General features: G+C 35.0%; 1 protein-coding gene across 1 annotated transcript; it reads right to left on the reverse strand.

Annotated features, from left to right (window-relative positions):
* Positions 1-23,426: 23,426 nt before the first annotated feature.
* On the reverse strand, positions 23,427-113,160 carry LOC149551427 (transducin family protein / WD-40 repeat family protein). The gene is made up of 19 exons (XM_089786936.1): positions 112,917-113,160; positions 112,320-112,464; positions 112,137-112,164; positions 107,116-107,216; positions 90,674-90,877; positions 90,244-90,487; positions 70,939-71,114; positions 59,718-59,800; positions 47,943-48,015; positions 47,603-47,668; positions 34,483-34,525; positions 33,700-33,839; positions 33,328-33,540; positions 31,119-31,203; positions 30,710-31,004; positions 25,424-25,700; positions 24,268-24,496; positions 23,907-24,121; positions 23,427-23,786 (listed from the first exon to the last, which is right to left on the reverse strand). Exons 2-19 carry the CDS (start codon positions 112,443-112,445, stop codon positions 23,637-23,639), a joined length of 2,748 nt encoding a protein of 915 aa, XP_089643062.1. The 5' UTR covers positions 112,446-112,464; positions 112,917-113,160; the 3' UTR covers positions 23,427-23,636.
* Between the last annotated feature and the right edge of the window lie 31,019 nt (positions 113,161-144,179).

Below are 144,179 nucleotides of genomic sequence, written 5' to 3' on the forward strand. Positions count from 1 at the left end.
GAAAATGACATACACTACAAGGAGATTGATACCACACAAGTTTTTTCCAATGGAGATTCTAAGGAATTTGATGCAGCAATAGCAGAACTAATGGAGAAAAACAAAGCACAAGCTGAAGAAATCATATTACTAAAGCTTGAACAAGAATCACAAGCCATAATGCTTTGTGAAGTGACTGAACAAAAGAAGAGAGCCATTGAAGACAAGGCCATGATAGAAGATGACAAGAGAAATCTTACCAACAGAATGGAAGAGAAGAAAATTGAGTTTGAAAAGATTTCAAACATGCAGTTAGATACCTTAAGTCAAATGATGAATGCTCATCATGAGCTAAACATGAAGGATATTGAGATTTCCACTCTGAAGATGCAGAATGAACAATTGCAAAATGAATTGAAGAGAGAAAAGGAGATAGTAGAAAGCTACAACAAACCCAATGAGGCTATCAAGTACTTTGAACAATTGCTGAAATCACCAAGGGCTAGTAATGATACTTCAGGACTTGGCTACACCAGCACTGAACAAGGAGAGTCATCCAAAACTGTAGAAGAAAGAAGTAACAAAGGTAAGAACACTAAACCTACTTGTCATTTCTATGGTAAAAAGGGACATACCTCTAATGTGTGTAGGAGCAAGAATAGTCATCAGCATGATAAGCCTACCAATGCAAGCTTTTTTCACAAGCATAAAAAGCAAGGATATCAAGCACAAGAATGTAGAACCAAGACTATGAGGACTCCAAGATTTGAAGGTCACTACTACAACTGCAAAAAGTATGGACATAGAGCATTTGAATGCAGATCAAAGCCTATGTGGACACCTAATCAGCTTGCAAGAGAAAACAACCATGGTCATCACTACAACTAGGATTACACTACCAGGTATAGCTATCACTATTATGAGGAGTATGGACACATTCTTAAAAATTGCATAAGGACACATTTTAGAGGGAGTTACACCAAATGGCTAAGTCAAACTACATGTTTCAGTTACTTGAAGACTGGTCATATCAATAGGAACTACCCTACAAAGTCAAGAGCACCCAAGATAGAAGTCAACAAAGGAAAAGAAAAGGTTGATGTTGAACAAATAAGAGGGCAAATGAACAAGACTTGGAAGAAGAAAGATGAGTGCAGCACATCAAATGGAGAGATCACTTCACCTAAGAGGTCAAATGATCACACTTCATCCAATTAAGCAAAAAGATGTATGGGACTGATATACAAAGTCAAATAATGCATCAGTCCCACAGAACAAAAGAGTACTATAGAGAAGAAATCAACATGAGAAAAGATGTCAAGAAAAATTTTGAAGAAGTTGTCGAGTTACTCTTAGATGTCAAGTAAAGCTCCAATGGATGTTGAGTTTCTAATAGTTGTCGAGTTGATAGTTAAAGTTGAGTGAAGTAGAAGTCTAGTGGAGGCCAAGTAAATGAATTACAATGGGAGCTGAGTCATGATGAATCCTTAAAGTGCCAAGTTTACAACTATATGCATGAAGCATTTAATGCTAGGTCTTTGACAGATATAGGACTGAATTTGATTCATTTTTACACCATTCGAACACAGAGAAAAGTTAAGAAGAGCAAAGAAGCAATCAAGCAACAACCTATAAGCCATTTGCATGGATTCCAATAGTAATTTAGCACGGACTTCTTGATTTAAAGGTATTTATCAAGTACCAAGCTACGCAAAATTATAGTTTTTAATACATTTAAAACCCTAGTTCGGTAAATGGCCTCTAGTTAAAGAAACCCTAAAGCAAAGGAAGATCATGAGATCCAACTAGTTAGCAATGAAGTCAAATAGCCCAAATTTAGGCCAATCCTAAAGCTGCCTATCAAAATGACCTAGCTAGTGCATTATCTATTATCCCACCTAAGGTTGTCATGGTTCAAGATGTAAGAAAGTGCTACAACTGCAAAATTGGTGCTATAGGTGATTTAGAAATCTTCCATGACTATGATAAGTTGTGTGACAATGGGATATTGAAGGACGAGTTTCATATTGTTGAGAAGAAGGGTCTGACTAAAACCCTAGTTTTTCCTATGGTGTTTAAGACAAAATGGATTTGCATTATTTTCAGTTGAATTCATGATGGATGTCTGTGGTTGGAGATAGGACCTGTCAAGATTACCAAGAGAATAGTTCATAGGGTTACTGGACTCCCAACCCTAGATCGACCAAAGACCTTAAGAAGCAATAAGAAGGAGGTTATTGAGAAGAATACAGGTGCAAAATGGAACAATAGGGGAATGACCATAAATACTGTAACTGAACCCCTACTTGATTTTGCTGTGAGGATAATTTCACATAAATTGTACCAATCTAGTAGACTAAACAGCATACCCTACATAGCTATTGATGTGGCATACAAGTTGGTGAAGAAATATCATACCTATGATCTGGCAGAACTATTGCTTCAGCAAATTAATGAAAATTTGGGAGCTATAAGAAGATCCAAGGGAGCATAATGTAAATTTGGATCAGTATTAGTCTGCATATTATTTTATGTGATGGAAGAATTCCCTTCAATTGGGAAGGTAAATTGGGATTCCAACAAGTTTGTAGTCACCCAAATCAATGAGTTCATTGATCAGATGGGAGATAACTTTGAGGCTCAGATGACTAGTTATTTTGAAGACTTTAAGAAGTCTATAAAGAAAAGAATGAGAATACTAGTCTCATTAGTTGAGCAACATGTCAGCAACATATGTTTCTTGATTGACATTGACTACACCTACATCTAGGCAGCAATACCAAGAGTAAGATGGCTAAGGCCATTAGGATATGAGCTCGATGTAGATGAAGCCTCAGCAACAATTTCAACATTGCTGGCAAAAGAAATTGATAAGGCAGCTCCTCACTTTGGGACATATGATGTTGTTAAGTCCAAAGTTGAAACTGAATTGAAAACTATTTTTGTTATCAAAAAGAAAGATAAAATGGTAAAGAAGATAAAGAAGAAATTTGGAGTAAACATTGAAGGAGAAGTAGGTGAAGAAGAAGAAGTAGAAGAATTAGAAGGAGATAGTGAGGAAGAAGGTGAGCAAGGGCAAGGCCCAATTGAGCTAACACAAGGCCAAGGAGAAGACAAGGAGGAAGGTGTTGAGGGAGAAGAAGTCAAGAAAGCACGAACACTTGTCGAGCAAAAGAAGAGAAAGGTAGAAACTCAGCCTGCAGCTTAGCCCAAGCCTAAAAGGGTTACCTAACCAGCTCCAGCAATAAGGGCCACTACAAGAGCATCTACTCAACAGGCTAAAGAGGCATCAAAAGAGAAGAAGAAAGCCACTGTACAGCCTACTGAAGAGCCCAAGAAGAGAAGAAGGTATGTAGCACAACCAGATACAGATGATGAAAGGGCAGAATCAGAGGACATTAGCCAATTTAAAGTGGTAAGTCATCCTCCTAAATCTAAAATTGATAAACTATGTAATAAGATTAAAAATGTAGATTTGAATGATTTAAAGTCACTTAATTTCAATAAGCTCAGTAGGGAAGAGTAGAATAAATTACAGGAATCTGTGTATGCCATGATGGCAGAATTTAGAAACACACCTCTAGAGCTTGACAATACTATGCCAAAGGAACTATATAAGATAGTTGAGAATAAATGGCATTATTGTCTAAAGATGGAAAGGGAGATCAGAGAATCTACCCTAGCTCAAGTGAAGCCTGACATGACAAAGGCTCAAATAACAAAAGAAAACAAGAAACATAGTGGCAAGTTTGCACCCAAGTACAAAGCCTTTTGCATTCTTCAAAATACGATTTAAGATTTTGTGAATAAATCTACATAATTGTGGAAAAAAATTTATAAAATTAATGATGATAAAGTAGAGGAAACCAATAAGGCAGAAACTAGTGCCAAAGAGAAGGAAGAGGAAAAGAAAGAAGAAGAACATAAAAGAGAGGTAGAGGCAAAGAAAATAGAAGAAGAAAAGAAAGAGAAGGAAGAAGAAAAGAAAGATGAGGAAGAAAGAAGAGAGGAAGAGAATAAGGAGAAAGAAGAAGAGGAACTAGCTAAAGGAGAAGAAATGGCAACAACTGATCAGCAGTAAGAACAACAAGATAAACACAGTGTGCAAGACACACAAATGGCACCTCCTAGCTTAGAACATCAATCCCCTTACTGCAGAGGATCTCTCCAAGATCCTTCACCAATCTACTTTATAGGTACAGTTGTCCACAAGCCCTATATTGGTGAGTGTTGATGAATTACAAAAGGCAGTAGCAGCACCACAAAGGGAAAAGGTGAAACCAAAGTTACCACCTTTCACATACATAGCTACTAGCACTAATATTTTGATGCTTCCACCACCACCTTCACCAAGTGCAACAAGTAATATTGATCAAATTTTGAGTGTAGAGGAAAGGAAGTCATATGAGAAGGAGGACATAGCAAAAAAAAAGGAGCAGGCTTCCATTCATATATTAGTAGAATTACCAAAGATTGGCACTCCTACAAAGACCATTTAGAAGCCAAGCACTGATGCTATCCCCTTGCAATTTTCAACTCAAGGCTCGAGTTCAACAAGAGTGACTAGGTTTCTTCACTATGGAGACCTTGAATTAGATGAAGATATTGTGATTCCTTCCTATGATTCCAAGAATATCACAATGGCACAAATGACTGAAATGCAAAATGCATTAGACAGAAGGATGAGGTAGGAAATACTGAGGAAAGAGTTTACACATAAGCAAGCACTTCATGACATCAAGGACATCTTCATGGATGCCTTCAACTTGCAATCACCAAATGAAGCCAAACCAATAATTGAGCAACTATTAGACATAGTTGACCAAGTGACAAATGAAGATCGGGACACCAGTGTCAAACTCATGGAAAGGTCAAAGAGAAAGTTTCAACGAAAAGTGAATGAGAAGATATCAAGTGGAATTGCACTTGACTAGGTAGAATTGGCCAAAACAATAGATAAGGTCAAAATTGTCCTAGAAAACATTTTTTTCATTGTATAGGAAACTGTGTGATTTTTCCAATTTCACACAAGAAACTAATCAAAGAATAATGAACTTGGAAAGAAACTTGAAAATCTCTAACATGCAATTACCTAGAGATCTATCTCAAAGTGAGAAGCATTTTGCACAATCGCTTCACACAAAAGGGAGTTAGTTGTACTTACAGTAGAGGAGGCTAATATTAAGGCTAAACTGATCCAAATTCAGTCCTCCATAAGCCCTCATTTAGAAGTCCTCCACAAGGAACAAGTTTATGCTAAAACAGTTTTAAAGAAAGACCCAAATCTTTCTACACTTGATGGACTTGTACACCTTGCTACAAAGACTGCCATCCAACACAAGTCACTAAATATAGCTTTGGAGAATTGGGATACAACTCTGAAAACAATAATGGAGGTAAATAGTAATTTTTTGGCTAAGTATGGTATTACTCCTTAGAACCCTTTGACATAAGTGTCAAAAAGAGGGAGATAATAAGATAGGAGAAGAGAAATAATAATAAGGAAAGGGGGAGATATATGTTTTGGGGGAGATACAAAATTTTGGCAATCATATGGAATATATAGCACACAGGTACAGAATACAGGAATAGGGCAAAGGAAAAAGAGGTATCAAGCGCATCAGCACAAAATTTTGGTTTCAAGAATGTCAAGGCACAATCAGCTCAGGGGAAGTTAAGGTATTTTGAACAAATTTTTAACAATTTTGAAATTTTGTGGATAAGGAACTTGTAAGGATAGACTAGAAATGTTTAGTTAAGTGTTTTTGACACTCATGTCAAAGGGGAAGATTGTTGGTCTTAAATAGTTTTGACATTTGAGTGTCAACACACTTAATCACTTTTTACATTGAAGCCGAATACACTATGTATCCCGAGCCATAGTGTGTACCGAGTCAGAATTCCAACAAGTGTTGAGCAGTATATAAGTGCCGAGTGAAATATAGGTGTCAAATCACAGTTGATGTTGAGCAATTCAAAATGCTTCATATGTCAAGTGAGTCAAAATCATATATGTGTCAAGCAAGATAGAGTGTAATAGGTGTCGAGCAATCCAGGATAATATGTGTGTCGAGCACTAGTAGTCCAGTATGTGTCGAGTAACATAGAATTAGCATATAAGTTTGTGCCCTCATAAACTAAGATGTACACCATTTTTGGAGCTGACATAGAAGGATTTCAAAGGAGAAAAAAGATAAGGATGAATCTTTTACATTCCCTATACGATCTGCATGCAGCCAATTATAAAAATGGAGAAGGCATGCAACCAATGAGAAAAATACAAAGAATGAGTGAGAATTTGAGATTGAATATGGATCGTAGATCCATACCTAAACCTAAGTCTTTACAATCTTTAAAAGGAGGTCGAAAACCCCATTTGCATGCATGGATGAGAACAATGTATGGGGAGACTATAGTGAAACTTAGTGTGAAGAAGGAAAGACTTAGAGGAATAGAGTAGAAATTTCATAACCAATTGATTAGAATAGTACAAGAGACAAGAGACACAACCAGATATCAGATATTAGAGGATCAAGGTCAGAAGGAGCAGAACAAGTGCCTGAAATCAATAATTGAAGATTGTATGTAATCTTCTCAAATATTCGTAATACTTTCTTGCCATTGTATTAGAAGTTGAAAATGCTATTTTGATAGGTTAGCTTAACAGCTAGGTAGGAGAACCTTTGGAGAAGGTGATTGAAAATCCTATTGTACTAGGTGGGTTTAATAGCCTATTGTAAATCCTTTAACAGGGTGACACTTCATGTAAAGTGTTTGAAAATCCTCTAATTAGGTCACTATTGACACAGTGTAAAGCATTTAACAAGGCAAGCCTTTCACAGGGGAGACCATCAGAAGTGGTTGAACATTTATTGGTGCAATGATTTTTGTGGGTATCATCCCCACCCCAGTTTTACCTTCTTATTCCTGGAGGGTTTCTGGGTTACCAAATCTGGTGTTATATGTTATTGCATGTGATTTACTTTATGTTCATTTATTTTTTTACTTGCATGTAATTTTCTTTTCAGTTATATGTTTAAATTGTAGAAAAGAGTTAAAAGTGTGCTACTTCTGATTCACCCCTTCCCCCCCTCCCCCCCTCAGAAGTACTCTTCCCATTTTGGAAATTCCAATAGAAACTATACCTACTAAGAAAGAAAATACTCAAGTAACTTGTGATTTTCTTTTCAATCATATTTTGATAAGATTTAGAGTGCCTACTAAAATTGTTGCTAACAATGTATCTTACTTCTCTTTCGAAGATATCACTCTTTTTTATTATGAGAATGGAATTACCTTGGCACACACTTCAAATTATTTCCCACAAGGTAATGGCCAAGCTGAGTTGAGCAATAAAAATTTGGTCTTTGTCATGAAGAAATTAGTGAGAAATAATGGCAAAGATTGGCATAAAAAAATTGTATGAAGCATTATGGGTAGACAGGACTTCTCCTAAGAGGTCTATAGGTATGTCTCCTTTTGAATTAGTATATGGAATTAATGCACAAGTATCTGTGTTGTTGAATCTTGCAGCTACAAAATTGCAAACTGACATTGAAGATGCTTACTTTCAATTATCTTTGGAGAAAAGAATCATGTACTTGAAAAAATTGGAAGAAGAGAGGAATTAAATGGTTGACAAGATTACAAAACATCAAATGAAGGTGAAGAAGGTCTTTGATCAGAATACAAGACTAAGGAAGTTCATGCCTCATGATGAAGTCCTTTTATGGGATAAATGGAATGAAAAGAAAGGAAGTCATAGAAAATTGGAATCATTATGGAAAGGTCCTTTCAAGGTAGTTGAGTCAGTTAGCCCTAATGGAGTGAAATTGGCATATCTAAGTGGAGAGGTCCTTCCATATATGTATAATGGACAGGATTTGAAATTCTTCAAGTTTTAGAGGAAATTTTTCTTCCTTTGTACATATTAAACCTAGGTTCTTGGTTTTTTTTCCTTTTTTCTTTGTTTTTCCTTTTCTTTTCCTTGTTCTTCATTGTATTTCCTCACCTTAGGTCTTCCAACCAAGATTTTGAGTTATCTATTTTTCACGTGAAATCTAGTCCCCAGACAGAGCCGATGTTAGTTCATGTTCTTCAAAGCCACCATTTTTACTCATTATATTTGGTTTACTCTTGTTTCCACCATTTTTAGTTTGAAGCATTGGTTTTGTCAAATTGTCAAACCCAAAAATGAAGTTCTATTGACGTTCTCATATTTATTCGACTTTTTTTTTAACCAACCTTCCCCCTCAAGCTAAATTATTGACCAAGTCCTCCCTTATAACTAGCTTGAACTATAAAAAAATTATTTGAAAGCATCATTTTGTTGCGGTTAAGAAGGTGACTTGATATAATAGACAAGTTTCTTGTACTCCCTGAACCTTGTGTACCCTTTATATGAAGTTCAAAGAGCACTAAGCCACATTGAACATCTTGTACCAAAGAAACTAGTTCACGAGTTCAACATTTTTGGTATTCCATTGGAACAACTTTCCTTGGAGAACCCACTTGACATGCCACATCCACACGTGGCATATGAGACACACAACAGTTGGTTGCCTTGTCATGATTAACATGGTGGTAGGTGATGTCACAAATTGAAGGGTAACTACAGGCAATTAATGGTCCAGTAAAGTTGTCATTAATAATTGTGTCGATGTTTTGATTTAAGTTGCGAAAGAAAATATTTGGTACATGTAAAGAAGGGTAATCATTTAAAGTACTTGGCTCCTAATTTAATGCTAGTACCCTTTTTTCCCTCTCAGCATGCCAAAAATCATTTCTGTCTTATACACAATTAATGATCATGCCCTCGTGTTCAAAATGCATTTAAAGAAAAAAATTCTCATTTAAAAGAAATATTTCAAGTTTCTTCTTCTGCTCAAACTAGCACTTGCAGGAGAGAAACAAAGAAAACCAGCCTTCTTTCATAGTTGAAATAGTCGTCATCTTCCAAGTAATCCTTCCATCTTCTGATCATTCCTTCCTCTCGCTCGTGAGGTGAATCATAATTGTGGTCGTTTCCTTATTTTTGAATTCAAAATAGAGTTCTTAAAATCATGAAGTCTACATTACATATATTTGGAAACACTCGCGGTCTACAATGTAGGTCCCATGTTATAGCTGATACAAATTTGCTAGGGGTTGTCTTGGGAGGGGTTTCAAAGAGATTGTGTGAAAGATTAGCTCAACATTTTTCCACTATAGTGTTAGACACAAACTTGCTCATGGCTTCCACTTGTCTTGTGGCTTATACTTTCCCAAAGTTAATTCAAGAATGCATACATTTGTACAATGTGTCTAAGGGCCATATATTGAAAAAAGATAGAAGCATCTTGTTGGATGTCAATAGAGAGACTGTGTCTAGTTTATTTCACCTGGAAAAGCAACCATTTTCTGATCTTACCCTAGCCTTGTCTGTGGCTAGGTTTGCGGAGAAATCCAGTGACTATAAAAATGTCATACCAAATAATTGGATGGAAGCTTTCTATAAAGGTGGTTTGAGGTTACCTAAAACTTTGAAGAAAAGCTTGATGACTGTTGAGCTTCAAGACATAATGGTTTCTTTACACAAAATTTATGGTTTCCCTGATGTTTCTATTTTTGAGAATTAGATGTATTTTTATGTTCAAATTGTGTTAGAAGATTTGCAATTCCTAGATTGGGCAGAACTAATTGTTAGCTCTCTCAAAGACCAGTTGAAAGGTGCCCTAAATCTGAAGAAAGATTTTTTCATGTCATCTTACTTAATGTACATGTTAGCCATCATTATATAGTTATTGCCCTTTGTTGCATAAAGATAAAGTCTTAAATGGTTTTAGAAGGCTTCATGATGTTTTGCCTGGGAAATTGTGTTTTGAAATGAAAAGTTCTTTGCAACACAGAGTTTCACTCGAGTCTTAAAGACTTGTCCAATCTTTCAGTAGCCTCTATGTTCAATTCCCAAGGTTTACATATTTGAGAATAGGAGGTTTTGATGAAGAACCTATGTGTCTTCCTAGATTTTCCTTTGATTGTTTCATCTTGGCAGAAATAGTGTGGCAATTAATTTCTATAATAAATAAATTCTCAGCTGAGGAAGCTTGTGATATTGTTTTCCCACTTAAATTAGGCAAGCTAACATGTGGAAGCATGGAAGATGCTAAATGTATAAGCTCTAATCTAGTTAAGTTTTGTTTTGGTATGTATCAAGCTAGAACAAACTTTGACAGCAAAGGAATCATCCATAGCTTGTTTGATAGTTAGTTTAAAATTACACATGTTCCTACTATGGAGGATTTTTGGGAAGACTGTGCTGATGAGTTTATCAAAATTTACCATTTCCCAAATTAACCTTTTTCAATTGTAGTTGGGGATAGACATTATAGATATAGAGGAGGATGGGACAGACATTCCAACCTCCTAGGAAATTGAACCTGTAAACCTTGCCATAAATTGGGATTCTAATGAAGAAGATGATATTCTTGAAAAAATAGCTAATGTGTTTAAAAAGACAAAGTCTTGGTTGGAATTGAAAAAGAGCACCTGTGCTAATGTGAGAGTTGATTTTATTTCTAATATTTGTCTCCCCATTACAGGTGGTAGGTCTTCGAGAATTTCCAAGAAAAAGATTCACAATCCTCCCCTTGTACAAAAAACATGTTCCAGCAAGAAGACTAAAAGGTTGACTACAGCAAGCCCTCACCGAGTTATTCAAGTTAAAAATGAGCAAGATAAAGACCAAGGTGGAGAACTCATTGGCAATAGTCTGAGACCTCAAATGACCATGGGTTCATCTCCTCCAAGGGTACAAACTGTAACTACTCTGGAAGGAGCTGCTAGATCACAATGGGATGTTGTCACTCCTAACTAGCTTATAGCCTCGGTAAATAGGAAAAGGAATTTAGTCCCAGTTTCTTTTCTTGTGGATGATATTGTGAGTAAGCACACTAATAAGGCTTCCAAACCCAAGAGGACCAAAATAAATGCTAGGATGACTTTCGATGATGCAATTGGGAGGAGCATCGTTGACGTGTCTACTTATAACCATAGAGAGGGATATGACAAATTGGATTTGATAAATTTTGAGGTTACAAGCACTGATCTAGGGGTAATGAACTATGAAACAAAGGAGTGCTGGGTAGAAGCGTCCACTAAACAAATCATGTTGCAATCACAAAAGGATGGAGTCAAAAAGAAAAGGTTGAAAGCTGAAAATAATGTGATGGCTGAGTACATAAACTCGTTAAAGGAATAAAGCTTTATTCATGGTAATCAGTCACAAGTTTCCTTCAATTCCAATGCTCCTGAAAACTAGCAGCTACTAGAAGATCTTAAAAAAGGAAAAATGATGATGTTCATAGTGTCTAGTTGGATCAGCTTGGTAACGAGTCAAGTTGCCAAACTTATGCAAAATTTGCATGAGATTGTTTCCCTAAAAGGGGTTGCTCTGAATGAATCTTGTGTTCAATCCAAGACATGGAAAATATAAGTTGAAAATTTATTAGCCATGGTGTCTCAACTAGTGGAAGTAGAAGAGTTCAGGCTAGAAAAGTTTCTTCAAAAAAACCCGCAGCAACATGTAGACGCAAGTTTAATTTAGCTTCTAAGGAAAAGCATTTCCTAGAGAGTGTCTAATTAAACTTTTGGCATTTCAAGAATGCAATCTTGCAAAAGATATTTCAAGGAATTACTGGAGTAGGTAGATAGGGATTTCCAGTCTATCAGTGCACCTTTGCCTAGCCCCCTTAAAGAAGGAAGTTTTGATGTGGAGACAATGGTCAAGCAACATGAAGAACATATGAAATCTGTTAAGGACAAAATGGATCTCACATCATTCGACTTCTCTAGAGTGGATAAAAGTGAAGTGATGGCAACAACTTGTACCTTGCGACTACCAAGCTACCTAGACACAGTAAACAAAATGAAGCTGGACAAAGACATCTGGAAAAATTTCCTTCAAAGCATTAAAAATCCGAACATGATTTCCATGACTAAGTTCATGAATGCATTTAGGACGTGGAAACTAGCATGTGGGCAAGGAGATGTTGAAGATGATGAAGATGAGGAGGAAGAAACCGCTTGAGCTATTGGTAGTTATTTTATGTTTTTCTGTTAAATTTCTCAAAAACCTTTTAGTTATGGTTCTTATCAGTTAAACTCTGGGTCTGCGTACCCTATTTTAATGTTGGTTTTCATAACTACTTTTAATTGTCTAAGAATTGGGTTTTTAGGGGGATTCTCAGACAGCTTATTATTTAAGCTTGAAACTTAGTAGTGTTAAGGGTTGTTAGTTTTTTATGGATATCATGTTGTGACCAATTTACTTGAAACTTTACGTTTATGCAATTTTTCTAAGTTTTTACAGCATTATATATGAACAATATTGTTCTTTTGAAAGGAAATGGTTGAATGTTTCAAAGATGTACGCTTTGAATTAGTTCATTATTGATTTAGTATTGAATTATTGAATGATTCCTCGTGTGCTAGATATTTCTTTCTTTGTGGTGATTGTTTTTCAAGTTTGTTTATTTTTTGGAATGTAATCGATAGAGAAACTATGTGTTCTCTTCTTCATGCATGTATATTTTTATCAAAGTGTAATAAACTAGATTGTTTCCTCTATCCAAGAATAGATGGAAAGTATTATTACTTTTGGGTTAAAAGTAATCTTCTTGTGAAAGGTAGTTTTGATTGAAAATCTAATAAGGGGGTTGAACCTTACCAAAATTTAGAGAGGAATCGTGAATGTGAAATTCCTCAACTGTTGGAAAATTGTATTTTTCTTATGAACATGGTCATAGGATCTTTCATTTGTTTTCTTTATTTTAAAAGAAAAATCTGTTCACCAGTAGATTTTTGGCGACTCTAGTGGGGAGCTGATTGGAGAACATCTAGTATCTTAAGAAATTAATATTATGCTCCAACATGGTACTCCCACATTATGATATCTTCCCCATCTTGCAACCCAACCTTGGATTTAATGACACCTAAGAAGATATCATAACTGATTTGAATGCAGTAGCCTAGAGAGAAAGAATAAGTAACCAACAATATTTTCAAGTGGGTCGAGTTCTTGAAAGGGAAGAAGAGATTGGTGAATGGTTGAGAGGATTTCCTGTGGTTCAAGAAGCTATAGTAGTAAATACATTGGCTCAAAGACCATATTAAAAATAAATAAAGAGACCAACAAAGTTGGTTGAAAAGAGATTAACAAGAGCTAATAAGGAAAGAGGTCTTACTCATGATGACTTTGAAGCTCTTGAAATAATTGATTTTGAACCTGATCATACTTACAAGAGGAAAAAGAAAGTACGGTTGGTTAGTAGGCCTACATCACCACTACCATTACAACCTCCCCAGTCTCTACAAGCTCTTGATATTCCTGACATTACAATATCTACTATTTTAAATGTCCAACCTCTGAATATTGTTCCTCTCACTATGGCTTTTTGGGGTCAACAGAATGGGCCACTCCAACTTGAAGCGAATTTGGCAACTATTCCCAAAGGTGTAAAAGATCTTTCACCTAATTTTAGTGGAGATGGAAAAGTTCTGGCTGAAGATCATTTAAGCTCTTTCAAAGCAGTTTGTGGAACTATAGATGTTCCTACTGAAGATGTCGCAGTCTGACTCTTTGTTCAAATATTTACTGATGCAGTTGCTGATTGGTTTAACCACCTCCCCCATGCCTCTATAACCAATTGGGATACCATAGCCCTTGCTTTTGAAGCATTTTTCAAAACTCCTAGTGATGGGAATTCTCTCCTAATTCAATTGTCTCAACTTAAGAAAGAAATGCATGAGCCCATGAGAGAATTTGCGGCTAAATACAATAAACTCCTAGAAAGGATTCTTGCAAACTCAAGGCCCAATGCTAAAAATAAAAAAGGTTTCTTCATAGGAGCAATGCCTCTTGATATCTCATTTCATATGAGAAGAAATGTACTAGTTGATCTAGTTGCCACCCAAAGGTTAGTCATTCTAGTAGAAGATGATCTAATAATAGCAAAAAAATGGAGAAGAGACGTGCAAACCTCCTGCCCTCAAACTTCCAAAAACACAAATTCCATAGTCCAAAGATTGGTGAATGATGTCATTACACTGAAAAGATAGTAAGGTAGATCTGGTACCTATCCCAATCCATATCAAAATCAATCTAGATGAAATACTTTCCCCATACAACAAGGAAAAGGTTCTTATCAGTTATCTGGCCTACAAAATAAGTTAAAGATTGAAGCCACTCCCAATAAAGAGGTCATGTGCTCTTTTCATCTTACCATTGATCATGATGGTGAAACCTACACAAATTGGTTAAGGTATTTAAAATGAAACAGACTAAGGGTCAACAAGGAATCATTACTGAGGCTAAGACAGATTCACCTTAAGCGAGTACCTCACACACTTTTTTTCTAGAATATGAATATGATACAAATGGAAATGGAGATGGGTTTTTAGCCACAAATGACCCTACATGCTCTATGATGACTAGGGGACAAAGAGCTTCTAAGTTGCATCCTAGGACAAACTCAAATCCTCAAGGTACAAAAATGAAAGATTCATCTCAATCTATTAAAGATCCCACCAAAGGTATGGAAAAGACTCTCTAAGAAAAGTTTTGTAAACCCTAGTTCTTCTACTTCCTTTGATATAGTTCAGTTTTGTAAATCTTCTACTATTACTATATCTACTGTTGATTATTTAAAAACAAATCCTAAGGAGTTAGATAGGCTCGTGGAATTTATCAAAGGAGAACCATGTAATAACTCACAACTTATTGGGGAAACATCTTATTCCACTGAAGCCCCTATTTCAAATTAAAAAAATTCCCAAAAACAGGCCACAAACTCTGTGAATCCCATGATTCTAAAAATAGATGGTCAGAATAAAAAAACCTGATCCTTTTTATATATCTCTATTACTCAATGGAAGGAAACTCAGTAATTGTATCATAGACTCTAGTGCATCTAACAATATAATGCCTTCTTCTGTTGCAAAAGCACTAGGCTTGACTCTCACTAAGATCTATGGGAAGTGTTATTCTATGGATGGAAAATAGGAACCCCTGATAGGTCAAGTGAAAGATGCACAAGCAGTTTTAGCGGCATATCCAGATAAAAGATTGAAGCTAACTATCTTGGTGGCAGAGATACCAACAAGTTATGGGATGTTACTCAGTACAACTTTTTGTAGAGATATGGGTGGTGAAATAAAGATGGATTGGTTAGAAGCAGTTATTCCTATTGGGAATAAAAAGGTTCACCTAACTCCTAAAGAGAAAAATAAGTACACAGTATTCCCTTCAGATGATCCTAAATCTCATAGTTTATACCAAGAGTGCCAGTTCGTTAACTACTTTATTCAATCTGATGAAGAGATAGAGCAATTGGAAGAAAATGAAACATGGAATATGGAATTTGATGGGAGTTGCTTTAGTACTAGATTAGGAGCAGGTGTTGTTCTGATCTCTCCTAAACGGGATGTCTTGACACATTCTTTCAAATTGGATCACAATACCAATAATACTTATAAGTATGAAGCCCTTCTAGGATTACATGAAGCAAAGCTAAAGGGAATAAAAATGTTCATGGTGAAAGGAGATGCAGAACTAGTCATGAAACAAGTTAGGGGTTTGTATGCTGTAAGAAATGAACACCTGAAGCTGTATCAAAATATACTATGGGACATTATCAAATCTATTGATGCATTTAACATCAAAGCAATACCTAGAAGTGAAAACTCCAAAGCAGATTCTCTTGCTATGTCGGCCTCTTTACTTTTTTAACATCCAGAATTCGACCAAAAACATTACAGGATTGAAATGTTCTATCGCCCGAGTGTGCCAAATAATGTACATCATTCGCAAGTCTTTGATAATGATGAACAAAATGAATAATTCCTGAGTTGTGCTAGTTGTTTTTTTGAGTCTTACTTTAAGGGATCTTCGAAGATTTCAAGTAGAGAAACATCAAATTCCCCTAACGAACAAGAAATAGTTCAGTTGAAAAGCAATATAATTCCTCGTGGCCTAGTTTCACTTGAAAATATGTTCTCACGAAAGAATGAAGGTTTTATACCAAGGAAAGAACTGGATCTTGGAGTGAGTAAAGAATATGATAAGATTAACATTGGTGATAGTAATGATCAAAAATGGATTTCTGTTGGGAAAACTTGTTCTTCAGAAGAAAGAGACGAAATTAGATCATTATAAATTGATTTTAAGGATGCTTTTGCCTAGAATTATGATGATCTAAAGAATTTTAGGAATAGGGAATTTAGACATTCTATCCCATTGAAACTAGAAGTTCTTCCCTTCAAACAAAAGTTGAGGAGTTATAACCCTAAAGTTTCAGAGGTAATTTTTAAAGAGGTGGAAAAGATGCTCAAAGCACGGATTATTTATCATATTCACCATTCTACTTGGGTGGCTAACATTGTTCCAGTGTGAAAGGAAAAATAGAGAGATAAGAATTTGTGTAGACTTTTGCAATTTAAATCAAACTAGTCTTAAAGATAACTATGCACTTCCCATTATGGAACACTTGTTACAAAAAGTAGCGGTAGCAGAAATGATGTCAATGCTCAATGGATTTTCTGGTTATAACCAAATCAGTGTAGCCGAAGCCTATCAACACAAAACAGCCTTCATAACTCCATGGGGTACATTCACCTATAATAGGATGCCTTTTGGTCTCATTAACGTTGGTGCTACATTTTAACGAGCAATGAACTCCTCTTTTAAGGATTTGAGAGATAAAAATTATTGTGATTTATCTAGATGATTTAACGGTGTTCTCTAAAAAAAGGAAGGATCACTTGAGAGATTTGTTTATGGTTCTCCAAAGATGCAGAGAGCATGGGATTTCCTTGAATCCTAAGAAGTAAGTTTTCTTTTTCGAAGAAGGGAAATTGTTAGGCCACATTGTGTAAAGAAAGGAATACAGATAGACCCTAAGAGGGTAAAAGCAATTCAACAGTTAAGCCTCCCAGTGAATAGAAGTGGAGTCAAATCCTTTTTTGGTCAACTTAACTTCCTTTGAGCTTTCGTGCTAGATTTTTTTGACTCACCAAAGATATAATCAAAATTATGAGTGAGAAAGAAATTTTCAAGGGGAATGGAGAAGGTAAAAAGGTGTTTGATGAGGATAAGAAGTCAATTGCTCTAGCCCCTACTTTGGTTACTCATGATTTCAAAAAAGACTTCATCATCTACTGTTATGCATCTAAGCATTCTTTATCAGGTATCCTAACACAGAGAAATGATCAAGTTAACGAATTTCATGTTGCATTTATAAGTGTGTCTCTGAAGAAACATGAATTAAATTATTCACTCATTGAGAAACAAGCCTTTGTAGTGGTCAAAGATGTTAAGAAATTCGGGTACTATATTCTACATTCTTGTTCAGTTGTTTATATTCCTAAAATTGCTGTAAAAAAAGTGTTTAACTCAGCAAGATGTAGGGCTAAATAAAAGGGCCACTTGGGTGGTTCAGTTATAAGAATATGACATTGATTTAAAAATGACAAACTCAGTGAGAGGGAAGGGTTTGTGTAAACTAATTGTTGAAAACGTCGTTGTTACAGATGAGAAAGAAGAATTGCCCCAAGTTCTATTGGTAGGTCTCATAGACTCATGGTTTTCCAAAGTAGCATACTATTTAACATATGGAGACTGTCCTGAAGGAATGTCACCCAGAAAAAGAAGAGATTTGAAGCTGAAAGTTGCACAGTATGTAATTGCTCAGGGTGTGTTATATAAGAAGGGAATAGATGAAACATATCTGAGGTGTGTAGATGAAATTCATAAAAGACAATTACTCAAAAAAATTCATGAAGAGGCATGCGGTGGTCACTTTTCCTCATAGGTCACAACTTTTAAAATTTTGAGAAATTGTTTCTACTAGCCTAGCATGTTTCGAGATGCTTATTTGTATGTCAAGGAGTGTGAAAAATGCAAGCTATAATCTAGTAAACCTCAATTAGCAACACTACCCCTCAAGCCAGTGGTCATTGATGAACCTTTTAAACAATGGAGTATTGATTTCATTGGACCTATAAACCCGATATCAAGTGCAGGGCATATTTTCATCCTAACAGCAACTGATTATTTTACTAAGTGGGTTGAAGCTATACTTACTAAGAAAGCAAATACTCAAGTAACCTGTGATTTTCTTTTAAATCATATTCTGATAAGATTTGGAGTGCTTACTAAAATTGTTGCTAACAATGCATCTTACTTCTCTTCTAAAGATATCACTCTTTTTTGTTATGAGAATGGAATTACCTTGGCACGGGCTTTAGATTATTTCCCAGAAGGTAATGGTCAAGCTGAGTCGAGCAATAAAAATTTGGTCTCTTTCATGAAGAAATTAGTGAGCAATAATGACAAAAATTGGCATAAAAAAATAGTTTGAAGCATTATAGGTAGACAGGACTTCTCCTAAAAGGTCTATAGGTATGTCTCATTTTCAATTAGTATGTGGAGTTAATGCACAAGCATCTCTGTCATTCAAACTTCCAGCTACAAAATTGCAAATTGTCATTGAAGATGCTTACTTTCAATCATCTTTGGAGAAAAGAATCATGCACCTAACAAAATTGGAAGAAGAGAGGAATTAAATGGTAGACAAGATTACAGAACATCAAATGAAGGTGAAGGTCTTTGATCAAAATACAAGACCGAGGAAGTTCATGCCTGGTGATGAAGTCCTTTTATGGGATAACTGGAATGAAAAGAAAGGAAGTCATAGCAAATTTGAATCATAATGGAAAGGTCCTTTCCAGGTAGTTGAATCAGTTGGTCCTAATGCTGTGAAATTGGCATATCTAAGTGGATAGGTCCTGCCATATACCCACAATGGACAGGAATTGAAATTGTTCAAGTTTTAGAGGAAGTTTTTCTTCCTTTGTACATATTAAGCCTAGGTTCTTGCTTTATTTTCCTTTTTTCTTTGTTTTCCTTTGCTTTTCCTTATTCTTCATTATGTTTCCTCGCCTTAGGTCTACCAACCAAAGATTCTAAGTTCTCTATTTTTCACGTGAAAACGAGTCCCCAGACAAAGCCGATGTTAGTTCATGTTTTCAGAGTTGCCATTTTTACTCGTTATTTTTTGTTTACTCTTGTTTTCACCATTTTTAGTTTGAACCATTGGTTCTGTCAAATTGTCAAACTGAAAAATGAAGTTGTGTTGACGTTCTCATATCTATTTGACTTTGTTTTTTACCAACCTTCCCCCTCAAACTAGATTGTTGACCAAGTCCTCCCTTACAACTAACTTGAACTGAAAGTGTTTTATTTTGGAGCATCATTTTGTTGTGGTTTAAAAGGTGTCTTGGTATAATAGACAAGTTTCTTGTACTCCTTGAACCTTTTGTACCCTTTGTACCAAGTTCAAAGAGCACTGAGCTGCATTGAAACTCTTGAACCTCTTGACTTTTCATTAGATTTAGTTAATTTATATTATTATGTGTCCTATTATTTATTTACTTACTTATTTCTGTTTGTTATTATTATTTATTATTAAATTCTATTTTTATAGATTTTTAATATTAATTAGACAATACAATGTTAGCATATAAATAATGATAAAAAAAAGTTATATTAAAACTAATACTAAAATATTAAAAATAGGAAATAAATTTTTTTAATCTATATTATCAATGAAATAATATTTAGTATGATATTTTAAATTATTTTTTTTTAAATCAAAATGAATAAATAAATAAATTAAATTAAATTAAATACAAGAGATGATATTTTAGAAAGTAAGTTAACTTTCTAAATAGAATTTAATAATAAATAATATAACATAAAATAATATAAATTAACTAAATCTAATGAAAAGTCAAGAGATATTTAATAAATAGAAATGACTCCTTAAAATTAAGATATAAAAGGGAGGATAGTTTATTTTACAGATGGATAAAAGGAAGAAAAAGATAGGAGTTTCAAAAGGAAAAATGGAAGAGGAGAGTAATATGAAGAAAATAAAAAAGCAACTTTCTAAAAAGGTATCAATGATATTGAAAGGATGTGAACCTTCAAATGGGTCATAATTACGATTAGTTGCGACTTTTTAAAAAATGTTGTAATTATATAGTATTGGAACTTCACCAAAGGATTTTAGTTATGAAGTGTTGTGGCTTTTCGAGAGGATAATAACCATGAAGTGTTGTAACTTTTCAAAGGATTTGTATTATGAGAGGTTGCGACTCTTGGAAAAGAAGAAACAAAAAAAATATTTTATCATTTCCTTATAATTCGAAAAGGAAGAATTTTAGAAAGTAAATATATAGTGAAGATAATCTAGGACTAATTCATTGAAGGGCCAACTACTGATAAAGCCACATGGACCGAGCAAAGAGAAAGGAAAGAAAGATATGTTTATTTAATTATGATTATAAATTTATTTATATTAATGAATCATACTTGTGGATAATTTATGTATATGTAAAGATGTAATTGGAAATGGATAACACACATGACTTAATGGTTAATGGTTTAAGATCAAAAGTCTTTTTTTAGGTAAGAGAGTGATCTTAATATGGTTAATGGTTTAAGATCAAGAGAGTCCCTTTGGGAAGAGAGTGATCCTCATGTGGTTAATAGCTTAAGATCAAAAGAGTCCTTTTGGGAAGAGAGTGGTCTTAATATGGTTATAAGATCGAAATATTCTATCGATGTTGACATACACATATGTGTCAATGGCCTTAGATAGAGAATGTCTCTTCTAAGAAGGACCTTAAAGGGGGCACTTCATAGAAGACAAAGTAACCGAAGATCTAAGGATCTTCAAGAGGATTATTGATCCCAATGTGGAGACATCTTTAAGGTTGGGTTAGGATAGAGGGTAGAATAGTGAAATATATTTGATTATTTTATAAATTCTAACATTGGTTTTGCAGGTATTATTGTCCTTGCTAAGGGGAACATTACATTAGAATCGTGTGAGATTTTCTTCATTAACTTTTTAATTTTCCAATCTTCTTGGGAGAGTGAAAATTAAATTATAGTTTGTTAATTTTGAAATTTATTGCTTTGTATGAAATATATTTTCTATTTTTTTATTTTTATTTTCATGTGAAATTTAAGGGTGCTAAAGCTTTTTTTTCACAAGTAGGTGATTTATTTTGTCTATGCTCTTACTTCAGTTTGACATATTAATGTGTGCGTGTTCTCCCCTCTACTATGCTTCAATCTCTCAATGCGCAAAACAGAAACAATTCGCAAAGACTCCCTGCCTCAAAATAATCATTTAAAATCTAACAAAAAAGAATTTGTATTATCGAATATGCAAATACATAATTTGATAGAAAGTTTCTTGACATTCCCAACAACTTATCCTCTTCACCCGTGTTGCTCTCTTCCCAACCATCAAGTGGGTGTGCAATCTTCTATGCATAATCAACACATCGAATAATGTTGATTCTCAGGAGCCGAGCGGTACCTTCGCTATCTTGACCATTTCGGAGTTCAGAAGAAATGACTCAAAAATCGTTGTCCATGATTGCAAAAGCATGATTGTGTCTTTCTTTTCAAATGTAAATTTAAGGGGTCATCTCGTGTTTTGAATGCCTCAAAAGGCATGTGGGAGTACTTTGTGCTCACTATGCTCACCCCATAGTTGTCCATTGTGAAACTGAGGTAGGAAGAGGGTTTTATATTGGAATGAAATTTTTAAGAATATTTCGCTGCTATCTAAATGGAGTGTGAATACTAATTTTGCTTATTATCTATAAAAGCACAACGAAAGATTTAGTAGCAGTAATTCTTTAAAAAAAATCTCAAATTGCTTATGAAAGATTTAAATTTTCTCCTCTTATCACTATGAATTTAATCGAAGCATATCACAATAAAAACCACCTCCACAAAGCAAGTGGATTTACAGAAGCACAAAACACATCTTCCAACACGACTTGTAACTTTCTGATGTACAAACTTCCAAAAAGAATCTCCTTTCAGAAAATGTTTTTTAGGGCTTAGGTTGGCCATTTTGATGACTTTGCATACAATTTATATATGATATGATAAACATATAGTTTAATTATGTTCTCTATTGTTCTAAAGCTCATGGAATGTCCATGAAGCTTTAACAGTCTAAGATGGTCAATATACTTTTGTCTAAATATATTAACTATATACTCTTATTATGTGCTTATATAACAAATAATCATCTTTGATATTATGAAAAAATTTCTACCCCTCTAATCTAGAAGAAAATACTCTAATCACAAATGTTGTTTTACAATGTCTCCCACTTTTTTTAAATAGCACTATGCTAATCCAAAAGAAAACATATTGATCATAAAATGTTGCCTTGCAATGTCTCCCACTTTTTTTTTATGATACTATTGTTGAAGTTATGAAAGATCAACCCCACAACTTCCAAAAATCACCTACATGTAAACACCTATCACAGAAAGAGAGAAGCAAAAACTGTGGAAGCTAAAATTCTCATATCTACAAATGAAACATTCTTGATGAGCCAAAAAGAGATTGCTATAATCAAAAGTGAATTAATAAATTATAAAGAGATCAATCCTTATAAAAGGAGATCAAAACCCTAACAAGTAGCTAACCTAAGTTGCATGATAAAAATTAATTATTTATTATATGCCCAAAGTTTTGCTTAAGTAAATTAGAGATAATAAGTGACTTAATAATTAAATTAATATGATATAATTAATAAGAAATTACTTTATTACTCTTAACAACCATGCTACGAATTTAGATGCAGGATATGCCAAAAGTGAATGTTTAATTCCATGTACTTTATTTTGTGTTTATATATATAGTTGTTGTAACAAAAAAAAAAAAAAATCCTATTCTTTTTTTTTACTCGAATCTTGGCACGTATCGCCCCATGGACATCTGACAATTCCAATGATTTTCTATAATAATTCTCTTGTAAAGTTAATTATATATTATTTAAGATAATTAACATATAATTATATTATCTCAACAAATATAATTATTACTGATCAATATAATTATATTACTTAATTATTATAGTTTTAACATACTAATATAATTATTGTATTATCAATACCTTTATAGGCCCGAAGGAATCAGACAATAGCTAAAATAATATTAACACTAACAATATTAACTCCAGAAAATAAATGTTATCTTTTGGATGAAGCTAAACAGATTTTCATGTCGCCATCTATATTTACAAATGACCTTTACGCTCATTCCTAGAAAATCAAACTAGTAATTAATCTCTCTTTAAAAACAACATAAAGAGTAGTTAATCTGGTATATCTTATGCATATAATTTAAACCAACATAGTTTCTATAACTAATTCACTTTTAATTCAAAGGGTTATATTATAGCACAGAAGCTTTCAACTAATCTCCCACTTATCAAGAAGTGGGATCAAAACAATAAGTTACGAACTCAAATCAACAAGCTATGAACTCATTGAGCTGGAGAACTTGATGCCAACAGTTATCTAGTTGTAGATGCTTCAAAATGGTGAGACATGCACGATCTTTGATATTATTAAAACAGCCATCATTTACACTGTGACTGGTTACATGAATGGATAAAAGGTACAATCCTGGTCATACGGTTCCCACAACCATCTTTCCGAATTAAAAGGGAATCAATGCATTAGTGCTACAACAGATTAAAAATTCTCCATTGTAGATGGAATTAAATACAAATAACTTGTCAAAATTGTGAATTGCTAAGAAATGTAATCATACATCTTGTGTTTTGGAAGCTTGTATCTAGTCTCTGCCATGTAGAACTTTGCAGCTCAAGCAACTGCCTTGCCTTTTCTTGTAAAGATATTTGCCGTCGGATTGTTTCACCATGTATCTGACCATATATAATCATTACATATTTCAGGTATGCTTAAAAAGAGAAATAATTGCAGAACAAATAAATGTAGAATAATTTTTTTGTAAATATTGATCGAAATCAAGTATGCTTGCTCACCTTTAAGAATAGCCGAATCAAAGCCTGTACAAACTCAAAATTATTATTGTAAAACACCTCACTTATGAAGTAATCTAGCAGCATCCCAATCCCTTTCAGTTCTACAGCATGCTCAGTTTCTGTTATATTCTCATTATCAATAATTTGAAGCATACGCAATTCCAAATCCACTGCCGAGGGAGATAAGCTCTTCAAGTAATCTGTTACTGATGCAACTGCAAACAGCACAGGAGCTTCAGTATAGAGAGAGAGAGAGAGAGAGAGAAGAGTGTAATCTTGACGTGGACTACAATACATTTGTTTTGTTTAGCTATTAGTTTCAAGATAGGAAAATTAAAATCTCTTCATGATAGCAACTTACAGTCTCCAGTTTCCATGCAAGAATGTAGAAGTTTCATGAAGGCTGAAAACCCCTCATTTTTATTCCCTGATTGAGCAGCAGTTATAAACTTTTCTGCCTCATCTTGATCACCACTGTCAGTAACAGAGTTATGAACAAAAATCCTTTCTCCCGAAAGCATAGACAATGATTGCAAGAAGAAAGGAGCTTTCTCTGGCTTCTTAGGTGGCTCAATAGGTTTGTTTCGCATCTGTAAAAAAGTTCACCAGATGAGATCATGCTCTGCTGGAAGGTGCAAATGCATATATTTTTCATATGTGGGGTATCCTTTTTAAAAGCAAGCAAATACTACACAAATAAATCCCCAATAGCTTTGAATTATTAGTTTATTAACAGCAATGAAATCCATTTTGATAAAAAAGATACAGCATGCTGTTTTCCCACTTACAAGTTTCAAATTAAAAATTGATTTAATTTTTATTAACAGCAATACAATGCATTCTCGGTTCAAAATGGTACAGTTTGTTCTTTTTCCCATTTTCCAGTTCCAAATTCCAACACCAGCTTCCCAATAATTGACAGAAGAAGAAAAATATACGACTTTGAAATAAATATAGAAATACTAAGCCTGGTCCGAAAATAATTATTTAAAAAACATTATTTATAAGGCTTTGCAAGCACAAGCCTGCCTCTACAACAATTAAACCTCAGATACCAGGTGTAAGCTGGCAACAGAAATTTGTATACGCAAACTTTAAAAAATCACAGTCAGGCTAATGAAAGTTTGAAAGGGAGATGCAAAATTTGGAAAAACTCCATGAATATTATTATTAAATTCTGAAACTGTTAAAGATCATATTTCAGAAACCTAATGAAAGTTTAAAAGGGACATGCAAAATTTGGAAAGACAAAATTTGGAAAAACTCCATAAATATTATTATTAAATTCTGAAACTATTAAAGATCATATTTCAGAAGCCGAATCTAAAGTATCTATCAGAAGCTCTCAATGATGCATATATAACGTTTCGGATTCCAATGCTTAGAATATCTGGAAAAGGAAGACTAATAAAACTTGAGAATTTGACATCAGAAATAAGATTGAAACTATTAACAAAAGTCAATTACATCATCAATAATGTGTTATTAGAAAGAACCAAATATTTCTAATGAGATACCTTTATGATGTCTAGATTGACAAGACTTTGCCATTGAGTCTTAGGTAACATTGCAAGAGTCACAAGGCCAGGTGTAAGTTGAGCTGAGCACAAATTTCCAATCAAGCTATTTGAAGTACCAAGCTTCTTGATAGCCTGGTCTTTAACAAGTGTGTCCTCTTCGGTATCTTCAGAATCTTTTCTGGAGGAAACAGTTGGCATAGGAACATTCACAACTTGCTCCCCACTAATAAAAGATTCAATATCTTCAGCCCCTGAATACATCATGCGATTTGCCCTGAAAATATTTGGAAAACAATCATTCGAAATCTATGATGAACAGAAGTAGCCAACTGTCTTCTACAGTAAGCCTTTTATTTTGTTGTTAAAGACACGATTCAAAATAAACACAATTTGTAACCATGCTAGCTCATATATGCAAGACAAGCTTTTCCTCTTTAGCCCGATCCAGGAATGCTGCTCAACTAAAATTGACAACCCAAATTTGGTATTACTTTTGAAAATGACTAATATATTATTTTGAATGTTTACGACATAGAGAGCCCAGACGCAGACCCTAGCCTAGGCTCTGTAAGATCACCAAGATAAAAAAAGAGAACAGAATGGAGAGAAGGATTTAAGGGACACAAAGAGAAACATTGATCGCACCAGAAAACCTAACAAGCAGTTTGTTTGGCCCAAGGCTGACCCACTCTCTAGGGTGGCTGCTAAATGTTGAGTTTTCTACAGCATCAGCTGTACAGCTTTCTACACACAAGAAGGAATTTTTTATTTGCTGCTGTTTCAATCTGTTTGTCACATCTGCCATATGCTTGGTAAAATATTCCTCAAAAGGCAGGAATATTCTTGTTACTTTCAATTAAAAAATTGGTCATTATTTTAAGCTATAAAAGGACAAATCGGGATGTTACTGTCATCTAGTTTAAGACCCATTTAAAAAAGGCTGTAAAAACTTGACAATAAAACTGGAAAAGTACCTAAAAGTTCATATCCCATTCATGAAACAATTGCAGTTCTCTGGAACTAGAAACAATACTTACAAAATTAAATTTTGGTTTGGCAGTTTTATCTTTTCAAAAATACTGTTTTATTCAAATGTTATAAGCTGCAATTTCATGCTATCGATTCATATGTGAGTAATTTTCCTTCAAATGTCACAATCTGAATGGCAAATTTGACATGTACAACTTCTAGGACTAACTTCTCTAAATATTTAATCTTGTGCAAAATTTCAGCTTTTGTTCATATCACTAGAGAAGTGAATCTTATTGTTATCTTTTTAACACAAGGTACATTGCAACACAGTAGAGTTGGATAAATGACACTAGTTCAACATTGATCATTACTATTTTAATTTTTTAACAGTACATAGTATTTACACATTCTATCTACCTACAAACAAATTTATTATTACTTGGATTAAAATTTATGTTATGGTTGAATCCTAAGTTACCGATGTGTCTAGGATGGAGGGGGATGCGGATGCTGGTGTGCTGATGCGGGAGGATGCGCAGGGGGTGCTGTCAAGAAGGACGCACTTCTCCTGCGGATGCATCCAGGGTGTTTGGGAGAGCATCCGGGCGCATCATGTGAGCATCCGGATGCTTTGAGCGCACAGTCACTTAAGTGACTTAATAAAACATGTGCTTTATATGTTTTTTTTATTATATTTTTTTCCTCCTATTTGCCTCACAACCCTAAAATGGCCCTAAAAGACGCCATTCATTGCCCATTCTTCCCATTTTTTTTGCAGCTGGGCTCTCTTCTCATTTGGTCTCCATTGTGGCATTCTAAAAGCAAGGTTATTAGTTTTGAAGAGGATCATTCGTAGGGTGTCTATTGAGCTTCCACAAAGAACGATTAAGCATCAAATATAAGCATTTGATCCATTTCATGAGCTTTTTAAGTGATTTTTTTAGATCATTAATTTTTCAAGTTTTAGAAGAATTTTTTCAAGATTTTTCGCTTTTTTTATTATAAAGAAATGAAGGAATAAGTGTAGCCATCTTTCTTTCTTTTTTTGTATTGTATATTTGCACTTGTATGTTTTTTTTCCTATTTTCTTATTAGATTCATAGTTTATAACTTTCTATTGTGCAAGAATGGCCACTACGGATAGTCAAAGCTCCGCAGCAGGGCAAGAACATAGTGATAACTTCAATATTGATGTGGCATCTCCATTATGGTGACACATCACAAGATCATCACAGGTTTTTGGAGGGGGTTCATACATTTGGAGATGCAATGTATGTCATAGTAAACCATTCAACAACTCATATTTTTAGGTCAAAGACTCAAAGCTCATTTTATGGGCCCTACTGGTAAAGGAGTAGCATTGTAAAAGGGAAGTAAAGATGGAAAAAGGTTGAGCGATGCACAATTAGCCTGATTCATAAAAGAACAAGAGGCTGCTGATCGTTTAGTGAGAAAATAAAAAACAAGTTTGTACAAACTTTCATCTACAAAAAGCAAAGTGAATATGCCCATCGATAATGTTGCATCCTCCAAATATCCATTCTTGGAAGTGGAAGAGGAGGATGATAAAGTAGAAGTTATTACCCGCTAAAGAGGTCCCTTGGATCAAGCATTCAAAATGGAGGCAAGAGAGCTTGTTGATGAAGAAATTGCACGTTACCTTTATGCTAATGGTCTTCCTTTCAATTTGATAAGATCACCATATTGGAAGGAAATGGTTGCAGCCATCCTTAGAGCACCAGCTGATTACATTAGCCCCAGGTTTGAAAAGATGTGTACTTCTCTTTTGCAAAAAGAAAAGATTTTTATAGACAAAGCTCTTCAACCAATTAGGACATCTTGGAAGACTTCCAACATAACTATCGTGTCCGATGGATGGAAAGACACAAGAACCAACCATTGATAAATGTGATTGCAATGTCGCCCAAAGGAGCAATATTTTTTAGGGCTACTGATTGTGAAGGACAAGTTAAGGATTCACAATTCATTTTTAGAATTCTCATTGAGGCAACAGAGATGGTGGGTAGTGAGAAAATGGTCAAGGTGGTCACAGATAATGTCATGAGTTGTAGGGGTGCAAGTGCTTTTGGTTGAGTCTCAATACGACCATATTATTTGGACACCATGCACCGTACATTCTCTCAACTTGGTCATGCAACAAATTGGCACCCAAATAGATTGGGTGAAGCAAATATACCAAGAGGGAGAGGAGATACAAATGTTTGTGACAAACCACCACATGTCACAATCTATATTCAAATCATTATCCAAGTTGGAGTTGAAGGTGGATTTAAAATTGTAAATACTTAATTTCATTTATTTATTTATTTTGAATAAGTTTTATATTCATGTTCAATTATCAAATTTCTTGTTTATAACTTAGGTTTTATATTTGATGTAATATTGTCAACTTGCTTATGGGTTGTTGAGACTAAATTTGCATCTCATATTGTTGTTCTGAAATGATTCCTCAAGCTGCAATCAGCATTGGGCCAAATGGTTATTTGTAACCAATGGGCTATATGAAAGGCTTCAAATTCAAAGAGAGCTTTGATGATCAGGGGTATGATCTTGGATGAGCATTGATGGGCTCGTGTGCAATTTGTATTGGATTTCACCAAACCTATCATGACTATGCTACGCTTTGCCAATATAGATGCACCTTGCTTGGGGGATGTGTATGATGGCATGAACACCATGGTAAAAAAGATAAAGATTTCCATACAAGCACATGAGAATAACCCCACATAATGTTGAGCCTTGTGCAAAAAGGTGGAGGATATCATTCATCATTGTTGGGAGAGGATGACTACCCCATTGCACCTCATTGCATACGCCTTAACTCCAAGGTACTATAGCCAGGAAATACTTGCTATGCCGGATAGAATTGCACCATATGCGGATGAAGAAGTTGCTATTAAGTGCTACACTACATTTATAGGACTCTTCCCAGATGATGAAATGCACAAAAAGGTGAGGCAAGAATTTGGCTTATTTTCTTCAGGATCAAAACTTACTCCATATGCAATAAAGGACCAAAATGACATGGGAGCTATCACATGGTGGTACATGTATGGTCAATCATTCAAGCATCTACAACCTCTTGCAATCAAGATCCTCTCACAAGTTTTCATTTATTTATTTATTTAGCAATTGTATTCCACACTTCAGTGCTTAACACTCTCTAATTTGCTTTTCATTTGTATGTTTAATTTTAAATTTTTATGAACACTATTAAGGTTGCAAGTTCTTCTTCTACTGAACGGAATTGGAGTACAACTTCTATATCCATTCAATGAAGTGCAACCGGTTGGGTTCAAAGAAAGCTGAGGACTTGGTTTATATACATACCAACTTGCGTCTTTTGTCACATAAGGAGGATGGATACAAGGAAGGGTCAACCAAGCTTTGGAATGCAGCCCCTAAATGTGAAAATTTGGATGCAATACTTCAGGATCTTACTGTGATGAGGATGATGATGTTGATAACATCATAGCATGTGCATCTAGGACAATTGGAACCATGCATGGTTCAAATGAACTTGCAAGTGTTGCAGCAGGAGGAAATGATGAGAATGTGGATTTTTTTGAGAATCCTTTTGATTTTGAATGACTGAATGTGATTTGTGAATCTTGAGCCTTGACTCTTGATTGATCAACATTGAACCATGAACTATGTTTTGATTTTGTAATTCGAATTGCATTGGAATCTAGAACTTGAGTAATTTACTAATTAGACATTACTGTTATAATGTTATTTCAATTTGATTATGATAATGATTCAATGAGTGCTTTATTTTTGTATATTTCTTGTATTTCTTTGCATACATAAATTATAGTTGACAACTTTATATATATATGGACGCACCCAAATGCATCCAAAATCCCAAAAAAATAATCCGTGCAACCACGCATCAGCACCCCGCACCCGCATCAGCATCAGACCCAGAATCGGTGACTTAGGTTGAATCTGAATGGATAATGGTATAGACTTGGGCATATGTTTGAAATTGTTTTTAAATTTTTTAATTTTACAACTTGAAATTTACTATGAAAAAAATCAGCCAAAAAAATTTATATTTTTTTTAAAAGGAAGACTTTCTCTGAAAAATAGTAGTATAAAAAATTGGCTAATCCATTTGGAACATCAAATGCCCTTATAAAAGGACATGGAATTACTAACAAACAAGACTGCTTGTGGTTCCACTTTCGAATAACGTTTTCATCTTTAAGTCTCTAAACAGCCATTGCCTGCTATCAAATAGCCAAAACTTTCCGTTGCATAAAATAATGTAACGCATAGCACATTTACCACAGATAGATGCCATTTTGGTCCACATGTGTAGTTGCCAACATATCCATATTTGGTGATATAGAGAGTGCTGTTGGTGCTGCATCAACATGAATTGCATCAAGTTGCCTAGATGAAATTACATCCCAAATTCTTATAGTTCCATCCATACTGGACGACAATAGCCACTTCCCATCTTCACTAAAGCACAAATCAGTTACACGATCCATGTGCCCAACAAATTTGCGCACAATTCGCACTGCCGTAACATCATATAAACGAAGAATCATATCATCTGCTGCAGTAGCCAGAAGTCCTGAAAACAAAAAAACTCATTTCAAATCTAACACAACATCCATTATTAGCAACAAATTGAATAAATAATTGACTAAAAGCAAATATAGGCAGTGAAAACAGTATGATGTAATACCATTTCCAGCATGATAGACTATCTTGACTAATGAGGCACCAACTTCCCATCTGAACTTTAGTTCACGACCCTTGAAATCCCAAATCTGCAGGACAAATCAATGTTTTCATTTATCTCACAAATATAGCATGGTTTACAGTAAGATTAACATAATTATGATCACAATCACATAATGGATCTGCACTCTAATCTGAGGATTTCAATTTTGCTATAGGGAATAAAAGTACTACTGGGTTTAAGTCCATGGTGAAAAGTGAGATAGGAATATAGCATGTCCTCGTTGAGAACAAACTGCAGCACAGAGCTAGGCAACCTAGACCATACAAGAGAATTGGTTGACTGTATTCAGTTGACTATTTGATACTTACATCTTGTTATTACCTGACACTATTTTGTTCTTCGATTATCTGGTGCTGATAGTAACATCTTGTTCTTAATCAACACTATTTAGTTCTGTGATTATCTGATGCTCAACATCTGCTCAGTGGGAAAATTCTTTTTGGCCAAATAACAATTTGACAGGTGCAACTTGACTTTTGCATTCACTTGATGCAAATCAGAGTGTTCGAGATCCTAACTATGCTCTTAAGTTGAATATGTGTTTTCTTAACCATCAAGATTGATTTGTTACTTTTCTCAACTTTAAGATGCGATGCAATAGTGTGTATAACAATACCATTATCATTGATCTATAGAACAATTTTGTTTATTGCACCTACCTTTTTTGATTGCATCAAATTTTAAATGATCACTTCAATTGGTGAAATTGTAATTTGAGATAAGGTCTATAGTCATTATGTATCTGAAACTGATTGCAAACTAGTTCTACTTAATAAATATAATTAGCTTGACATACTTCTACTTAGCAAGCTAAATTATTGGAGATAAATTTATGTATAACATGTTTTGACATTTGAGTCTTTACACTATTTACACCATAAATAAAGTTTCATCGCTAGAAATTCCTCCTGTGGTTTGTTTTGAAAAGATGGCATGGTAATTGATGCCATGACTTATTTTGGACTTCTCCTTTAGTTGATTAATAGTTGCTCACTTGGCTGCTTTCATAGTATCATAGATTATTAGCAATCTCCATCTAGATTTTCTTCTATCCGTCTGTCGGTGGGAAATCCTTGCAAGTTGATAGACAGTTCCATTGCTAGAAATTAAGACATATAATATTGACTTGCAAGGATTTCCTACCAACAGATAGGTAGAAGAAAATCTAGACGGAGAATGCTAATAATCTACGATACTACCAAAGCTATAAATCACAATAAGGAGGTACGATTAGCATACAAGTCCAACAATAAGCATAATGACACTGTTAAGTGATATTGATATCAGATATTGCAGGTATCTAAATTCCATATCTGAGACAGCAATATTGTTGCTACAAGCAACATATTAGTCATAAATGCATATATTATAAATATAGTATCAGAAATGGCAATTGGATAGTCATGGGCAATATTCTCTTACTAGTCATTGCATATAAGTCAGAAACATATTCAATACAGCAATCTGATCGCTATAAGAGAATATAGAATAGGTTAATAAGTGTGTGTTCTTCATTGTTATATCAAACAGAGCTAATGTAATTGGTTAAAAAATAAAGATCTATTGGCATACTCCTCAATATTATATCAGACAGAAATTATCTCTATTTATATACTGTTATTGGAATAATAATAATATCGTATCCATATTATCAATTGCACCATTCACACTCACAATTCATAATATATAGCAGTAAATAAGGATTTTAAAGAAATAATTTCTTTGTGATTTAGATTACCAGGTAATTGACCCCATTTTCTGACTTAGCCAAAAAGAGAAAATCACAGTTTACGACCAGAATGTATCCTTGCACATCAAAAATACAGGCAGTGTCAAAAATGAAGATGTGCGAACAAAAAATTATTAGGATTTCAAAATTTTGTATTATGTTTATTTTGAACAATTTTTGCACTGATTTAATGTGATATTTTGCAATTTTTAGGGTAGAAGTCACCATAATTTAAGTATTGAACTCAGCCGTGAGCTTTTTCACAAGTGACTCATGGCCATGTCTGGCTTGCGAGTGCCGGCAAGTCCTGCAAGTATGCGTCTAGTAGTCTGGCAATTACTAGCATGAGAGAAATTTTAATTCACAAGATCAATGAACCACCATTACAACATCACACAAAAGATGAAGACTGAATGGTACCTTAATATCTCCGTTGTAACCTCCACTTATCAAAAGAGCATTCATAGCTTCACAAGCAAGACCCACTACTGCTCCATGATGTCCACAAGGTTCCTCCTCCCCAATATCAATATAGCTGCCTCGACTGAACCCTGATTGGAGATTAAATCGCTCTATCCACCCTCCCTCTGTACCAATCACAGCAAAATTGCCACATGTACTAATACTGCAAGCCTGCAATAACAGTTATTAAATAAAAATACAAGTCTAGATTCACATCTAGAAGTCATAATTACCTATCTGATCACATTGAGTCAGCTGTTCAAGCATTAAAATACTGACCCATTTAAAAGGGATTTAAAAACTTAAATACAAAAGGATAGCAAAATATACCTTTACTGCAGTTGGCACTTCACATGATGGCCTCAAAATATGTTCACCAATTACGAAGTTCTGAAGACGCCATGTATACGCACAAGGATCATCTAAATGGCAGGTGACAACATTGCACCAATCCCTTTCACGAATTTCAGCTACATATTTCAATGACATGGATAAAACAGTAAACAATCGATCATTACGGATAATGTGTGATCGGTGCAAATAAGTAACAATCCTTTTAAATGCTGATTCTAATGAGAATTTACCCTCTAGCTAGTGCACGTTCAAGGCAGAAATGACACAATAATGATGACAACTACAACAATTGTGTAAGTCCGCTGTCCAACTATGCCTTCTAAATGATCCAGATCAAGATCACATAGATGTGAAATTGACCAACAACTGTCCTACATTTCTTGTAACATGTTGAGCTTATACTTGGAGTGAATTATTCTAGAACAAGTTGACCTTATTTTAAGATATTTCAAAAATAAAGATAATGGTAAATGTCTCCTTCAGGACACTGCCAAAATCACCAAATTTTGTGCATGAATCTCACTTGTAGAGTCCATAAGTGAATTCTTTTTTATTAATCTCTCCTGTGGTTCAACAATGTGTACATTCCCATTCCCTGATACACTAAACTATGGACATCTCTATGAAATATAACATAGTGGAATTGTCAACTAAGAGTGACACTGTAAACAGAATTTTGGTCCAAAACTAGAAACCATATACCAGGCGTTAACATTGACTATTTACTCAATAAATAACTGGATAGATGGCAATGCTCACCTGCATCAAAGGCAATAACTGGAGGTAGCTTTATTTCTTCTTCCTACAAATAAATCAGTTTTCACTAGCATAAATTCATGAAACATACTAAAAGTTAACATTCTATAAAATTATTCATCTGGTATGAATTTCTCATAGGAAATGAAATCACCAAGATCTTTTATAGTAGTTTTGAGCCTCTTTGCACAAAATTGAACTTCAAAAAAGAAATAGCATCAATCATTTATCATATATTCATCCCAACTAGATGTTAAGAATTAGAAATCAGCAAGATTAGTTGCTCCTGATATTGTTGGGAAGTATACCACACCTAAGTATACTCAGCAGGTTAATAAATAAATAGTTATTATGGTAGAAATAATTGTAATTTGTTTAATATTATTTGGTGTGGTAGTTAGTTTAGGTTGGTTGTGTGTGGAAATTTCAGAAAAAGTGTAAAGAACTAGACTATATTTTGCTTGGTTCAATATAAGTTTTTGATACGGAGCCAAAGCAAAAGGGTTTGTAATGTCCCAAATTTTAAGGTCACTTCATTTTTATTTGTTGTCAAAAAATAAAATAAAATATTCAAATGATGTCTTGATATTAATTAGTTTAATTAAATAATAATAAAATATTAATAAATGTGTCCAAATATGATTAATATTAAAGTTGGCCAAGTTGGCCAAGTTGGCCTAATACTCTAGAATCTAGATGCTTCTTGGAGTGATTATAAGGAGGTTGGATGAAGGAGGCTTTTTTATTTGATTGCTTTTTGACTTGATAAACAATTTAAAATGTCTGTAGACAGAACCTTCTGGAGTTTGACAGAAGAGCTGGATGCAAACCCAGTTCTTCCAAATAGGATGGATTTGTGATTAAGCCTACAACTATGCAAATTTGTTAAGTCGTCCTTCAAAGACAAATTTGATTTTGGAGGAGGCATCTTATATTTCATTGGTGAATAAGGTTATTATCTTTCGAGACATTTGATGGGTTTTTCTCAATTATAATATTGGCCACTCCTTTAGTGATTAAAATAACAATTGGTGGAGCGGATAAACGTTGTATCATTCCTATAAAGTGAGATTCATATTTGTCAGCCCCTACTTTTAACCAGCCAAAATTAAATTTTTGTATAAAACTCATTATTTGGCTAGTCAAGTATGAGTGTTTCGTAAAAGATTAAAAATATCTTCAAGATGGGTAATTTTGTGATTTCAGTCAAAGGCCTTCATCATGAACATGCCACTCATCTTCACAAGCCATCAAGTTCATCATCAACACCCAAGTCTAATTGGTTAGTGTAGATTGATGAAGCTGAACTGAATCTCAATTTTGGAATATTTCTAGAAGGCACCATTGCAAACAATGCAATTGGCAACTGTGAAGTCAAAAATAGCATTGTTATCCAAAGGCATACTTGTGTTTCCATAGATGTGTGCTCTTCGTCTATGTGGAACATATATGAATACAAATGAAAAGAGAAGAAGATGCACGGAAAACAATCATGCTAATAGATGAGAGATCTATTCAAATTTTAGTGATAGTGAACTAAAGGCTTTGAAAAAGTGCAAGCCTTAAGCTTGTGTTGACCACATGATAACAAATTGCGATAAACTCTCAAGACGTGTCTGCTATGGCTGATAAGGAAGGCAAAGATTAGTTCTGTAAAGCATATCAGTAACAATATCCAAGTTGTCAACTTGTCTGATGCCGATGACAACTGCAAGGATAGCAATCATCGATATTTCACCCAAAATAGCAAATTCCTCCAAGTTGTCAATTTTAGTTACCAACTTTTTGAAGGCCAATAATGAAAAGAAACTTTGGATTTCCCCACATCTGTAATCGTTCATAAAATTTCTCCAAATGTTGATCAGGTTAAGTTTTGAACGAGAAATATAAAAGAGATTGATAAAAACACAGAAAAGATAACACAATAACACCAGACACAGAATTACCCTGCAAAAACCCTCCTCGAGGGAAAAACCCAGTCACACCAAAAACATCACTTAATTGAATAATGAAGGATCAGAAAATCTGATTTACAGTAGCGTCAAATATTATTTATAGTATTGCCAAACGCTAGACTAAACTAAAACAATAACCTACCCTCATGCGAATACCATCAGGACATATATATGCTCGTCTTGTCCCATTGTCATCTTGATACTGAAGTATCAGGCAGTTGCAACAAAGAATGACCTTTCAAGTATACAATAGAAATGAAGAAACACCCACAAAAAAGATAACTCCAGATGCTAAAACATCAACAGATCATGATATAAACAAGGATAAGGTTAATAACATGGTTACAGAGAGACTCGTCTCCCCCCTAAAAGACATGTCTCAGAGACTCTTCACGTCTTTGGAGACCTCTAAAAAGGTTGGAGACTTCATGAGGAAGTCTCCTGAAGCCTCTCAGTCTCCTAATCCAAAAAGTGAAGTCTCCTGATAAAAAATAAATGTAAAATATGATATTAAATTATTTATGTATTTTAGCCCTCATTTTAATGTTTTTAATGCAAAAATTAAGACCAATGACAATTTAGATGAGTTTTTGTAGAGCATGATAGCTGAAGACCTTGAGATGGATGATCACAACCTTGTGGAGTAGATGATAGTACCATCAACATACTAGTACTAAATAGATTTTGGTTTTTGCTTACTATAGTAGGGTTGCTCATTTTTGCTTGCATATCGGTAATTTAGCATCAAACTATACTTTTTTGAATTTTAAATTTGAATATGTAATGATAATCTCAATGATTATCAATCTGATATGATGATGATCATATGCAATATTTGGAAAACAAGTATGACTATGAGATACAATAATGTGATTATGTGAGTTTTGAAATATGACTCTATTTTAATGTGACATTACTATTATTATTTACTTTGTTCTTTTAGTTTTACAATATTAGTATTTTGTATTTAGTATTAGACTCTTTAAGCTATTAAAAAAAATTGATGTCTCCAAGTACAGGGCTATTTTTGAAAAATTGGCATACCAATACCAATACCAGTACTCGGAGACCTCCAAGTCTCCCCGTCTCCCGATGACTTTGGTTGATAATGAGGTTGTCTACACGATGAAAACAACTAAAATAGAATCTTGATCTCATTTTCAAAGTGAGTCAAAATGCTGAAAAAAGAGAGAATAATGAGTGAAGGAAGTTCCAAGGTATCAAAGTTTCTAGAAAGACTCACAACTTACCAAAAAGACAAACGTTATATTGTATCAACAATTTTAACAACTATTAGAATATTATAATGTTTCTTTAATGATCATCTTAGTTGGTCTTTGGTTTATTTAGTAGTCTCTACTTCTATCTTTAGTTCACGACTGTTTCTTTTAAAAACATCGTCTTTGTAAATCTATATAAAGAGTTTGCATCTCCTCTATTTAAAACCTTAATACAACTACATCATCATCATTTTACCATAACATGGTATCAAAGTAGGTCGACAAGGTTTCATATAATTTGACAAATTTTTTAAGAAAAAATCTAGCCTCTTCTAATCTGGAAGTTATTTTTCAGAAATTTGTTTTTTTCAATTTTTTAAAATAAAAATCGTTATTTTATGAAATTTTTGTGGTTTTTTTAGGGTTGCATGTTTGTTGCATGTACCTGCATTTTTTTTAAATGTATTCGCTGGTTTACCATGCACAATCTCGTGTTTTGCCACCCTTAAAAAAATTTTGTTGGGTTTTCATAATGTTTTCCCTTAAAAAAAATCTAATGGGTTTTCATAATTTTTTCCCTTGATAAATTTCTTATGGGTTTCTATAATTTTTCCCTTGAAATTTTTTGATTCTATGATTCACCAAGTTGCGTTGGATTCCTTTGTGGGTTTATAATTTTTTCCTCAAAAATTATTTGGTGGATTTTATCATTTTTCCTGAAAAATGAAGCTTTGTATTGCCTAGTTTTGATTGATTTCACCTCAAAAATCATGTAATTTGATCAATTTTTCACTTCAAAAATTGTGTTTGGTTTTCTTGATTTTTCTCCTAAAAGCTTGTGCCTTTTTTGCAGTGTGTTTTGGGGAATCGTGCTCATCTACAAAGTTTGGAGGTTTGTCGATTTGTCCTCAAAATCGTGCTAGCTATTCTTAGTATTTGTGTCTATCTCCATGGAAGAGAAGCTTTGTTATACAACATCAAGTTGGATATTTTACGATGGTTTCTGGTCAGATATTTTGCTGATTCTGGGAGGGTTAGTGGCAGACTTACTTCAATGGCAAAGTCAATGGCAAGCTCTTGTCTCTTGTTGAAAAGCATTTTAAAGAAGGGGACACTCTTGTCTGTTCATTTTTTGGTGGATTTTTGCTTCTTGGCCATTTACATTTTGCAGATCTAGGGAGGGTCTCAGCAACGAAAATATGTTTTGTAGAATTTGTGACCAAAAGACAATAGGTAGACAATGACCATTAAGGGAGGGTATTAGAATCTTATAATGGAAAATGCTTCTCCCACGCCTTGGGTATTAGCCACAACTTGTATTTATCCAGTCATTCTATCCAAAGTTTATCTCTGGACCTTGTTCCCCAATTTCTTTAATGGTCATCTTAGTTAGTCTTTAGATTATTCAATAGTTTCTACTTTTGTCTTTAGTTCACAATTGTTTCTTTTAGAAACATCATCTTTGTAAATCTATATAAAGAGTTTGCATCTCTTCTATTTAATACAACTACAACATCATCACTTTACCATATAACAACCACCTTAATTGTTCAAAAACAGCTTCAAAAAGGCGGTACCTTATGGAATGTTGTGAATACAGAATTTGCAAGGGTTGCTTAAAAGGCTTCAAGAACTTTTGAGTACACTGTTTTTGTAGATGTAAATCCAAACTTTACAACTCATGATATCCTCCCCACTCACAAGCCAAAGTAGAAGCCTTTGGTTCAGCGTGAAAACATATAATAAACACATGAACTATTTAACAGGATGCTTCAAAGCAATGTGGCCTCATGCTACAATCATTATAAGAAATTAAAAAATACGATGGCCAAAAAGTTTTCAAAAATTGTCAAGAAAGTGCAACTTGCAAGTATAAAGTTGTTGCCAACAATGTTCTCCCATTCACTGCGACATGATTAGATACATTCATCAAAACAATGCCACTGTGAAGTATCGATCAATTATATTAGTGGGAAACACTAAAGTAGATATGCTAGAGAAATATGGAACTAAGGACAAAGAACCTAAATTGTTTTGCAGAATGTCCCACGATAGGTCATCTCACAAATGATAAAAGGAACAAACTGTAATAATTGCAGCTACAATTTCCCTTATAGATATGTATATGAAGTGCAGTGAAAGAAGCATGTTATATGCTTGACAATGCAATCTTGACATACCATGCTCAAGGGGCCTATTTGAGTCCATACAATGCTTTCTTGAGTCGACATTCTTGGTCTTCTTTGCCAGCAATCTTGAAACCAGGAGGCTGCGTCATTTAGACTTCTTCCTCGGCTCACCATTGATGAAGGAACTCTTAACATCCATCTAATGGACTTTCCATCCAAACCGAAGTTGCAATGGCAAGAAGAAGACAAATTGTACTCATCTTGGCAACAAGATCAAAAGTCTCCTCATAGTCAAAGTTCTCCTATTGTGTGAATCCTCGGGCAACTAATTTGGCCTTGTATTTATCTAAGGTATCATTTGCATGATACTTGACCTTATATAACCATTTGCAGCTAATGGACTTCTTCCTTGGAGGCAGATCAGAGAGAACCCAATTGTTGTTATTAAGAAAACTCAAGCATTTCACATTCATTGGTCCTTGACCAACTAATTTGGCCTTGTATTTATCTAAGGTACCATTGCATGATACTTGACCTTGTACACCCATTTGCAACTAATGGACTTCTTCCTTGGACGAAGATCAAAGAGAACCTAGATATTGTTCTTCTGAAAACCCTAGTTTTTTCACATCCATTGCATGTTCTCACTCTTCAATCCCTTTTGCCTCTGCAAATATCAGAGGCTCATAAATACAATGAATGTTGGCCATGAAAGAGAAGTTAATTGGATTTCACTGCTTGCCCTTATTTCTAGAAGATCTACCATTAATGAGCTCATCAAGACAAAGATCATTAATGGTCTTCTCCCAGCATTTCAGCTAAACAGTAGATGTGCCAACATCAGATTGAGTAGTAATAACTGAAGGTGGAGGTGGAAGAAGATATGGAACAGGTGGAAGATTAGCATCATCTAGAGGAAAGACAGGTAGTGCATCATCAAATACAGAATCTGCTTCATTCCTCCCATCAAATGAACCCACAAGAAGATGGACACTCTAATCATAGGCCTTCAAAAGTTGATTCTTAGTATTTTCTCAAACAAGGAAAGTTGAAATCTTCCTTGTTCATCAAAGACAACATCGCAACTAAAGATGAGATGGTCAGTGTCTACATCAATCAGTTGACAAGCCTTATGGTTGTCACTATATCCTATAAATATAAGCTTTTGACTCTAGGAATCCAACTTGGACCATTGGGCATCTAGAATCCATGCTTATGCTAAAGAGCCAAAAACTTTTAGATGGTTGATCGTAGCTTTGCAAATAGTCCAAGCTTCCTTAAGAGTCTTCCCATTTACAGCATGTGTGGGAGGCCTATTAATGAGATGGACCACAATAAACACTGCTTTTGCCCAATATTTCATAGGAACATTTTTGTGTTTCGTTATTGAACTAGCCATTTCTGTAATGGTGTGATTGTTACTTTCTACAACACCATTTTGTTGAGGTGTGTATGGTGTGGTTAACCGATGTTTGATGTCACATGTATCACAAAAAGTGGAGAAAGTAGTAGAACAAAACTCCTCCCATTATCAGACATATAAGAGATATAATAGAACTAGACTCTTTCTACTAAGGCCTTAAATTTCTGAAATACAAATACACATTAAAAAATTTCTAAGAAAAGACACCCACATCTTTCGACTAAAATCAACAACAAAAGGAAGAAATACATGCACCTAATAATAGGAGTATTCATCGAACCACATATCTTAGAGGCTCGCCATGAGTCACCATCCTTGAACGGTGTCTTGTGTTGCTTCCCAACCTGACAAGCTCCAAAAACTTGTCAATTCTAAGTTTGAATTTCAAGTAGGCCCTGTACTATATCTTCCTAAACAAGCTGAGCAAGATAGTGAATGAGTGACCATATTGCCGATGCCAAAGATTGTTGATAGAAGATGATTTTGTTGTGAAGGCATGCTTGAGAGAATGACCCATACCTACAAGTTTGCATAGATCATGATCCTCAATGCCAACAACTACATAGTGCATGTCACACAATCAACAATTGAACACTTGTGTGCACTGAATACCACATCAAGCTAGGGAGAATGTCGCATGATCTGACTAACTGAGAGTAGGTTTAGTTCCATGTCAAGAACGTAGTATACATTGAAAATGAGATTCCTCCCACCAACATGTATTTGAACCTTGCCCATACAAACAATAGTATACTCTTCACATCCTCCAAATATAACTGAATCAATATAGCGTGAAAATTCTATAAACCAATCACGCAAATGAGTGAAATGTTGGGAAGCATTAGAATCTATAGACTAGGAATAAAATTTCACATGATTTATAGGTCTTTTAGCCATTAAGGCATAAAAGGTAGACTCTTTCTACTATGTGTGCTCAAAAACATCAGCTTTAGGTTGAGACCCTCCCTTCTTCCATTGTTTGAAAGACGATTGCGACAATCCTTGATCATATGGCCATATTTATGACAATAATTAAATTGGACCTTCTTCAAACCATCCTGAGGCTAACTAGGGTCCTTTTGTTGAGGTGACTACGATTTTTCGTTATCCTTACGAAAGGATTTAGCTGTAAAGGCATGCTCAAAGGAGGATGAAGTAGAACTGTTACCAAATTGTTGCTTCCAATGATCCTGTTGTAGAAGTTTGGTGCACAACTCTAGAAATTTTAGATCAACATTAGTTGAAGTAAATTTAAGAGTTTATATAAAGCGCTCATAAGATTTAGCTAGACTCTTCAAGGTGATAACTACCATATCTTCTTCCTCTACTTTATGCCCCATCACTTCGAGTTGATCTCGAATGTCCTTAATCTTTGTGGCATGCTCTTATAAGGACATTCATTCATTCATCATGATGGAGAACAACTAGTTCTTTAGGAAGAATGTTGTTGGATATCTCATGCAACTCCTTCAAATGCTTCCAAATTTTTGACACTGACTTGCCAGAAGGAATCTGAGGCAACTAATCATTTGTGGCAAAGAGCTTGAGACACATGACAGCTTCATAATTTCGCTCCTTAAACTTGTCCTAGTTTGATCAGGTTGTGGCAGAACGAATCTTTGTTCCCAAAACAAGACCACAAAGGCAACAATATTTGAAGATTGTCAGGATGCATTGCTTCTAGAAGTTATATTTTTTGTTGATGAACTTCTGATTGCCTTCCAACATGAAGTTGGTCGATGATGCCATCTTGTGTGTTCCCCAATAAGGAGAGATGATAGCATGGAATCTGACATACAGATCCCAATGCAAAATATTGAGGTAGATGCATGTACAGACTTCAAAAAACAATGATGTACAACTTATACAGATTTCGAGAAAGAAAATTTGGCTAACCCAAAAAGATTCGCCAAAGGTATAGAAGAGCACTCAAAGAATCCAAAAGGAATCTGAAATTTTAAAAAAATTCCAGCTGGCACAAAAATGAGGTGCCCAGAAAAATCTAAAAGCGACCCACTTGAGATCTCGAAAAACCCACCAAGAATTCATAATCAGATTTTAAATCCAGCAAGAAAACTGGAGTTCCAAAGGAAACCAGCTTAAGTAGATAAACAAAATATGAGAAAACAATGGTGGATGTCTGTCTGAAATAGCAAAAAAATGGTAGATATCCCCAGTGAAAACACAAAAGGAGGCTACATAAGGAGTCATATTAAATCAGATAACTGCAACAAAAACCTTTTTTCTTGAGAAAAAAAAAGTGGGCCCAAAATCCTGTCGAATGCAATCAAAACAGCAAAAAAATGACCAAAAGCAAGTCGATTAGTTGTGTGAAATTTGCTTCTTGGGTTGCAGAAGCCCACGCAATTCACAAAAGAAACCATCACGCAGGGGACTAAACACCAAGATTTGCAGAAAGAACACACGCAACGGAATCCACGTGAGATGAAAAACATCACTTAAAGGATAATTTAGACTGAAAAAAATTGAGTGTTTCAGAGCCTAGGTCCCAGACAAAAATGACCCATGCTCTATGCAAGGTGTTGGCACAATGCCAAATACACAATGCAGCTCTCCTCAACCATGGATATGCATGCCATTTTGGAATCATAAACTGCATGTCTTAATTGTTCAACATAGTGCCTCAATAAATTGTCTCATCAAGCAATGTTACATATACAACCGATGTATTGATTAAAATATTGAGACCATACAACCAGCAGCTCAACTATCCTACTTGACATGCATCCAAAATGTGGACTCAGAGACAATGTAGCTCAATTTCGTTTTTGATAGAGTACAGCAATCAGATGAAATGAATATAGAATGTGCACAAAATAGATTTTGCAAGAAAGTTCTTGAAATCCTTCGAGTGATATGGACATATTTTCTTGGTGCCTTTAGCATACAAGTCGGGTATCCTCAATTCTTCTTTTTGATTCAGGTGGATCTTGAAGTTATTGCAGCTTATGTACTCATCAATATATTTGAGGAAGGAGGGCAAATGATAAGAGGATATTTTTAGAAGGCTTTACACAGTAAATTTAACGAAATTGAGAAAGCACATTTAGATGTTTTAACATCTCTTTCCATATTTTACATAATGGTTGGATCACAATACTTGAAGAAATTTTGAGTCACCAAGGTGGAATGCATGGATCATGAACATTATTGAAGAGGACTATCAGCACCATATTTAAAGAAAATGCCAAGGACCAACAAAGTGCTATCAATGTGAATAGTTATGTCAGTTTAACTCTTTTGGGACATAATAGTCACAACACAGAGGAATATGGGTGTTAAATACTCGCATGGTATTTCACCAAAGGCATGCGGCATGAAAGTAATTGAATAAAGTTTACAAGTAATCCACAATGCAAGTTTATGGTAATTATGATCTATGTCAAGCCCATGAAGGTAATATTGATAGTGAGTGAACAAGGACTCATGCAGAATTGTCATTACGAAGAACAATTGGAGCTGAGAGAAATGGAAAAGATAAGCTTTTGCAAACACTAGGGAAGACTATAAATTTATGGAAAGAAAATGATGTTGAGAAAGAGTACTTAAAACTTGGAATACATTGCCTTGCAGGTTAAGTTGTCTATAAATAGGTCACTTGTGGAATCAAGAAAAAGTCATAGAGCTAATCCCAACAGCACCAGTATCTTGGCTTTAATTTGATGATAGGGGCTTCAAATTCCATTTTGTAAAAGTGAATTAAGTCACTAGTTATAATTAAAGTTAGATTTAGGGCTCTATAAGTAAATCCTAACTTTCTTTCAGAAAGGTAGATATTCTAAGTGGGTAGTTATCCTTAGTGGTTATCTTGGGTAGTTATCCCAAGTAGGTACCTAAAGTAACCACCTTAGGTAGTTATCATAAGAAGTTACAAAAGCAGTTAAGTGGTTACAAGTTGGTTATCAAAGAGAGCCTATAATTAAAATGCTTATGTGATGTAAAGGGAAAATTTCATCAAAGGGGGAGACTATGGAGAAATTCTCAAACAGGCTTTGGCATTCATAGTTTCAAAGAAATAAAGGAAAATGCATTTCGAATGTCTCAAATGTCCTCATGAGTTGTTATTGCTAAAAAAAAATTGTATCTTAAGTTCGTAATCTCTTTATGTCATGGTGAAATCTAATTTGTTCTCTAATCTATGTAATAGATGGGATGGAATGCACTCATTCCTAAGTATCTTCATTTCAATGTTTTGGAATAGTATATCTTTTCATATGTCAGGATCTGCTATTCTTCTTTTTTTCCACCATTGCATTTTGTGTTAAAAATCTCTTTGCAATCATCTGAGTGAATCTCAACTAGTATTCATATGTCTACTTTGGGGTTTATGTTATCAATTTCCTTTAGTCCTGTCTTGTTTCCTTTTGTACTTTCAAATGAAAAGTACTCAACAATACCAAATACCCCCATCATACAAGGGAGCTGCCCCTGTCAATGCAGAGGAAGATTGTTGTTTGATCATGTGATCAGATTTCAATATCTCCAACTGTTGGTGTGGTTTTTACTGCTCTTTAGGCGAACAGGTTCAGTTTCAGAGAAACATCCGCAATGAGAAATCTGTTTACCAACAACATTTATCTCACTATTCAATAAGCAGCATCCTAACATTCCATCAAAGGCTTCCAATTTATCTAATGTTCGTCAAAGTAAGTTCATTGAGTTATCACAGCAGAGTTGAGCCTTTGCAGTGCACCCAAGATTATGGAAATCCTGTAGGAGGACTACAGTGCATGGAAGAAGACCATCTTTCTATGATATGTCTGAAAGAATTGTCCATGTCTGTGGTTAGATGTGGATCTCTTTACTGAGCCACAAAGCCCAGTGAATACCTGGACCTGGTTATGTACTGGTGAACTAGCCGGGACTGTATTTTGAGTGACCAAGTTGAATGTATGCTGGAACTCAGAATTTTGGTGAACCAATTGAACCCTAATGATTATGCGTACTGGCTGCAGCACTGATTAAGGGATTGGTCGGATGTTAAAAGCTCCATCAATTCGAAGGTGTAAGGATTTGATTTGACTGATTCCATTGCTGCATTTTGATCATTGAAATTCTGTCAACGTTGATATTTCCCTATCTATTGTAAGTGTACTTTAATACAAAATCAATTGTCAGCTTGTTACTGTTACTAAAAAGGTTGCCTTAAACATTCATTTTTTCTGTCCATTCATTATTATGTCCGTGCATACCTAATATTCCAATCTAGCGCTATTTCAGGTTTTAGTTTATTTGGGGTGGAAGTTTGATGTTTCAAAAATGTATGCTTAAATTATTTCGGTAATAAAAGTATACAGTTTACTTAAACTTTAGCAAAAACAAATTTGAACATTTAGCATAAAAAGTAGTCTGTTACAACTACTCAATAACAAACAGATTCTTAAACATATGGATCCCTGTTGCCGGGTGTGGTTTAATGGTGTTTCGAGGATCCTAGGCTTGGTCCTCTGCTTTATTTTTTTGGTGGTGGTCGAGCCTCAACTTTACTGCTGAGAGAGTCTTTCCTCTTTCCTTGTGCTGCTTTGGGAGTCACTTCTCACAGGGGTTGGGGTCTCTATCTTGTTGGGTCCCTCTTTCCTTTGTGCTGAAGCTGCTCGTCTTGGTAGTGTTGTCCAAAAGTGAAAGATTTCTATCCTCTATTTTGTTGCAGCAGTGATTTTCAGCGGGCTTCCTCTGAATCACCTCTGAATAGCAGCTAGCTGGAGTTGGTGTAGGTTATTTGGAAAACGATATACAGAAGATTGGTTCAGAAGAACCTGTTGCTGTTATCACTTGCTGGTTTGCAGCTGAGATTGTTTCTGAAGAATTTGTATATTGTTTCTTGTTTGGAAAACAATATACAGAAGATTGTTTCTCCCTCTGAGCCTAAGTTTTCTCTTAAAGTGATCGAAATGGACTTTGGGAATAAGTTTATTGTCACTGATGTTCTGTCTGATAAGGACCTCTCCTAGTTTTTCTTTTTGGAAACATTTTTGCCCAATTTTGGTGGTGTTTTCTGCTTCTGGCGTTGGATGCACAGTAGCTTGTCCTTCTTAAGAAGTTTTTTCTTTGATGGGTAAGCTGATTTTAAGCCTCTCTTCTAATATATCCATTTTGTGTCTATGTTCTGAAACTGAACCCCTTGATTTGGTCTGGGCCAGTTTTAATTTTCTGTGTTTTTAGTTCTGCCAATATCAACAAACATTAGAATTTCAATGAATTATACATTAGAATTTCACTGAATTATACATGACAAATGTGGAATGAAAAAAGCACTCCACTGCCTGAGAATGACCAATCCCGATCAACCTCAGAATCTTATATATTTGGTAGTGGAAACTATAATTGAGCATTCTTTTGAAATCTGCATTTAAAGAAACTGTACAATGGTACTACCTTTAGTTTTAGTTTCTTGGCTCGTTTTTTAACATGACCCTGAGAAAGCTCTCTACTTTGTTGATCCTGTCAAGAATATTATGAAACTGTTAGATCAGGAGAATTTCTTGCAAACAATGCAGCATTTACCTCATAAAATCAAAACATAACACCCTTAAGTACTGGAATTGTTCATTAATATTCAATTCCACAAACAAAAAAAATCTGACATATTGATGGTAAAGTAAATATTCAGTAGTGACAAAACTAAAAAGGCAACAGTAAAAGAAGATTTAGAACCAAAAAAAACAGCACAATGCAGCCAAAGAATTGAATAAAAAAAGGAAAAAAACAAACAAACCTGTATAACAGAAAAGAATCGAAAAGCACGGTCTTGCCCCGCGGATAAAATATGCCTCCCTTTACCATAATACCTGTAGCAGAAAAAAATTAAAATTAATTTACACACTTTAGATTAATTTATTAGCAGCTATATCATATTCATAGTTACTGATTACAGCCAAAGCTACTAAAGAGTGTACAAGGGAAAGAGAGTTTTCATATGAATAGCAAGGGTGAAAAGTGGGAAAGGGATTCCTGTTTTAAACAAACTTCGATTCTATTCATTTGACTCCGAATAATTTACAGATGAATAATAGTGGATAGGAAAAACTTTCAGAGCACAATTTTTTTGAGGTTTGATTATTATTTTTAAGGTATATGCTGGGAGTGAGTGTTGATGGGACAGTGCCTCTACCGAAAAATGAATTGGAGTGTGTCTTCTACCTATAACACAGATATATGGAGAAAACTTATATAATACAACAGCAGAAACCAAATAGTCCTTACGCATTCTTCGAGGGATTTAATTAACTTTCCTACAACCCTGGTTTAAAACATATAGAAGGGAGTTTTAATCGGAAACAGGAAGCACAAACAAACTGATCATAAAAAGTTAGAACAATTAGACATACTCACCATAGAAAGAGTAATTGCATTAATGTCCACAGTAATCTAAGCAGATCATTGGGGCCCAATATATAGATTCAATTATAATAGAAAAAGTACTAAGGTTAATAATGATCCTTCCAATAAACAATGGAAATGGAAATGGATCCTTTTTTCCACAATATCAAGCAATGGTTTTGGTCTACTCTAATGTCTCCATCGTCAACCTAGAACACAATAGCAATAAAACACTTATGTGGACAAGAGGTGGCAGACCTTGATAACCTCCAGATAGGTAGAAGATTGTTAATAGTTAGATGTAAAAACCAAGTAGATAGTTCTAGTTAATAAAGTGTACTCGTGAAAATCTTTTAAGTATTATAAACTAGGTTGTTGATCCTGACTCTGATTTAGATTCGAGTTCCAGTAAGTGGAATCAGCAAAAAAAAATGCTTGGATTTCAGTTGTGTGTGTGTGTGTGTGTCAGAGATCCTAGAATTGCCGCGAGTCTGGCGATTCGGTGATACGAACAAACCCTCCCGATTTTTGGTGACTCGGTAATTGCCAAGTTAGGTGAGTTTGGGCGATTTTTGCCCAAATTGCAAAGTTATGTGCCTCATGACTCCACTAAATTCTATATAAAAAATAAAAAATAAAAAAAGTTGTTGGTTTCTTCTTCTTTTTGGGTTGCATCTCAATTATGATTTATGATTATTTTTATTTTTATTGTTCGATCAACAGACATTGGTGTTTTGGAAACACACCAGATATATAGTTACAATTTACAAATTAACTTTGAGAATACCTCCCTTGACCAAACGTACCGTGAATTCCAACATTCTTAGAAGATTAATTAGATCCTCCTTAACCTCATTCAATCATATGCAGCACTTAAAACCTTTCATTAGATCAGATATATCATATATCATATTATCAAAGCAATATTAAATTAGAGTCATTAATTTTCAAATTTTTGTTCTAGGGCTCAACATATCTCCTCAAATACAAAGCCACTTAAAATGAGATAAAAAACATGGAAATATAATTAAATGCACTAACAAAATCCCAAAAAAAAAAGAAAATTCGAACTGTTAATAGTAAAGATATCAATCTATTTGTATTCAAAGTTAGAGTATTACTATTTACACTTTACTATTACACATCCGTGTTTCACGGAACATTTGATGTCATTGGTTTCATGGACACAAACATTTATGATTTGTCAAGATTTATAATTCTATATATCTATGTCATATGATTCTATGTTTTTTATTTCCTTCAACTACAATTTGCATTTTAAGTTTGTGATGACTTATCACTTATGTTCCTTGTTTATGTATGATAGCTTCTATTTGATGATATTATAGTGTGTTTAAGTTTTATTCAATAATGGGTGCATGAAATAAGTTGTAAATTGTTAAAATCTCTAAATTTCAAGGGTTTTGTCACTTTGTCGATTCGTAGCCAAGTCATAGCCGATCCACGAGTTGCCGACTCAGATCGTATTCCAAGTTTTGGAACTATGATGTGTGTGTGCGCGCGCGTGTGTGCATGTGCGTGTGTGTGTGCGCGCACGCGTGTGCAAGAGAATTAGAAATTTATATATATATATATCATAGATTCATATATGTTCCTTCATCATGGTTCAAAACTTCAAACATGTGTCATATAATAATAACAAGTTCAATGCATGATACTAATAAAATTTTAATGATTAAATGAAAATGAAAATCTATAATTTGCCAATAAAATTTTAAGTAACAAAACAAGGAGTGCAGGGCTATTGATCCCTGTGGATTCATCTGAATTCCTCATGGAATCTGCCCGAGTCCTTCGCAAGTGGACGGATTCCCAAACCCCGGGGAATGCTTCCACTTGGGAAGGACTCGAGAGAATTCCAAGAGGAATCAAAGGAAAATCAAGCCCAAACTCATACACTTGCTGGAATAGAGGCCCAAATTGAATAACTCGATAACTTAATTTATAAATAAGATGATTCTTTAGTTAGCATGCAATATGAGGTTGAGTCAAGATCCAAGATGCCAAGGCCAAGGCAATAAGGAAGAAATGGCATGTAATATATATCATCATGCATCCATCGCACTTGAGGGATGAACATATCATGACAACAATCATCATAAGATGATAAGATGATAAAGATAGTATGTAACATGTCGAAGTTATATGGAGGCTCATAATATCAATTATAAAGGCAAGTTCTCTTTGATATCTCCACCCCACCAAGAGTAAAGAGTGTCACCAATCATAATATGTCGATACTAAACATCGATCCCTCCAAGTAGAGCATCATTGTAAAAACAGAATTAGATCACCTACATTATCAATCAACAAAAAGTGAAGATAAAAGTGATCAATACATCAGTCAACATGATAACTGTAGATTTGATATCAGCCGAGCCATATCAATTATACTTCTGATGAAACTTTAAAAAACAGAATACATTGTATTTACAATACACTGAATACATAGAGCTCACAGCCGCTATAAAAAGTGTTAGTTAAGAAGTAAAAGTTGTCTAAATTAAGCTGACATCTAAAATTACAATTGATTAAGAAAACTAAAAATAAAGCTTAAATGACCATTAACCAAGTAGAATAACAAACCAAATAGCAAGAACCTAGTATAATAAAAATATTCTAATATACTCCTTTAATGGCCATTGTATCAACTACCCAATAGGAGATTGTTTATGTCTTGTGGTCATAAAGTCTTTAGAACATTTTGTTGCTACTAAGACCCTCCCTAGATCTACAAAATGTCGATGACCAAAAGAGTGGCCAATATCTGTCTAGAAAATAACAGAGAAGGGTGCACCGTTCTTCTGTTCTACAACAAGAGACACAAGCTAGCTACTGAGATAAGTCTTCCGCTAACCCTCCCAAAATCTCCAAAACTTCTGACCAAAAATCATCACAAAACACTCAAGTGTCAAGAACCGGTTGAATATATTTTAAGATCTATATCATAGAGTGCACCACAGTTATTGTAAGCACATCAAGGAAAGTCAGAAACAGCATCATCTACCATTGTTGAAAGCATAGTAATGAGACTCGCCACGAGTCACCCGGGTCAGCGAGTCAAGTTACCCCTGCCGGGTCAAAATGACCCGTAACCCTGACTTGCCAAGTCATGAAATATCTTATATTTCTGTAAGGTATTTCTATTAATATACCCTAGCTCGCCAAGTCAATATCAAGTCACGACCAAGTCCGAGTCAGGTCACAAATCGAATTGCCCTTGTCAAGTCAGAGCTAGGTCTGAGTCTCATTACTTCAGTTGAAAGCTTATAAAATCAGATCAAAAAAGAGAATCTTATCACTATAAGGGACACTCATGATTGCATATTCATATCATTAAATCCGACAAAGCAACATTAAGCAATGTCCTATCAATTTGCATATTCATAATGATATATCAGAAACAACAACCTTTAAAATAAGGAGCAGCAGATCATCCATCAGTACAAGCGATAGGAAGACATAGCTTATAGCATATTTCATATTACTATAATAGAGACAGCTACCGATCAACATAGCATACTTTTCCAACTGTCATTTCAGAGAGAGCTAATATCACTTAGCAGTGAGACAAATTGTAACAAGATCATCTTTGCATATTTGACAGTCATTCATATCTGAGATAACAAGGTAATCTTATCAACTAAGTATTGATATATAGACCAAATCATTTTAAATATATAATTGATTGAAATCAGAGATAGCAGTGATATTGTCATAGCACAAATATTAAAAATGGTATCATAGATTGTTATTGTTTGAGAATTTGAGGAAAAAAGTCCCTTGCAGTTGATTTTGCATGTCCCAATTTTATAGGTTATAGGCATAGCAGAAGGAGCCATTACATCTACAGATGTTTTACAATATATGAGACTGCCACGTACTTCATGCAGAAGGCACCGAACTGTGATATAAATGAGGCACACACATGTTACCCCCTGCAAGATTTGAACTTGTAACCTCTCTCTCAAGAATACAAGTCGTCCACCATTAAAATAAGATATCCCTCGTATTCAATCCATCGAATTTTACTGCCAAAGTGGGTATCCAAAATTTGTACAATCTTACCTAGTAGTTTTTAGACATCTAATTTCCTCAAATTTCATTCATCCTATACTTATACCACATGCTCTATCTCACTGTGAAGAACAATGTAGGACAGAAATAATGATTAGAGATTAGATTTGTTGTAGGTCTCCTTCGAGAATCATTTGGGCTAATTTTTACGAATTTGATTTGCTGTAGGTCTATTTAGAGAACCATTCTTTCCTCAAGTGTACCATAACCAACTCCCCCAAGTTATCTTCTCCATTCTGTGCATTTTTTCTATACTTTGAATTTGGTGTTGCCTTAGTATGGATCATGGTATCCCTACACAAAGTAATGTTCCATGGCATCCCAAGCAATTGTGCTGTTTTACTAGAAGAACAAATTTGCCACACCTAACACATTGTTCATTTGCATTCAAAGAATGAAATGCAGTCATTACATCTTTAAATTCATGGCATTCTAAGGAAAAGTCCATGCATTCTTCTTCCCAAGACTTGTCTACTATTGGCAGTGGCTTGTACAACCCATTTTTGTGCCACATGCTTTACTATTTTTCATGTTCTACATCTCTCAACAAAACTATAAAATCTCAAATGACATTCTCACCCATTGAACTCTACAGACTACATAATTGTTGTCTACAAAACAAGTAAACCTCTTGTGCAAAATACTCAGTACATGTACTTTTGTCTCCAAACCACAACTATATGCATGCCTCCTATGCATATACAAAATCTAGCTCTACAAGTCCTTCATTCCTTCCATGGCAACAAATTCACTAGTCATAGAGCACAGTAATGCCCATCTCCTACACAAGTCATTTACAATCTTGTTTGACATTTCAATTCTATGCCTCACCACAAAAGACTAGCCCCATGAATATTCTACACAATTCAAGACTTTAGATCAAATTTGTTTGGTTGTTAATGAAATTCTATGATAAGATGGGAAGAGGTGAATATCCCACTTAAACTCTGTTGGGATTCGTCCTCTCTGCCAAAGGTGGGTTTTTTTTTATGGCTAGCATTTCAGAATAGGATCCTAACTACTGACAGACTCCATAAGTCAGGTATTGAGAGGCCATCAAGATGTGTGCTATGTAGGCAAGACAGTGAAAACACTAATCACATTTTATATAGATATCCATATGCACAATACTATTGGGAATGGCTCATACATATGCTGGGCTGGACCACCCCCATGTCGGAATCCTTAGTTGATTTCCTTAAGGGCTGGCCAACAGATAATAGTAAAGGTATATATAGTAAACGTGGAATATTTGCCCATCTATCCTTATGTGGGAGGTATGGAAAGAAAGAAACAGAAGAATATTCTGTGACCAAGATATGCAAACAGATGTGATTATTAAAAAAATTGAGGCATGTATAGTTGAGACTTTAAACACTCACCTAAGGAAAACCGAGAAAGAGGAAGGATCATTCTCAATCTAGGATGGATTAATGAAAAAGAATTGGAAAAATTTAATCATTCGCTTATTTATAAAAATAAGAATAAAGAGGCGAGGGAGAATCGCAGAAGGATCCCTCCACCGATTGGGTGGACCAAGTTAAATTTTGACAGAGCCTCAAGAAGCAATCCTTGTTCTGCTAGAATCGGATGTATCATTAATAATGAGTCGGATAAGTGGATTGTTAAAAGGGATAAATCCATAGAACCAACAACTAACAACCTTGCTGAACTAAAAGCCCTGCAAGAAGGTCTCCAAATTTGCCTAAATTTAGGTTTATCAAAGATTATTATTGAAGGAGATTCACAGATTGTCCTAAATGCCATTAGGAAAAGGATGACGCCTAATTGGGTCTTAAACTCGAAACTAGAAGAACTACTTAATATTCTGGACCGTTTCATAGATATTCAGATTCTCCATATTTTCCAGGAAGGTAACAAAAAGGCAGATCAGCTAGCAAATAAGGGTGTTGATGGCGAAAATATTTTAATCTATAATGATTAATAGTCTTAACAGGAATCCCTGGTACATATTAAATTTCTTAATATTTAATAGTAAGCAAACTAATCAGAAAACAAATAGCAGTTTTAAATATTACTGGATAATTCAGCTAAATTAGCCCTGAAGAACAACTCAGGTAATAAGGATACAAATAATATAACATCTCCATCCCTAGTAAATTCACATATCCTAGTATAAAAATACTTAAATCATATATATATATATAAACTTGTAAATTCACCCCATGCAGCAAACAGAGGGGAAGACAGAGAATAATTAGTAAGGATCTTTCAAAAAACAGATAGATTTAAAATATAATTTTAAATAAGAATATAAAAGGTGTTTCTAATTTAAAATAACAACTCTCTCAAATGGGAGTGAAGATTAGCAAATTAATATGAGAGTACTTTTATGAATACTATTTGATTATTTATCAATAGAGCTAATCATTCTGTGAGATGTGTTTTTCTATAATTTCCATCTTAAACATCTAAACCCCATTTATTACTTCCCTGTTTTACCCATCATGTCGTGACACTAGGCACCATCATGTATCATCACGATTCGGCTCCATGTAGGCGACATCAGTTGATGACATCAAAAATCAAGGTTCTTCTAGATCCTTTGCTTGAAGATTGCTAGTATGCTATTTATAATCATAATTATTCCCTTCTCTTTCAGTTTTAGCTAGCTTCAACCCTAATATCAAAACTAATATCAGTTTATTCCATGCCTCGGAGGTGCGGACCATGGCATTTCGAGGCAATGTGAAACCAGAGAGATGGAATCGACTGTTAAACCCGGTGGATGACATGCCCAGGATTGTTGAGTCGTATCTTAGGAGAAGGTTATTTCAACTACAATTTCTCTCGGAGAACTAATAGTGACATTATAGGGGCATTCATAGGTTGTCTGGCCATAGCCAAAGTAGAAAAGTGGGCAACGATCAGACTTTGCTTTAATGTTTTCAATCCAATTTGGTGTGTGGATCTGGAAGAAGCTATTCTGAGTATAGATGAGAAACTTAGGATTCCTCTCCCAAAAATTTATATGGCACATCCACCTAGTAGTTTTGATTTGGTCATTGTACCTAGACACCTCTCTCTAGTTATCTAAGAGAATACTGCATTTTTCAAGAATGGTCGAAAATGGACGCCGACATCCATTTTCTTCTCAGGTCGAGAGGGATAGTAGAAGACCGTAGCAAGGCCTAGCTCAGAAACTATCTCCGTACATTTAAGTCTTATATTCATCCAGGTGTGGAGCTCAATAATCTGGTAGCATTGGAATTTTGTATCCCTGACATGGAAAAGTCAAGCAGTGAAAAGAGCGCCTTTGAATTCTCACCAAATTTCCAAACAAAGAATCCCAAGGACATCGCAAAAATCATCAGATAGGAGTATGACTTGGATGACTTATGCATGCTGGTTCTGTTTGGATGTCAAGTTTATGAATTCCAGAAGATTGATTGGTGGTTTCCCCCGTTTTGCTTCTCCTATCCTGCCCTCGGCCTTTTGTGTCTGGTTAGCTCTAAGTTAGGTTTTTTTGTCTCCTCCTTTTTAGCTTTGTAGGCTTTGGCTCTCAAATGTTAGGTCGTGTATGCCACGAGCAAGTAATATGAATGTAACCAATGTTTCTTATTTCCGAATAGAATTATATATAGTAATCTTTGATTTGAGTCTTTGCAATATATGTAGGATAATGTTAGGATTTGCATATAGGACGTTTTTTGGTACATCAAATTTTGGTACCTACTTCAGAAGGAGGTTTGCGAGTTTGGTAGCAATGTATAGAAGCTCGGGTTCTCGCTTATCCAAAGATCTTTGTCTGTAAATTCTTGTCAATATAAATATATATAAATGTTATTTCTATATCAGTTTATTGGGATTAATTTTTGCTTTTTGCCTCCTTCAAATGGTGTTAGTTATTAGGGTTGAATTTGTTAAGGACGAATAATATACATTTTGAATTTGCTAAATAAAACAGGGTTCTATCTTATTTGGTTATTGATTTAGCTGCGATAGAGGAATTGTTTCCAAAATGTAAGAGATTATCAAGTTATATACTAATCCTAGAAGTAAAACTGAGCAGATTTTGATGATTTAAACCATTCTAGAAGGGTTAAATTGGGTATCAGACTCTAAATTGAGCACATTGCAACCCACAAATTCAATTCTAAAAGGAATATATTCATAATATGTTATTTAAAGATGGCATTAAATTAACAAGTAAGGGCAGGAGTCTAACTTTATGTTTGGGAATTATTGATCAACAAAAGTTCAATTAATCTCAAACAAATACAGGGATTCTATATAAAAACTATGTCAAGTAGGACTCAGAATAATTGACATTGATTTTTATTTAGTCTAAAGAATGTTAGGTTCAAGCTTGCATTACAAATGAATATTATGTTAGTGTTTGAGAGAGATCATCCTCAATTTTCGATCGATTCCAGTAATCTTGTCCCATATGGTTAATCGAAGAATTCCAGTAATATCCAGTCAGGAATTTAAGGATTTGTAAATCAAATGTTATTAACTAAGAGCACTAACGTTCATTTTAAGTTCTATCCTTGATCAGTAGGTTAGTAAGGTGCAATCATTTCATCCAAAATAGCTAAAGAAGAGGTACCTACTAAGTATATAAAGATCTGGTCGAATCTGTCACTCTCATCTCGGATACAGAATTATGAATGATCAGTATAGCGATCATTGAAGTTCACAAAATTCAGAAAAGGACTCTAGTCTTTCTTTTTGTACTTGAAATAAAATTTGAAAGATGGCAACTGGGGTATGCCCCTTTTAATAATGTAGTGATAAAGGACTACAATCCTAGGCAAGACTAGAGGTTTTCTTCTTCATTCTTTCCTACCAGTGCCCGTTTGAATGGAGATACTCTGATGTACTATTATTAATTTAATATAATCAAGGCTTCGGCCATTTACTGATAAAAAAAAATAGGACTTGGAAATTGTAGGCGAATTTTTTTAACTCATTGCGTAGAAAAATTAGATTCCATTGGCGAAGTCATCACTAAAATACATATACTTACGTATTATTGTTGTCAATTGATGTAAGCATGGGACCCAATTTCGGTAAAGTATAAGCAATATGGACACCCTAAAAGTGCAAAAGATTAGCCAAATTTGGGGACCTTGACACGTGAGATTAGCCAATCGGCGAATACTAGCCACTAAAGTTATCCTTGGTGCACACCGAATACCAATTAATTCAGTCCCCGTCTATACAAAAAAACAAATATATTGGGAATCAAGATTTACTGTCAAAGACTCAAAAACAAAGAGGTTCCAACAGCCCAAAGCTGCAACATCAGATATAGCAAAGTGACCAACAAGTCTCAATTAGAGATGTACCAGTGTTTTTTGAATCTAGATGATGATGCACAGATGGTTTTAAAGCCAATATGTTCTCCTATGCATTTCAGTAGTTAAATCTGTAGAATATTTATACAACTGCATATATATTGAGCAGGACACTCTCGATTGAGGTATGTGCATTTGAAGGCAGCAAATTTTATATTTCAATGTTTTGGTTTTAAATAACTGTATTATTTCATCCTCTTACTGTATGAGCTCTTAATGGTTAAATTCAAAACTTTGATAGATCAGGAGTTAGCTGAAGCTTATAAACATTATTACAGTAATAAAATAATGATATTGTCTACAGAGTATAGTACAATTGTTTCAAGTGGCACTATTTTAGTGCCCACAGAATTTTAAGCCCCCATTGGGCTTGTGGGCATAAAGGTGTTGCATCCCAACTAAACTATCACACTCACAGCTTTGGAATATTATTTATTAGGGGGATGGGCCTCCCAGTCGTAGTCCCAGAGGCTGGGCTTGGTTAATGTCTAGAATTGAGGCCAGAGATCTGTTAATACTTACAGTTGATCGATCAGAGGTTACAATATTTCAAGGATCTCTCATTGTCTCAAAAAAAACCTATTATTTGTATCATTATTTACCTAGTTACCAGTGCGAGCTTCCTGCTTCTAGAAGTGGATCCAGATGCGTCTGGATGCAGATCTAGAGACGGATGCCTGCGGTGCTGTCCGGATGTGTCCTCCAAGTATCCGGAAGCATTTGGATGCCACCCAGGCATCTAGGCACTTCCAAAAGCCTCCATGTGCCCAGAAAACCAAAAAGCCACTTTTTGCCACTTAAAAATGAATTTGACATGTGCAAATATGATTTTTTAATTCTCCCTAAACACTAAACGTCCCTAAAAGGGGTCATTCAACCATTGTTCATGTCATTATGCTTGCAGCTAGTCTCTCTTCTCAACTCAAGATGTTTTAATTTTGTATATTTCTTTCATTTCTTTGCATATACAGTTATACGCATGCACGCACATCCAAATGCCTCTGCATCCCCCGCAAAAAAAAGTGTGCATCCACGCACCTGATTCTTGCATCCACACCCGAATCGGTAACTAAGAAATTTATTTATTATAATTTTCTATATTTTATAATTAATAAACTTCTTAACAAAAAACCTCTATCGACATGGTTTAATTACTACAATTCAGACAGAACAATAAATTATCACCACAGAATTGATTGAAATGGAAAACAATAACGTTTTAAAAGTATCTCTAAAAGTTAGAAATTTTGTTGTTCAGTTACTATTTCACATTTGCTAAAAATTAGAAATTAGTAACAAAATAATAGACTTGACTTGGACCCTATTCATGTTATTAGCATGAAATTAATGAAATTCAAGTAGCACACCAGTGACCATCATATAACAAGGTGCATTTGATTTTATCAGATTTCCCCAACCCCTTAATGTATCAACTAGTTGCTTCTGGATTTGATTCTGTACTTTTTTTGCATTAACATTTCCAATCACACTCTATGCTCCTTCATCGTGACATTTGAGAGTGCAAGGAGATGTGGAAATGAAAGAGCATATATAAAATATGTAAGATAAAGCATTATACATAAAAAATAATTGCCATATTGGTAGGTAAAGTTATTAAAACAATTAGAATATTTAAAAAACATCAAATCATAGCTCTTAAAGAGTAAACAAGGGACTACATGCAAACAGTTGAAATATAATATAAAAAATAATAGTCTAACAAACTCAATCCAACAAAAATGAATTACCTGATACATGTAGGAGGCGCACTGTGACCACTTCTGAATCTCAATAGGCGTGCCTCTCCGTCACTGGTGTCAAATATCCACATCTATGAATATGAGGATGAGGTTAAATTTTCTTTTAATAATATTAAAGATGGTTAGCAATAATATGCAAGAAAAACTAAAACTACAATGAACATGTTCCTTTTCAAGTAAAAAGAATATTGGAGGTAAAAAACATTGAGAAGGCTACGGTGAGAAGATTACAAAGAAAACGGGAGAGATACATAAGGTAAAATTTGTACTAACAATATGAGAAGAGACACGGAAAAAGGGACCTAAGGAAACAAAATTACAAAAGAATTCAGAAGAGGAATACCATAAATCAAGAAGATCAATGCCAAAAGCAGAGAACAAATGTATCTGGAACCTAGAAAACAACCCAGGAGGATATTACAGTCAAAGGAGAGTGAAGCAATTAGGAAACATCATATAAGGAGAATGTTACAAACTTGTTCAAATCCCTTCCCTGATCGAGTACAAGTATTGCTTTTCTGTGGGTGCAGGTTGGGTAATATGCACCTGGGTTCATAAGAGTGCAACCTGTCATAACTGGGCAGAACCAGGCACCCCTCAAATCCCTTCCCTGATCAAGTACAAATATTGATCTTGTGTGGATGCAGGGTGTGTAATGTGCACCTGGGTTCATACGAGTGGAACCTTTCAAAACTGGGCAGAGCCGGGCACCCCTTTCATTTTATTTTTCTTTCTTCTTTTTATTACTTTTTCAGTTTTTGGGTCACATGAAACAATCACTCACCTAAACACAACCTAAACCTCTAAATGTCACCTCAAGACAACCTACAACACAAAACAAACACATTAACCAAATGCACTAACAGAATGCACTTGGTGCATTCTTTCTTACTTGTCATCACAGCTATAGAGATGAACGCTGATGATTGACAATGCCAAAGGGATTGGATCACTGTTCCTAGACATGAAAGAGCCTATCCACTGCCAAAGTGATCATGGGGGAAGATTCTCGGATTGGAGTGCAGTTCTATCCATTTTTTTCTTAAACAAACAAGCACCTTGCTTTGATTTTCATTCTTCTACTTTTGAATGTGTTAGAATTCATATCTTTCAATATTCCACTGTTTTGGGGATGTAAATGGCAGGGAGCTCATTTCAAGGGCAGCAGACAGAGGGTCATTTACAAAAACGGCAGGACAGCAGCAATAAATACACACACAGAATCAAATTTCTTCATTTTTAACACCAGCAACATAAAATGACAGTATTCTAACAGAAGCAATGCAAATATCATGATGGCAGTATAACAGCAATAATGAATCAAATTTATCATGATGTCAGCAACAGCATCAACGGTAGTATAACAGCAATAATATACCATGATTCAAATTCATGGCTAGTGATCATGTTCTACTCCCCATCGGGAACATGGGGATGGGGGGACAAAGGGCCTGAGTTTGAGGATGTCAAGGGGTGGGCACATGTTGCGTGGGAGGTGGTGGTGAGGTATTGTATATACCATATGCCAAACATATATTACTCAATATGCTAGTTATCAAAAGTTGTATAAGAAGTAAAATAGCAAAATTGTAAATACTAAATACTTGAACATTGCATATCAATAGACTATTAGAATACTAAATCAAATTTCAATTTGGAAAATGAAATTGTCGAATCAGCAAATGGAAGATTTCTACTATTTTAAAAGTATCGTAAAGATGATTAAATGAGTAGCACAATATTAAAACAAGTATAAAATGTCAAAATACACTAAACAGAGACCTCTCATCATTCCTCAAGGCAAACTCCTTATCACTGGAACTCAATAAATTAGGTAACAAAAAAAAACAAAAAAATTGATTCCACGTGATTTTCCTATCAATTTCATCTTTGTTTTTTAATTTGAAAGCGTGGATTTGGGGAAGGTAGCCTGCAGTGGGGTCAAGGGACATCCCTTACGGGGTCCCGATGCAAGACATTTTCCCTCTTGCATGGCCTATGGATTCTTCACTTTTAAAGCATTCTTCTCCCAGAATGGATGAGTTTGAACTCCCTTAGAAATGCAGCACTTATAATTTTTTGCATGCAACTCCAGTTAAGACACCCTCTGCCTCCAGGGAAAACACAAACATCCCCGGAAAAGTCGAAGGGTGCATGGGCATGTGCACACCATTTCGGGGATGTCGAGTTGTCCGTGTTCTAGTGATAGCTAGATGGTGCTTGGGCAGCAATTGGGGCATACCCCATCCCATCCCCCTGTCCCCAGAATGCAGGGATCTGGGGGCTAGGACATTTCTCGAAGTTACACTACAAATGATATAAGATATATAACAGTTAACACTAACAACCAAAAATATTGATAGATGACAGCATAAAAGAAGAAGATAGCAGTTTTCAACAACCCGTTACAATGTTTGCTGTGTTTTCTGGGCGGATTGTGTTCCTTCTCTTGTTTGCTGATGCAAAAGAAAAAAAGGAACACAATCTTCCCAGAAAACACAGCAAACAGCATAAAACAATATAGTTCTAATACTAATGATTAAATACAACTATGCCTCAACAGGGCTATCAACATTATTGAGCTATATGTATCACTCTCTGGCTCAAGTTGTGGGTCATACACCAAAAGCCCAAAAAATCTCAATTGCACCAACCTTATCAATTCACCTAACAACTTAAAGATCAACATCCCAATATGTTGCGCAAGTTTGTCAATATTCAGTAGTTTACAAATCCTAAACTCTCCAAGCACTACAAACTACAACTACCTTCTATGCTCATCTAGAGGGAAGCTTATTCCTCTTAATCATGTGGATCAAGGCATAGGTGGACCAATTCATGCAACAGATTGACCAGCAATCTATGAGAATAGATGAACAAGAAACTGTTTCAACTCCAATGTTTCCTTTAAATGAAATTTACACCATTCAATGGGAATTCTTGATCGAGAGTTACCTTATTTGCCCTACCCATTAGTTTGTTAAACACAGGACCTAAAGATCAAAAAATTGAAGCTACTGCTTCCAAAGTAAGGTTGAATCTTTCCAAGTGTTGGTTTGTACAATTTGGGATTACCAGCATAGGAAGCCATACAATGAGAGTTATTCATGTTCCCCCTCTTTGTGGCAATAAAACTTTATATGATCCTCATCAAATTGTAATCCAAAATCATTGCTACAAAATGATTGCCTCATTTTATCAAGAGAGCTATCAAAAGTTTCCTGAAACTCTACACAGATAGGGAAATCTCTATCCACATAACTAATTACCTCAACAATAGGTGATATCTAAGATACCAATTCGTCCCGATATCAAGTGGATTCGGAGGAGGATACGTTTGGATTCCGAATGCATCTGGATTTCCTGTGGATTCTGGCCAGAAGCCAGCCACAAGCCTCCGGAGACACTTCCTAACGCCTGTGGTTGACTTCCGGCCAGAATCCACAAGGAATCCAGACGCATCCAAAGGAATCCACGAGTCCAGCACCCAGAAAACTAATAAATAACGCCCAAACTTAAGTTATTTTTATTTGCATGTGCTTTCATGATCTTTCAGCAATTGGAGATGTTGATGAGAATGTGGATTTTCTTGCGAATCCGTATAATTCTGACTCCAATACATATCAGTTGATTGAATCTTCAATCGTGAACTAAGTTTTTATTTTGTTGGAATCTTGAACATGACCTATTGGAACTTACTGTCTAAGACTAAACTTCAATGTTAAACAAGTACATATTGATATATCATATGAATTTTGAAATACCTTCAATTTTGACAAAGGGTGAAGTATCATAAGTCATACTATCAAATGATTTGTTTTTGTATATTTCTTGCATTTCTTAGGGTGATATGATTGAGCAAATATATCTGCAAACAATATTTAAAAAATTATAAGTTAACAATATTAAAGAAATAAATAAAGAACTATAAATTTTTTTTAGAAAGTACGAACATATTAAATAAATAAATAAAAATAATATTAGACGGCCAAGCATCATCAAGCACCCTTATCTCATCTTCGTACTTTCTATTGTATTTGATTAAGCCAACTTTTTCCAATCTCCACAAAGCACCTAGATAGTATAGAGTATCCTACACCTCCAACATCCTCTTCAATAAAATAAAATCTTGCACCTCTAACATCCTCTCCAATAAAATAAGATAGCTAACATATCTAGCCTTAACTAGTTTAAAGAATTCAGTCTCCAAATATGATCAAAATAGTGCAAGTGGTGGGGTGATGGTTACATACTAACATTTGTACGTCTCTAGCTTTGACCACTATTGTCTTCACCCACTCTATTTTTCTGAAGTCTTTAAAAGCGTGTATATAGCATGGAGTAAAACAATATTATGTTTGTAAGTTTTGTAAACCATCCAACCAGCTAACTTACAAACAAAAGTTGAATCTGTCATGTAACCATAGAAGCAATACACAGTGAAAACTCGTCAAAATAGGGGTTTTTAAAATATCACATAGCATGTCATTTTCGTCCCCCAAAAAAGCTAACATTGTTGAACCAACATCTTTTGTCCAATTAGAACTGCAGAAAACGTTGTTTAAATCACATTGGAAACCGTGATTCAACAGGCAAAAGGGCACATGATCAAACAGGTTTAATAGTGCGAAGTATTCCCCAACAAACTGTCCCTAATAACACAGAAAAATAAATTATATAAAGATGCACTGCAAACATAATAACTCAAACTGCAAATGTGGGAGTTGTGAGATCATCTGAAGGAGCAAGCGACCTGGTTTGCAAAGCTGATAGTATTTTTGAGGCATTTTCTGCATCTGTGTCGTAAGTTTCTGTTGTCTTTGCAAAATTTGCAGCAGAAATTCAACATTGATACACTAAAAAAATCCAACCCCGTAGTATTTAATATATTCATGTTAAGGTTATTTTATTTTTCAATTCATTTAATTCATCGTTTTATAAAGTTAAAAGTAAAATTACTATAAATTACTATACTATCTTATTTATGTAAAAGTTATTTTATTTTATGATTTTTATTATTTAAAAACAAAACAGCCTTTACATAAACAAAATAGTTAATACATGATTACTAATAATTTTATTTATATAAAAGTTGTTTTCTTTTTGGGTTGACCCCACAGCATGACGTAAAGTTAGGAGCCCTATTGATAGGGCAGACAAGAGATCGAACCAGACCAAGCAATTGACTGCCCATATGTTGTCTTGCCCGGTGAAAAAACATGTTCAACGGATAGTTCATATGGCTTGCTGTTCATAGGAGGTTATGTGAAACATTGGAGTAAACAGCTGACACAGTGCCCCACCTAGCATTCCATGTCTACACACTGTGGGTGATCAGAGGATTGCAGCCGAACATACATGTCAGAGTTATAACAAGGCATGTGGGGGACTGCTCAGAGCAATGGAGGGATAAGGAGAGAATATGGAGGGATAAGGAGGTCGCACATGAACTCAGAGAGGTAATAAGGAGACATGTCCCTAGTTCATCAAGAGAGTGATTTCCACAAGATGCAGTTCTTGGAGGTGTTTCAGCCTCGACAAATAGTGCAATTACCACGAGATGGGGTCCCCCATTGAAACCCCACTAATTTGTAGCTCCAGTCATAAGCATTCACAGATCAAACAAAAAAGTTGTTTTATTTTTTGATTAACAGAAAATTATTAAATTAAATTTTTATAAAATCAAATAGATTTAAATTTACTAAGCATTTTTTAGAATAAACCTATAATAAGTGTACTTAATAGGTTACAAATTTAACTGTTTGATTAATTGTCTTAAATGAGATGTTCTAATCTAGTGTTGGATTTTTAATATTGTATTATTTTTTCTTTGCCATCAATGCAATAGTGGTTGATCTTGTATTTAGTAATCAGTTTTGTGTTTGAATGATAGAATTAGTAGTAGTGAGAATCCTCCTCTTCCTGATCAATTTTAATAATCCAAGAGCAATTCTTGCTATCCATAATCTATTGTTTTAACATGCAACAAATAACTTCCCTGAAGGAATTAAACTGCTCTGATTCCACTTGGTTTGTAAACAGGGAGGTAGTTCCAAACATTTCTTTGCAACAATGGATATATTTAGTACACTAAACTTATTATACAAGGAAAAGAAACATAACACAGAGCATAACACCATATATAAAGAAAATTTTAGAGTGTGAAGAAACCCTTTAGGGTGAAAACTCCACTGAAAAGCTGAGCACAATCTCACTTAGTACATCAAAAATGTCATTACAAAGAGATCTCAACCCTTAGGTTTGATATACAGAACACCTACACCTCTGTATCAACGCTAAACCAACCTCCAAGAACTCTCAAATTACTTCCCCTAATGCTGCTGCTGCTTCTATGACTGTCCCAAAACACACAAGAATTGAGTAGAATCCCCCACTACAGCCCTCCACAATGCATATGCACGACGAGGAATGCTATACAAACATCCCACTAGGACTTCAAGTAACATTATCAATCATAGGGAAGACCAAAAAAAAACATTGTAAATCAACAGAATCAGCAGAGCATTTTGCTTTTAGGTTTATAGTGTATTATGAGATTTGAGGCAGGTTTTACTGCCTGTTCAAAGAAAATCATAGCTTTATTTCATTCATTATAACAATAAAACATGTGTAGCTCTATTCATCAAAGAGATGACTCAAGAGAGAGTTTGTATCTTTATGAGTCATCAACACAGCTTTGCCCCCATGTTCACCTTGAGATTCCTTTCTGTAGGCTCCATTCCAAAGGTGCAAGAAAGCTCAATGTGAAATATAAATTTTTTATTTCCTTAACAAACTTTTAGTTGCAACAAACTGTGTTACAGAAAACAATATACGAATTTCAAATATCTATTATTCTGCAAGCATCTACAAACAATATACAGTAGCTTTTCTCTACTTCTCAATACAACATTCAATTTTTCAAATCGATGGTATCATGCCAAAACACACTGTCCTCCTTATATAGTTGTTGGCAATGCTAGAGCATTCCCTTTAGGCCCTAGAGGAATCCTCTACACATTAGAAGTAGAAACAATATCATTTAATCTTAAAGTTTCAACAGTCAAAGGTCATTTGCACCAATGCAGATTCATCCTACTCATTTCCGGGTGTTAATTTTGCCCCAATAGTGTGGAAACATCCCTGTTTATTTTGCATTTTATATTTATTTCTAACATCCTGTTTCTCTGTAGGTCTGTTCCCAAATTCAACTTACTGCTCACATTTAAATATCCTGTTCCTTATGGATCAATGAGGTGTAATAATAATTCTATGAACACATGCAAGACATTTCAAAATATGCTTTGTTTTATGTAGCAGATTCATCAAAGATGACCTCCATAATTTGGACGGATTGGAGGGGATGGTGCTGATGAGGGGAGTCATAGCCTCCTAACAAAGCCACATTTGTAACACGCAGATCCAAGTTACCGGTTCAGGTTCAGGGACAGATTCAGATGAGAGAACCAACAATTCTATGGTGAGTCCAGCCAATCAATGCCACAAAGGTTCATGGATTCGTAAAAATAAAAAAATTGCATTATGATTCCTATGGGGCCGTGTGTGTGTGTGCATTATATATACAAAAAAATAAGAGAATGTACATAACTGAAAAACTAAATCATTTCATAGTATGAATCTATGATCATTGATCAATGCCAAACATTAAGACTCAAAGATAAACACTAAAAATTTAAATATTTGATCACTGATCTATGCTCATGCTTCTAAAGAAAATCATCACATCGAATTACTGGATCACAAAATGAAAATTCAAAATATAGTTCATTAAAGTTTAAAATGTGATTCAATGTTCATGAATCATGAAAGCATTCATCATTGATCAATCATCAAATAAATTATCAAAAAAGCCAGGATCAATGGGGTCTTCAGCAACTGCAAGTGGTGGATCAAAATCATTATTGAAACCCAAAGTGGTTTCACTGGCACTACACTAGCACTAGAGAGTGTTGTGTCATCATCATCATTATCCACATTAAGCAAAGTGGCCCTAGCAAGATCCAGAATTGTCATATCCAAGTCAGAAAACTCGGGTGCCACATATCAAAGCTTCTTTAACTCCTCCTTGTAGTTTGGATCCTTACGTGCCACGAGGCACAAGTTGTTGTGAACAAACACCATGCCTTCTTCTCTTTTTGAACCCAACCAGTTACGCTTCACTTAGTGGATAAAGGAGTGCATACTCCAATTCTGTTCACTAGTAGAAGAGCACCAACAAAATTTCAAATTAAAAATACATGATAAACTCAATAGTGTTAAGTGTTAAATTCTACAATCCAAGTGACCAAAAAAAAAAAAAAAAAACTTACATACTTACTTGTAATAGGATCTTAATTGCAAGAGGTTAGAGGTACATATAATCTTGCCCATGAAGGTACCACCATTTAATGGCATCCATTTTGCCTTGGTTATCGATAGCAATAGGATTTGCATCTTTTCCTGATATGAATAATCCAAAATCTCTTCGTACATTTTACCACAAATCTGGATTGTTGAAGAGTAATGCCCTCCTGTACCCACTAGCAACCTCAACATCTCTATATGGTGACACCCTACACAAAATAGCAAGTACCTTTACACTATAATACCTAGAAGATAGAGCATATGCTAGGAGGTGCAAAGATGTAGTCATCTTGTTCTTGCAATGAGCAATTGCTTCCACCTTTCTATATAAGGTGTCCTCAAGATCATTCTCTCTCCTTTGTATGACTTGGGATATCAAATGATGTTCGTTAAGTTATCTTGATGTAAGTTATGTTAATTAAGAATTTAGATATCTCTCAATAAACAAAGATAGATGATTGTATTATAATTTACCAATTTTACTTTCTTCAACATGGTGTCCATGGCATCATAGATTTCCCCCAAGCATGGTTTATCAGTGGCGACATACCAAAGCATAGACATGATATGCTAGGTGAATTCCAATACTTAATCCACACGAGCCCACCAATCATCATCCAATATCATTACTTTCACCTTTTGGGCCCTCGTTGTGTTGGATTGCTTCCAAATACCCCATTGCTTGTTAATAACCATTTGTGACAAAACCTCTTTCGCCTTTACAAGTCGTCTAAGAACGCTTGTGTGTGATGCAAAATGGGTTTCAACCACCTAAAAACAAGTTAATAGTAAATAATACATTTCAAAATATGTAAACAACATGAAATATTTTATTCAAAACAAGGCATTAAATGATAAATAGAACTAAATAAATTAAATTTTAAAATTTACCTTCAATAATTCCAATCTAGAGAAAGTTCTGAAAATTGCTTGTGACATATGGTGGTTTGTCACATACATCTGAATCTCCTCACCCTCTTCATATATTTTTTTCACCCATTCTACTTGGGTGTCAATTGTTTGCATCACCAAATTGAGGGAGTGGACAATGCACATTGTCCAATAGATGGGATCATATGTAGCCTCTACCAAAGCACTTGCAATCTTGTAAACTTGGACAACATTGTCATCACCCACCAACTTTATGGAATCAATAAGAACTCTGGCAATGAACTTTGCATCTTTTACTTCCCCTTCATAGTCAGCTACCCTCAAAAACATTGCCCCCTTGGGGGATACAGCAATTACAATTTACATTGATTAATGAACGGTTTTGCAATCTTTCCATCCATCAAAATCAATAGACACACCCATTTGAACCCAAGAATCTTTTGTTGGTTTTAGTTGGGCCTCCACATTTTTTCCCTTATTATGCAATAAGGTGGTGCGCACCTTTTCATATGCACGGCCTTGGTAACTAGAGGGTGCATCATTTATTGTTTGCACCACCTCCCTCCAATAAGATGAGATCTCACTAAGTTGAATGGAAGACCATTTGCATAGAGGCAACGTCCAATTTTTTCAACACCAATATCTCTTAACTAATTTTGAAATACCCCTTATCTAATGGGCCTTTCTTGCAAGTGGTGATCTGTGGTTCTACTTGTTTTTCCTCCCTAGAAGGCATAGGCAAGAAGGGATGTCTAGAGGTCGGTTGAGTGAGTGGTGGTGTTGTTTTTCACAGTTTGAGCACCTTGTTTCCTTCTGCATTTAATTTGTCAGCATCTTTTTGTGCTCTTAAGAATGTTGCTATTTGCCCCAATTCAAAACCCCTCTTATTTGGCCCTAGGCTCTCACACATACTAATCCCTTTACCCCATGGGCCAAAAACTGAAGTTCGACTCAAGAGTTGGAGCTTTTATGTTGTGCATTGCAAAAATCACATTTCCAAATAAACCCCCCAATGCCAGGACATTGAGAAATTCTGGTGGTGTCTCCACACAGGAGACCCTTTATCAATTTTAATTTTTTGATAACCCTACTCACCCATTGAGCGTTGACCACTCATCGTTGCAATCTATAACAAAAATGAAAAAAAAAACATACTTCAAAACTTCTACAAAAACTTGAAAAAAAAAATTGAACTTTTCAAAAACTTCAAACAATATATCAAAAAACTAAAGATATTTTCTTTTTGGAAGGTATTTGCCACTCCACAATCAATCTCCTTTGAATACAATCACCTCACTGACAACTTGCAAGATGGAGAGAGCAAATGTGAAATGAAATTGTGTTTGGAGGCTACATATCATTTGAGGGTTTGGAGAAAAAATTAAATTAAAAAATATAATTTTGAGTGAGTTTGGACCCACTTTTCCTTAGTTTGACGCGTGGGCCCCGTGGGGTCCACACATGATTCCTCGGGTCCGTGTTGGATCTAGTTAGGGTTCATGTTTGGACCTATGGATCCAACCAGCTCCACAGCCAAACGGTGGTAAACTATAAATTATTTAATAAATCATTATTATTAATTGATACAAAATAAGACCCATAGGTCCAAACACAGACCCAGACCAGTCCATGAATTTGTACCCGGTTCACACCTGGGCCTGGTTTGAGGGTAAAGAATGTGAATCCGGTAAAGTAGACTCAAATTGATCTGAAACTGATGATAATCTGAGTTTGTGTTGATGCAGGATGTGACAAAGATGGTAGTGGTCTTAGAAAAAGTACAGAGCAGCAGAAATGGTTGTCAGCAACTATGAGTATATAAAGTACTTGAAACCAAAAGGCATGTGTAAATAAACATCACCAATTCTCAAAAAGAAAAAAGAAAAATGCCTTGTCCTACTGCTGAATGGTTATTACCAAAAGGAAAATATACAATACTAAAATAAATTTTCACCTTGATAGAGTTGTCAGTTGAAGAACTCATCAGGACAGGCTCATTTGCAAAAAAGTAGAGAGAGCAAATGGATGAATAATGAGCATCCTTTATCACTGAATGCAACCTTTTCTTTTCAAGATTCCATACACTTATTACACCTGAAGAACCTCCAGCTGCTAAAAGTGGCTGCCCATCTTCATACAGATAAAATATTAGTGATATTGAATGAAGGTTCTAAAACGAATGAAAATAGTTAACCCATCACAGAAAATATTGATTAGAGAAGAAAACTTAATGAGCATAAATGTCAATTATAAAACAAAATCCGACAGCTGAAAGAAGCAACTTATTAAAAAACTGAAAAAATCAATGCTACCAAACGAGTTCTCCCATCTTATACGAACAGACTAAAGTTGGTGACAAAAACATGTTTAGAGAAGAGACTAAACCAACATAATGCATCATATTATAAAGCAATACCAGTCCAGAAATGAAGAGAGTGATTAGGAAACAGATAATGTAAATGCATTTTTCCATACTACATGATGAGTCAAATATACCATAAAATGACAAAAACCCTAATATGATCCTAATTTGCACAAAAACAAACACAGGAACAATGCATATCATGTTATCTAACTTTTCCAAAAGACACATTGACCAATGTGTAAATACGCAGAGAATAAATTATCACCATTCAAGACTTACTGCAGCAACTATGTTATTTGTAAGAACTTTTAAGACAAAAACAGAAAACAAGATTTCTTTCCTTAGAACATCTCAAAAGAACCAAATTAGGTTTTTATACTAAGGAAAGGAGTTCTAAGATAACAGACAAATCAGTAAAATCCTTGTACAGGTTATCATTTGAACTTATATAGCAAGGTAATCACCTCACAAAAATGTTGTCCGCTTTGATCCATATAACTTTGAGCAAATATAAGCCATTGTGTCAATTTATTGTCTAAGTATGTTTTCCGTATCTTTTCCTCTTGCTTTCTAGCTACAAGATATTGATGAAAATTCAAGAGACAATAATCACAAGCACAAAAAATAAGTCAAGAAAATTAAAATGTCCAAGGGCTCAATCAACTCAAGACTGTATTTGTTAAAATGCCAAGCTCCATTGCAATGCTACATGGTGTATTTCAGTTGATGTACAGCTCTCTACAGAATTATGTCTCATAATGGTAGTTTAGAACAACACACCTTAAATTCCTTTCATGACAAGGAATGAATGGATACAAAGGGATGAAGCCATTTATCCTATTGTAATAACCCCACTTCTGGATTGTTTTGATGATACGATATTTTTGAGCAGTATATGGATGAACCTAAAATACATCTCATTCTTTAATTCCGAAGTGTTTGTCACATGATAACTTGTCAATTGTAGCACAGTATCCTAATTTTTGTCAATGGTGCACTTTAAACCATAGTTTGCAAACTCTCCAAGTACTCCCCAAGTTGCGAAGTACTCTCTATTGTTTTTGCTGGGCAAGTACTCACAAGTTTAACTCCCGCCTTTTAAAAGACACAAAAAACCATGGGTAAAATATCAATGCAAGTAAAACTATAAAACCATGCATCTTCTCTTTCAAGATGTCAAGTTTTAACTTAATACATTTTGTACTTGAATTTCACTAAATAGATACATTTCTTTCAGAGATTTTAAACTTTAGTTCTTTCTGAGTTGCCGATATTTTGTCGGGCTTTCATCAAGCTTTCTCTGAGTTTTTGCCAAGTACTCTCCAAGTCCGAGTCTGCAAACAATGCTTTAAATCATATCACTAATGATCCAGAGTTCTATTTCTGAAAATTTAACTCAAGTCTAATTGCATCCCTAATAAAAAATGCTAGCTTTGTAACACAGCTTTTGAGCAAGCCAGTTCCCTTCCTATCAAAAAAAAATGCATCACCATGTGAGCATCAGTAGTTCGTACTAGATCATGAATATGGGATGACTATCGTGAACCATTCAAAGCACCAAAGATTGAATTTGCAGTACACATCTTAGTCATAAATATGGTTTCATGCAATTTATGATTTCTGAATACATGTATATGTATTAATCCACATTTTTTTGGAAAACCGTAAAAACCAATAAACACAGGATGGCCTCCAAAATGATATTATTATATTTAACTTGATTAATACACATTTATTATATTATTATAAAGGTAATCCTGAAAAAAACACTTTACTTATAAAATGGTGAGTGTCTGACTTGGGCAAGGAGGGCATGACAATTTGGGGTATAAAGGAGCTACCAGATTAATGGAGATATGAAAGTCGAAGGTGGCTCTGCCAGGAGTGTAAGAGAACTCAGAGAAGGGCTTCATAGTGTAGGTGAAATAGCGTCAGTCAGATTATATCTGATTTGATGGATATATGTTGATATCCTTAGTAGTGTCATTACAAGAATATTATATTGAGATGATATCTCTCTATATGCTTGAGAGCATAATGTGTTCTAAATGTGTTCTATAACAATCCTCCCTAGCTAAGAGGGAGTGTTAATGTTGTACTTCAATCGGATTGAATTGATCTATAGTTAATCTCCAATGGTTATTGGTTAAATATTATTGTATTTGATTAATCATCAATTAGACATATGTACAGGTATACGTATACGTATATGTATACATATACGTATACACGTATATATATTGTTGTTAATAATGTCTAATGGTTATTAAGTTACCAGACCCAATATTGATTAACAAAGACACGCGTCTCTTCATGAGACCTGTCTCTTCCACTCCTATATATATTCACTTGGATCTGCACTTGAAACACAAAAAACTATGAAGTGTTATACATTTGCAGTGATCTTCTTTTTCAACATGGTATTAAAGCCAAGTTGCAGATGTAGGAAATGCTGAGAAATAAAAGGAATCATAAAAGAGCATCGATGAATACATTTCTACCAATGAATGACATTGAAAGGAAATTAATCAGAAACATCCCAAGTTTTTTTGTAAGTCACCGAGCACCATGATAAGATATAGGGACACAAACATGATGAATTCTATCATAGGCGAAAGATTTTACAAAAGCTAAGACAACCACTGTCAATATAAATATTACAAAATCACATGCATGTTACAATCCTGAGAAGCAGAATTTTCACAGTCAAATTTACGTGATCTCTTGTAAAGACATTGAAATATTGAAAAATATCGTGAGCAATATTGTGTGCAACCTATTCCAACTCAAGTTTCAATAAACCTGCTACATCATTGATAAATTATAATATCGTGGGCCAATCAAATTCCAAATGTTACATGATATATACAAAGTGTGAAAAACTTACATTTTGCATGAAGATGAGATAGCAAATCTCAGTAACGATTGATTAGTATCTTAACAATAGAAGCTCTGTATAAAGGATTTGGCTAATGCTCAATGGACATGACAAGTCAGAAGTATGATGCATTTCATCATAGATTCACCACAATAGTCTATGGCTCCCATACTTGACTGTCATTGAAGAAGATGAAAAGATGGCTCTAAACACTATAGTCATCGATGACTTATCAAATGAATTGTCAGGAATAGTCAAACATTAGAGGCATATATATCATTCATCTATTTCTCACAAAAGTTCACGAATTCACTTTTTGACAAGTTTACAGATTCTTAAGTTGAACTCTAGAATCCTCTACTAGTATTTCGCTTGCCTGTGTATGCAAATGGAAGCACTTGATTAAACCCGTAAACTGCACAAATCACAATGACAATGTCAAACCGTTTCTCTAAGAACGATAAATGCATATATAGAAAGTAGAGATGCAGAAGGGAGTAGCGATTATCAAGACCTAAATACCTGCAGTTAGAGTGACTAGCCCAAAATGGAAGTATTAAATTTTATACCAAAAAAAACAAGAATATTTACAACGAACTCGAGGAACAAATATGGATGAGTATATGGGGAGTCTATACTTGGAATGTGATTGGAGGGGGGCAGTAGATTCTCTCAGGTCTATAAAACTGCCCTGTGACAATTGTTTATCATCTGCAGGAATGTTGTTTCATGTCGACTGAGTGTTGTGGTACTCAAGAAGCATGTATACCTCCAGTTCTACCCAATAGCGATGCCCAAAATAATACTCTCAGAATGGTCAACGATAGACTTCTACCTTCAAGTTCGATTAACAGCCGAAAACTCAATTTGCAGAATGATTCACTTACATTTCGAAGCCATATTGTCACATGGGGCATTATTCACAGTGGAGTATAATGTTTGAACAAATTGTTAAATGAATGTGTTTCTATTGGTTGAATTTTTGTGGGCTAAATAGATAATGATTTGAAAGTGGGCAAATACAAAACATGCACCCTATGTGGATACCACCATGGTCACTTTGGCATAGCAAATGGAAAGATGACAACAGACATATAACAATATAACCATTTACTTATGTGGCTTGGGCTCAGCCACAAGTAATTCACAAATGACTTGCATTTTCAAGATATGGAGCAATGCCACCTTCAAAATTCTGGCATAAAGTTGGACATTTAAGAAGGATATGTACAAATAAGAATTAAATGTATTAAATCATATACAAAATTTAGTGAGAAAAGAGAACTCAAAGTAATTGTTATAAATTTCCAAGACAAAAGAGTCCATGGCAGTACAGTAACTACATTAAAAGATACTGTTAAACACAGTCATAGAGAAGTATGGTTAAGCTTGTGTCATGAATTGTCATGGGTAGAGATTGGGCCTTCATTAAACAGTCAAGGAATAAAAACTTAAGAGGTGGCAAGAACATCTACTACATCATGATTACACTGCTATTAATATGATGTATGAAGCATCAAAGCATCACTGTCACAATGATAATATGATTACAACTACTCCTTAAACCAAATAATTCAAAGATCCTTGTGTTATGTTAAAATTAGTCTTGGAGACTGTCAAGGCTATAGTCATTTAGATATGAATTTCGTCATGCAGAGTTAAATCAAGCAAGATACGAATTTCGTCATGCAGAGTTCAATCAAGCAAGTGTTGATCCAAGTTATCCATATAGTCATCGTGGAGAACCAAGCAATCCTGGTGGCTAATTATTCTACGCATGGATATTCAAATTTTAGCAATCTTCGATAATAATGAATACCTGATCTGTCATAACCCATCATTCAAGACAAGAGTGATTATTATTGCAAGAAAAAACGGATTCCATTAGCAGTAAACTATGGACAAAATTTGGAGTGACTTACTGGCATTGACAAAATAACAAAGAAGAACTGGTGTCAATGATACAAGAATGATTCCTGATAACATTAATTCTCGTGGGTGCCTTTGCTAGGAAAAGAGTGCTCCCTTTCCAATAGGACAATGAGGAATTCTTTAGGAATATGGAACAAACAGAAGGAAGAAAGAAGCAAATTGCATTAGGAAGGATGCTAATGAGCATCTTGAGATAATTATTGGATACAAATTTTATTTGCATATTGTAGTCAATCTCTTAACTATATCCATGCATATAATATAAGAGTTGTTTGCTTTATTATGCTCTTGTTCCTTTCCTTGATCCCCAGGGATGATTTTTTGCAAAGAAGAAAAAGAAGAACAAAAAGAAGGTTTCCATATTTGATTGTTTGACAATATAAGGGTGGCAATTTTACATTGAAGGGGGATTTATAAACAATGTTTTATTCCCACTTGAACCATCTTTAGAGAGGAGATGATTTATTCTCAAATACCCATAGAAACTTGTGTAGATAAGTATCCTTTTCATTGAGTATTACATTTATCTACTCATTACAGTCTCTCTAATTTGCAATTTTATACATACTATAAGAGTTATTTGCCTTAATCTTTTCCAAAATGCCTAAGGATGTTCTTGCAAGAAAAGAAGGTTGGTGCTTTACACATGCTACCAAATATTGTGCAGACTCAATATTATGACAGTAGCTCCAAAGAAGTTGTGACCTAGATTTCTTTAGTCATCTAATGATTACGCTGGATAAAGTGAGCCTCTTGAAGCGAACATCCTTGATTATTGAGACTATGAGTCCTATAAAAAGAGGGAGTCTGAAAGAGGGAGTCTGACACTTCATCAAAGGCATCCTTGTAAGAGGAGGTCAAAAGGTTGATATCAGATTCAAAGGGAATCTAACATTCCAAACAAAAGCAACCTTGAACAAAAAAAATCAACAAATTGAGAGAGAGAAGTTTAAGGTAAAATTGCTTATAATACATTCTTCATGAGAGAGAAGCTTGAGGTGAAAGCCTTATTCCACCCTCTAGAAGCAACTATGGTGTATCCACCTTCTAATTTGGTTCATGGTGGATAACATGAGAGTTACCATTTTCCATATGAGGATTATGTCATGAAAGGTGACAATCTTTCATTGTTGTATTTGTGAGGTCACTTTTGTAAGGTGACAATCTTAACAATGGCTTGACCTGTTATCATGATTGACTACATTAAGTTGTTGTCCTGGAGTGCCCGAGATCATGATAGACTACATTAAGTTGTTATATTGGAATGTGTTGGAGATCATGATACTACATTCGTTGTTCTTGAGTTCTTGATCTATTATCATGATAAACTTCATTAACTTGTTGTCTTGGAATGTGTCAGAGATCATGATACTTGTCATAATGGAGGCTACTTTGTCTTCCCTGAGATCAAGGTTGTTATCTGACAGACTACGTTCAGTATTGTCCCGGAGTGTGCCAAAAATCAAATAACTAATATCATTCTAGGATATGATATTCTTGTTGATAGGTATCTTGGTGTTAATGCTAGTGCTCATATTACAAGAATGTGAGATTGATAAGATTGTTCAGAATCAGATCATCATTTTGTTAGATGGTTGTGTTGTTTAAATCCTAATTTGCTAAGAGGGAGTGTTGGTGAAATAGCATCAGCCAAATCATATCTGATTTGATGGATATATGTCGATATCCTTAAAAGTGTCATTATAAGAATATTATATTAAGATGATATCTCTCTAAATGCTTCAGAGCATAATGTGTTCTTTAACAATCCTCCCTAGCTAAGAGAGAATTTTAATGTTGTAGCTTCAATCGGATTGAATTGATCTAGAATTAATCTCCAATGGTTATTGGTTAATATTATTATATTTGATTAATCATCAATCAGACATATGTATATGTATGTGTGTGTGTGTGTATTGTTGTTGATAATGTCTAATGGTTATTAACTTACCATAACCAATATTGATTAACAAAAAGACATGTCTCTTAACGAGACATGTCTCTTCTACTCCTATATATATCCATTTGGATCTGCACTTGGAACACAAAAAAATATAGAAGTGTTATTACATTTGTAGTGATCATGTCTTTCAACACATAGTTTAGAGATACCTTGACTAGATCTTGCCATAGGACTAGATTAACTGGTCTAAGGTGGGACTGGAAGTATATTTTCACTTGCTTACTCATGTTGAGGCTATAATGGCAGTAGCAATTAACTAGACAAGCCATCAAGGAGTGGTTAACTAAATAATATTGTGGGAATGGAAGACACACAGAAAATAATTAGACGTAAAAGGCATCTAGGTTACACTGCTTATAATGTTTGAAAGGAAGGTATACCGGATGACAAAGCTAGATTAGAAGAAACAAAAGGAGCAATAGTCTCAAATTGAAAAGAAAGCATGAGTCATCCACTCCTCTAACAAATGAAAAAAGTGAGTAGACATGAAGTTTTACTAGACAACAACAAAGTAAAATTAAGAGGAAAAAACACAAATAGAAGTGGATAAGGAGATGTGAACAGGAAGTAAATGACCCCATAAGAGATAGGAAGTAGCAAAGAGATATAGCATTCTAAAACAGGAAAGAATATTATGTCAAAGGACAACATACATTAAGAATACCACCATAAAAAAGCAGATTAGGAACATAAAGCTTATTTTTTCCGTCCTTACTTTGACTTTTAGAATTGAACTTGCAAATCCCTTATACATGTAGCAAGGCATCTAATGTGTTGTTAAATAGAAAGGCACAGTAAAAAGTCAATCCACAATATATTTTACAAAGCATTAGCAACCGTGTTAACTGTCTCAATTGCTCAATTCGCAAGTTTCTCTTCAGAGAGCTAAAATGACTCATTCCATACATATATGAAGTGACGAATCAAATGGAGCTTATCAATTGAGTGTAACTTTGTTCCTATTGGACTAACCACCAATGTTCCCCTTTGAGATTCATGACATGGCTTAACCGCCTCTTGTGTTCTATAAGTCTAGTGGTTGTATCAAGCATTACAAGTCGATCTTTTGTGCAACTGCAACCCTAGCTTGTAACAAGTGGTATCAGAGCTTGGTCACAGGTTCGAATCTCCTCAGGTAACATTGAGGGAAGGAATTGTTGGACTAACCAACAACGTTCCTCTTCAGGATTCATGACATAGCTTTACTATATCATGTGTTCTATAAGTCTAGTGGTTGTATCGGGGATTGACAGGTCAACCTTTTGGTGCAACGACAACCCTAACTTATAAGTGGAATCAATTTTATTGGTAAACCTTTTCAGTCATGTTGAATATAGCTTTAAACTCTTGTTCAATATGCAAAGAAGATGCTCCATCGTGACAAACAAGTTGAAGACCTCTGTGGAGGGCCAAAATTCAGTAAAATTGTTATTTGGGCTGACTTATGTAAAGTCCCCTTCCTAATTTCCCAAGAAGTTTCCCTAAAATCACTATTTCAACAAATTAAGGTTACAATTACATCTCACCAATTAAATATCTATAATAAAGCACCTCAAGATTTTAATCTTGCAATCAAAAACAATATATACAAATAAATATACACACACACAATTAGGGTTAGGCACCACATTATTTTTTTAAATTATCAATAATACTCCACAAACATATTAGAGTTTGGAAGAAGAAACATAATGGGCTCATCTGAAGCCATTTTTACACGAGTCCAAGAGGAATATCTACCAGCCCTCCAACTTGGCAGCTTGTACCTTCTCTCCCCATTCTACCTCATCTTCTAGAAAACGAACCATCTTTTAGAGAACCTAAAAGTCGCAAATGGGTTTCTTAGCTCTCCGACATAAGGCCCCTCTAGTCCATTCTAGAACGGCCTACTTAAGTAGCCTTACAACTCTCTTTGCTTACACCCCAGACCACCTCTCTCACAAGGTGTGTTTTAGACAGTATACATAACTATTCTCTATTGGCATATTGTAGAGTTGGGTGGAGATTGTAAGTGGGTTCCTTAGCTCTTCGACATAAGGACCCTCTAGTCCATTATAGGATGGCCTACATACTTAGCCTTGGCAACCCCCTTTGTTTACACCTCAGGCCCTACGAGATGGATTGCAAACAATCAGGCACATCCTATATTCTACTATGAGCATTCATCTAAGCACTATGTATTATTCATATGCACATAGATATAACCAAACCACACTTATTTGTAAGAAGGAAGGAAGTGGCCAATCTGCTAGGAAAACAGCCTGCTGATCTGAAGATAGTTTCTTGGATGTGATGCTGATCAATCTTTATGAATCTATTTTAATCATTTTGTATTCTCTTCGTGCTGATTGATTAGATAATCCTTGATGATTGCATTTGCTGATGCAAGGGACTGTTTAATGTATTAATTGTTAAATGATGTGCTTATGTTGTAAACTCTTAGTTATCCTTTAACAATTACCGTTTGCTTACTCAGTACTGATTATTTATTCCTTGACTCACAGCACATTGTATTCCCTTCAATGCTTGAAATAAATCCTCCTTTACTGGTGTAAGGTCACCACCTTTCATTGCTGCCTTTTGAGAATAATATATTATTCCCTGAATTGGTATCCCTGGGGTGTCCTGCTCAAATGAAACCTTCTCTCCTTTATAACCTACAATGTGAGTCACACCTATTTACCACCCTCCAAAAGGGTCACAATGATTCATCATTGCTGCCCCCCATAGTAACACGGGGATGCATCCCCCCCCTTTTTCGACCATGTCACGGAGACAGGGATGCACTGGGGACTTGAGGACTCCATTCCCCTGTCCCTAGTGGCCCCACCTCCGCTGAGGATGGAGGGATGTCCTGGGTTTGACTATTTGCTGATTTGACTATTTATGTCCAATGTTTGATGTTCTAATTCAATGCAACATTCAAGTCTTTACTTTTTACATCTTTATATCTTATATTGCAATACATTTTTTCAAAACTAGCATTTTAAGTAAAATATGTATAGTATATAAAAACCCCTCAGCTGTACCCCGTCCCCTAGGGCAGTGTAACTATGCTGTCCCCTTAAAAGAGTCACTTCTCTTCTTCACAATCCTTTCTTCTTCCACTAATGTTTTCTTAATTCCTTTTGTTCCTTTCCCCCCTTCATCTTATGTAGAGGGAGTCGCAGCATTTCCTTATGTATCTCTTGACCTTTCATTAACTAAATTAACTTATAATTATATCATAAGATATTATATTATAGCATTATTTATCTGTTTATTTGTCTTTATATTTTGATATCATTATTAAATCTTATTTAAGAAAGGGGGCATTACAAGATATTCTAAAACAAAGACAGAAGTCTTGAGTGCTGAAGAATAACCCCAATTCCAGCAACTTCTATATTATGCTTGAAAGTGCCACCAAAATCTAGCTTCAAGGGCTCTGTGGGGGATGATCCCAACTTTGTTCAATGCCTATCATTAAGTAGACCAAACTATAATGAAAGGGAAGGTTTTCAATTTATACAATTATGGGAATTCCACATAATGGCAGGGTCAAGGATGCCCTTTGAATTGCTGGAAGATATAAGGGAAGTACTACAACGAGTAATATCCAATCAGGCTGGATTATATTTTCAAAAATCTGGTTGATCCATTCCTGACAAAAATTTCCATGTGACAAACCCTATGGTAAGATGATGAAGAAATTTGACAATCCACATTTCAGACTTAAAGGGCAGCATCTGTTAGTAATTTTCTTAGTCAAGGCTCTACCATAGAAGAGCCAGAAAAAATTAATTATATTAGATGCTGAGGGCCAAGACTGACTGATTTTGACTTTACTGAATTCTAGATGTCAACAGGAGTAACAGTAGAAAGTGCAGAAGCGACATTTAAAATCCACATGCAAGGTGTGAGGCCAAGTGAGCTAATCTCATTATTGATAGATAAATTAACCAAGAGATTAATTTATTACACACAGGCTGCATTTGAATAGTCAGCTGCCCACCAGATTGGGTTTCAAGTGCTAATTCTAACCCTAATTTGCAAAAATTGTGTTAGTCATGCAGTATACATTAGCCATGTGTAACCTCAACTTTGGAGATCTTCGAGTGCACACAGTTTCAAAATAATATAAAGAGAGCTTCCTCTCCCAGTTATTTCCTCGAATAGAAGGGATGAATCATTAGCCCACACACTAGATGAAAGAGCTCCACAAAAATTGCAGGATTTGTTTCTTAAACACAGCAGAAACAGATATTTGAAGCTTCCAATTGGCACTCAAAACTTTAATAAAAGAAGATAGTAGATGCTTACCTATAAAAATGTGTAATGGGATTGCTTTGTAGATGCCAGGCAGCTTTCACAGCCAATGACTTGCTTATCTTTTTCATATTTTTGGACTTTCAGGCTTCCACAACTTTGCTTTTAAGTTTTAACGAATAATACACCACAACATAGGAAATTGAAAATTCACATGCACACTTTAGGATATTAAATTGTGTTCAACTAGGATGATTTGGGCAATGACCCAAACCAGAAAGACAAGGGTGACTAGATACACGGTAAGTCTTGAAGAACTGCTAGGTAGAGAGCTGAACCCAAATTTGACATGAGCGATCTTATGCTCCCAAAGGGCTGAATCATTATTCATATGTAGAGGAAATCTCAAATGCTTGATCAGAAACTGGTTATCTTTTAATCTAAAAATATGATGAATTTTCCATCTTCTTTGAATGGGAATATTAATGATGTTAGTCCTAAGGGGTCAGACTACTGAGAGGGGGACTGAATCAATAATCTACCAATCAATGAACTTTTCAACCTTTTCAACCTTTAAACCTTAGTCTCGAGAACAACTTAATAGCAGCACATAAAAGCATTCGACACGTAAGAACATTCACAAGATTGGCACAGAGATTTTGGTATCGCAGAAACCCAACTTGGGGGGAAACAGCGGTGGGAATTAGTGCCCACAAATTGTGCGCTCTTCTGAAGTATGCCCCATGAAGAGTTTAACCCTGTTAAGAGTTACAAAGACATTGTTAAGAGCCATCCTGTTATGGCATTTACCTCTAGCCCTATTAGAGCTTTACCCTGTTAGGAGTATCCTTGTTAAAGGACATTAAACACTAATTAAAGTGCCACCTTATTAAAGGATTTACTACAAAGGACTTGTTAGGATCCACCCGGTTAAAGGATTTTGACTATTGCAACTGTTGGAGAACAACAGAAAGAATGATTTGTACAACAACAATACCTCTACTTGATCAGATCCACTAAAGCTCAAACACACTTACAACACACTTAATTCTCCTAGCTGGATAACACCTAGCACTTCTTCATCACACTTGCTCGACCATGATCAACAACAAAAAATTGTTTACTGTTTACTAGTATATATTGGACTTTCATGTCCACCACCTTAATCCAGCCCTAGAATTTGAAATCAATGTGTATTTCAAATATCCCTCTCATATCCAAACACCATAGAACAAATCTTAAATCACAAAACACATTTACACTACTGCACCAACCAATTCATAGAGTTTTGTGCCAAAGGTCAAAACATGTTTGACCAAAAACTTGCTTCCTCTAGAATCTTCTCCATATGTTGTCACTGAACAATGTGATGCCAGATTATCACCTCCAATTGTGAAGCCACATCACTAGATCATAACTAGCTGAATTGATCATATTGCAACCTTAACACCAATCATCGATCATTGATTTACTGACTATCACACAAGAACTCAATTTCTCTTTAACATGTTCATCAACTCTATCACTGCTTCACCAATCACCTTTCGATTTTGTTACTCCTTCACCTGACATACTAATGAGTTGCAGTCATAGTTGTAATGTCTTTACTATCTTCTTCACATCATCCTGAGATCGGTCCACTTCACTCATTGTGGATTTGACAAAACAACCAAAACACCAATCACTTGTCACTAATTGTTCTAGCAGATGCATTGTCAATTCACCGATTATCCCTTTCTTCACTTCAACAGTAATCATCACATCTTGGACTTTTAGAGACATCCCCAATGCTCTCTTAATGCTCACAACCACTAAAACTCATTGCAACACTTTGCTCCTCATGTTTATATAGGCAACATACTGGGAACACTAAGTCAATACTTGATATCAATGACAATAAAATAACTGATCATCACACAATCAAATTTTTACCATGACATTACTAACATCACTAGTCATCAAACCATCAGTTATGCCAACAATCTCTCCCTTTGGCATTGATGGCAACGGTTGCTACACTTCTTATGTTCTCGCTTTGTGCACAAACTTGTTCACCAGTAATCAGCACTAGGAAACACAAAATGTTTCCATTTTTGTCTTTCACCACTTCTTCAGATGCTCCCCCTTGCACTAGACTTCTCTCCTCTGCATACATTCTCCTCCTTTGTCAACACATTCTTCTCCCCCTTTGACAACACAGCCAAAGGTGTCAATACACACCTATGATCTATTCTGTGAATTCTAACTTGCTAGTACTCACTACAACTGCTCCACCTAAGGAGTAGCCTCTAAACATCAATTCAAAGCATAAAGATCAATGAATGCATTTGATTGATGCAATTCCTTCTTCTTCTAGTCCAACTCTGGTACGGGAATGACCCCTAATCTACCTCTTCGATACTCAAATGTATCCTAAGGATATGGTTTAGTGAATATGTCTGCTACCTATTCCTTGGTACATATTCCAACCTTACTTGTTTTTCTTGAACCTGTTCTCTAAGAAAATGATATTTTATGTCTATATGCTCGGTCTTGGAGTGCATTATCGGGTTCGTTGAGATGTTAATGGCACTCGTATTGTCACAATAGCTACCATCGGTTCAATTATCTTCTCATGTATTCCTTGCAAAATCTACTTGGTCCACATCACTTGTGTGCAATTAATTGTAGTAGCCACATCCTCAACTTCAGTAGATTGAGCTACACAATTCTTATTCTTGCTTGTCCAAGATACAAGCCTATCACTGAGAAAGAGTACACCTCGACTTTTTCTCTTCTGATCATCTACATTACCTACCCAATCAGCATCAATGAATACATTGAATGTGAAATCACCTTTGTGTCCATACGACAGACCATAATCTTCAGTTCCCTTGAGATATCGAAAGATTCTCTATACTACAACCCTGCGAGATTCTTTGGGATTAGAATAAAATCTAGCCAATAACCCAACTACCTATGCTATATGTGGTATGTTGTGCACCACATATTGTAGCTTACCGATCATTGATCTGTAAAGTGTCTCATCCACCACTACAGAATCATCTCTTGGACAGTTTACACCCTATTACCATTGGACTACCAACAAGTTTGAAATCTTCTAACCCAAAGGTCTTCAAGATTTCTTTCACATACTTGGTCTAACTTATGGATGCTTTCTTTGAGATGGTATAGCTATAATCCAATGAAGAATTTGATTTCACCAATCATAGACATTTCAAACTCCATCTCATCTACAAATGCAACACTCATTCCATCATTTCCTCTGAAAATGATATCATATACAAATATTTCTACAATCAGTAGCTTGTCATCACTTTCTACCTTCAATATGCATTATTGTTATCGCTTGGTCTTATGAAGCCAATCTTGATTAGGTATGAATACATCCTTTCATACCATGCCCTAGGCGCCTGCTTCCAACCATACAAGGTTTTCGGTAGTATACACACCATGTTCTTGTCTTCAAAATTAGCAAAACCTTCTATTTGTTCTATGTATACTTCTTCTTCTAAGATAACATTGAAAAATGTTAACATCAATTTGATATATTTTGAATCCTTTGTAAGTAGCAAATACAAGAAATATTCTTACTCCTTCAAGTCTGGCCACAGGTACAAATGTTTCTCCATAATCTAGGCCTTTTTCTTGTGCACAACCCTTGCAAACTAGTCTTGCCTTGTTCTCGACCACTTCATCAATCTCGTCCATTTTGTTTCTAAAAACCCACATGGTACTAATCACATTCTTCTCCACCAGTCTAGGCACTAACATCCACGTCTGGTTCTTCTCAATCTTGCTCCAATTCTTCTTCCATGGCTTCTACCTAATCTTCATCTTTCAAAGCATCTCTTACTGTTTTTGGTTCAAATTTAGACAATAAACAAGTACCTTCTCTTGCCTTTCTTCTTATTAACACACTAGCATTTTTGTCACCAATAATTTGATCTGGGGAGTGATTCAAATTTGCATACCTTAGCAGCACCGATTTTGCTCTAGGAGCTTCTTCAACCACTCGACTCAGTTCCTCCTCAGTCACCTATTCTTCCATTGGTTCTACTATAGTAATCTGCTCAACTGGTTGCATCTAAACAAACCCACGATAATTTTTGAGTTCCCTTTTGTAGGATTCATCATTTTGCTCTGAGTATTCATCAATTCTCACGTTTGCACTTTCTACTATCTTGTTTGTTCCTCTTCAGTCACCTATTCTTCCATTGGTTCTACTATAGTAATCTGCTCAACTGGTTGCATCTAGACAAACCCATGATAATCTTTGAGTTCCCTTTTATAGGATTCATCATTTTGCTCTGAGTATTCATCAATTCTCACGTTTGCACTTTCTACTATCTTGTTTGTTCAATTGTTCATACATTTGTATGATTTTCTTTTAGTGGAATACCGCAACAATATTGCTTCATCACTTCTTGCGTCAACTTTTCATGTATGATCATCTCATTTTGTGTAGCATCTGTTGTCAAATACTTTGTAGTAACTCACACAGGGTGATAGACCATACCACAACTTTGAGCATTCATCATCTGGAGTGGATTCATCATTTTGCTCTAAGTATTCATCAATTCTTATGTTTGCACTTTCTACTACCTTGTTTGTTCAATAGTACCCTGATCAATGTGTAAACTGCAGTACTCACTACTTCTCTCCAAAATGCCTAAGCAACACCTTTTTGCAACATTAACATCCTTGTACAATCAATGATGGAATTGTTTCTTCTTGCAACAATACCATTTTGTTAAGGTGTTCTTGGAGTTGACATATGCCTTATGGTTCCTTGCTCTTCACAATATGCAGTGAATTCCTGTGAAGTGAACTCACATCCTCTATCTGATCTAAGGCATTTTAGTCATTTACCGGTCTCCCTTTCTACTTTAGCTTTGAAGATCTTGAACGTGCAGAAAACTTTAGATTTGCATTTCAAAAATACAACCCACATCATTCTGGAATAATCATCCACAAACAGAACAAAGTATCTGTCACCATAATAACTCCTATTGGGCCACAGAGATCGGTATGAATTATATCTAAGATTCCTTCAAAAGAATACTAATGAAACTAGAACTAATTAACTTCCCAAGCTAACATTCTTTTAACATTGCATTGTCTGGCTTCACTAGGTTAGGCAAATCTCTCACTACTTTTGCCCCCACTAACTTTGATCATATTGTCAAAGTTGATACGACAGAACCTCTTATGTCGTAACCAACAATCTTCTAGTCTAGTAAGTAGTCAACTCTTAATAGTAGAATTCAAATGGAACAAGTTACCTCTAGTTTTTTCACGGTTAGCAATCACATCTCATGTTTTCCCAATGATCCTGCACATGCCTTTATTGAACTCCAATTTGTACCTTTTGTTATTTACTTGAGCAACACGTAACATATTATATTTCAAACCTTCAACCCAATAAACATCATCACAATTTGTTTTATTATTCAAAGAATGGATTCTTTTCCTTTCACTACACAAGGAGTGTGATTCCCAAATCTTACCGATCCTTCATCGCATGCTTCCATCCTAATGAATTCACTTTTATCGTTGATCACATGATGAGAGCAACCACTATCCATTATCCAGTTTCTGTTGTGATACAACTAAAAACCAATAATTTGTCACCACCATCAAAGGGGTCTTCTTTAACAACAACGAACACAATTTCTTCTTCATCTCTTCCATTAGATTCCTCATTGTAACATCTTCTTCAACAAGGTAGCATGCTTTCTTGATTTTCTCCTAGGGTCCTCTTTCCTTTTCCTTCTTTGCCTTGTCAGGGCATCTGAAAGCAAGATGTCCAATCTTTTTGCATGAAAAGTACTTTAAAGGCAATATACCTTTGCATTTACCACTTCCCCTAGGTAACCTTCAAGCAAGCAATACTTTTAATTCCTCCTATTCCTTTTCTTCAGTCATAACAGATTCACAACCATTAGAACAATAAGCTGAAGAAATACTTGAAATATCCTTTCCTTTTCTTGAAGGAGCAAGAGTCATAGATGACTTGAATGCAACTTCGATCTTAAGTATATTGTTACCAAAGTTACTCAACTCAAAAATAGTCAACTTGCCTAATAATGCAGACAAAGTAACAACACTAAAACCTAAAGATCATACTTCTTGAGTGGCTTAGACTCTCATCAATTTCTACCACATATCATGAGTAGTTTCTAGATTTTGGACATTGATGTATTATGCATCAGAAAAAGTGCTATAGCTATGACTTTCATAGTGATTGTATGTTCTTCTTGTACCTTCAACTGATCTGCATCAAGAGTTCTTACAAGAGCAATTTATCTTGTGACTACATGATTCCAATACTGCTCACCCATACCTTTGAGATACAAATTCATCCTACCACACCACACTAGGTAGTTCTCCCTTGTGATCTTAGGACCTTCCTTCCTCATTATCTTTAAATCTTTCCCTCCAGCTATTAAGCTTCACCACAACGGAGGACCAAAGCTTCAATACCAATTGTTAGTCCAAAGGGATCAGATTACTAAGAGAGGGGTTTAATGAGTAATCTACCAAATAATCAACTTCTCAACTTTTAAACTTTATCTCAAGAACAACTTGATAACAGCACATCAAAGAGTTCAACACACAAGAACATCCACAAGATTAGTATAGAGATTTTTGTATTGCAGAAACCCACCTTGGGTGAGAACCGCGAAGGGGATTAGTACCCACAAATTGTGAACTCTTCTGAAGTACGCCCTGTGAGGAACTGAACTTAACCCTATTAGGAGTTACAAAGACATTGTTAGGGGATTTACCTCTAGCCATATTAAGAGCTTTACCCTATTAAGAGTAGCTTTTTTAAAGGACTTTAAACACTAATTAAAGTGCCACCCTATTAAAGGATTTACAACAAAGGACCCGCCGGAATCCACCCGATTAAGGGATTTTGACTATTGTAACTGTTAGGGAACAATAGAAAGAATGATATGACTCTACTTGATCAGAACCACTAAAACTCAAATACACTTACCTTTCTCCTGCTTGGATCGCACCATGCACTTCTTCACCGCATTTGCTCGACCACAATCAACAACAACAAACTGTTTAGTCTTTACTAGTATATATCCGACTTTCAAGTCCACCACCTTAATCAAGCCCTAGAATTTGAAATCAATGTGTATTTCAAATATCCTGCTCAAATCAAACCGCCATAGGACAAATCTTAAACCACAAAACACATTTACACAATCACATCAACCAATTCATAGAATTTTGTGCCAGAGGTCAAACACGTTTTGACCAAACACTTGCTTCCTCTAGAATCTTCTCCATATGCTGTCATCAAACAATGCGATGCTAGATCATCACCTCCAATTGTGAATCCACATCACTAGATCATGACTAGCTGAACTGATCATATTCCAACCATAACACCAATCATCGATCATTGATTTACTGACTCTCCCACAAGAACATGTTTCTCTGTAACCTATTCATCAACTATATCACTACTTCACCAATCACCTTTCCATTTTGTTACTCCTTCACCTAACATACTAATGAGTACAGTCGTAACTGTATCAACTTAATTGTCTTCTTCACATCATCTAGAGATTGGTCCACTTCACTTGTTAAAATTCATAAATTTATATATTGAAATTTAGTTACAGAAACAAATCGCAGTTAAAATTATTGCATTAAACTTAAGACACTCTATTTCTACTTGTACAAGAAAGATACGTAATTCCAACCAACATAAATTACCTCATAAAAAAGTTTTGCATGCCCTCAATTGTGCATAGAATAAATCATTGATTTGCTAATTCAAACAGAAATTATCTCATCTATGCACCTAATAAAGCAATGGTACACTAGCTTAATTTGTAAAATACTATACCTGTCCTAAAGGCCAATGCAGTAACTGCTCCTCTAGTTGCGTGTGTAAATGTCACAACCTCTTCATCAAATCGTAAATTATGGACATGAATTTTGCCATCTGCACAACCAATTCCAACCACATCTAAAGCTGGAGATGAGACACAGCATCGAATGGAGGACCCCCATCCCTTAAACTCATAAAGTTTTTTCTGAGTACTGATATTCCATAATTGTAAAGTCCCTTCTTCACTCCCAACAATGACCTGCGTTTGTAATATTCTTCAATTAGTAACAAAGGATTAATTTTTCCTGCACACCAAATAATGATAAAAACTACTGGCCTAAAATCCATACATGCATGGTAATATAATATACTAATATCTATCAGAAATGGACCTTGTAACTGCCTAATGATTTGGATAAACAAATTAAGCCATAAAACCACCTACCTTGTTTAGGTAAGTGTCTGGATGCATTATGCAACTTGGGTAGAATTTTTCTCCTAGTTGTATTTGTCCAACTAGCGCTTTGTTTGGATCCAGTTCAACAGCAGTCCATATTAAAAGGCTACCTTGTAAATCAAGACTTAAAATATGTTTTCCAAATAAAAGTAAGAATGCAACTTTTGCCTTATGTCCACTCCATGTAGCCACCTGCCCAAAGAAGTGCCAAAAAAAAAAAAATTAATAAACACCATGTTCCAAATATTTTAAGTGAAGAAAATCCAAAAAAAATTAAATTAACAAATTAATTAAAGAAGCCACAGACACATTAACTCAACATATTTATTGTGAGATTTGTAATATCCCTTGAGTAGAAAAATTGACAGATCATTTTTACTAAGCATACAAGTTATCTGTTGGTGTGAAAGTCGGATAATATTTCAAGCTCAAAAAGCAACAGAGTAGCTATATATTCATACATAAAGTGAATCGCAGCTATCAAAAATCTTCCAATTGAGAATAACATGCTTCCACTGAGAATTCTTTCAGGCATATTCACCACCCTATATAAGTCAAATATAAAAACGTGCACATCCCCATATTCAACTTTCATATTTCAAAATAGCACCTCCTTATGTTCTGTTACAAAATTAACATCTTATATGCAAAATAACACAATATCAATGGCAAAAGCGAGAAGAGAGAGAATTTTTCAATTGTTAGTGTCCTTCCTTAGCTACCAAAATCCGCATAGAGAAATAAACAGTATGCAAGCTTTGCATTTGTCAATGAATGTGTACAGAGAAATGCTTCTCAGAAATGTAAACCAGTTGACTATTATAAAACTGCCTGTCAATCTTGCCAAATTGATGACCAGAAATAATTATGACAAGTGTAAAGAAATCATGGGCAAGGCAAAAGCTAGAGTGGCATACATAACCTAATGAGACTTTTTTATCTATGCCAATGGTTATGACATTATCAGCAGTATTCCACAATGACGCATCCTTGGCCCTAAATAAGCATAAGGAATGTCCCATGCTGTTTCAGCACAAAGGGACAGAAAAGAAACATTCTCCATACAGAGTGCCCCTCCCATTTTTCTGTCCTAGCCATCCCTGAGAAATTTTAGCTCACATAGAATTATTTCAAGCATTCCCCCTTTCCTGCTCAACTTTTGACACATTCTTCAGCTAAGTGGGACCTGTGAGGACATCCCACAAATGTCACTAATGTTCCCCAACCATCTTAAAGATGCCATAGTTCCTGATGTCCTATAAGTACATTAGTTAAAGTGACACAAGACAAAAAAAGGCTTGGTGCCAGATGTCCTGTAAGTACATTAGTTATAGAGTGTCATGTCCCCTTTTCAAATAATTAAAAAATAATAATCTTTGCTAAGACAGGCAGGCCCAAGAAAGTGAAGTTTCGGAAAAAGGGAGTTAATCTTTGGAAACCATTGGACTAATAAATGATAATTATTATTAAAATATGTTTCATTAACCTCTCTTGGACGTGAGTTACAGTTATGCCCTTTTTAAAGAGGTTTGGAGGCATTTTGGGGGGGATTCCAGACTTGATTTTCGCTCATTCTTTGTTATTCTTCAGAGACTGCCAAACCTGTGGAGAAGGAGACCCAAGAACGGGAGTTTGCAGGTTTCCAGGGAGACCCAAGAACGGGAGTTTGCAGGTTTCCAGGAAGGCTAAGGACGGGAGTTTGAAGCCATTCCATGTGCATGCTCATACAGAGTTTGCCTTTGTGCTGAACAGTGTAGATTTGTGGGTTTTTGGGTGTGTTTTTTGCATGAGTTTGGTGTTTTCAGTTAAGCATTTCATATCAGTTTTGGTTGCTACTGTATTTCAGACTTTAAGCTGTTAAAATAGAGCTGAATATATGTATTGGGACGTGATTAATCTTCTGAGATAGTTTATTAGTGTTTTTGTGGCGTTTCCGGGCATTTTGTGTTAATTTCGGGAGCCCGATGAGCATAGTTTTTGTCCTACATTTGTGAGCTGTTGTGTAAAGGCTATATAGATCTGGAAATGTCATTTTGTAGGCTGTTATGCTGCTGAACTTTCTGTAAAAATTTCCACTTTCAGATTTATTAATAACAGGTGAAGCTGTGAAGCTTTTTGGCACTATTTTCGGCATACCCGATTTGGGGTTTCTTGAGAAATTTGGTGGATCTTTGTGATAGCAGTTGTTTGATTTTGAAAATCTGATTAGAGGTGTGAAATACCATATCAAATCAGAAAAGGGGACATTTCATAGAGACACTAAACAATAAAAAAGCTTGGTGCCCTATCCTACTAAAACCCCAAATTCTAACTTCTGACATTGCATTCTATATGAATAAAAGTGGAAAAGAAAGGAAAGAAGAAGCAAAGAGAAATTTGAAGCCAAGAAGAAACTATTTAGTATTTACAAAGACAAGGATTTGTGGTGCAAGAAATAAATTTAATATATGATTGTATTTGCTAATTTTTTATACATTTGATATAATTTTTAAAAGGAATCATTTTGCTTAGGCGGTATTTTTCTTCGGCAACCTACGTGTTTAAAAATTTGTGGGGAAGACAGAGATGTGGGCAACAAAGTCAATGTAATGTGGAGGAAGAAAGACTCAAACACGAAGAAAAGTTTAAATGATAGTGCTACTAAATTTGATTAGCCAGCACCTTTCTTAAGCAATAACCATGGGGAGCAGTCAAATAGACAAAACCTTAGTTCAATTTGTGACTATTATTGACACAACCAAGCAAAGAAACACATAGGGAGTCATCACATAAGAAACAATGTTTGCAATGATGACAAGTAAGAAAGCATCATCATGGTTAGTTGCTGTGCAAAATCTTCACTTCCATAGAGAGCTGAAATCCAAGTGTTATTTGACAAGGACATTTTTTATCCAGCTGCATCTGCTATCAAGGTCATGGATGAAAATGGGATTTCTATTATCACAGATGAGTGAACAATAGTAGCCACAACCTCTCAACAATGCGCGTCCATTCTTAAGTATTCCCACATAAACATCATTCAGTTTTCATCAAAAGCATGCAAATGATCTCCTAGAAGCTTACAACCACAACATTGTAAAACAATTCTATGTAAAATCCAAGAAGCACTTCATAAGAAAGGTCTTGAGTTTCTTATAAAATGTCTCAATCCAATCCTGAAGTTCACCCTAAAGTAGTCCATGCATGACACAGCCCATGTGGGAAAATCAATGACCCTTATCTAACCTATCAAGCTGCTAAGTATAAGATTAGAAACCCAAAGTAATTCCCTGGGCACATATACAAAATTTGCTAGCCTCGTATGCAAGGAAATTCTCGAATTTTGACAATACCATCCATTGCAATTTCTTTGATTAGTACAAAAGAAAATAGCCTTTCCTCACCCTCCAAAAAGCTTTAGAATGATTTTCACAACACAATCTTCTACAAGCCATGAAAGTGGGAGGTTGAAACAGATAAAATCCTAGGCTGCCAAAGATCAATCCTTTAAAAGTCCTGAAAAAGGAACTGCCCTCCAGCATCAACTTGGTGGGGTAAGAGATAGCCCTAATAATAAAGTATCTCATGCCCCAAACAACTTTCCCATTTTTCAAGATGATCGGTTTCTACCCTAGATAGTACCAATTTTCTCTCAAACAGCCTAATCTCTTGCAAAAACTTGATGCTTTGTGTACCAAACTGCCTTCCTTACTCAAACAGCTTGATCTCCCCCAAACTGCCTCTCCACAACTTCTCATATGGCACTCTCTTGTCAGAGGGCCTTGAGCACCCCATTTAGAAGTTGAAAACCCTAGTATAGCCTACAATAATACAATTAAGACTTCAACAGCCTTATGAGAGGAGAACAACCTATATCTGATTAAAAAAAAATACTTTTTTAGTTAAAATTTCAAAAATGGCATGCAAAATTTTCTAGAGATTGCGAAAATCCCTAACGTAAAAGCCTAGTCTCAAAGCTCTTGTTGAATCTCTACTTTCAATGCTTCTCAAATGGTTGATTTGTTTTTTAGCTCAATTGCGGTTTTCTAAATGACCTTTGCTTCGTTTAAACTTTAAAGCTTCTTCTAACCATGAAAAACTACAACCTTGTAGGGTTGAAATAGTTTAATTGAAAAGTCTAGCTCCATGGTATATATTTTACAAATCAAATAATCTTAGTTAAAAAATTATTGTCCTTCTCTTCAGATGTTCTCATATAACCTCTATTTCTAGTTACCAATTTTAATATTGATGTGTGAATTTTCCCATCCCTTATCCTGTGTCTTTTGACTCACTTTCTAGCAACCTCAATAATTTCCAATTTTATCATAAGTCCTTTGTTTTCTTAATGTAAGCTATCATATGTCCATCAAAATGGCATGGTGTACAATGCCCTGAAAACTGATCGAATGACTTCACCCAGTTATCATCCCTCATCAATGAATGACACCTTAAACAAATAGAAATCGTATTGTTTAGTTTGTCTTGGATAATTATAATAGCTTTTAATATAATTTTGTCCAATGTCCTTCGTATACTTCACCAATGCCCTTCACCTTATTGACATTAAGAGACGAAGCCATAATAGCTTTAGTGTTTGTAGCTTGATGTCAACTCCCTCGTTCACTAAACAGCTAAACTTGAATATCATCATCCAAAGGAACCTAGCAGGCTAGTGATTTCTTTGTATTTGCACTACATCACCTAAGCAATAAGAGATTAATAATCTCTTTCTATATAACTTACTCAACTGTGTATTATCTTTGGTGATTCTCAAACTTATTCTCTTTGGATATTTATGAACTTGGTATCAGAAACTCCACTGGAACCAAAATTACATGATCATACATAAAGTGAATGCATTCAAGATTGGGGGATCTTATCAAACTACTCAATCTTGCAGACTATACATATCATCCCGCCACATAAACATATTTTAAGTAGAGCTCGACACATATCTCTATTGCAAAATCCTTCAAAAACAATTACATATATGGAGGATTGCAACAAGAGACAAAAGTTGACTTGTTAATGAGCTGAAATGGGTTTATCTATTGACTTCAAGAGACACTAAAATGGTCTTGCATCCTCAAGTGAAAGGAAGTGTTAATAAACTCACTTTATAGGATGTTCGTAACACCCATATTAATGTTGGAAACTTTTCTTTTAGATCTTTTATTTCAATAAAGCATGGCTTTATTGGTTGCATCTTTTTACACATTTACTTGATCAATTGTAAGGACTTCACACTTATATTATATCTATGGTCCAACATTAAATGGTCACATTTACAAAATGTCTCCCTTAGTTAGTAGCGAGATTGAAGAAATATTAAAAACCTTGTGACAGTTTGCTTGCATTAAAATTGGGTATCACACGCCACTAAGCTGTTTAGTAGGTCACAACATTCAACCCACTTTGTTAGTTATTATGTTGCTTCAACTATATACATCTCTATAAAGCATAATTGTATCTACCAAAGAAGTCATGGGTTTCCTCTTTAACAAATTACGTGTTTCATTGATCTTTTGTCATGTATTCAAAAATACCACTCATCATTTCTCAATCTTGACCAGTATCACCAATCAGAGCCCTATCAATAGTACCTTCCTAGTTGCAACATATGATACCATGTGTTCTCCTATGTATCCTTCAAAATCAAAAGATTCCTCAACAACTTCCTTGATAACCTCTCATGACACAACAACAAAGGCCTTGATCATGTCCTTTCTTGCATAAAAAGCTAACAATTCACTAAAAAGGTTTTGAATTTTATTTTTATCTCTTTTTTCCAATTTCCATATCTCTTCAAGAGACCTTGTCCTTATTGCCAATGTATAGAACAACTTAATGTCTCCCTCTAGAAGCCACCTCATCTTTATCATCAGCGTTTTGGTTTACAACCACGTGAAAATTGATGGATCTTACATAATCTACAAGAAGTTTACTAGTAATGATAACCAAGCTTGTTCACTAGAACCACTTAATGGCTGAAATAGAATACAAAGAGGTCAACAAGAAGCATTTTCTAACTAAAATTTATTTCTTTCTAAAACAAGCACTGCACCAAAAGGTAGTGCAATTGATATGCCAACAGCAAAATATATTCTGCATAATTTATTGAAAAGTACATCAAAGCAGAAAGTAAAGATTACCTTTATTAGTGATAGTAGTTCATAATGTAATCAGATTGATTTTAAGATTTTACACACAATTAAGAAAAGGTAGAGATCTTAGTGAAATTCACCACAATCACACAAAGTTAATAAATACTCAATTAAAAAAATGTTAATTCAATTTTCTTTTACCTTTAAAACAAACCAAATGCAGATAACCCATTTTCTATATTCTCTGTAATAGTTAACGTGTCTTATCTATCCTTCACATTTAGCATTAATGTCTACCAGGACAATTGCAACTACTACGTCTGACAAAAATTCTCTATCCATTATGTTTTGATGGATGTCTATACCCTATTCCAAAGCTCCCATTTTGGCAACCTCGCATAGGTTGTGGAATTTGGCTCTGCACTTGCCAATTGCATTTGCCTGTAAGTTTTTCTAACACCTTTTAAATAAATCCATTTTGCAGATTTCCTACAACCATTGCAGTCCATGAGATGACATCTCTTTGAAGCATTATGTGAAATAGTTCACATGCCTTCTCAATGCTTCCACATTTTACATACATGTAAATCAAAGCATTGTAGATGTAGGAGAGTTGTAGAAATAATAAACATATGGGACATAGTCCTATATAGATAATAGAACATATCTGTATTCTTGTTGGAATAAAATACAATATTAAAAATAAACAGATAAAGGAATCATAGTAAGTATACAAAGTTCTTCTTAAAGAAATAGATGTACATATGCACTTCAACAATGACTCTTGAGTTACCTCTATTGTAAATCCTTCCTGCTTAGCAGAGTACAAAATGCTAGAGGCTTAAAGAGTCTATGATGCTGCATGTTGACTGATTTTGCAAAAGACCACAAGATTATTATCAATTGAATTACCTCATCCCAGTCTTATTTTAATTGAAAGAATGGATCTAAATTTAATGCGAATGCCTCAGAAACTCAAATTAAAAGCCTCAAACTTGATCTAGCTATGCCTCAAACTTAACCAAATGGGGACCAAATATTTAAACTTAAAGCATAAATCAAATGTTAAATTGACTAATGGGCTGCAATTTTACTGAGTAAGATAAACTATGAGAGGGTGCAACCTAGATTTAACAAAGGGTCCCTGTTCCAAAGCTGCTGGCAAAGGTTGTTGAGTCTGGCTTTACACCTGCCAAATTTTAAGCTTTGGTCACATTTCCTCGAAGCATTTTGTCAAAAACTTCATGCGCCTCGTATACGTCCTCATTTTGCATATATGTCTACCAGAGCATTTCCAACCAAACTACCTAACCAAAATTCCCCTTCCAGTATGCTGTTATGGATATCCATACCCTGGCCCAAAGCTCCAATGTTGGCACAGGCAGGAAGGATGCTGACAAAGGTTTTGGAGTTTGGTGTTCTTCCTGCCAATTGGACTTGCTTAAAAGTTTCTAAAGCTTTATCAACAAATTCATTTTGTTCATATCCTGCAATCATTTCATTCCATGAGACATCTCTTTGATGCATTCTGTCAAACAGTTCACATACCATGTCTATGCTTCCACATTCAGCATGCATATCTACCATTCTGTGTATAGGCTGAAATCATTATTACGAGGTAATTGGTAAATACTTGCTTACTAATAACAGAGACCGAAAGGTCAATTTATACAAAAGGAAGAGACGATGTTTCCTTAGGAAACGATCGTAAAGAATAGAAACATTCTATTCCAGAGAAAGCAAAAAACGAAAGCAAACTAAAGCTAAAGATATTTACAAGATAACCATTAACTAATAATAGACGTCTTATCTATTATTGTAATACCCTCCCTTAATGGTTAATCTATCTAACACACCAAGCTGTCCTCTGAATTTGACAAACTTATCAGGACCAAGAGGCTTGGTGAGAATGTCTGCAGTCTGATATGAGGTAGGAACATACTGCAGATTTATAGTCCTGTCTTCAACCAGCTGTCGTATGTAATGACAATGAACATCCACATGCTTGATTCGTTCATGGAAGACTGGATTCCATGCTAACTTGATAACGCCTTCGTTATCAACAAACAGAGTAGTCGGTCCTGCTGGTGACATCTGCATATCCCCAAGCATCCGACGAAGCCAGACAGCTTCACATCCTGCCTTAACAATCCCTCTATATTCAGCCTCTGTAGAAGAGAGAGAAACTGCCTGCTACTTCTTGCTGGTCCATGTGACTGCACCGGATCCCAAACTGAACACATATCCAGATGTTGACTTTTTATCATCAACAGAGCCTGCCCAATCTGAATCTGTGAACCCACTGAGTTTAGGATTAGAACTCCGAGAATACAGAAGTCCATAATCAGAAGTGCCCTTCACATAACGAAGCACACGCTTTGCTGCCATCCAATGATCAGCCTTAGGAGCTGTCATAAAGCGTGAAATATAGCTGACTGCGAAGCTGATATCAGGCCTAGTAGCAGATAGGTAGATGAGGCTGCCTACTAGTTGCCTATACGTAGTATCATCAACAAAAAGAGAATCAGACTTGGCTAATAACTTGAGACCTTTCTCCATAGGTGTAGATGCAGGTTTGCAATCCTGCATTCGGAATTTGTCTAACAAGGCTCTGGCATATTTGGACTGAGAGATGAATATACCAGAAGATTGTTGCCAAACTTCAACACCTAAGCAATAATGCATCAGCCCAAGGTCAGTCATATCAAAAGACTGGCATAAGTGTTGTTTGATTCCCTGAATCAAAGATGCCGAACTGCCAGTGATGATCAGATCATCCACACAGATAACCAGAAGGATGATGTCACTGTCAGTAGTCTTGATGTACAGATTTGAGTCTCAAGAACTCCTCTTGAAGCCTTGATCACTGAGGTACGTATCAATCTTGATGTACCATGCCCGAGGGGCCTGCTTCAAACCATAGAGAGCTTTTACCAATCTGAGAACCTGATGGTCTTTACCAGCAACCTTGAAACCAGGAGGCTGCGCCATGTAGACCTCTTCATGGAGATCACCATTCAGGAAAGCACTCTTTACGTCCATCTGATGGACCTTCCAGCCAAATTGTGTTGCCATGGCTAGGACTAATCTGATGGTGCTCATCTTTGTAGTAGGAGCAAAGGTCTCCTCATAATCAATGCCCTGACGCTGAGAAAAGCCCTTTGCCACTAAACGAGCTTTGTACTTATCCAAAGTACCATCTGATTTGTATTTGATTTTGTAGACCCATTTGCAGCTAATGGGTTTCTTCCCTGGGGGAAGATCAGAAGGGACCCAAGTGTTGTTCTTCAGCAGGCTCTGGTGTTCAGATTGCATGGCCTGTTCCCACTCTGGAATTCCTTTAGCCTCGGAATATGTTTGAGGTTCAAACACACTGTGAATGTTGGCCATAAGAGCAAAGTTAACAGAATCTATAGTTTTGCTCTTTTTCTGAGTAGTTCTCCCATCAATGAGCTCATCATCATGAAGATCAGCAAGTGTCTTAGCCCACCACTTAGGCCGGAGAGGAGAATGACCAACAGTAGTACTAGGAGATGCTTGATCAGCAGGATCCTGATCAGAAGAATCTGGATCAAACTCAGGTGAAGCATCTTCAAAACGAGGTGATCCTGCAGGAGAAGCCGAAGGTGGCTGTACAGGTATCACTGGCAGGACTGGAGCTGTAGGAGCTACTGGAGCCCTCCCATCAGGTGGACCTAATGGAAGTCGAACTCCCAAATCATGAACCTGCATAGGCTGGACTGCTGGATCAGGAACAGGAGAAACAGGCATGAATGGTCCTCGCTGCTCATCAAAGACTACATCGCGGCTGTATATGAGACGAGATGTCTCAACATCAATAAGGCGGTAGGCTTTGTGAAGACTGCTATATCCAGCAAGCATCAGTTTCTGACTCTTGGCATCCAACTTGGTGCGTGAAGCATCAGGGATCCAAACAAAAGCAAGAGAGCCAAAAACCTTCAGGTGACTGATTCTGGGCTTGCGACTTGACCAAGCCTCTTCCAGAGTTTTACCTTTGACCGCCACTGTGGGTGACCAGTTCAACAGATAAACTGCAGTGTTAACTGCTTCTGCCCAAAAACGCTTCGGAACATGTCTGTGTTCGAGCATGGAACGAGCCATCTCGGTGATTGTCCTGTTCCGACGTTCAACTACACTGTTCTGTTGTGGCGTGTGGGGTGTGGTGAACTGGCGTTGGATGCCATGTGTATCCAAGAAGCTGGAGAAAACATTAGAACAAAATTCCCCCCCATTGTCTGATCTAAGAGTAATAATAGATTTTCCAGACTCTTTTTCAACTAAGGGTTTAAACTTCTGAAATACAATAAATGCATCGGATTTCTTTTTAAGGAAATACACCCACATTTTTCTACTGAAATCATCTACAAACAACAGAAAATACCTGTACCCAAGAACAGAAGGAGTGGCCATAGGGCCGCAGATATCAGCATGAACAAGCTGAAGTACTTGAGAAGCTCGCCAAGAATCGCCACTGGGGAAAGGTGTGCGATGTTGCTTCCCAGCTTGACATGCGTCACAAACTCCAAGGTGTTGGGTTTGAATCTCTGGCAAACCAAGAACAAGCTCATCCCGAGCAAGTTGTGAGAGATAATGCACATTTAAGTGCCCATATCGCTGATGCCAAAGTGTGCTGATGGAAGATCGCCGAGCAGCCATAGCTAAGTCCTGAGAATCACCAGAATCAGTAAGTCTGAAAAGACCATGATCCTCAAGACCAACTGCAACAGTAGACTTAGTCGCCCGATCAGTGATGGTGCACTGATGTGAACTGAAGGTGACTGCCAAGTGTGGAGAATGTCGCAGCAACTGACTGACCGAGAGTAGATTTAGTTCCATCCCTGGAACATAGTACACATCAAGGAATATGAGCTTCCTCCCAATAGACTGAATTTGAATGTTGCCTTTACCAACAACCGTGTACTCTTCTCCACCACCAAAGATAACAGAATCTGAATAAGGCTGGTAGTCAGTAAACCAGTCTCTGCGGTGAGTGAAATGTCAAGGGGCACCTGAATCAATGTACCAGGCAGATGACTGTACATGATCTGCGGGTCTTTTAGCCATGAAGGCGTAAAAGGCAGATTCCACCTGCTCAGTGTGCTCTGCGCTGTTCGCTTTGGGTTGCGAACCTGATTGCTTAGACTGGGCAGCTAAGCGTTTCCGACATGCAACCTTCATGTGACCATACTTGTGGCAATAGTTGCATTGAATGTTCTTTTTGGTACCATCGGATGTTGGAGTAGAAGACTTCTACTGAGATGGTTGTTGAAACTTGCCCTTATCCTTCTGAAAGGATTTCGCAGCAAAGGCTTGCTCAGTGGAGGTGGAACTGGAGCTGCTACCGAACTGTTGTTTCCACCGATCTTGCTGAAGTAGCAGGGTGCAAAGATCAGTGAACTTTAGATCAACACCAATAGATGTGATGTTGAGAGTCTCGATAAAATGCTCATAGGAATTTGGTAAACTCCGAAAAGTGATTACCACAATATCCTCTTCCTCCATCTTGCGACCGATGGCAAGTAACTGATCACGGATTTCCTGAATCCGATTCAGGTGTGCCTGGAGCGAGGTGCGCTCATCCATGACAATAGAAAACAAAGTGTTTTTCAGAAAGAAGGCTCTGCTCTTATCGGAAGTCTCATGAAGACCTTTTAGATGTGTCCAGATTTCGGCCGCTGTCTTGCCGGATGGAATTTGAGAACGCTGGTCATCAGCTACGGAGAGTTTGAGAAGCATTACTGACTCTCGATTGTTCAGATCCCATGTATCTTGATCAGGACCCGGAGAAGTCGGACGCTGCTTAACACCCAGAACAAGTTGATCGGTGTTTCGATATTCAAAGATTGCGATGATGCGCTGCTTCCAGGTTCCATAATTGCAACCATTGAATTTGGAATTATGCTCGAGCAGAATATTTGTCAGAGATGCCATGGCACGTTTTTCAATGAAAAATTGTGAAAATTTGTGAAGGCACATTCTTCGAGGCAAAATACGGAAGACCCAGAAGAATCAGAGAATGACCCAAAAGAGAGCTCGAAAAACTCAGAAGGAATCTGCTGTCATTTTTTGAATCCGCTGGCACAAAAATCGAGGCACCCAGAAAAAACGGACGACAACCCAATTGAGCTCTCAAAAAACCCAGCAAGAATTTGCAAACAAAAAAAAATTTCGACCCAAAAAATTAGGGTTTCGAAAAAAACGGCCCTAGCTGAAAAAAGCTATGATACCATATTACTTCCCAAAGCACGATGACAGACTGAGACGGCTAAGAGCATGAAGATTTGATATAGAAACATGCAAATTTTCACCCCAAAAACGCGAGTCTCCAAAAAATGGCCACGATTTCCATGCGATTTGCGAACCCGTAATTCGGGAATTTCTCCAAGCAGAAAAACCCTAGGTGGGTTTTGGAGAAATTAGCTGAAATAATTTTGGAAAAATTTAAACAAATAATTTCAAGAAGAAATTATAAATTTTTCCGAAAAAATTTAAGTATTTAGCTCTGATACCATATTACGAGGTAATTGGTAAATACTTGCTTACTAATAACAGAGACTGAAAGGTCACTTTATACAAAAGGAAGAGACGATGTTTCCTTAGGAAACGATCGTAAAGAATAGAAACATTCTATTCCAGAGAAAGCAAAAAACGAAAGCAAACTAAAGCTAAAGATATTTACAAGATAACCATTAACTAATAATAGACGTCTTATCTATTATTGTAATAATCATTGCCCTCCATGACACTAATTTGTTTTAGGCATTTGGCTTTACTGTTCACATGCCTTGTCAATGTTTCCACATATTGTCAAATAGTTAAATTGTATTTTGTGTGCTTCCAAATAAATCCCATCACAGGTGCTTTCAACAGTGCCAACAAAAAAAGGGGAGAATATGCTGGCAAAACTGGAGAAACCCATTTTGTTAATTGTCCATAGTTTGATATTGTTCCAAATTAAATTTCAGCAATAGTAAATAGTCTCGAGTCCTTGGATTATGATTTCATCTACCATTTTATTAAGTTGCAATTCAAGCCAAACCGAAGTTCACAGCAATCAAATCAAGACAGAGAGAAGCTGTGGAAGAATGTTTGCAGAGAAAGGATGATATCATATCCACTGGTCACCAGAGTTTTATAAATCTAAACCAAACAATAATGTTTAAGTTAGCAAAATTTGATATATAAACAAATTCTCTGAAATTGAAACCTGTAAGTCATCTCATAAAACTATACCAGACATCTGTACATTGGTTGCATCACTAGCTAATTTTTTACTACAAATGAAAACAGAGAATGTAAAGGTCATATTCAAGAAAACAAGAAAAGGATTGTATATTAAAGCATGGTAGAAGATTGTGGGTACTGACATATGTGTTGAGTTGCCAAACAGAGCTGGAAAATTTGTTTTTGAAGTAGCGATAATCATGGGGATTTTCCAAAAGGAAACTGTTATAAACATTGTTCATGAACGAATTATTCAAAGTGATTGGAAAATATTTGTTTTTTATTAACAGTGATCAAGAGATCAATTTATACAAGAGACTGAACAATGTTTTCTTAAGAAACAATCGTAAAGAATAGAAACATTCTATTCCAGAAATAAACAACTAAATATTAGAAACATTCTAATATTTACAGAAGATTACAATAGATAACCATTAAATACTAAACAAAGATAATAGAAACTATCTATTATCATAATACCCTCCCTTAATGGTTAATCTATCCAACGCATGAAGCTGTCAAAAAGCATAAAAGACAAATTCAATTTGTTCAGAGGCTCCGCACTGTTTGTTGTGGGCTACGAACCAGACTGCTTAGATAGGGCAGCTAAGTGCTTCCGATATTCAACCTTCATGTGCCCAAACTTGTGGCATCAGTTGCATTGAATATTTTTCTTCCAAGAGCCTTCTAAATCTAGAGCAGAGGATGTCTACTAAGAAGACTGCTGATGGTACTTTGGATAATGCTCCAAAACTTTGCAAATGAGCATAATGCTCCAAAACAAACCACAAAAAGTCATAATTTTTGAGGTGAAAAATCAATCAAAACCCAACATGATTTTTGTGGTGAAAAATTAATCAAAATCCAACATAATTTTTTCTATGCTCCACGGAGTTTCCGGGACGGGTAAATTTTAGGGGACGGGGACGTGTTTCTAGTATAGTTGTGGGTAGAAGCCAAAATTTAGGGAACGGGACCTTAGGGGATGGCAATTAGGGGATATTTTTATTTATAAAAACAGAATTGAAATATGCATATCATAACATTGATAAACCATTCACCATAGACGTTTTAGAAGATCAATACATGGAATATTATCAAATGGCAAATACTAAATACTTCCATTATAACAATATGTCAATATCACATACATATATAGCAAAAATCAAAATTCCTAAAGGCTCCAAGTATCATGCTGAAATCAGAATGAAATAAAGAGAAGTCCAACTAAAATAGTTAGTAAATACTAAAAGCAATCTTTCCTCACTAAATACAATCTTTCCTCACTGCTGCTACTGCTCTTATGTTTTTTTCTTCCACTTAGCAAGTATGTCAAATCTAAAACTGATTAGAAGAGTTAGTGTTTTAATGGACCAAATATGGTTGCATATTTTTATTATGTCTTTAAGACGACTAGGGGCCGCGTGGACAGCAAAAATTACGAAAAAAATAAATTTTTTGGGGTGTTTTGCCTTTACCAGATTGGCTAAAAAAAAGGGGATGACCAATAGTTTTGGAGATGGATAGGGGACAGTTTATAAGGGACGGCAAAACCATCCCTGGTACTGTTGGTCGTCCCCAAGTTTCCTATCAAAAAAATTGGCCGTTTCGGGGACGTTTTAGAATTTGCCAAAAAGGGGACGGCCAAAATCCGTCCCTGTTACGGGTACGACCCCAAAATCATAGGGGAAGCGTCCCCGTGGAACATAGGATTTTTTAGGTGAAAAAAATCAAAATCCAACAAGATTTTTGCAAAGAAAAATCAATCAAAACCCAACATTACAAAGCTTCAATTTTTTTTTTAAGGAAAAATGGTAAAACCCAACAGATAATTTTTGAGGAAAAAATTACAAACCCACAAAAGAATTCCACACAACTTTGCGAATTACAGAATTAGAATTTTTTAAGGAAAAATTTATAGAAACCCACAAAAAAATTAGGGGAAAAATATGAAAACCCATCAAAAAAAAAAAAAATTTGAGGAAAAAAATTATTTTTAAGGGAGGCAAAACATGAGACTTTGCATGGTAAAGCAGCACATGCAAACAACATGCAAGTACATGCAACAAACATGCAAGTACATGCAATCCTTAAAAAGTAGAGACCAAAAAAATTTGAAGAGTGACCCAGAAGAGAGCTCAAAAAACCCAGAAATAATATGTTGATGGTAGTTGGAAGCAAATATGCATATAGATAATTTCAAAACTAAAAGGTGGATAAATTCAACCAAGAAATTATAATTATTTTCGAAAAACTTTAGAGTATTGGCTCTGGTACCATATTATGAAGTAAACGGAAAATATTTGCTTGCTATGAACAATGATGTAAATATAAATGTACCCAATTGCATGTTCTTTGGCATTAACATGGACATAGAGCACTTTGATCCAATCTATGTAGACCAATATAGGTCCATTGCTTGGCCTTTTTTTGAAATCTTAAAAGGTATTATGTTGCACCTCTTTCTAAGTGAAGACATTCCCTCCCTAACCAAGAAGCGAGGGATATGATAATTGTGCATGGTTCTTGATATAGCCAAGGACTTCATAATACGTAGAGAAAATTTCAATTGTGAAATACAAATTTATTTTGTCTAAATTTATTTCAACCCATCTTAAACTATATAACCCAAAATCTGTTTTTTTCTTATTGTGAACCATTGACACTTCTTGTGCTACTAAAGAGGATAATACCCTTTAACTACTGAGGATCGCAGGACATTCTGTATAAAAGCAATTTAAAACAACACAAGCCTAGTCTAAAGCCTGCAACATCCAAACGTGGCTGGTGGTTCTACAAGTGCAATGATGTGTGAATATGAATCTAAAGACACATTCATAATAAACACAAGAGAAGCAAAGTTTTTCCTTTTGGTCTTTCTATAATAAAAACCATGTTCAAGAGAAACGTGCACGAGCTATTTCAAGAAAGACAACACAACACAACTAGAGAGCAACAAATAATGCATAATCTAGATTCTTATTTCAAAGTGTAAAAATTAATTATCATTTTCCCTCTCAATTAACTTCAAGAAAATTGAACTTGAATATCAAACTGCATTCAACATATTCAAAATCATAATCCTCAGATTCCTCCTACCTGATGGGCTCGCTTAAAGACCACTATGTCACATCCACTAGCAGCAAATGTAAAATCACGCCAAGAAGCCAGGGCTCTGATCTTTTTTACCAATTCAGGTCCTGCATCACAATAAAGCAATATACATTCGGACCAATTGGCAAATTATAAAAACTTGTATCTACAAGAAAAAAATGTGGAATAATACAAAAATGTAGACATTCAATGTCAAATATATATCAGGCAATAAAAGCTGTACATCTATTAGTTTTACCAATAAGCAGCTGATTCAAATAAAATTCTTAAAATATTATCAAATTGTCATATTTTATCCTTGCATGAAGATTTCTTGTGTTTAATCACGTGGAAAATGAACATAAATGCACTTTCACTTGAGCGGTATACAAATTAACAACCATTCAATTAGGATAAAATCTAATCATTAAAATAATTTAAGGAAGTTATATTTAGACATTGACTGGGCAATCTTAACTTTTTTGGAAACTTTAATTCATATGCCATTGTTGATAGCTAACTATGATTTTTCCATATTCAACAGGTATCCAGGCTCACTTGGATGATGAAGATGAACTTTTTGAAGGGTGGATAAAACTTAACAAGTAATGTTAATAAATGGTGAGACTGTATCACATTCTGCTGCTATTTTCCACATATATAATAGTCATTAAAATACTGTTGGATAAGGAATTCAGAACTTACTGCTAAATTAAATAATACATAGAAGAAAGTAAACATACTTGATACGGCTTACAGCGACATTGCAATATTATATTTGTTAGTGGCTGTTGACTTGGCATACTCAGTGTGTTACATCCCAAATTTTTAATCTTTCAAAATATGTCATAGCTGTTGTAAGGGTGGGTTAGATACTCCTGATATCATGATCTTGTGAAATAGAAGTTATGATTTACCGAATTGATTCATGTTGACATGACTTGTTAGTTGATTCCTGTTATTTTGACAAAATGAATACTTATATTTTAATATAAAGATTAGTGGTGGATAGCTGTTGTGACAGTTATCAGTTATTTTGTTTTGTTGATATTTCAATTTAAATGGAGGAACATGTTATTATTTTGGAAAATGCATTTTTAGTTGCAGGAGCAGATGAAGGGGAGAAGCATTGTTAAACGGGATTCAAGGACTGGGGCACCAATTTAGTCCATCTTCAGACTAGTAGATATGGGCTCTAACTACCTTGATGAAGGATTTAATGACTAGGCAGCAGAGTATACCTTGGACAGTCATGAGCTACTTGGTCAACTTTATAGCAAGAGAAATAATAAACCTTTAATATAATGAAAAAACTATTACCTCTTTTTCATTTCTGAGACAATGGATGTGCTCAACATTATAGACTTAACACACACACATATGATACCACCATGATACTTTAATAATGTCTATGAATTGCACTTACATGAATATACAAGTATATGCGTGCGTATCTAGAGAGAATATAATGATCAAAAGAAATTATATGTACTCTCAAAATTACATACCCATATAGATATAAGTAGGTACCATCCCAGACAAAAATCAAAGGCATGATGACACGATATATATATATATATAGTTTAAAGATTATGGAGAAAAATAAACACTTCTTTATGTTCCAACTTGAGCGTCACCACCCTTTAGCGGCATTTTTTTTTTTTTTTAAATTGAATTCAAAGTATTCTTGTAACTGCAAATCGAGCTCCTCCTTGTAACTGCAGCAGGAGACTATATTTCTATCCCCCACGGTTGAGAGAGCATCCTCTCTCTCACATGTTTTCTCTCTCTCCATTACATACTATTCTCTTAAACCAAATTCTTCTTTGTTCTCGTCTAACATCAGAAGCATATCACCGAAACAGTAATGCAATACTGAGCCGCTTGGGTGGAGCTATATCTTGCAAAGTGGTTGCTACCACACTAGCCCCTAGTCTTGCTTCTCTTTGTATCCAGGTTATGTATTTTTCTCAAATTATTCGCATTATCTATAATGCCTTACAATTCAAGAAAGCTCCCTTATTCAAATGTAGTGTTAGCATTGAGCACAATTAGCATCTGAGAAGCTTCGGCTTGCTCCTTATTCCTTTTTCATATTATGACCAGATTCTTTTCATGGGCATCAGGTGCATGCCATAAGGATGAACTGCTATAATTCTAGGGAAAGGAATGCCCAGCCGATGCAATCATTTAATACTTTATGTTGTGTAAAATCTGCCTTGAATTATCCTTTGTTTTTCTCTGCTGCTTGATATGTACCAGTTGTGAATGTTTTCAAAATGGTTCAGCAGTCCCCTGTGATGCAACCAAGGCCAATAGAGCCGAGTATAAATGGATGAAGAGGAGAGGAATCCTACAAAAGAAAATAAAACCATTACTTAGTGTCTTAAATATATGATCAATTAAAGATAGAGATTGCATAAGTCCAAGCCAGCTCATGATTGTCCAAGATATAATCGGTTGTCAAGTCAAGCGGTGGTAATCGGGTTATTTAATACCCACCTAAATCCTTGGCCAGGGTAGTATAGAGGCATGTTTGCCAAAATGATCACTAGAAGTCAAAAGTGCTAGCTGACAAAGGAAAGGTTGACAGAGGAATCCCTCAGCCTTGTTTGCTACTTAGCCAACACTACACCGGTATGCTCAGGATGACAAGACTATAGTGCCCCAGTCTATCCCGAGGTAGGGAGGGACTTTCTTGTAAGAGATTGTTGGGGGATATGTTAAGGTCCGCGGTTGGAAGGTTAAGCCTATGTCAATGCTTCTCCTCTTTGCCAGATGCCAAGGCTTAAACAACACATCGTCAGTTAATTCAGTTACCTTAGTATGTATCCTAACTCTTTTACTTGTATGTACCTTTATATTACTTGAAATGTATAGTCATAGATGTGGTTGAATTGATTTGTATCTTTTAAATTGAAATCATGGAAATCAGTTAAGGAAGTTAATTTAGTTGTCTTTCATATGAAATGGATATGGTCATTATTTAAATTTGGATTTATAGTTATGATGTAGTGTTTCTCAACTGCGTCATGTCATTCCGTTATGATATTCGTATAAAATCCTAAAATATGTACTTTATTTCAGCTTAGTAAAAATGGTATGTTACACAGTGCTTCGCAAACTCATACTAAGTATTTACATATTCATGGATATTGGAAAGATGGTGTCGATATCCACTGTCGCAAATGCTGAAAGGTAAATTAATCGCTTGATTAAGCAGGGAGAATATGCTGGTTGTTGGGTGTCAAATTGTCAATACTCAAAGTCAAATTTAGTTACTATGGCAAATATAAGATTTAACTCTCAAACAAATACCACACTTGGAATGATCATAAAATTTAGAATTTTCATTTTAGCCATTTTAGCTAGGACCATAGGGGTGCAGTTTCCTATTATGCAGTGGATTCTTGTAAAATAAAATAGTGGCATTGGATTAGGGGTTCATCAGAATGAATGAATTCTTGTTAAAAAATGGTGGCATTAGATCAAAGGTCCATAAAAATAAGTGAATACATATTTTGACAAGATGCTAACAGGCAAGTCAATTTTGGGTCTCAAGGTGTACAATCTTTCATGGATGAGAACCGTTTCAAATTGTTGAATACAAAAATCAGCTAATTCTCAAGCAAATCGTACTGGCAGGTACACTGCCAGGACCATCATCCTTTACAAATTAGTGCCAGTTTTGATGATTTGAAAAATTTTGTATAACATTAAGTGATTGACAAAACGCCTTAGTGAAAGCAATTTCAATGCCTGTGTGCATTGCTAAATTTGTACACAACTAAATTTCTAACTAATACTTCGAGCATTTTAACAGTAGCACCCAACAACTACAAAGGCCATAGAACTGTGGCTTGCAGTCTTCCAGCTTCAACCAAATTTGAAGCTCTGAAATGGAATGCAAAATTATATTCACTTCTTTTCTAGCATTTGCATAACCTATGTCAGGTTTGGAGCTCCGTTACAAGGCAAAGTAAAACAGGTCTAAATCTGTGCAGTTGTAATATTTATAATAGACATGCATGCATGATATGGTCGTTTACAAAAGGCACGACAATTCTCTCATAAAAAGTCAGGAGTTTGACAGACTGCACTTATTACTAGATATTCACTAGATGATTTTATTTACAAAATATGGAAATTTTTAGTTTTTTAAAATGTTAAATTGGCAGGTTTGTATACAGACTAATCGAAGTTTATCAAAAATCATTGAATTGTGTACCGATCATGAAGTTCTGGAATAAGGTGCAGAGGTCCTACAAATTTAGTTGAAACAGATATCAATTATTATTTTCAAAATTCATTGAAAATAAATAAATTACATTAGGGTTTACTACAATTCTGTCTTCATCTTTTATAGCATTTGAGTGCCAATAAGTGGACTCTTTGGCTGCTGATAATGGTTGTTCCTAGCCTCCAATAGGAAGCATTTTAGTGATAAACAACCTAAGCAAGCCCCAAGTGGACGATCAAGTACTGGATTTACCCCAGCATTCATATATTCTTAAACCATAGTTACTTGCTGCCTCCCCATCCTTGCTAGTGCTTTGTTGGCTGCAATTCGAGAGAGGGTAACAGCTCACTAGTGAAATTAAAAGCGAGAAAGTCTCTAATTAAGAAGAAATAGACCGTATCAGGTAAGGAAACCTTTCTTATTTACTTGAGTTCCACTAAATATTGCAATAAAGTTGTTAACCTCAACCCCTCATCAACCAATCGAAAATAAATACTAAGTATTCATACATAAGGCCATTTTGTTCATGTGCATGTTTGAATTGTACCCGTGACGTTTCCCAAACCATAAGTTGTTCGACGGGTAACAAAAACAAAAGCGTATACCCTAATTTGAAAAGCAAGCAATGACCTCTTACCTGTCCGTTTAATATCCAGCTTGCACAAAAGGGTATTTTAGTTAAATGCGAGATTAAATTGTACTGACATTATTGTCCAAGTAAATTTTATTTGGGCGAATAGCAAAAATAGATATATTAAATTTGAAGGGGGATGCAAGGAATTCTTACCTGCCAGTACAAGATTCAGCTTGGCGCACTGCAAAAGCAAAGCAAAACTAATCAGTAGTAACAAATACACTAACTTTTAAAAGAAACATTTTTGCTCAAGATAATACACGATCAGATTTAAATACGCATTACGCGCTTTAAATGCATAGCTTAAAGCACAAATCTTATAAAACTAATTCTCACATTATAAATTTGCCAAGATTTTCCAGTGCTGAGAGTGATAAAAGTCTCCATTCCACGCCTTTGAACAGTAAAAGGAGTGCCATCCGTGATATATCCCAGAGCTCTAAAGGGTTCAAATATTCCCATCCCTCTTCAAGTATTGAATCTATTAACGGACAGAACAAAAAAAGACTTGGAATCACATCTAGATTACTGAGAAGCTAGCAGAAAGAGAATATTTTTGTGTGTGTTAGTTAAGTTGAAATCTTCTACCGACTGTGATCAGTGACAGCACCATCCATAATTGTTAGGGTTTAAAGATTTTTCTATTTTTTATTATTAGTAAATGAATGAATGAAGGAACATTAATGATCTCACGGACCAAGTTATCTAGTATTAACAAACTTTTTATTTATTGTTTTATTTTTATTATATTTTATAACATCAGCTTTTATATTATGAATCTGTCTGCGACTGCATTAACAACGTTTTTATATTTTTTTTATATCAGCTTTCCGAATATGAATTTCTATTCTATAAATAGAACGGGCTAAACTCCAGCTATCTACAGTTACTGTAGAAGACGATAGAAATAGTTAGGGCCATTGGATTTTTCACCTTTTTTAGGTTTTTCCCTGTTTGTTTTGCTCTGCAATAATTGAATATGGCGAAAAGATGACCGGCAAACTTACAGAAAACCAAGCAAATTCTTTCAGTTTGCCTGGAAAAATCCCTTGCCCTAAAATGTGTCCCCTGAAAAAAATTCCCGACTATTGACGGCGCTTACCTCGACAGGAAAAACAATTATTCAGTGTGCATATGTCTACGGTCATCTTTCCTTTTTTTAAGTTTTTGAAAATATGCAATTTAAAAAAAATACAAAATAGCAATTTACTTTGATAAGTCAAAATCCAAGTAATGTTTGTCCCACCATTAAAAAGTCACGTTTAAAAATTTAATTAATAATTGAAAAATATTAAACATTATGTAGTTATTTATTTTATTTATTTATTAAAAAATAAAATTTAAGTAGTATCAAAAATATTTTTTTGAAAATTTCTTTTTATCTATGCATACATTGCTTTAACGTCTTTATTTATCTCTCCCTCTATTTTTATCTTTTCACCCCATTCTCTTTGTATCTTCTTATATTTACATAACTCTCTCACTCTAATCACATCTCTCTCTCTCTCTCTCTCTCTCTCTCTCTCTCTCTCTATATATATATATATTCCTCTCTACATCTCCTCCTTTATCTTCTTATCTCTATATTTATCTCTCCCTCTACATCTCTTTGTCCCTCTATCGATTGTCATCTTCCTCTCTTGCTTGATCTTTGTCTCTACATGTATCTTCTCTCTCCCCCTCCATCTCTTGACATGTACCCCTCTTTATTCTCACTCCCTCTTCCTAGGCCTCTAACGTACATCTCTTTGTCTCTCTATCTCTAGCGCTCCATTTCTTCTATTGTGTCTCCCTCTATCTCCATCGTGTTCACCCATTGCACACCAAAGTAGAATTGATAGTAAAAATATAAAAGAAAAGAAGAAGAAGAAAACCTCCTTGTTGCTCTCATAAGGAGTAAGAACCCTTTTACATTAATTAGGGTAATTAAATATATTGAGATGAAAATGGATATTTGGTTTACTAATGAAGTTGAATGGCTCTTAATGAGTCTACCAAGGATTAAGTCTTCTTGAATTGAAGATATATATATCACAAGAGACGCAATGCGTCATAGTTCATGTCTAACGCATAATGGTTGTAGAGGTGTAGATGAGTGAGAATATAAATTAACATTGTGAATGCATTAATTTTTGCCTAGAAATGCACTTGTGATCTGATAGGATTGCTCATATTTTGTTGTTAAATTCTCTTCCTAAAAATGTGCTTGTGATCTGATAGGATGGCTCATATTTTGTTGTTAAGTTCTCGTGCTATATTATTATATCTTTGGGCATTTAAGCCCAAGAATAAGAGGCCAAAGTCCCCAATATGGCACTAAGTACTTAATATCATACTACGATCAATACATATGCTTTAGACAAATTTGCACCTTCTACATTGACAACTTAAATTATGTGCAATGAGGAAAGATATCCATACCAATATTTGAATTATAGAACTTGAAGAAGTGATGAAGCATTTGGAGTATCACATTATATGTTTAAGCATACCGCACATGCTACTAGAGAACCATACGTAGTTGGGAAAACTCCCCCAGCTATGTATTATTCTCATCTTGATTATCAAATGGAACTCACACTATTTTTAATCATTAGCACTGGACAAAAACTAATATAGAGATATAGATAGAGATAAATAGTAGTATACAACAATAACAACATAAACATGTATGTAGAGGAAAAAATGATAGATAATATAGAGAAGGAAGAGGAAGAGAGATAAAATAGTAAGATGAATAAATATGATGTAATAAATAAGAAATAAAATATAACTATTTAATTTTAATACATAGTTTATAGAAACTTAATAATAATTTATATATCTTTTAGAATTGAATTATTATTTTTTTGTGGTTATTTCTTTAATATTTTTTTTATATAAAATATAATTATTAATTTAGTATTAAAATATATATTCAAGTTTTAAATGTATTTAAACTAAATGATAAATTGTTTAAATAAAAAATAATAATAATAATAAATGATATAATTTATAATAGTAATAATTTTAAGTACTTTTATTTTAAAAAGCAAAGTTTTTAAAAAAATAAGAAATTCAAATACAAAGATATAACCTATTGAAATTATATTAAAAAGACATTTATTAGTTATATATAGAGAGAGAAATATAATATGAACTTATGCATTACATGAAGTTTTAGGAACAAGTTATATCAAATAGTCAAAAATAAGCATCAATGTAAAATTAATAATAAATATATTTAAAATAAGAAATTAAAAATATTTAATAGATTGTGATAATTAATATTGATTAGACAAGTTGTGTGAGGTGGAAGATAAAATGATTGAAAAAATAAAGTCTTATCAACTTGTCACAAATGTGGAAAAGATAAAGTTGTAATTAATACATTCATTAATGTAAGATGAAGTTGTTAGGAAATATTTGTATTTTTTGTTGAAAAAAATAATTTTCTCCTCCACCAAAAATAGAATGGATGAAAAATGTGATTTATAAAATAATGAAAAATTAGAAGAAAAAAAAATATATAAACATTTGAAATTTCATATAATCTTTTAAATTCTTTGCTTTGATTGGTTAGTGTTAATGTCATATTTGCATTGACATGAATGCATAAGTATTCCTGCAATGGGCAAGAACTAACTAGGGATTAAGGCTAAAATTATTTTGTGAATGAAAAAATCCAAATAATAATCACACAATTATAAAATAATTCAATTTAAATTTTCTAGATCAACCCCCATTTATAACTAACTTAGCGACTTTGAACAAATAATTACTAATATTTGCAATATGCCAATAACCTATTTGGTTTTGATGTAAAGAAGAGACGCAATGCATCATAGTTCCTGCCTAATGCATAATGGTTGTAGAGGTGTAGATGAGTAAGAAAATGGTTAAATAGTTATAAATTAACATTGTGAATGCATTAATTTTTGCCTAGAAATGCACTTGTGATTTGATAGGATGGCTCATATTTTGTTGTTAAATTCTCATCCTAGAAATGCACTTGTGATCTAATATGATGGCTCATATTTTGTTGTTAAGTTCTCATGTTATATTATTATATCTTTGGGCGTTTAAGCCCAAGACTAAGAGGCCAAAGTCCTCAATATGGCACTAAGTAATTAATATCATACTATGATCAATACATATGCTTTAGACAAATTTGCACCTTCTACATTGACAATTTAAAATACGTGCAATGAGGAAAGATATCCATACGAATATTTGAATTATAGAACTTGAAGAAGTGATGAAGCATTTGGAGTATCACATTATATGTTTAAGCATGTTATGCATGCTACTAGAGAACTATAAGTAGTTGGAAAAACTCCCCCAACTATGTATTATTCTCATCTTTATTATCGAATGGAAGTCACACTATTTTTAATCATTAGATAGAGATAAATAGCAGTATAGAACAATGACAACATAAACATATATGCAAAGGAAAAAATGATAGATAGTATAGAGGATAAAGATGAAGAGAGATAAAATAGTAAGATAGAGTGATACGAACATAAGTTGTGTGTGTGTGTGTGTGTGTGTGTGTGTGTGTGTGTGTGAGAGAGAGAGAGATAGAGAGAGAGAGAGAGAATTAAATATAATTATTTTTCTCAATAAAACAAATAGTCAAAATAAAATCATGGTTATAATGAAAAATTAAAATATATTATATTTTAATTAATGAAACTAAGAATTTAATTTTTATATTAAAACTCACATTTGTATAAGGAAAAATGAAATGTATTAAAATATAAAAATATTTTATAAGTAAAACTAATTGTTTAATTTTACACAATTAGAGAAGGTTTACTATTTAATGTTTTGTATTTCCAAAATTTTCATAAAATTAAGTAATTTTTAATTATGAAATAATATCTATATAATTTAATATGTACATTTGAAAATAATAGATAAATGTAATACCTATAAATTTGATTTTGATGAATAAATATGATGTAAAAAATAAGAAATAGAATATAACTATTTAATTTTAATACATAGTTTATAAAAACTTAATAATAATTTGTATATCTTTTAGAATTGAATCATTTCTTTTTTGTGGTTATTTTCTTTAGTATGTTTTTTTGATGTAAAATATTATTAATTATTAATTTAATATTAAAATATATATTTAAGTTTTAAATATATTTAAACTAAACGATAAATTGTTTAAATAAAAAATATTACTAATAATAAATAATATAATTTATAAATTGTAACACTTATCAATTATACATAATACAAACACTATTATAAAATATAATTAGAAAATAATATTTTTTAATTTATTTTTATAAAAGTAAAATAATAGTAATAATTTAACTACTTTTATTAAAAAATCAAAGTTTTAAAAAAATTAGAAATTCAAATACAAACATATAACATATTGAAATTATATTGATATTGAGAAGTAATATTGATTAGACATATTGTGTGAGGTGGAAGATAAAATGATTGAAAAATAAATAAATCTTATCAACTTGTCATAAATGTAGAAAAGATAAAGTTGTAATTAATGCGTACATTTTTTTTTTCATTTTTTTCAATGCGCCTGGTAAACTTTTTAACGTGACCGGTAGCGCTGGCACGACACGCCCACCGGTACCACCAACGCTTTGACCTGGAGCTATGAACCAGTGAGGCCACAAATGGGGGACCTCATCCCCATGAGATTTGAACCTGGATGGCAAGGATAACAACGCAACAACTTAACCATCACAACATGCCACTATTGGCATTAATGCGTACATTAATGGTTAGAAAATATTTGTATTTTTTGTTGAAGAAAATTAATTTTCTCCCCCACCAAAAATAGAATGGACTAATAAAATGAATGAAAAATATGATTTATAAAATAATTAAAAATTAAAAAAAGATATAAACATTTGAGATTTCATATAATCTTTTAAATTGTTTGATTTGGTTGGTTAGTGTTAATGTGATATTAGCACTTACATGAATGCATAAGTATTTATGTCATGGGCAAGAACTAATAATGATTATTTTCAAATAATAAAAAATATTCTTAGAATAAATGCCCCTTGTTCTACTTATTTTCTTGATTTTATTGTTGTGAATTAATTGCATAAGTGGGTGTATTTAAGTAGCAAAATATAATAATCAATCATAAAAACATTTGCTAAATTGATTCACAGTGATTAGTAAAGAGAGGTAGAAATATTATATTTTGATTTATAATTTATATATTGGGATCAACTTTATCATACTTAAGATTGAACCAACCTAAATAAATCTTGACAAAAGAGAAATATGTGTTAATTTCAAGATAATTATTGAATGTATGGAAATGGGTACAAAGATGGGTTCAATAGATGCCAATAATGGTGAAGTATTATTGATCAAGATGAGTGTGAAATCAATAAATTAGAAGAGAAGAGCGGAGAACAATTGCAGAAGAGTAGAGAGGGAATTGGATCTTACAAGCAAGCAAAGTCATAACCAGATCAGAAATCTTGTTGTATCTTAACAATTACAACAAATAAATCCCTAAATTGGGTGGGCCCTAACATTTTCTAGTTGTAAATCTCTTAATCGGACAAGTTCTTTTTAAAGAGTATTTGAAACCCTCTAACAAGGTAGATATTAGCATATTTGTTTGTACTTCTAATAAGGTGCAATCACTCCTAATAGTGTGAACCCTCAAAAAGGGTAATTGTAAGCTTATAAGAAGGCAACTCACTTACTACGGTTGTGAGCTTGTGAGTATCATCACACCACAGTTTTCACCCTCTAAAAAGGGTTTCCATGATACCAAAATAATTGTATTTTGTCTAATGATTGCGTGGTGGTTTGATATTGTTATATTTTATCCACTGACATTGGTTATATGCTTTACTATTTGAAAGTTAATATTTTAGTTTGGCTAATCAGTGGTTGAATTTTTGTATTACCTATCCATACAGATTCACACCCCCCCTCATAATCCAATATTGCCACATCGTCATAACATATTTATCATTAAATATTCACTAGAGTAGGTCACAACATCATTGGTTAAGGATCAAACATTGATTTTTTAAGTTTTCTACCAACATCCCATATATGATCTTTAATCAATCAAAGTCGTGTCTTCCAATAAATTAAACATTGTAAAATTGAAACATCAATAACACAACTAGGTCTAGGTCATGTATCTAGAACCAAAATCTTTTAAACCAAACATATTTAATGAAGTAGTGAAATCATTCATCATTTGTCATTGATTATTAGTCTTGGTTGCTTTGTCTCACTTTAATTGGTCATAACTTCATCCAAACTTGTTTCTAGCTTGTGTAATTATAGACACTCCATCTAGTAGTCTCCCATTCAAACCATGCACTCTAACTCTTACTACAATATGACCACAACACTTATTTCCATTCTACAGATATTATAACAATGCTCGAGGTAAAATGTCAACCAACATTTCTTAAGTTGACATCAATTACAAATAACAATTTATCATTTGAGCTTCAAACCTATATTCTACCATCCAATCAATACAATCTGCAACAATTATGCCAACATACTTGTGTATATTCTTCCATGAGACTTTTATCCACATGGGTTCATGTAGTAGATGAAGGTCATGATTCATCCATTATGGAAACATTGTTTTTTTCTTCTTTGATACCTCCATTTTCTTACCTATATTCATCACCACTAGTGAAAGGACTTGGATTCTTTATGTTATAATATCAAGTATATCCCCTGGAACTTCATAATTGTCTATAACTAGATATTCCATCTGTTGAAAAGAGATTGTTTGAAGTGTATAAAATATTATGGAACAATCATTATTTTTTTAATGATGTCAAACCTGCTACTTGTTGGTAAGACAACTACTTTTTGGTTTGAATGCTATCATTTGTTTTATTGATGAAGAGGATTTGAAAATATAAGATAACTAGAGTACCTAGAGAAAGGTTGAGTTATTTGGTGTATAAAAGGAGCACTAAGACCAAGTAAGACATTGATGATATCATGTACTATTGATCTACTTAAGGCTAAAGTAAATGGTTACTTAAAGCTAAGCCTAGAAGAAGATTTTTCATAAAAGTGCCTACCAAGCCTGGTCAAGCAAATAGTGTAAACTGAGCAAACTTAGTTTAGATCAAGTAGAATTTAATAAGTGTTGAGCGTCAAAAAATATAATATGTGTCGAACATCAGGGAAATAACAATAGTGACTGAGCAAGGAAAACTTAGTTGATGTCGAGCAACCCAATGTTGGCCGAGCATTAGAAGATTGTTATTACCTAGTGAACAGTGTGGATATCGAGTGATAGTAAAAAGAGTTTAATCGAAGATTTGACAAATATGAACAGACAAAGTTGATTTCTTTAATTGTGTGAAATATGTAGAAGATTTCTATGATGATCTGGTGGCACAAAATTCAAGATAAACTGTTTTGAGAAAAATTATGTTTTGAGATAAATTCAAAGAGGATTGTAGAAAAAGTTTCTAGAAGGACTAAAATGGAAAAGTGGGTAGATTCATTAGATCTTACCTAACCCTGACATGGATAATTGTGGTTAAATGACAAAAGACCTAAATTATCTATTTATAGAGATAGCAGGACGGAAGCAATGGTTGCCATCTACAAGAACCTAAGGAAGACAAGAAGTCTAGGATGTTGCTTCATATGGTGGCCAAATAGAAGAGTCTACAATTGGCATACAAAGCAAGAAGGCTTAAGATGATGAATGATTAAAGGGTGAACAAGTTGTCAGAGATGAAAAATATGAATGACAAGCATAATGGAGCACTAAACCAGAGATCTATAATCTACAAATGAGTTGTGTTTTATTATTAGATAAAGTCATGTTGTTACTTTCTAACAACTGTATGAATTTGGATAAAGGTTGACCTAATAGTCATTTGTAAATCCTTTAACTAGGTGACATTCTAATGGAACATTCTAAAGTCCTCTAATAAGGCTCACTTGTAATAGGGTGATTGAAATCTTTTAACCAGGTCACATTTAACAGTGTGTCTTATAACCTTTGACAAGGTTGGCCTTTAATAGGGCATCACTTTAGAAGAGTGAAAATGGGTAGCATGCTACTAGTGGTTTTTCCCAAATTGGGTTTCCATGTAAAATCCTTGTGTCAAATTATGTGAATGAGTTTGTGGTATTTCATGCTTACATTTCTGCAAAGTTATTTTGACCTAGGACAGTGACCTAGTAAGTTAAGGTATCAGATGTTCTAATGGATGCCTGCATGATATGGTTTTATGGATACGAATCTATTAAGCACTGAAAAGTTTTATTTGTACATTTGGATCTTGGATAATTGATTCACCCCCTCTCAATTAATTCTAACAATTGGTATCAGAGTGGTTGGTGCTTGTAAGGAAATAGTTTGAAGGTACTAAAAGCTAAAGATCAAGATGTACAGAAAGGAGGTGGACAAACTAAACAAGGAAAATTTTCATGCATGGCAAAGTTTGATGAAGCTATATCTAGGAGGACTTGGAGATTATCCACAATCTACATTAATACTGAGCATGTGGATCCTACCGGAGCACCTAAATGTTGATGATCTGAAAAAGAAGAAAGAACACAATCAGGTAATGTTAGAGCTTGCATCTACCCTAAGCTACTCAGAGTTTGATGACATCAAGGGATGTGATTATGCTAAGAAGACATGGGATACTATAGAGATGATCTACAGAGGAGACAAGAATGTTCTAAAATCCAAAGCTGAAAGTCTAAGAGGAAAGTTTGATGACATGAGAATGCAAGAAGGCGAGACTATAGTCCAATATTGTACAAGAATCAAAGATGTTGTGAATGCTATCAGAGGAGCAAATGGTATTATTGAAGATGAGACTGTGATCAACAAAGTATTAAGAACCTTGTTTCCTATCTATGTTATTAAAGTCTCTGCCATACAAGAACTAAGGTGTGTTCTTGGTAGTAATCTAATCCTTGAAGGACTAATGGGTAGACATTGCTTTGAACTTTCTAATTTTGATAATTTCAAAATTGAAAATGTTGAATCTACTTTCAAAGCTAAACTGACATTAAAAGAACTTAAAGATAAGAAGAAAAAGGTCAAATATGTTTCTAGTTGTAGAGCTATGAAATTTAGTATGTTAAGATCATCAAATCTAATCTAACATTCACAACTAAATAACAAACAATACATACAATAAGACAAAAGGAGACATTACAGAAAAAGGCAAACCAAGAATGGTAAGCTCCTCAAGTGCAACCTATGATAACTTTGACATGTCCACTGATGAGGGATGTATGCTCAAATGTGCTCAAGCTTCAAGTGGTAGGTTTGTGATCAAGTGTAGAGATGGGTGAAAGATTCAACAATGGTGGTATGTGTGGATTTTGACATGGTAAGCATGTAAGTGGCTATGCTATGGTGGTTAATGGAGCATTATAAGTTTACATTAAAATTTGATGGTTTGTGAGAGGGGAAGGGTCCAATTTATATCCTAAGGGGTAATAAGATGGATAGCAAGGATGTGAGGATGAAAGAATGGTGAGGGAGGGCTAGGATGCAAGAAAGGAGAAGCACATGGATTGTGCTTCTACAAAGGCCCTAGCCTTGTGACAAGTGTCACAAGGGGATTGGATGGTCAAAGTGGGTAGATTCATTAAATCTTACCTAACCCTAACATGGATGATTGTAGTTAAACAACAAAAGACCTAAATTCTCTATTTATAGAGATAGCAAGACGAAAGCAATGGTTGTCATCTGCGAGAACCTAAGGAAGACAAGAAGTCTAGAATGTTGCTTCATATGGTGGCCAAATAGAAGAGTCTACAATTGGCATACAAAGCAAGAAGGCTTAAGAGGATGAATGATTAAAGGGTGAACAAGTTGTTAGAGATGAAAAGTATGAATGACAAGTAGAATGGAGCACTGAACCAATGATCTATAATCTACAAATGAGTTGTGTTTTATTATCAGATAAAGTCTTGTTGTTAATTTCTAACAACTGTATTAGTCTGGATAAATCCTTTGGATTAAGGTTGACCTGACAGTCATTTGTAAATCCTTTAATTGGGTGACATTCTAATGGAATATTCTAAAGTCCTATAATAAAACTCACTCCTAATAGGGTGATTGAAATCCATTAACTAGGTCACATTTAACAATGTGTCTTGTAACCCTTAACAGGATTGGCCTTTAATAGGGCATCACTTCAGAAGAGTGAAAATGGGTAGCATGTTACTGGTGGTTTTTCCTAGATTAGGTTTCCACATAAAATCCTTGTGGCAAATTGTGTGAATGAGTTTGTGTTATTTCATACTTACATTTCTGCAAAGTTATTTTGACTTAGGACAGACGTTCTAATGGATGCATGCATGATATGGTTTTATGGATATGAATTTGTTAGGCACTGAAAAGTTTTATTTGTACATTTGGACCTTGGATAATTGATTCACCCCCCTCACTTATTCTAAAATATTCTAACAATTGGTATCATATTGGTTGGTGCTTGTAAGGAAATAGTTTGAAGGTACTAAAAGCTAAAGATCAAGATGTATAGAAAGGAGGTGCCCAAATTGAACAAGGAAAATTTTCCTGCATGGCAAAGTTTGATGAAGCTATATCTAGGAGGACTTGGAGATTATGTGTAATCTACCATTAAAACTGAGCATGTTGATCTTGTTGGAGCACCTACTATCGATGATTTGTAAAAGAAGAAAGAACACAATCAAGTAATGTTAGAGCTTGCATCTTCCCTAAGCTACTTAGTGTTTAATGACATCAAGAGATATCAGTCTACTAAGAAGATGTGGGATGCTATAGAGATGATCTATGGAGGAGACAAGAATGTTTTGAGAGCCAAAGATGAAATTCTAAGAGGAAAGTTCGATGACACGAGAATGCAAGAAGGTAAGACTATGGTCCAATATTGTACAAGAATCAAAGATGTTGTGAATGTCATCAGAGAAGCAAATGGTGTTATTGAAGATGATCATTATTTATGCTATTAGAGTCTCTATCATACAAGAACTAAGGTGTGTTCCTAGTAGTAATCTAACCCTTGAAGGATTGCTGGTTAGACACTGCTTTTGAACTTTCTGATTTTGATAATTTCAAAACTGAAAATATTGAATTTGCATTCAAAGCTAAACTAACATTAAAAGAAGCTAAAGATAAGAAGAAAAAGGTCAAACATGTTTCTAGTTATAGAGCTATGAAATCTAGTATGCTAAGATCATCAAATCTAATCTAAAATTCACAACTAAATGACAAGCAATACGTACAATAAGACAAAAGGAGACATTATGGAAAAAGGTAGACCAATAATGGTAAACTCCTCAAGTGCAACCTATGATAAATTTTACATATGCAGTGATGAGAGATGTATGCTCAAATGTGCTCAAGCTTCAAGTGGTGGGTTTGTGATCAAGTGTAAAGATGGGTGAAAGATTCAACAATGGTGGTATGTGTGGATTTTGACATGGTAAGTATGTAAATGGCTATGCTTTGGTGGTTAATGGAGCATTAAAAGTTTGCATTAAAAGTTGATGGTTTGTGAGAGGGGAAGGGTCCAATTTATAGCCTAAGAGGTAGTGAGATGTATTGTCAGGATGTGAGGATGAAAGAATGGCGAGGGAGGTCTAGGATGCAAGAAAGGAGAACCATATGGATTATTCTTCTTCAAAGGCCCTAGCCTTGTGACAAGTGTCACAAGGGGATTGGATGGTCAGAGTGGAGGGTTAAAGGTAATTATGAGGGGGTAGGAGTATGGAAGAGGAATGTGAGAAGCATTTAAGGGTGTTTATGGCATGTAAGAGCCATTAATGCTCTTGGATAGGAATATAAGAGGGTGGGGGGGGGGGGGGGGGACTTTTGACTTTGACTTGGGTTAGAAAGTCTTAACCCTTGCTTAAAGTTGCACACATGTTTAGGAGGAGGTTTAGGTTTAGCTTGGGAGGGGATTGGGAGGTAAGTGACTTAACATTGATGGGATGGGTTAGTTAGTTGGCTAAGTGAGGTTAGTATGGGGTGAATAGGTTGGTTTAGGGTTTTGGGATTGATTTAATAAATGACTTATTTAACAAATGAGAATGTGGGATTGAATTAAATAGATTTTTGCATTTATTTAATTCAATAGAGTAATAGGGATTTAATTGATAAATTGATTTTGGTTTATCATTTGATTTTATCAATTGGACTGTAGTTAATTAAATGAATTAATTAACTAGGGGATGGTGATTAATTAATTAAATATTAATATCTAATCAATAATGTCCTAGGAGATGACTAAATTTGATTACTTAGTGGTGTAATCATATTTAGGTATTTAAATTTTGCCCCTTTTTGACATACTATTGGAACAATACTATTTCAAAGAAGTTCAAATATAAATGATGCAAAGAAGATTTGTTTAAAGCAACAAAGTTGCCTCAATCTTGAGTAGAAGAGGAGAGAATGGACTATGTGATGCCCCCTCGAGAAGGCGACAGGGAAAGGAAATGAGGCTCGATAACTTCTTTAAAAGGTACAATAAGCCAGGGTGAGCAGGAGGATGCAGAAGGTGTTAACATTGCAATTAAATTACAAAAAGAACAAGGCTAGAGAGAAAGGGGGTTGTTGGAGGGGTCATAAAGGGAATTAGGGCACCACATAGGGCCTATAAGAGGGTCTAGGAGGGCAAGAAAGGGTTGTTTGCTCTCATACTTATGACAAGATATTATTTTTTCAAGCTTTGATTTGGAGGACGTGATGGTTGCATAGGGACAATTAGAGCATCGAGCAAACATGGTATGATGAGTGCAAGCACAATGGACAATAGACCAATTGGTAGGCCCTAGAACTTCTCCTTTGTGATTTTTCTATTTTGTTTTAGGGCACTCCAAAATTTTGAAAATGCATTCTCGTAGGCACAAGTTTGGCGGGATCACAGTAGGGATCAACGAGTAAGTGATCCCATAAAAAAGTCAAGGGGATGGGTTAAAAGGGGGGGTCAAAAGCCATTTTCATGGGAAAGTGAATTTGGCTCGCAATTGTCACAGGAACGCGATTCTGGCTAACATTTTTCATGGGTTAGCTATCTTGAGCGTGGGTAAGCATTCCTGTTGGCAGGAATGAGAGTTCATAGGTCAAAGGTGAATGGAGTAAGGTTGACTAGGAAGGGCAAAGTGGGAGATTAGACATAGAGCATAAGGAGAGAGACCAATTGGTGGTGGAGGTGGTGATCGTAAGGGCACAAATGGTGGTGGGGGGAAGGGTTGGAGGAGCTAGGATGGCTGAGGGTGGATGTGGTGACCTTGAGAGCACAGATGGTGGTGGGTGGAGGGTTGGAGGAGCTAAGACGACTGAGGGGGGAGGTGGAGGATCTATGGGAGAGAGTAGGATTCTATAGAGGGAGGTATCATGCAATGGTGTCAGCAGCTTAGATTGAGCACTATAGGCAATTGACAAGGTTGGTTACAGTTGGCACTCATACATACATACAAGGTGGGGGAGAGAATGGATGGAGCACTGAGGGCTCGCATAGGACTTGTGGTCTTGGTGCATAGGGAAGAGTTATAGGTTAGGGGATAGCTAGAGACAAGACAGGGGGATAAGTGGGAGGAGGGATGAGGTGGAGAATTCAGGCACTAGAGGAGGGTGGATAAGGCCACCACCACCACCAGCAGTAGTGGCACAGGGTGCAAAGAGGGACCCTTACGAGTCTCATGACAAGGATGTCATGGACAAGGATGAGGAGGAGTAGTGATATGCTGCATTTTTTTATTTACAGGATTTTGGTTGATGTATAGATATATATTTTTGCAGGCACATACCCAATGTATTTGTATGGATAGTTGTACCATATGGACACTGGATTAGACTATGATGGACTTTCGTTTTCTTTCAAGGATGGGTGATGCATTCTTTTTTCATTGAGGATGTGGGATATATCTATATATGAGCATTCTTTGGGATGGGATATGTGTGTAATGACTATTGTGTTGAGGTGTTTTGTGATTGTATGTTTTTATGAGATTCATGTGGATAGATGTATGAGATGGTCTGACATGTGTTATGCAAGATGTGATGGTGGTTTGTGAGATATATGATATGCATGAATATGCTGACGCTTTGTGATGCAGGATGTGATGATTTGTATATGAGATATGATATGCATGATGTTACTTGTATGCGGGAAATGTGGGCCTCACTCTTCACACACACTTCAACATGATCATTATATTCGAAATCATCCTGGAATGAACATTGAATTGTTCATCTAAAATAATTTGGAAAATCAATTTGTTGCCTCCTAACTAGATGGATTATGCTATTGCTCTCAAAATGAAAAGCTAGCAACTAGACCTTTAGTATGAAGGATTTAATTACACTATATGAGAATGCAATGTTATAATAGATGAGATGCATATTAATCTAAGAAATAAAAGAGCATACTATGCTAAATGAATTCATTTTAACACTAAGATGATATTATAATGTAAGAAATTTAAGCTATGGATGTATGAGAAAATGGATAGATATTTCAACATAGGTTCAATGCAAAATTAATTCAACCTTTGTAATGAGGAATTAAAGGTTCCTTAAATAGAGTTCCAAAATTGATCGACAGTTGAGATCCATTCGAATGAATGGTCAATATTTTGAAGATGATTCTGTTAGAATGGAAAGTTCCCCATGTAGGTGAGGTTAATTGATTCAGATCTAAGTGTCATGGAGAGTTAACTAAGTCTCTTTTGAGTGTGATAAAGAGTTAACTAAGTTACTTCCATTTCGAGTTCTAGTTCACTCAGAATTTCCATTTCTAAAATGAACATAAGATATTTAATTGAACAAAATGGGATATGACCTCATAAGTGCATAATCTTAATTGATTGAATAATTAAACTCAATAATTAAAAGGAGGACATTATCTTATTATAGTTTGACAATTTTTAGGACAAGATCCCACACGAGGATTCTCAAGGAACTACATGAGAAAGCACCATGCACCAAGCTAAGATTTAGAACATCAATTTTTGACCAGTTTTCTCATGCAAGGACTTGCATAGAGCCACATGAGGAGTTGATAGTTTGACAAAAAGCCATAATTTTGGCATAAAAGACAATTTTTTTGTGAAATATCATGTGGAGATTCACAAAGGGTCATGCGAGGACTTGCACAGAGCCATGCAAGGAAGTGTTGATAGGGTGTTTTCTCATGCAAAAATTCATAGAACTGGGCACAAGAATCTGGACAGACTGATAGTTCTTGACTTGATTTTGAAGAGATTTTCAATGTTTTCAACAATTCTGAATAGATAGTTGGTTGTGTTGACAAGTTTCAAATAGATATCAAGATAGTTTTCAAGTTTTAGATAGCATTTTTCTTTTAAAAAAGACAGTTGTTTTTAGATAGACACAGGAAGCAAGCAATAGTCGCAAACAATCTAATCGAGGGAAAAGCAACTCAGAGGGATGAGGGAGTCTTGACCTTTTGTTTGTTTGACATATTTGGACAAGTTTAAAGACTATGAAAGACACACTTTATCCCTATAACCAAATATGGTAGAGGAAGCAAAACCTTTGTCTCACAACTTATGTGCATACATTGACCTCACACAATCATGTCACCCCACTAGAGGGTGCCCATGTTTTTGGTGTATTCCAAGGACTCAATAACATATACATTGAATGAACATGCTTGTGGCAGGGGTCAAGTGTGTATCCCACCTTCCAGTGTCCAGGTACATGCCTATGGTGAGAATATATAGGAGAGATTCTTCCCCCTCCTTGCACAAAGATGGAGGTGAACCGAGTAGCAACTAATTAAGAAGTTTTTACTTGGCTTCCATTCATATTAACTTTTAGTGGCTTTGCAAGCAAAGTTGAGGTCAACAGCCCACACCAGCATTTGAAAGTGCACACAGTTGACTAGCAAAATTGGGGCTGACGTCAGCCAGTGCAACAGATAGAGCCTCCTCTTGATATGTAATATCAGGAATCAAGAGGAAGAAGCTCTACAAAGCTTCTTTATTATAGTGAGTTGGAATCTCTGGCAAAAGGAGTGTGCTCACTTGGGTTATTCCTGGAGGTTGGATCACTCCAACAGGCCCTCTAAAGGTTGACTTAGACTGGTGGTTTGGATCCAAGGGTCCAAGTTTCTGATTTCCCTCAAGGGGAAAGAGCATACTCCTCTACCTTGTCACCTTGCCCAAACATGCAAGACATATTAATCACTGAGTTAGCTTATTGATCCTAACTTGTCCTTTCTTAAGATTTGAATTTCCTAAAAGGAAATCATCATCCCTTAATAGGAAAGACTCATACAGGAGAACTACTAACTTTCTTTCCTCCCTTGGGTACCATCTTTCAAAGGTGTCTAGGTTTCTGATTTACTCTTGGGCATCACTTCCAAGTAGTAAAGAGCACACTCCCCTATTCCCTTGTCTTGCACCCTAGAAGTTCACAAGCCCTATTTATACTATGTGTAAGAAAGCAATAAAAGAAAACACAATGTTTAAGTGGGTTTGAAATGATTTCTGTGAAGTGCGTATCTTTGACAAACATCCTACAATCAAATAATCGGTACTATTTCAAGTGTTTGTGATAAAGTGTCTTCAATGAGCATCCTACAAACCACTGATAAGTTGTTGGAAATCAAAAAATAGAAATGAAATTGGTTCATAAAAAAATTGTTAGTTAAAGCATGATGATAAAATTGAATTTTAAAAATTGTATTTGTATTTGTTGATGCAAAATTTTGTGCAAAATCTTGCATAGGTCCGTGCGAGAAAATGTTGTTTACCACACGAGAAACCACACAATTATACACTTTTTTTGTGTGAGGAAGTGCAATGAAAGGGGTGAAATCTCAGTTTCTTTGCATGAAAATGAGATTTCTTGTGTGAGAATCTAGAATACTATATGGACAACAGTGATAGGATATTAAAATATGTAGAAAAATAGAAGAAATGAGGCTAGAAATTTGATTTTTCAGCCTCATGGTGGGTGCCAAAAGTGTATGCAAGAAATGTGGGCCTCACTCTTCACACACACTTCAACATGATCATTATATGTGAAACTAACCCATAATGAACATTGGATTGTTCATCTAAAATAATTTGGCAAATCAATCTGTTGCCTCCTAAATAGATGGATTATGTTATTGCTCTCAGAATGAGAAGCTAGCAACTAGACCTCTAGTATGAAGGATTTAATTAAATTATATGAGAATGCAATGTTATACTAGATGAGATGCATATTAAGCTAAGAAATAGAAGAGCATACTATGCTAAATGAATGCATTTTAACACTAAGATGATATTATAATGTAAGAAATTTAAGTTATGGATGTATGAGAAAATGGATAGGTATTTCAGCATAAGTTCGATGCAAAATTAATTCAATCTCTATAATGAGGAATTGAAGGTTCCTTAAATAGAGTTCTAGAATTGATCGATAGTCAAGATCAATTAGAATGAACGATCAAGATTTTGAAGAAGATTTAGTTAGTATGGAAAATTCCTTGTGCAAATGAGGTTAACTGATTTGGATTTGAGTGTCATGGGGAGTTAATTGAGTATCTTCTGAGTTTGAGAAAGAGTTAACTAAGTTACTTCCATTTCAAGTTCTAGTTCACTCAGAATTTTCATTTCTAAACTGAATAGAAGATTTTGGAGAAGATATTTAATTTAATAAAATGGGATATGACCTCATAAGTGCATAATCTTAATTAATTAAATAATTAAACTCAATAATTAAAATGAGGACATTATCTTATTAAATTAAATACATTTAATTCCTTTGTACATTAGCTAAAGAGGTAGTTTAAATTTAATTAAAGTATGAACAATTACAATTAAATTAAACTTAATTAATAGGTTTAATGTAGCTAATTTTAGGCAAGACCCTACAACACAATGGTAAATTGTGAGCCTCCTATGTGGGATGTGTTGAGTTCGAATCTACTCAAGATTAATACTTAATTATAACAAGTAATCACAACACATAATAATAATGAATCTTGGCTTCGGCCTCTTACTAATAAAAAAAAATGTAGCTAATTTGAGTCAATACTTGGGAATTAAATAAAGAGCGTGATTAATGCAGATTAGGGTTTTTTAGGTCAAGTAGTGATTATTAGAATCAAAATTTGCCTAGTAAAATAGGACTTAGGATTGACCAGATAGACCACAATTGGTTTAACATGGCAATGTGCCAATTTTGGGGTATTACATTACTGACACTATGATACAAAATGTGATGGTTCTATATGAGATGTATGATAAAAAGGAATCTAACCAATGAAATGATTATGATGATGTAAAATGGATAACATAAAGTGAACCTTCAAACTATGATGATGAAAAAGGATGAGTAAAATGAACCTAAAATGATGATGATGAAAATGGTAACTAAAATGAACGTAGAAGCTATGATGATGGAAATGATAACTAAAAATGGACCTAAAAATATGATGATGAAAAAGGATGAGTAAAATGAACCTAAAACTATGAAGATCGAAAAGGATAAAAATGAACCTAAAATGAACATACAAACTATGATGATGAAAAGGGATGAGTAAAATGATCCTAAAACTATGGTGATGGAAAAGAATAAAAATGAATCTAAAATGAATGTACAAACTATGATGATGGAAATGATAACTAAAAATGGACCTAAAACTATGATGATGACAAAGGATGAGTAAAATGAACCTAAAACTATGATGATAGAAAAGGATAAAGTGAACCTAAAACTATGATGATGGAAAAGGATAAAAATGAACCTAAGACTATGACGATGGAGAAGGAAAAAAATGAACCTAAAATGATGATAATGAAAAACGATAAAAATCAACCTAAGACTATGATAATGAAAAAGGATAAAAATGAACCTAAAACTATGATGATGGAAATGAACCTAAGATAATGATAATGGAAATGAATCTAAGATTATGATAATGGAAATGAACCTAAAATCATGATAATGGAAATAAACCTAAGATTATGATAATGGAAACGAACCTAAGATTATGATAATGGAAATGAACCTAAAATTAAGATAATGGAAGAATGGACCTAAAACTATGATGATGAAAAAAATGGACCTAAAACTATGATTGTGAAAGAATGAAACTAAAACTATGATAATGAAAATGTATCTAAACTATGATAAGAAAAATGGATCTAGTAACATGACAAGGAAAATGATGATTTTAAATTAATTGTGAAAATTATGATGATGGAAATGATAAGTAACATGGTACTTAAATAATTATGAAAATACAAATGATGACTAAAAATGAAAAAAATTATGGTAATGTGGTCAAATATGAGTGGACATGAGATGAAATACAAGTAGGATGATAGGGAAATGTATGTGGGAGCAGGAGAGCAGATATTATGGATCTGTAGCATATCACTGATTGACCATAGCTTTGGTTGGGGGGAAACAATGTGCACAACTTTGAACACAATACTTGTGGGACAAGAGATATAAGGAGATGTGATGGGTTAGGGGATCATAAAAAAGGAAAAGGGGATAGGTTGTTAGATAGGATTCGATGGGATGGGGTGGAATGTGGATAGGATAATAGGATGATAGGAGATATAGGGATGCTTTTTAGGAATATAAATTGGTTAGGTAGGTAGGATGAATGTATATGGTAAGATAAGAACATGTACGATTTGGTAGTACAGATGCAGTAAAAAGGAGATGAATGAGATTTTCTTTCTTATGGATCAAAGTGATGGGATGATGGAATTATGCTTGAAGCTTGAGGGTGGGGTACTTCATAAAGAAGTACCACCATGTAGTTTGAGCACTTAATTTGATATAGGAATATTAGGGATATGCAAAGGTTACCAAGAACATCAAGGCATGTTTACCAATATTACATAGGACTGACTCAAACAGACATGCAAGGATTACCCCAACATCACACATGAGTCCCAAAGGAATCAAAGTGGCAACAATACTGGGTAATCCACAAGCAAATGATATTTCCCATTTGCATTATGTGATCATGAATGAGCACATGTTTGGAACATGCAAGGGTCACGTCTGACTAACTCACAAGCAAAAAAAGACCTGATCAAAACCTCACGCTCAAATTGTCCCATTCATAGCACACCATGATATAAAAGATCATGATGACCTTGAGGAGGGAATAACCAAATTGCTTGGAAAAGATACTTCAAAAACCAAAAAGTGAAATCCAACGTCGAAAGAAAGAATAAATCCATAAAAAAGTAACCTTTTGCCAAAAAGAAAGAATAAATCCATAAAAAAGTAACCTTTTGCCAAAGAGAACGGTGGGGCCAGATACTAACAGACCAAGATCAGACATGAGGAAGGATGCATCCTATAAGGACCTTGTGGTAGTATTCGAAACTTTATGACAAGTTTGGCAACTATAACCTTTCTTAGGAAAACTCTTTGATGACAAGGGATATTTCTATAGGATCTGAAGAATGACCTATACTAGGGAGGACTAGAAAAAGAGGATATACAACAAATAGACAAAGATATGTTCAAAGGTGATTGTATAAAGGCTTAGAGTAAAAGGCTAGTGGTATATAAATAATGAAAAAAAGCTCAAGATGAGGATGTAGTGTGAATGATCTAATATAGTACACTGTTGCCATAGTTATAAGTTGTATGATACATGGATATGGTACAACCATATCTATGTGATAGGATACATGTGCGATATGATACATGTGATAGGATACATGGATATGATACATGTGGAACATGAAATTTGAGTTAGGGTATATGTGATATGATACATGTGGAACATTAAATACAAGTTAGGATATATGTGGTATGATACATGAGGAAAGAATCATGGTATAATACACTACTCTATTTTGATTTCCAAGCTCAAGGATGGAGATAGTGGTAGTGATAGTGTGGTAATGAGATTGTTGGAACACCTTGGAAAAATGGGAAGATGGGTGATGAGATATGGAGGGAGGTAGTGAATGGATGTAGATCATTGATAGATAATGAGAAGGCCAAGTATGCATGGTGCCTATTTGCCAGGTTTTCAGCATGGCACCTATCCAAGGTGCTTGAATTGCCAAGTTTTCACCATTGGACGCTTATGTCTTTTTACTATTTTCTTTCACTTTTTTGAATTTTTTCATTTTTTTGTGTTTTTTCATAGGACTAGTAGGACACACTAAGGAGCTTAGGCATACAAATTATTGAGGTGAATGATGTTGGTGGGATCATTCAGTACTTCACCTGCTAGGATTGATAATTGATAAGATCTAGAGCTAAAATATGTCATTACAACATATGGACTAGGCCATGTGGGCTCAAACTTGCCCTTCTTTTCTTGGTCTGCCTAGACTTTCATATTTTCTTTAAGGACCATGTCACCTTCTTGAAACTGCAGTGGGTGAACCTTTTTGTTGAAATTGCACTTGAGACTATTTTGATAGACCGTGAGATGGTCATAAGCCTGCTGCCTTTTTTCATTGAGTAGGTCTAGCTATGTGAGTATGGCTACTCTGTAATCCTCATCTGATATTTTTCCTCGCAAAGAAATGTGCAAGGATGGGAGTTCAACTTCAATAGGTAGGACTATTTCGGTACCATAGACCAGGGAATATAGGTTTGTTCTTGTGGATGTACAGAATGAGGTATGGTAAGCCCATAAGGTGGGGTTGATTTGTAAATGCCAATTACGGCTAGAAACATTGGCATCTTTCTTGAGGATCTTGACTAGGGTTTTGTTAGTTACCTCAACTTGACCATTACCTTATGGGAAGTAGGGGCTGGAAAATGGTGATGAATGTGGAGGGAGGTGCACAATTCTTCCATATTGAGGTTTTCAAAGTTACCCCCATGGTCTATGAAAATGGGAGGAGGGATACCAAAGAGACATATAATATGATAAAGGTGTTAAGTACTAGAATTTGCACCCAGTATTGAACTAAAAAAGTTCAATAACTCTGGCATAACATGGGAATCACTTCTTGGTGGGACAAGTGATTCAAGTGAAACCTCCAATTTCTAGGCTGACTCCTATTGAATATTCAGTGACATTTCCATAAACCTAATCTAAACTTGTGGGAACAAGGGAAGAAATTACTAAAAATAAACCTAAAACCTATAGTTTAAACTAAGAGATGGGTGATACACCAAAAAGTGATATGAAAGTTTAGGTAAAAATGATAGAGAAGGACTATTTAGCTACTTGAAGTACAAACATAACACTTCTTTTCTGTAAAGATTTGCATAAGTAATTTGTAATAAGGTTTGAGGAATGAATTAACAAAAGGAAAAATACAGATGCCTCCCTCTTACCAATTTCACCTTTAAAAACAAAGATTACAACCTACAAATAGACTTACTCCTCTACAACTAGGTGCTGGAATGAGACAAAAGAATAAGGAACAAGATCAGTTCACTAATTGCTTTATCAAATCATTCTGATACTACACATAGAATTGCAGAGAGAAAGAAGGTTCAAAAATTGATACAAAATAGCATAAACACAACTGTTGTCACCTGTATTAAACTTCCATAGTGAATTACAAATTTATGCAAATAAAAGTTAAGGACTCAAAATAGCCAAAAAACTTCTATGCATCATCCAAACTCCCTTTAATGAGTTCAAATAGTTCACTAAATATAAACCCAACACTTGGGTCAAATGCAGAAAGAAAGCCTAGAAATGAGGACTTAAAAACTTCTAAAAATGAAGTCTCATTACTTATTAGATTTCATTAACCCATAACTACCCTCATGACTCATCACAAATCACCCCAAAACACTTCAACTAGTCATAAAGACGTTTAAACTGCCAAGGTGAAGTCAAATTCGACCCCCAAATTTCGTCCTGAAAAGACTCCTAATGTTTTCAAACTAACTTTTTCCTTAAAGACCATGACACGTGAATAAATTGACTCATCTTTCTTCTGCATTAAAGATAGAAAACATTAAGTGATTTATAATTTTATCACTTTAATATTTTCTTTACAAAGATATACTTATGCAAAAAAAAGAAGCTAAACAACAAAAACTCTTATACAAAACCTAAGGCAAAAGCTTCCCCCCCACGACACAAATACAAATGTTCAAAAGGAATAAAATCCCATGAATAAACATGAGAATTTCAAAAAAACATGAAAAATAGTTGAGGGCAAGATATATGGTTCGAATGCCCTAACAATTGCTCATTTTGCACTTTCATTTGTCAGTGAAGAATCTGTGGTGAAGGAAGAAGTAGGGTTTCTCTAGTTTGTGTGGCCTCCATTGTTGAATCTTGCTGGTGTCTTGAAGTTACCATTGTTATTTGCTAAGAGCTAGAGTTTTGAATTTTATTTTCTCCTGTACGAGTTGTGAGTATTTGTTGCAGCAAACCACCAGTTTGCATGAACTACAATTATGGTTGCAAATAATTGGGCAATAGAAAATGCAAATACAAGCAAGAGACCAAGCCTCTCTACAAACAAATATAAGTGCTTGACTGATGGTACTAACTTGCAGGCAAATGACTGCACTCAATTTTTTTTCAATTTCTTGCTTCTTTTCCTTTGTGAACTAGATGCCATTTCAGGAGGATTGTTTAGTTTGTAATTGGCCATACCATTTTATTTCACCATTGTTAAGCCCAATAGTAGCATTTGGTAAAGCATCAGCTTCACCATATAAATATGGTTAATGCAGAATTCCTTTTTCAGTAGCTTCATTGTCCAATGAATGCAAAAGTGAATTTATCAATGCATTAATATAATCCTCGCTTTTATGTTTTCTTGATTTTTTTTAACACCTAATCTAGTGCTTCAATCTAGCACACATGTTGTCTGTCTCCCATATTTGCTTGTTATTTGGAGTCACTGTTTTTGACAGTAAACTGTAAAAGGCATTGTTCTTCCCTTTGTTTGACTGTTGCTTAGATTTTGGCATTAATAGGGGTTTGCATTAATAGATCCACCATCTTTATTGCAAGTCCATATGTCTCTCTAAAAATTCCTGCTCTTGACATTAGTGTTGTTCCTTTTCCTATGTAATATCCACTTCTTTCACTATAATAAGCATCTCCCTTGTCTCCTTGATTTTGAGTACCCTCATGCAGATTATCATGATGTTGATCTTCTAGTCTAAAAATTCCAGTACCTTTTAAGTTATGGCTACATGCTTAGTATTTCAAAATCTAAATATCCAACTTGAGATACTCTCTCATCCAAGCTGTTGCTCACTAGTTTAGTCATGGAAGCATCCACAGTTGAGGTTGACACTCTCGTTAAGTCAACATTACCAACAGTGTCTTGTGAAAAGCAATCTACAGAATTAGAAGCTTTTCCTCTAGTCTCATTTAGAGGAGCACCAACTAATCATTACAAATTTTTCTTGAATAGATTCGCCTGCAATATCCATACCATCTACCACTTGCTGCTCCCTATGTTGAGTCAATGTGAGTATGTGCACATAATTCTTTCTTGTGCTCCTTATTTTAGTGTTAATTTTCATCTCTATTATCTGATTCAATAGATATAAGTGTACTTTGTGTCTTCCTTTGTAACTGCTGATGAGTGTGCAAAGACCGGTGCATACATTGTTGTTTAATGATATTTGAAAGAGTATTTCATAAGGTTCAAGCATGGGCTTGTGACACTTATGAAACTACTCTCCTGTGATCTACACCTATTTCTTATGAAATCAATATGGTTACTCTTGATTATAATGAAAGGTTTCATATCAGAATTAATATGTCCCTATTTTTGCACTTGAGCACTTAGAATACACTTCTGTTTTTGTATGTATTCAGAGTAGGAAAAATATGACATGTGTGGGTACATAGTTGTAGGTACCCAATCATTGCTTAGATCTTGTGATCTAACCCCTCTTCTTTCTTTTGTAGGAGAATGAAGAATAGGATCTACTAGATCAAGAGTTGGACCAGGAGTGGCAACAAAGAACACTTAACCAGTCAAAGCCTGAAAAGGCAATGATTGGTTACCCCTGAATCTTCCCTCATGTTTTGTACTTTTCTTCATTCTCAATATGTATAAAAGAAGTAGTTAGATTCATGGCTTGTGTGAGATATTTTCATTTCCAACATTTTTCCATTCATTTCATACTTTGTAAAAATGAAAATTGTACATATCAGTGATGATTTATAGAATGAACATTGTATCTCCTTTTTCTCATGATCTTTTATAATTACAAAATGATGAAATGTAAATGAATATAAAAAGAATGTTTTCTTTTGCAATGTTACTTAAAGTAAAATTCTAGCATGCGTAGAATTTTAGTAACAAAAGGATAAACTTGGAAACTTGGATTCATGTGGTAGTGACAAGCGAGACTACTTCTACCCACTTGGTGAAGTAATATGTTGCTATGATTATCCATTTCTGACCTTCTAAAGATAGAGGTATGATAACACCAACAAGGTCAAACCCCTAACATGAAAATGGCCATGGTGGTGCAATGGGTTAAAGATCTTGAATTGGAGTTTGTATTAAATTTGCATGATGCTAATAAGGTAGACACCATTTGACAAAGTCACAAGCATCATGTTCTAGGGTAGGTCAATAGTATCCAAATCTAAGTATTTGTTTGGCTAGGACTATACCACTCATGTGAGCACCACAAAGTTGAGTGTGTACCTCTTTGAGAGCCATTGCAACCTCATTTTAGTCTAAATACCAAGAGAGAGTATCGTGGTAACCTTGACGATATAGGGTGATAGCTATGATAGTGTAGTAGGATGCTCTGCGAATAAGGTTTTGGCATTGGGTCCTTCTGAGATGAAGAGATATGATACCATTTTAAAAATAAGCGTCAATTTCATGGTACCACTAGGATTGGGGACCAACCAAGATGCATACTCATGTTGATTCATTATTCTCATATGAGAGCTTGTATACCTGCTCAACTAAGAAAATAATACTATGTGGCTTCTTGAGAGATCTCCAAGAGTAAACCAATAGTGGCCATGGCATCTGCAACCTTATTTTGTAACCTAGGTACCTGTGTGAATTGGATTTGAGTAAAATTTTGTTTTAACTTATCAAACAAATCTTTGTAGGGTTGAATTTTATCATCTCTTGTCTAGTACTCATCAAGGACTTGCTTGATAATCAGTTGTGAGTCTCCAAAGACTTGTAGTTCTGTGATGTTCCACTCAACTACTATTTTAGACCTTGTAATAACAGCTTCATACTCTGAGATGTTGGTGCACTGGAACTGAAGTTTGAAAGACTTAGGAATATAGTTGTGTTGAGGGGTGACCAATAGTATGTCGACCTTGGAGCCATGGGATGTGGAAGATCCATCAAAGTATAGTTTCCATGATGGTTGTTCCTCTATCATGTAGAGATGTCCATTTGGGAACTCCATAATGAGAGGGTGATCAACAACTAAGGGCACATTAGCCAAATGATCTACTATTAGCTTATCCCTTGATTGCCTTCTTTTTGATATATTGGATGTCAAATTCACTAAGAAGCATGACCCATTTGGCTAGGTAGCTTGTGAGTACTATGCATGACAACATATATTTCAAAGGATCAATCTTGGAGATAAGTTGCGCAATATTAATCAACATGTAGTGACAGAGCTTCTAAGTGGCAAAGACTATAGCTATGAATGCTTTTTCCATAGGCGTGTAGTTAAGCTTGTAACCAACTAGGGTGCAACTGATATAGTAAATAGCCTTTTCTTTTCCTTTATCATCAAGTTATACCAGAAGCACACCTAGTGTTGTCGGGGTGGCTATTATGTACAATATTAATGGTCATCCAACAACTGGAAAAACTAGGATAGGTGGGTTAGCCAAGTGTTACTTGAAAAATTCAAAGCTGTGTTGGAAAATATAATCCCATCTAAAATTCTGATCCTTTTTTGGCAAATGTGTGAATGGTCGACATTTATCAGCAAGTTGTCAGATGAATCTTCTGACTGATTGCAACTTGCTTTGGAGAGAGCAAAGTTGTCACAATGTTTTGGGAGGAGACATATCCATGATGGCCTTGACCTTCTGAGGGTTGATTTCAATGCCACATTATGATACAATGAAGTCTAGAAGCTTGCCATATGTGACATTGAAGACACATTTCTTGGGGTTGATCATGAGTCGGTATTTAGAAAATCAATCAAACACTTCCTTAAGGTGAGATAAGTGATCAAGGGCATTGAGAGATTTGACCAATATTTCATCCACATAATCTTCAAGATTTTTATGGTTGAGGTCATGGAAGATGACTGTCATAACTCGGTGATAGGTTGCCCCTACATTCTTTAATCTAAATGACATCATGTTATAGGAAAAAGTTCCCCAAGGAGTAGTAAATGTTATTTTATGTTGGTTTGCTTCTACTATTTGAATCTGATTGTACCCAGAGAAACCATCCATGAGAGATAGGAGCTCATGGCCTGCTATGAGGTCGACAACCATGTCAATATTTAGGAGAGGGAAATAATCCTTAGGACATGCTTTATTGAGGTCCCAGAGTTAGTGCAGATTCTGATATCACCGGAGGGCTTGGTGATAGGTATCATGTTAGAGATCCATTTGGAGTAGTTAATGGGGCAAATGATCTTCACATCTAACATTTTTTCTAACTTCACTTTGACCAGTAGAGCAATTTTGGGATACATCTTATGGATTTTTTTGCTTGAATGGTTTAACCTTTGGATCTACAACCAAATGATGTACCACTAACTTAGGGTCGAGTCCTAGCATTTATTGATATGACCATGCTAACTATCCTATATTTTCTTGGAGCACCTCAATAAGAAGGTTTACTTATTCTAGTGGTAAAGATGTTGTAATGTATATGATCCTTGGTATCTCTATTAGACTAATATTGAATGGTCTGGTGTCCTTTGTTAGGATGGATGATACTGCAGGCCCGTGATCTTGTGGGGGAAGGATGAAATCTCCATCCTCAGGTGCCTCAGAAAGGTTTTCACCATCAGATACATCCTTTATTTTTATTTCATTTTTTGAGTGATCCAATGACACTCTAGAAGAGTTTTCACCAGGGGATACTTTTGGTTTTCTCTTTTGCTTTTTGATTTCTTTCTTTTGATCCATTTTATGACTAGAGATTTTCTACTTCCCAAATTAACCTTTGGGATCCAACTTGTAGACATAAGATGATTGTTGCGGGGGCTTTTTGTGTGGTGTCTCAACTCCCATGAAATTGAGGAGTGCATGCTCCATAGAGAAATTGTCAACATGAATAACATTAGGTTGGCCCCAATCGATGAGTTAAGGATGAGTTAGAGGCAGGTCTATGAGGTTAATGGCTAGTTCATAGAGGACAAAGGGTCCTAAGATAAGTTTATCAAGGAAAATATCATCGTAGGTTTTCTTTTCAACTTTCTCAGGGAAATCTTTGACCTCAATGAGATTGTTTTGGATGTTTAAAAAGGTATGACCATATTTTGTGGTGCCCCTAGTTGCGGGGAGTCCATAGCTAAGACCTTTCTTTTTCTCTCCCTTGTATGCCTCTACAGGTTGTCTAATGCCTGACTCTTGATGGCCTATGTACCTCCTTGATAATCCCACTATTTGGTAGCAAGGTGATGTGAGTCTAGATATTTTTGTTTGAAGTAGTCAAGGAGCTCTTTACCTTTTGGAGGTGGTTCTCTATATAGCCATGTACTAATATCACAGGTGTTTTCCTGTCCATTGAGGATCCCATTTGCAACAAATGTGGTGGGTTTGAGTTGTTTGATCTGTGAAGTCATGTCTAGCTTTGGCTCTTGATAGGTCAGGCGCCCCTGAGTATGTGGATCAAGTGGTAGAGCACAAAAACAAAGGCATCTGAAAGACTGTATTCTCCAAAACCTTGGTAGTTGATCTTAACTATAGAAAGAGTGGAGGCTAGTATGGTATCTGGATCATGGCAAGTACCGAAGGAGCTGACCATTGTGTTGCCAATATTGATTTTGGGGTACTAGTTATTACATGAGGTGTCTACCACATTGCAATAAGAAAAGGGTTCGAGATCAGTGTGGATAGTTACCTCAATGTCATTATGCAAAAATTTAACGCACTGATGATATGTGGAGGGGACGACCTTCATAGCATGGATCCATGGTTAGCCAAGGAGAATGCTGAATAGTAGGTTAAGATCAACTATATGAAAAACTATTTCTTGAGTGGTAGGGCCAACTCTGATGGGTAATGAGATAGTTCCTTTGGTGGTCCACTCCAAGTTGTCATAAGCTTTGATGGTGATGACATCATTTATAATATTTTCCTTAGTGTATCCTGCTTGTTTGATGAATTTTAACATATAGAGATTTAAGATTGATCCATTATCTATCATGACCCTTTTGACATCAAAATCAGAAACCATGACAGTGATGCGAAGTGGGAGAATATGATTTGGCTCAATAGATGGGATGTTAGAAGATTTAAAGGACAAGGTGCATGAGGTAAAAAGATGGCCTACTAGATTTTGGAATTTGGGGGCATTGATATCAATGGGAATAGGAGTCTCATGAAAGGCACTATCAAGGATTTCTCTGTAAAGCAGACTAGTGCACAGGAGATCTAGAATAGAAATTTGAGTAGGCATGTTCCCAAGGTGTTCCAAGATATTATATTATGGGGCTGCTGGGATAGGCACAGATGGTCTGGATATGTTGAGCTGAGTTCTTCTTGTTGTAACTACACATTGATTGTCTAGGCCTTTGGTATTGATGACATTTACAGAAGGCTCTATCTAAGATATGAAACCAATCAGATTTCCATAGTCCAAGTAGGTTGGGGTATAGTTCTATGATTTACTATGGTAATCACCTTATTTGTTATGATCATTGTTGGGTTTGTTGGTGTTTTTAGTGATAGTATCATTCACAAGGGCTTTGCTTGCATTTTTGTTATGTGGAGGAAATGCATTTTGATATATCAATAATCCTACATTTGGTGAAGTTTATGTCCCCACTATGATTTCCTTTTGATTGATAAGATCTTGCACATAATATTTGAGTTGCATACACTTGAGGGTGGGGTACCTTTTAACACGATGAAATTTGCAGAATTCATTTTCTTTATACCAAGATGCCCTTGACTGATTGTTTTCTAATGGTTGAGTTTGTGGATGTCGGATAAGATTATTTTTAACCAACTTTTCAAAGATGTCATCAAGTGGTTCCCCAAAATGGATGTATATTGAAGATTGCCTCTACATGTGCAACCTTGAGATAGTTGCGATAGTAATGGCATTCATCTAATTTAGAGGATTGTGTGCTTGTAGATTGTGTTGAGTGTGTTGCGATGGGGGTTGTTGTTATGATTATTGGCACACACTCTATTGATAAGTGGACTACTTTTGTTGTAGCAATTATGGATAAGGGAGATTAGGTGCATTAGGCACTGCCCCTACAACATGAACTTGTTGTGTATCGGTGGTACCATCAGTGACCTTTTTTTTTGTTCCAATATTATGGTTTGTTGTTGTATTGTCCTTAGTCTTGGGTATTTTCTTTGTAAATTTTGATGGCTCCATCTTTAATGAGTCATTTCTTGAGGCACATTCTCTTTTCCTTGATGTCTTTATATGTTTGCAAGCAATTCATAACTAGCAAGGTGGTGTTTAGGTATGGTGCATGAGATCCGAGTTGTGAGAGTTTACCATCATTGCAAGCAATCTGTGAGGATTTCCCCTCCTTTTTGTTTGGTATGAACTAGATCCCCTACATATAACTTGATCTTGACTAAATGAGCATACTAGGTCACAAAGGCTTCTAAAAGATCAATGAATGTACTAATTGTGTCTTGGGGTATGTGACATAACCTGTAGTGCCTGCCCCTAGGTCCCATTTTTGTTATCATTGTCGAGCTCTTTTAGGGCTAATTTTATGTTGATGGTTAGCAACATTTTTTTGAGACTATCAGATATGTGCTATGGATTCAGTTGATATGTGATGAGAATACTTGGTACTTTATAGTTCATGTATGCATGATGATTATTCAAGTGATTTCGGTTATTGATGGTTATTAGTAAGATGATTTATTATCATATGTGTTTTCTTATGGATAATTACCCCATACTTGCATGTGTATGGTGTGCGTGTTTGCTCTTATGTATTGCGTGTCTGATGTGGTTAAGGAAGGGAGTCGTAGTCACCTACTAGTTGGGATCTACACGATGCACCACTTCCTGCCATTGCCTATTTAGTTTAGTATATATTGTGCTTGTACATGCATGGTTTTTATACAGGTTGCAGGCACTGGGTATCGACTTCCCTAAATTGCCAGTATGAGCATACCCTATCACATTATT

Source organism: Cupressus sempervirens, chromosome 6 (genome assembly GCF_028749045.1).
Source record: "Cupressus sempervirens isolate cs-2001-9-10 chromosome 6, ASM2874904v1, whole genome shotgun sequence".
Lineage (NCBI taxonomy): Eukaryota > Viridiplantae > Streptophyta > Pinopsida > Cupressales > Cupressaceae > Cupressus > Cupressus sempervirens.

What these genes read in the sequence shown, in the direction of transcription:
- LOC149551427 (XM_089786936.1), bottom strand. Translation starts at nt 112,445, where the DNA reads ATGGGAATATTTGAACCCTTTAGAGCTCTGGGATATATCACGGATGGC. An exon ending in GATTCTTTTCTGTTATACAG is followed by an intron (nt 47,669 to 47,942) that starts GTTTGTTTGTTT and finishes TATTCTTGACAG; the next exon opens with GATCAACAAAGTAGAGAGCT. An exon ending in TCAATCTAGACATCATAAAG is followed by an intron (nt 24,497 to 25,423) that starts GTATCTCATTAG and finishes ACTTTTTTACAG; the next exon opens with ATGCGAAACAAACCTATTGA.